Genomic DNA, 144,179 nt, shown 5'->3' with positions numbered 1-144,179 from the left:
ATGTATAATATGAGGCAAGGAAGGGGGGGTGTTGGCGCAGAGGCAAGGGGGGGTGCGTGGTGCGGTGCGCACTCACACACCCGGCAGTTCTTGTCACTGCCGGGCTGTTGTTTCCATAGCGCTCTCTGTTCCCTGCTTCACCGTTCTTCTGAGCGCTCCCCCTGCTGGCCACACATCGTGCTGATGGCTGTGGGAGGAGCGCTGAAGGCCCGGGAATTAGCCTCCAGCACAGCCAGCAGTGCGATGTGAGTGTGGGAGCGCGTCATCAGGAAAAAAGGTAAGTATGTGTTTTATTTTATTTATAAAGCTGCAGATTGGGGGCAACAACTACTGTGAGGGGGCTGTGGGCATAACTAATTTGAGCGGGCACATATCTGGCATAACTACTAAGAGGGGGCACATATCTGGCATAACTACTGTGAGGGGGCACATATCTGGCCATAACTACTGTGAGGGGGCACATATTCTGGCATAACCACTGTGAGGGGGCACATATCTGGGCATATCTACTGTGAGAGGCACATAATCTAGCATAACTACTGTGAAGAGGCACATAATCTAGCATAATTACTGTGAAGAGGTACATAATTTGGCAGAACTACTGTGAGTGGACACATAATCTGGCATAACTACTGTGAGAAGGCACATAATCTGGCATAACTACTGTGAGGGGGAACATATCTGGGCATATCTACTGTGAGGGGGCACATATCTGGCCATAACCACTGTGAGGGGGCACATAATCTGGCATAACCACTGTGAGGGGGCACATATCTGGGCATATCTACTGCGAGAGGCACATAATCTAGCATAACTACTGTAAAAGAGGCACATAATTTGGCAGAACTACTGTGAGGAGGCACATATCTGGGCATATCTACTGTGAGGGGCACATATCTGGGCATAACTACTGTGAGGGGCACATAATATGGCATAACTACTGTGAGGGGCACATAATATGGCATAACTACTGTGAGGAGGCACATAATATGGCATAACTACTGTGAGGAGGCACATAATCTGGCATAACTACCATTAGAGGGCACATATTTAGTTATTTATTTTTTGCACTTACATAGCGCTACTATATTCCGCAGCGCTTTACAGACATTAGCATCCAACTGTCCCCAATGGGGCTCACAATCTAAGGTCCCTAGGCTATCAGTATTTTTTTGAAGTGTGGGAGGAAACAGGAGTACCCGGAGGAAACCCACGCAAACACGGGGAGAACACATCTACTGTGAGGGGCACATAATCTGGCAGAACTACTGTGAGGAGGCACATAATCTGGCAGAACTACCTTTAGGGGGCACATATCTGGGCATATCTACTGCAAGAGGCACATAATCTAGCATAACTACTGTGAAGAGGCACATTATTTGGTAGAACTACTGTGAGTGGGCACATAATATGGCATAACTACTGTGAGGATGCACATAAACTGGCATAAATACTGTGAGGGGGCACATAATCTGACATAACTACTGTGAAGGGGCACATATCTGGGCATATCTACTGTGAGGGGCACATATCTAGGCATATCTACTGTGAGGGTCACATATCTAGGCATAACTACTGTGAGGGGGCACATAATCTGGCATAACCACTGTGAGGGGCACATATCTGGGCATATCTACTGTGAGGGACACATATCTGGGCATATCTGCTGTGAGGGGCACATATCTGGGCATATCTACTGTAAGGGGCACATATCTGGGCATAACTACTGTGAGGGGGCACATAATCTGGCATGACCACTCTGAGGGGGCACATATCTGGGCATATCTACTGCGAAGAGGCACATAATCTAGCATAACTACTGTGAAGAGGCACATAATCTAGCATAACTACTGTGAAGAGGCACATAATCTAGCATAACTACTGTGAAGAGGCACATAATTATGCATAACTACTGTGAAGAGGCACATAATCTGGGCATATCTACTGTGAGGGGCACATATCTGGGCATAACTACTGTGAGGGGCACAAAATCTGGGGACTGAGAGGCATAATGGGGGCTGGCTGAGAGGCATAATGGGGGCTGGGAGGCGCATAATGGGGGCTGAGAGGCATAAGGGCTGATAATGGGGACTGAGAGGCATGGGGCTCTCATCTGAGGTCTGAATGGGGGTAATTTACATTGGGGTCTGAGCTGAGGTCTGATTTGAGGTCTCATTGGGGTCTTATTTACATTGGGGGTCTGACTGGTGGTCTGACCTGAGGTGTAATGAAAAATATATTTTTTCTTATTGTCCCCCTCTAAAACCTAGGTGTGTCTTATAGGTCTCCTTCCTTCCTGCAGAGCGGTGCCCACTTCCAGCCCTGAGCCCAGCTGCCCAGAGCACTGATCCTGAGCCGCTGGAGTCTTCAGAACTGGAAGTATTTACAGTCATTCACTGTAAACTATATTATAGATATTACTTGTTTTATGTGAGTAAGGGTGCTGGGTGGTTGGAGAAGGTGGGGGGATGGTAAAGAGAAATTCTGTACCAAGTGTAGGTGATGTGGGTGGCGCAATATGTGGGTGGGGCTGTGTGTGGGTGTGACTTGAGGGTGGGCGGGACACAGGGGCTCCATAATCTCCTATTGCCCGGGGGCCCCATGAGTTGTCAGTCCGCCCCCCTGGAGCGGTGGGAGATCAAGGAAGTATCAGAACAGTAGTGGTGGAGTATCGATGAGATGAGGTAGAGTATCAATTGTCATTATTCTCCTTCTTTAAAAACCAGTAGGATAGACCAGTTTGAGCTTATGTTTTTGAAGTCTGAAACAAGTGAAAGTTTGGAGCTGAAATTATTTTCATAGAGGATCGTAAAATGGAGAATTATGGGATTAAACTGTACCGTAGATTCTTCATGATGAACAGTCCAACCACTTCTCCAATAAAATTGAAACAGGTTTTCGTACATGACCCTCTTTGGCCCCAACCAGAGGGATTTTGACCTTTTTGGACCTTTAATTCCACCTTACGGACTGGTGCACGCTCGAGGTATTTCACGTCCCCTGATTGTTTCCCTTTGTAGTATATACAACTAATTGGTTCAACCCTTGAAAGGGACTCCACGGTGTAGTCATCCAATCTCCCTTGCCACATTTATGTCTACTCCACCCAATGTCTGATGTTGCTCTAGTGCAGAAACTACAAGGAAGACACAGACTTGTCTCCACCTGCATTGTGGCGAAGAACGTCTACAAAATAATTTTTTTAAAGTCCTTTGAACATAATGAAATGTGAAATTCGTGACGGCAGGTTCTAGGCAATGTGAGTCCAAGCTCTGACAGTGGTATCAAAGGTCCTAGAAGTGATCGTCGGGGGTTGGGTTACTCTGTAGGGTTGACGAGTATCATAGGAACGGACAACATAAGTTTTTAATTTAGGTCAGCCGAAAACACAATGAATACCTCTATTTCTTCAGTCCAAGATCCTCATGGTAGGATCAGCGGTGATGGAGTGCTTCTATAAGATTCTGGATTTTAACCTTGGGATGTTAGGAGGGCAACAAGATGAAATCCAACCTGCCTGATGCTTCTCTCCTCAAACATCTGCCATTGACAGCTTAGTTGGAAACACATAGTCACATAGTTAAAGGGGTTGTCCTACAAAGAATATTCTACATTTTGCTAACCAGTTCTGTAGTTGCATGGAATTAAATATTTAGTATAGTCATTGAATTATTCAATAAAATCAAGAGCAGAGCTGCAGCAGAAAGGACCCCCCCCCCCCCCCCCCCCCCCCCAAGATGTGGTAGGAAGAGAGCTGCAGTAGAAAGGACATCAAAGCAATGAGAGCAATAAATGTGGAGATCTCTGGATCCATGTGAGGTACAGGGCTGGTTCTAGCTTTGTTAGAAAGAGATTGTCATGTCCTATATGATGTCCGATTTTAATTGTTTTACATTAATCATGGGATAAACCCTTAATAAGGTTCAGTCTTAATCCAGAGAAAGGAAAAGCAGAAGTCCCTGGACCTGACATTAGATCTTGTATACGCCTGTCCAGAGGGAATGCCTTCAGTGTGGAGACATTGCGTTTCTTCTTGATGCATAATCGCTGTCTAACATCATAAATGATACAGTTATTAACACTAACAAAGGGCAGATATCTTGATGGGATCTTATGGGATAACTATGGGCACAAAGGAAATCCTCATACAGGAGCAACTGGAGACATTTCTAACAGGTGGAGCAGAAACTTTTGGGTTAGGGTGGGTTCACATCACGTTTTTCCCATCCGTTTACCGTTCAATAGTAAATAAAGTATACTTTTTTTTTACTGGACTGTGCAGGATACAAGAACGTGGTGTGCTGCATTTTTGTATCCTTTTTTTGTCAAAAAGAGGCATAAAACATGATGTGAACCCCCCTTAGATGTATCATTGTGTACCACTTACACTCATTGGGGGGAATTTTTGAAGTCAGTTTTGCTTGAGTCTGGGTTGTTCTTTATGTCACATTTATCAAATGTCACTTGTTTGATAAATTTGAATTCTCCTTAAATCTAACACTTCTGTCTAGAGAAGATCCTCCAGTTTTCCCCCTCCATCCTCCTCCTGCAGTGAGATTGCAACTTTTTAGCAATTTTTTTAAAAAAAAGTCTCAATGATAAGCCTGGAGTACAGTCATTAAAGGGGTTTTCTCATCTCAGACAATGTGGGCATATCGCTAGGATATGCCCCCATTGTCTTATAGGTGCGGGTCCCACCACTGGGACCTGCACCTATATCGAGAACGGAGCCCCGAAAGTGAAGGAGGGCGCACTGCACATGTGCAGCCGCCCTCCATTCATTTCTATGGGGCCGCTGAAAATATTGCCGTCTGCCCCATAGAAATTAATGGTAGCATGAGCCGCGCATGCGCGGCACGCTCCCATTCACTTCTATGGGAGAGGCGGGGATTAGCGCTTGGTGGTGGACGGACCCCGGGAAATCTGGGCTTCTCCATCCACAGCGCTCCCCGCACCATTCTCAATATAGGTGCGGGTCCCAGCGGTGGGACCCGCACCTATCAGACAATGGGGGCATATCCTAGCGATATGCCCCAATTGTCTAAGATGGGAATACCCCTTTAACCGCCTCCGGACCGCCGAACGCAGGGACGTGTCCTGGAGGCGGTCGATTCATTCCTCCTGGACGCATATACGCGTCCTCTCGCGAGACGCGAGATTTCCTGTGAACGCGCGCACACAGGCGCGCGCGTTCATAGGATCGGAAGGTAAGCGAGTGGATCTCCAGCCTGCCAACGGCGATCGTTCGCTGGCAGGCTGGAGATACGATTTTTTTAACCCCTAACAGGTATATTAGACGCTGTTTTGATAACAGCGTCTAATATACCTGCTACCTGGTCCTCTGGTGGTCCCTTTTGTTTGGATCGACCACCAGAGGACACAGGCAGCTCAGTAATAAGTAGCACCAAGCACCACTACACTACACTACATCCCCCCTGTCACTTATTAACCCCTTATTAACCCCTGATCACCCCATATCACCCCATATAGACTCCCTGATCACCCCCCTGTCATTGATCACCCCCCTGTAAGGCTCAATTCAGACGTCCGTATGATTTTTACGGATCCACGGATACATGGATCGGATCCGCAAAACACATACGGACGTCTGAATGGAGCCTTACAGGGGGGTGATCAATGACAGGGGGGTGATCACCCATATAGACTCCCTGATCACCCCCCTGTCATTGATCACCCCCCTGTCATTGATCACCCCCCTGTAAGGCTCCATTCAGACATTTTTTTGGCCCAAGTTAGCGGAAATTATATATATTTTTTTCTTACAAAGTCTCATATTCCACTAACTTGTGTCAAAAAATAAAATCTCACATGAACTCACCATACCCCTCACGGAATCCAAATGCGTAAAATTTTTTAGACATTTATATTACAGACTTCTTCTCACACTTTAGGGCCCCTAAAATGCCAGGGCAGTATAAATACCCCACATGTGACCCCATTTTGGAAAGAAGACACCCCAAGGTATTCCGTGAGGGGCATATTGAGTCCATGAAAGATTGAAATTTTTGTCCCAAGTTAGCGGAAAGGGAGACTTTGTGAGAAAATACAAAAAAAAATCAATTTCCGCTAACTTGTGCCAAAAAAAAAATTCTATGAACTCGCCATGCCCCTCATTGAATACCTTGGGGTGTCTTCTTTCCAAAATGAGGTCACATGTGGGGTATTTATACTGCCCTGGCATTTTAGGGGCCCGAAAGCGTGAGAAGAAGTCTGGGATCCAAATGTCTAAAAATGCCCTCCTAAAAGGAATTTGGGCACCTTTGCGCATCTAGGCTGCAAAAAAGTGTCACACATGTGGTATCGTCGTACTCAGGAGAAGTTGGGGAATGTGTTTTGGGGTGTCATTTTACATATACCCATGCTGGGTGAGAGAAATATCTTGGTCAAATGCCAACTTTGTATAAAAAAAATGGGAAAAGTTGTCTTTTGCCAAGATTTTTTTCTCACCCAGCATGGGTATATGTAAAATGACACCCCAAAACACATTCACCAACTTCTCCTGAGTACGGCGATACCACATGTGTGACACTTTTTTGCCGCCTAGGTGGGCAAAGGGGCCCACATTCCAAAGAGCACCTTTAGGATTTTACAGGTCATTTTTTACACATTTTGATTTCAAACTACTTACCACACATTAGGGCCCCTAGAATGCCAGGGCAGTATAACTACCCCACAAGTGACCCCATTTTGGGAAGAAGACACCCCAAGGTATTCCGTGAGGGGCATGGCGAGTTCCTAGAATTTTTTATTTTTTGTCACAAGTTAGCGGAAAATTATGATTTTTTTTTTTTCTTACAAAGTCTCATATTCCACTAACTTGTGACAAAAAATAAAAAATTCTAGGAACTCGCCATGCCCCTCACGGAATACCCTGGTGTGTCTTCTTTCCAAAATGGGGTCACTTGTGGGGTAGTTATACTGCCCTGGCATTTTAGGGGCCCATATGCGTGAGAAGTAGTTTGCAATCAAAATCTGTAAAAAATGACCGGTGAAATCCGAAAGGTGCTCTTTGGAATGTGAGCCCATTTGCCCACCTAGGCTGCAAAAAAGTGTCACACATCTGGTATCGCCGTACTCGGGAGAAGTTGGGAAATGTGTTTTGTGGTGTCATTTTACATATACCCATGCTGGGTGAGAGAAATATCTTGGCAAAAGACAACATTTCCCATTTTTTTATACAAAGTTGGCATTTAACCAAGATATTTATCTCACCCAGCATGGGTATATGTAAAATGACACCCCAAAACACATTCCCCAACTTCTCCTGAGTACGGCGATACCAGATGTGTGACACTTTTTTGCAGCCTAGGTGGGCAAAGGGGCACACATTCCAAAGAGCACCTTTTGGATTTCACCGGTCATTTTTTACAGATTTTGATTGCAAACTACTTCTCACACATATGGGCCCCTAAAATGCCAGGGCAGTATAACTACCCCACAAGTGACCCCATTTTGGAAAGAAGACACCTCAGGGTATTCCGTGAGGGGCATGGCGAGTTCCTAGAATTTTTTATTTTTTGTCACAAGTTAGTGGAATATGAGACTTTGTAAGAAAAAAATAAAATAAAAAATAAATCATCATTTTCCGCTAACTTGTGACAAAAAATAAAAAGTTCTATGAACTCACTATGCCCATCAGTGAATACCTTAGGGTGTCTACTTTCCGAAATGGGGTCATTTGTGGGGTGTTTGTACTGTCTGGGCATTGTAGAACCTCAGGAAACATGACAGGTGCTCAGAAAGTCAGAGCTGTTTCAAAAAGCGTAAAATTTACATTTTTGTACCATAGTTTGTAAACGCTATAACTTTTACCCAAACCATTTTTTTTTTACCCAAACATTTTTTTTTTATCAAAGACATGTAGAACAATAAATTTAGTGAAAAATTTATATATGGATGTCGTTTTTTTTTGCAAAATTTTACAACTGAAAGTAAAAATGACATTTTTTTGCAAAAAAATCGTTAAATTTTGATTAATAACAAAAAAAGTAAAATGTCAGCAGCAATGAAATACCACCAAATGAAAGCTCTATTAGTGAGAAGAAAAGGAGGTAAAATTCATTTGGGTGGTAAGTTGCATGACCGAGCAATAAACGGTGAAAGTAGTGTAGTGCAGAAGTGTAAAAAGTGGTCTGGTCATTAAGGGGGTTTAAGCTAGCGGGGCTGAAGTGGTTAACATGGCTAACCACATCCAATTTTTCACCCATATTACAAAACTGGAGTGAGTGGTGTAAAAATGTAAAAAGTCTCAAAATGTTGCGCAAGCGAGTGCAAAAGTGTCTCAAAAGCCCTATTTTGCGGCTTTTTGACTCCAGAATTCTGTAGTGAAGCTTTGATAAATCAGGGCAATTGTTTTTCATGTTATGTTGGGGTCATTTATTTTTCCACACTATGGCCCTGATTTACCAAACCTTCACTCCAGAATTCTGGCATTACAAAGTTGCAAAAATAGAGCTTTTGTGACTTTTTGCACTCATTTGCGCAACATTTAAGCGTTCGCACAAATTTTTGTGAATTTTTTTAAACTCTCTTGCACAAAATTTTGTGACTTTTTGCATTTTTGCACCACTCACTCCAGTTTTGTGGGTGGAAAAGTGGGTATGGTTAGCCATGTTAATGAGTTTTACTCCAGATTTATCATTGAGAATTTTTTTTAAAATTTTGCAAAAAAGTTGCAATCTCACTCCAGAAGGAGGATGGAAAAGTGGAGGAGCTACTCTAGACATAAGTGTTAGGTCTAAGGAGAAGACAAATGTATCAAGTAACATGATACATTTGATAAATGTGGAATAAAGTACGACAACCCAGATTCAAGCAAAGCTGACTTCAAATATCCCCCTCATGGTAAATCTTCCCCTTTGTGTCTTCTACTTCAACCAAGCTTCAGGGAATATGGTTTCTCATTGAAAAGACCAATCTGGAGACTTCTCTGGAGACTTTTCAGACCATATTCCATGGGACTAACAGTATTCAAATTAGTTCATACTAATCAATCCAGATACACCCATCTTCCATAGACAGCACTCTTTCGGGGGTCTTGTTCCTCGGTATGAGGGTACGGTTTGGCTCAATGAGGTGCTATAGACAGAGCTGGAATTCTCAGGAGGGTATGGAGACTTATCTTCAGGCAATGCTCCATGGGAAAAGGTATACTAATTAGCTGATACCAATCACACCAGAGACACCCATCTGTAGACAGCTGTTTCGTGGTTCTTGCCCCTCATCAGTACTGGTTGGCTGGATATGGCAGTTTAGAAGGGTGTGTACTGGTTCTTATAGAAGAGATCCAGTGATATATGGAGACGTATGCTTTAAGCCAATGTTCCATGGAAAAAAAAGACACCCATCTGTAGACAGTACTGTTTTGGGGCTCTTCTTCAGAACAATGCAGGGTACTTGTTGGATATGGTAGTCATGACTAAGGATCAGTATGTATAGATTCGAAAAGCGTAGAGGCTATGTGGTCCTGTTTTAAGACACTTCAATAAAGATCTCCATTTTTTAGATGTTGGATTTTTCTCTTGTACTTGTTGGCTATATATGATACCTTAGATGTATCTGGGAGGAGGCATCTTTTCTAACTAACCAGTGCCCTATTATGTACTGATGAGTGACAAGAACCCCGAAACAGCTGTCTACTTCAACCTAGATACCCCCATCGTCTGAAGGTCAAGGCTTACTGTCGAACAACAACTTGGACATGAAAATCTTGAGAAACTTTAATCAGTGTTGGAATCACTCCATATCTCATGTTGAAACAGAAACCTACCCATGAACCCATGAACCCCCTCGATCCATCACCGCTTCATCACACGTTCATATGTTTTTTTACAGACTTCTACTTGGACGTTCATGGCGTTATGGAATTTTTTCCCCCCCAGCAATACTGGAATTACCCACACCTCCCTTCCAACACGTCAGTTCCCATTAAACTTAGTCTGGTTCTATTTACCACCAAATCCTCTGACCCCCATATCTAGGACTATTTAAGGTTTCTGGCCTATCGAGCAATGATGAGAAATCAGTTCCTCGCAGAAGAGATAGAGTTGGCTTGTAATATATACTTAGAGGAGGAATGCGATGCAGATGTGTCCCCGTGTGAGTGTGTGCATGCACCTCCGAGAGGTACCTTAACCTCTAGTAATAATTTGACATCACGTTTCCTCTTCAAAAGAATAAATTAAAGTGCTTCATTTTAGATCTGGAAACCATTACGGGGGTCTCGGGAGAGAGACGGGAAACTCAAAGCCAGGCAGAAGACGAGAGGGAACTGTAGAATCAGGTATAGGGTTCGGTGTGTGATATGGAATATCATATGAAACGATTACGTTGTAGAAAACATGTGGCCGGGGTTTATCAAGGAGAGCGTAATTTAATTTAATCATATTTATATTGGAGAGGTCTGTTCTGTGTTTTTATAGGGTCTGGCCGGAGTCAGGTGTTGTGTGGGGGGTTTATGACTTCTCAAAGAAACCGAATATTCTTAATGAGTATTTTGAACGTCCTGTTGTTACATTTAGAGGTCAACGTTTCCTTTACAGAAAAGTACTATTAAGACCATGTTAGGTTGGAGGTTCTATTACAAGTTCTGCCAGATTTATCATTAAAATGACAAATCTTAACCCCATTAAAGACAAGGAGGCTTCCTTGATGCCGGTGGTATATGTCGTATGATTCATTGTAGCTTTCGTTGTATACAGTACAGACCAAAAGTTTGGACACACCTTCTCATTCAAAGAGTTTTCTTTATTTTCATGACTATGAAAATTGTAGATTCACACTGAAGGCATCAAAACTATGAATTAACACATGTGGAATTATATACATAACAAAAAAGTGTGAAACAACTGAAAATATGTCATATTCTAGGTTCTTCAAAGTAGCCACCTTTTGCTTTGATTACTGCTTTGCACACTCTTGGCATTCTCTTGATGAGCTTCAAGAGGTAGTCACCTGAAATGGTTTTCACTTCACAGGTGTGCCCTGTCAGGTTAAATAAGTGGGATTTCTTGCCTTATAAATAGGGTTGGGACCATCAGATGTGTTGTGGAGAAGTCAGGTGGATACACAGCTGGTAGTCCTACTGAATAGACAGTTAGAATTTGTATTATGGCAAGAAAAAAAGCAGCTAAGTAAAGAAAAACGAGTGGCCATCATTACTTTAAGAAATGAAGGTCAGTCAGTCCGAAAAATTGGGAAAACTTTGAAAGTGTCCCCAAGTGCAGTCACAAAAACCATCAAGCGCTACAAAGAAACTGGCTCACATGCGGACCGCCCCAGGAAAGGAAGACCAAGAGTCACCTCTGCTGCGGAGGATAAGTTCATCCGAGTCACCAGCCTCAGAAATCGCAGGTTAACAGCAGCTCAGATTAGAGACCAGGTCAATGCCACACAGAGTTCTAGCAGCAGACACATCTCTAGAACAACTGTTAAGAGGAGTCTGTGTGAATCAGGCCTTCATGGTAGAATATCTGCTAGGAAACCACTGCTAAGAACAGGCAACAAGCAGAAGAGACTTGTTTGGGCTAAAGAACACAAGGAATGGACATTAGACCAGTGGAAATCTGTGCTTTTGTCTGATGAGTCCAAATTTGAGATCTTTGGTTCCAACCACCGTGTCTTTGTGCGACGCAGAAAAGGTGAACGGATGGACTCTACATGCCTGGTTCCCACCGTGAAGCATGGAGGAGGAGGTGTGATGGTGTGGAGGTGCTTTGCTGGTGACACTGTTGGGGATTTATTCAAAATTGAAGGCATACTGAACCAGCATGGCTACCACAGCATCTTGCAGCGGCATGCTATTCCATCCGGTTTGCGTTTAGTTGGACCATCATTTATTTTTCAACAGGACAATGACCCCAAACACACCTCCAGGCTGTGTAAGGGCTATCTGACCATGAAGGAGAGTGATGGGGTGCTGCGCCAGATGACCTGGCCTCCACAGTCACCGGACCTGAACCCAATCGAGATGGTTTGGGGTGAGCTGGACTGCAGAGTGAAGGCAAAAGGGCTAAGCATCTCTGGGAACTCCTTCAAGACTGTTGGAAGACCATTTCAGGTGACTACCTCTTGAAGCTCATCAAGAGAATGCCAAGAGTGTGCAAAGCAGTAATCAAAGCAAAAAGTGGCTACTTTGAAGAACCTAGAATATGACATATTTTCAGTTGTTTCACACTTTTTTGTTATGTATATAATTCCACATGTGTTAATTCATAGTTTTGAAGCCTTCAGTGTGAATCTACAATTTTCATAGTCATGAAAATAAAGAAAACTCTTTGAATGAGAAGGTGTGTCCAAACTTTTGGTCTGTACTGTACATGAGGCATGATGAAGACGTGCCGAGAGCCTTTTCTCGAATATGAACTGACTTTCCTTAAGATGTGCCATCGATGTGTAATTTGTGGTTCAACCTCAGAAGGAGACTTCATTGGGGTCCCAGCTTGGCCTGTCACAAGGAAATGCTTGGATCTATCACTGCAATATTGGTAAATAGACCCTTGACTTGTATGAGGAAGGAGAAGACAATGCCTCTACATACACCTGGAACCAGATATGGTCCCAGATGTTGGGGCCCCATCGATCACACATTGATGACATAAAAAAGGATTTAACCATGGTTTTACCAACTACATCTGACAATTCACTTCAGTCCATCAACGTAAAGGGAATATCCGATGATTAATGTAAAAAATGAAAATCAGACATCATATAGTATGAGACAATCTCTTTCTAACAAAGCCAGAACCAGCACTGTACATCACATGGATCCAGAGATCTCCCCATTAATTGCTCCAATTGTTCTGCTAGATTTATATCAAGCTGTCAGCTCAAGGGGTATGCCCTTTCTCAGGGGAGCATGTCTGCTGGCTGCTAAAGGATGGAACTGAGCATGTGCGTCCACCTCAGTCAGGTGGACAGAGTAATTAGAGAAAGAATAAACAGCAGGTGACGCAATACAGATAGATTTAATTGAATAAATCAGTGTCTATATTCAATTTTTAATTCAATTCAATTACAAAAATATTCAGATCCAGGAGCTGGTTTAAAAATTGTGAAACATTGATGCAGTAATTCTTGGTGGAATAATAGAGGCCAGCACAGCAGCCTTTCTGCACAGGGTCGCCAGTGCAAATCCACTCTACAAACATGTATAAGAAGACACTTAACGGACACCACATCAGGGAGTGTACAAAGCGGACATGTATCTGCAGACTCAGAGAATTCATTACAGTACATGTAAGAGATGGCAAAAAATGTAAGGTTCAGGCAATGGAAGGGGTGAACCCACTGATAGGGGAGGAAGGGACTCGCAGGAGAAAATTATTTAGTAGGGAATCATATTGGATACTCATGTTTAAATTCAGTCATTTGTATTTATTTAATCATGACTGTATTGGGACCATTGTGTTTTTGAAGAGCACGTCAGCAGGATCAGCCATATTAAATCAGACTGATTCCATGGTGGGGTTGATCCTGCTGAGAAAAAAACAATACATCAATTACGTAAATCAATTGCTGCACTGCAAATTTATCTTTCATTTGTATATTAGGTGTTTGGTGCACCGAGGGGCAAGCAAGAGCACCAGTGCTCCTAGCTCTTTTAAAAACGGATGTATATGTCACCTCCCTTATGCTATGAGTAAGTGCTTGCAACCTGTCCGAAATGTGTTAGAGATGCATATGCTCATATTTTGGATTTTTATAACTACTATTATACTGCACCTATGTACAAGAATATAACTACTATAATACTGCTCCTATGTACAAGAATATAACTACTATAATACTGCCTCCTATGTACAAGAATATAACTACTATAATACTGCTCCTATGTACAAGAATATAACTACTATAATACTGCCTCCTATGTACAGGAATATAACTACTATAATACTGCTCCTATGTACAAGAATATAACTACTATAATACTGCTACTATGTACAAGAATATAACTACTATAATACTGCCTCCTATGTACAAGAATATAACTACTATAATACTGCTCCTATGTACAAGAATACAACTGCTATAATACTGCTCCTATGTACAAGAATATAACTACTATAATACCGCTCCTATGTACAAGAATATAACTACTATAATACTGCTCCTATGTACAAGAATATAACTACTATAATACCGCTCCTATGTACAAGAATATAACTACTATAATACTGCTCCTATGTACAAGAATATAACTACTATAATACTGCCTCCTATGTACAAGGATATAACTACTATAATACTGCTCCTGTGTACAAGAATATAACTACTATAATACTGCTCCCATGTACAAGAATATAACTACTATAATACTGCTCCTATGTAGAAGAATATAACTACTATAATACTGCCTCCTATGTACAAGAATATAACTGCTATAATACTGCCTCCTATGTACAAGAATATAACTGCTATAATACTGCCTCCTATGTACCAGAATATAACTGCTATAATACTGCCTCCTATGTACAAGAATATAACTACTATAATACTGCCTCCTATGTGCAAGAATATAACTACTATAATACTGCCTCCTATGTACAAGAATATAACTACTATAATACTGCGCCTATGTACAAGAATATAACTACTATAATACTGCTCCTATGTACAAGAATATAACTACTATAATACTGCTCCTATGTACAAGAATATACTTACTATAATACCGCTCCTATGTACAAGAATATAACTACTATAATACTGCTCCTATGTACAAGAATATAACTGCTATAATACTGCCTCCTATGTACAAGAATATAACTGCTATAATACTGCCTCCTATGTACCAGAATATAACTGCTATAATACTGCCTCCTATGTACAAGAATATAACTACTATAATACTGCCTCCTATGTGCAAGAATATAACTACTATAATACTGCCTCCTATGTACAAGAATATAACTACTATAATACTGCGCCTATGTACAAGAATATAACTACTATAATACTGCTCCTATGTACAAGAATATAACTACTATAATACCGCTCCTATGTACAAGAATATAACTACTATAATACCGCTCCTATGTACAAGAATATAACTACTATAATACTGCTCCTATGTACAAGAATATAACTACTATAATACCGCTCCTATGTACAAGAATATAACTACTATAATACTGCTCCTATGTACAAAACTATAACTACTATAATACTCCCTCCTATGTATAAGAATATAACTACTATAATACTGCCTCCTGTGTACAAGAATATAACTGCTATAATACTGCCTCCTATGTACAAGAATATAACTGCTATAATACTGCCTCCTATGTACAAGAATATAACTACTATAATACTACCTCCTATGTACAGGAATATAACTACTATAATACTGCGCCTATGTACAAGAATATAACTACTATAATACTGCTCCTATGTACAAGAATATAACTACTATAATACCGCTCCTATGTACAAGAATATAACTACTATAATACCGCTCCTATGTACAAGAATATAACTACTATAATACTGCTCCTATGTACAAGAATATAACTACTATAATACTGCTCCTATGTACAAGAATATAACTACTATAATACTGCCTCCTATGTACAAGAATATAACTACTATAATACTGCTCCTATGTACAAGAATATAACTACTATAATACTGCTCCTATGTACAAAACTATAACTACTATAATACTCCCTCCTATGTATAAGAATATAACTACTATAATACTGCCTCCTGTGTACAAGAATATAACTACTATAATACTGCCTCCTATGTACAAGAATTTAACTACTATAATACTACTCCTATGTACAAGAATATAACTGCTATAATACTGCCTCCTATGTACAAGAATATAACTACTATAATACTGCTCCTATGTACAAAACTATAACTACTATAATACTCCCTCCTATGTATAAGAATATAACTACTATAATACTGCCTCCTGTGTACAAGAATATAACTGCTATAATACTGCCTCCTATGTACAAGAATATAACTACTATAATACTGCCTCCTATGTACAAGAATATAACTACTATAATACTGCTCCTATTTAGAGGGAGAACAAGTATCACTAATCCTTAAATAATGTGAGTGTGTGTAACAGAAAAACAACTGATCACAGGTGGGCTAACGATCGTCAAGAGGAAGGACTGAAGACTGCAACAAATAGGTCAGATCCTTTCTGCAAAGACCCTCTAGTAGCGTATAAGCCAAACCTGTATCAAAAAGCCGCACAGTAAAAATAGTGTTGTCTGGTTAAACCGTTCGTGACTTATTCTCGCCACAATTTAACGGTCACCTAGTTCGGCCAGAAAATATAAAACTGGGTTGGTAGTATACACATAGGTGTTGGACAAAAGAAGGGATAGTCAGTAGTTAACTCCCACTGAGGCAAGAACAGCTACAGGGGAACTGTAATCCCGATGGAGTTTTTGATAGGGCTGTCAGTTCCCCTGTAGCTGTTCTTGCATCAGTGGGAGTTAACTACTGACTATCCTTTCTTTTGTCCAACACCTAGGGGCGTTGCCAGGGTCTCAAAAGATCCGGGGCCCAAGCACCAATGCATATGGCCCAATTCTCTAAGTTGAACAACCGCATCCCCCTCTGCACACTAGCACTGAAGACATTTTACTGTACTCGCTATACAGCAGCACGTACCTCTCACATCCAGTTCCTCCCAGTTGACTTCTCCTCTGATGTAGATCTTCTCTGTCATCATCTTCTCCATTCAGTCCGGACACTTCTCTCAGCCGCCTCGTCTCTGCAGAGTGTGACACACAGACATCTTAGCTTCCTCACTTATCTGTACCCCTAAATACTATCCTGAAGATAAATGAGTGTCCCCCATAGTAATAGTGCTCCTCATAGTCCCACCAATAGTAATTCCCTTCTAGAATGCTCTCATTAGTAATACTGCCCCTACTGGACCCAACAGTGATAGTGCTCCCCAAGAGTGCCTCCATTAGTAGAAGAGCCCTCCAATATTAATAATACCCTCACAGAGCCCCCAGTAGAAATAAGGCCCCCTATTATTCCCCCAGTGGTAATAAAGCTATCTACAGACCCCTCAGTAGTAATAAGACCCCCATAGTGCACTTAGTAGAAATAATGCTGATCCATCCTATAGAGCCCTCAGAAGAAATAAGAACGCCTAATGTCTCCTATATTTAAAATGCCCCTACAGTGCCCCCAGTATTTATATCGCCCCCTACTGTTATAATACTCGCCCTGAAGCGCCCACAATATTTATATCTCCCCCTGCAGTGCCCCCTGTAGTTATATTCCTCCATTTAGTGTCATCAGAAATTATAATTCCTCAGCACCTCCACCATACAGTCCGATGTAAATAACACTATTTCCCTCCCTCCGCCATAGAATCCCATATAAATACCATCACACCATCTCTCCAGCCCCCTTCATTATAGTCCCATGTAAATAACATCCCTCTCTATCTACAGCCCCCTCCAAAATACAGTCCTATGTAAATAACATCACACCATCTCTCCTGCCCCTTCCAACATACAGTCCCATGTAAATAACATCACCGCCTCCACAGCCGCCTTTAACATACAGTCCCATGTAAATAACATCACCTCCTCAATATTCAGTCTCATATAAATAACATCACTCCCTCCACCAGACACCTTTAACATGCAGTCCCATATAAATAACATTACCCCTTAACATACAGTCCCATGTAAATAACATCACTCTACCCCAGCCATTTCCAAATTTCAGTCCCATGTAATTAACATCACTCCACCTCACTGTCTCATGTAGATAGCTTCCTTCCCTTCAGCCCTGACATACAGTCCCAGTTAAATAACTACAACTCCCAACATTGCTCTGCTTATCACACTGAGTAATCTACCCCTTCACTTACCTCTCCTCATGTAGCAGATCTCACCACAGCTTCTTCCCAGGACTTCTCTTCACTGCTGAGCCGTCCTCTCCTGCACTGGTCACATGATGGTGACATCATCGCAGGTCCTTTTCAGATACTGCATTTAGAACTGATCACATGACCTGTGATGTCATCACAGGTCTTTCAGCTCCTGCAGGGCATTAGATTCAACTGTATTGCCGTCCTGAGGATAGCAATACAGTTATATCTAACAGGCAGGAAGGACATTTGGGGCCTGGGACAAAACATCAGAGGCCCAGGCCCGAATGTTTTGACCTAGCAACGCCCCTGCCAACACCTATGTGTATACTACCAACCCAGTTTTATATTTTTTGGCGCACTAGATGACTGTTAAATTGTGGCGAGAATAAGTCACGAACGGTTTCACCAGACAACACTATTTTTACTGTGCGGCCTTCTGATACAGGTTTTGCTTATACACTACTAGAGGGTCTTTGTAGAAAGGATCTGACTTATTTGTTGCAGTCTTCAGTCCTTCCTCTTGACGATCGTTAGCCCACCTGTGATCAGTTGTGTTTTTGTTACACACACTAACATTATTTGAGGATTAGTAATACTTGTTCCCCCGATTTTAATTAATTACTAATAAAGAATATTGATTTTAGCGTCTTCACCTTTACATCAGTCTACTAATAACTGAGACGTATACTTATTCCTATCATTTATTATCAGTGATATACTCCTATTCAGAGGAATATAACTACTATAATACTACCTCCTATGTACAAGAATATAACTACTATAATACTGCTCCTATGTACAAGAATATAACTACTATAATACTGCTCCAATGTACAAGAATATAACTACTATAATACTGCTCCTATGTACAAGAATATAACTACTATAATACTGCTCCTATGTACAAGAATATAACTACTATATTACTGCTCCTATGTGTAAGAATATAACTACTATAATACTGCTCCTATGTACAAGAATATAACTACTATAATACTGCCTCCTATGTACAAGAATATAACTACTATAATACTGCTCCTATGTACAAGAATATAACTACTATATTACTGCTCCTATGTACAAGACTACACTACTATAACACTGCTCCTATGTGCAAGAATATAACTACTATATTACTGCCTCCTATGTACAAGAATATAACTACTATAATACTGCTCATCTGTACAGGAATATAACTACTATAATACTGCTCCTATGTACAAGAATATAACTACTATAATACTGCTCCTATGTACAAGAATATAACTACTATAATACTGTTCCTAAGTACAAGAATATAACTACTATAATACTGCCTTCTACGTACAAGAATATAACTACTATAATACTGCTCCTATGTAGAGGAATATAACTACTATAATACTGCTCCTATGTACAAGAATATAACTACTATAATACTGCTCCTATGTACAAGAATATAACTACTATAATACTGCTCCTATGTACAAGAATATAACTGCTATAATACTGCCTCCTATGTACAAGAATATAACTACTATAATACTGCTCCTATGTACAAGAATATAACTACTATAATACTGCCTCCTATGTACAGGAATATAACTACTATAATACTGCTCCTATGTACAAGAATATAACTACTATAAAGGGATAGGAGGTTTGGAGGCTTTGGGATGCCAGATGTAAAGTCATATTATACTGCTGTTTAGCTGTGTAGATGTGTGGCTACTCTATCCCGCCAATGTAGCTCCCTTTGCTCACGTCTTGAGTCTGTACTGCTCACCAGCCAAGACCAGCTTACTTTATGGGGTGTTAGGCCTTTCTCAGCCAATCACTACGCATCTTCTCCGGTCTGGAAGGGAATGCTGGTAGAGTGGTCCAAAATGGTTCAATCTCATCTATTTAGCTTCCCGAATCCCTGTATGCCTCTTAAATTATTGCAAAGCTACATTCACCCTTCTGTGTCAAACCCCTCTGGGATCTGGTCTAGGCTCGCTGACTTGTCCCTGCGGGATGTCCTTCTCCCAGACGGTAGTTTACACTGGGGTTCCATAATGGACCGCCCTGAGGTTAAAGCTGCACCATTTTTCCATTTGGCAAATTTCAAAAGGGATACTGCGTTATGTACTGGGTCCTTTGCAGGTAGTAGTTCCCCTTCCTGGCTCGAGAGGAAAGTCTTAACTATTAAACCCCCCCTTAGACCACTGTCCCAGATGTATAAGGAAATGCTCTCCTCCTTACCCCCGGAGCTCCGATATGTGACCTCCTGGGAGCGGGAGCTATCTCTGACTCTTAAAGAACCGGAGAGAGCCTTTGTCTTAGCCCACTCACACGGCTTCAACCGTTGTGTGAGGATTCAGGAGAATTCCTTTAAGCTCCTCAGCAGGTGATACAAAACGCCTGAATTCTTGCATAAGTTGAACCCAGAAGTTCCTGAACAGTGCTGGAGGTGTGGCATAGAAACTGGCTCCTTGTCACACATCTGGTGGCAATGCCATAAGATCCAATCGTATTGGAAACTGGTAGAGTCACTGATAAATCATATCTGCAAAACCAGGATTGTCCTGGACGCTAAGCTCGTCCTGTTATGGTGCCCTAATAGTACCCTCACTCCCGCCAAGAACAATCTCCCGACGATGCTGATCACAGCAGCTAAGTTATTTATACCCTTTCTATGGAAAGATGACTCCCCTCCGACTCTCCCTATGTGGACCGATAAGGTGGACCAGATATACCGCTTTGAGGAGCTGGCGCATTGGGAAACCAACACACGTCCCCGCTTCTTAAAATTGTGGTCCCCGTGGAGAGCGTATAGGAATTTTACATGACAGAGCAGGTTTCTTCCCTTCCCTGTTCTCCCTACCCCCTCTCCTCCCTAAATGTTCCTTCCCATGTTCCCCCTCCCCCCTCTTGCTGTATATCTCTGACTGATGGCTATAATCGCTTGTTGTGTCTACACGTGACTTGTATGATGGATATTTATTCTTGCGCCTTAATGTCACTGTACTGATGTCATGTGTGGGCATATGGCCTTGATTTTACTTTAATAAAAAGAAATATGGTTAAGAATATAACTACTATAATACTGCTCCTGTGTACAAGAATATAACTACTATAATACTGCTCCTATGTGCACAAATATAACTACTATAATACTGCTCCTATGTACAGGAATATAACTACTATAATACTACTCCTATGTACAAGAATATAACTACTATAATACTGCTCCTATGTATAAGAATATAACTACTATAATACTGCTCCTATGTGCAAGAATATAACTGCTATATTACTGCTCCTATGTACAGGAATATAACTACTATAATACTGCCTCCTATGTACAAGAATATAACTACTATAATACTGCTCCTATGTATAAGAATATAACTACTATAATACCGCTCCTATGTATAAGAATATAACTACTATAATACTGCTCCTATATACAAGAATATAACTACTATAATACTGCTCCTATGTACAAGAATATAACTACTATAATACTGCCTCCTATGTACAAGAATATAGCTACTATAATACTGCCTCCTATGTACAAGAATATAACTACTATAATACTGCTCCTGTGTACAAGAATATAACTACTATAATACTGCTTCTATGTACAAGTATATAACTACTATAATACTGCCTCCTATGTACAAGAATATAACTACTATATTACTGCTTCTATGTACAAGAATATAACTACTATAATACTGCCTCCTATGTACAAGAATATAACTACTATAATACTGCTCCTATGTACAGGAATATAACTACTATAATACTGTTCCTATGTACAAGAATATAACTACTATAATACTGCCTCCTATGTACAAGAATATAACTACTATAATACTGCTCCTGTGTACAAGAATATAACTACTATAATACTGCTTCTATGTACAAGTATATAACTACTATAATACTGCCTCCTATGTACAAGAATATAACTACTATAATACTGCTTCTATGTACAAGAATATAACTACTATAATACTGCCTCCTATGTACAAGAATATAACTACTATAATGCTGCTCCTATGTACAGGAATATAACTACTATAATACTGTCTCCTATGTACAAGAATATAACTACTATAATACTGCCTCCTATGTACAAGAATATAACTACTATAATACTGCCTCCTATGTACAAGAATATAACTACTATAATACTACCTCCTATGTACAAGAATATAACTACTATAATACTGCTCCTATGTACAGGAATATAACTACTATAATACTGCCTCCTATGTACAAGAATATAACTACTATAATACTGCCTCCTATGTACAGGAATATAACTACTATAATACTGCTCCTATGTACAAGAATATAATTACTATAATACTGCTCCTATGTACAGGAATATAACTACTATTATACTGCCTCCTATGTACAAGAATATAACTACTATAATACTGCCTCCTATGTACAAGAATATAACTACTATAATGCTGCTCCTATGTACAGGAATATAACTACTATAATACTGTCTCCTATGTACAAGAATATAACTACTATAATACTGCCTCCTATGTACAAGAATATAACTACTATAATACTGCCTCCTATGTACAAGAATATAACTACTATAATACTACCTCCTATGTACAAGAATATAACTACTATAATACTGCTCCTATGTACAGGAATATAACTACTATAATACTGCCTCCTATGTACAAGAATATAACTACTATAATACTGCCTCCTATGTACAGGAATATAACTACTATAATACTGCTCCTATGTACAAGAATATAATTACTATAATACTGCTCCTATGTACAGGAATATAACTACTATTATACTGCCTCCTATGTACAAGAATATAACTACTATAATACTGCCTCCTATGTACAAGAATATAACTACTATAATACTACCTCCTATGTACAAGAATATAACTACTATAATACTGCTCCTATGTACAGGAATATAACTACTATAATACTGCCTCCTATGTACAAGAATATAACTACTATAATACTGCCTCCTATGTACAGGAATATAACTACTATAATACTGCTCCTATGTACAAGAATATAATTACTATAATACTGCTCCTATGTACAGGAATATAACTACTATTATACTGCCTCCTATGTACAAGAATATAACTACTATAATACTGCTCCTATGTACAATAATATAATACTATAATACTGCCTCCTATGTACAAGAATATAACTACTATAATACTGCCTTCCATGTACAGGGATATAAGTATTATAGTATAGATTATATATAGACAGATAATGATAATATGAGATAGCTGTGAGTTCGGGGAGAGGTCACTTAGTAGCCTGTGACTCCTATGTGAAGTGTGAAGATGTAGGTGAGATGTTTACAATCTAGACCAGGGTCTCAGTTACCAGCCCATGGTGACCTCTTGTAGTTAGAGGTCCTGCTTAAATGAGTTTTCTGTGTTGTAGTAGAACTTGAGAAGTGTTTGGCTCCTGATCTATGACTTTCCTGAAATAAGGAGACAGATTACAACGTGGAATTAGTTGCAAAATCTAAGAAGCCATAATTTTACTTCTCAGCTTCTGTCACAGAATGTTCCAATAATCTGATCTTCCCACCATGTGTAATGAGTTTATGGACACAATACCTACAGTGTTAGGCCTCATGCACACGACCTTGTTCTGGTCCGCATCCGAGCCACAGTTTTTTTTCCGGCTTGGATGCGGACCCATTCACTTCAATGGGTCCGCAAAAGATGCCGACAGCACTCCGTGTGCTGTCCGCATCCGTTGCTCCGCAAAAAAAAATATAACCTGTCCTATTCTTGTCTGTTTTGCAGACAAGAATAGGCAGTTATATCAATGGCTGTCCATGCCGTTCCGCAAATTGCGGAATGCACACGGACGCCAGCCATGTTTTACAGATACGCAATTTGCAGACCTCAAAACAGTCGTGTGCATGAGGCCTTAAAGATTAGAGGAAGAATAGTCAAGTCATGGAGGACAGTATGTAATGGAGATAGTCAGGGGCATAAATATGTTTCCTAGGGCTCCGTAGAAGAATAAGATGGGGCCCCCACCACCTAGTTTACAGAAACTAAAACAGCAGCATAAGTAGAAATAACTAAAGGTATGTATAATAGGACTATATATCAGAAAACAAATTATAGCAAAAAGCCACCATATTTTTATTCCCTACAAAGAGGTACAAAGTCCTTGCACCTGACGGAAGGGGATTCTTTACGGGCAGTGAGACTATGGAGCTCTCTGCCTGAGGAGGTGGTGATGGTGACTACAATAAAGGAATTCAAGAGGGGCCTGGATGTATTTCTGGAGTGTAATAATATTACAGGCTATAGCTACTAGAGAGGGGTCGCTGATCCAGGGAGTTATTCTGATGCCTGATTGTTACTATGTTACTGTGACATTCCCCCCCCATCTCCAATCTCTGGGCCTGTAAAAAGTGCCTTGGCCATGGTTGTACCCATGGAAATAGCACATGCGGCAGACACTTTTACTGGTAATCCTTCATGTATGAAGTACAGAACAGTGCAAAAGTTTAGGCAGGTGTGGAAAACATTGCCAAAAAGTAAGAATGCTTTCAAAAACAGAAGTGTTAAGAGTTTATTTATTAGCAAATTGCAAATTGAATGAAGAAAAGAGAAATCTAAATGCAATCAGATTAATATTCGAGGTGACTGCCCTTTGTCTTCAATACACTATCATTTCTTCTAGGCATACTGCACAAAGTTTGAAGGACTTCGACGGGGAGGTTGTTCCAAAGATTTTGAAAAAGCAGGGAGAGATTTCTTGCTCTTCGTGAGGAAAACGTGAAGGAATGTTTTAGAAAAGAAGTCGACTGTGTTTTATATTATCGTCGAAAAGTTTTTTGTTCAAAGAAAGATCTTCGAGAACATTTCCAAGAACGTTCCCAGAAAGATCTTTTGTCCATTGCCAGGTTTTGTTGAGCAGGTATGATCGATCTGAACAACTGTAAAGGCTAATATGGACTAGAATGTGCCTGGTCGCGTCTGCGAAAGGAACGTTCACCAGATGTTTGTTAATTCAACTACTGTTCGACTATCAACCAACGTCTATCTAACGTATCTGGCCACCTTAAGATGATGCCTCTGATTTCAATGCTATTTCTGCGGATTATGGTTAGAAGTTCCTTAAGAATTGCAAATAGAAAGGGCAGGGAAAGGTAGGGTCTACCTTGCCTTTTACCTGTTGAAATCTGGAAATACTTGGATAATCTCCCATTGAACTTAATTCTAGCACTAGAATTAAAATATAGAATCTGAACCAATCTATGGAACTCCATACCCAAAGTTTTTCATGGCAGCCCAAAGGAATGTCTGTTCAACTTATTGTGTCTAAAGCGAGTCAACGGAGCTGTTCCTAACCATTAGGACTAAAAAAGAAGATTTTGATTTTCCTGGCATAAAGCCAGTTTGATCACAATTAGATAAAAATCAAATCAATTCTTTAAAATCTAAATTTTACCCAAATTTTTCAAAATGATTTGGATTAATTGGAGTAAGAATTTCTTGAGATTCAATTTGAGTGATTTTTTTCAGAGAGAAAGAGAGGAGTTGTGTTAGGGTCAGAATTGCAGTTTGAGCTTTTCAGGAGGTGTTTTTTAAGGACAGTGAGGATGAATGTTGTTGGGGTCAGGGAGGATCTACTGTAAGAGGGTGAAAGAGATCGGAGACCAGTGGAAAAGAAGCTAAAATGCAAATAGTCCCTGTAATCCCAGACCGCAGCTCAAAGTTACTCCAAACCTTAGATTGATTTCACATCCGGAGGAGCGGTGGATAAAGATAATAGCAACTAAACATTTGCCACTATGGCACAAATACACCCAATTTCCATTTCCTTAGCGCCTACATGTTACATAGTATCCAACTACTAACTAAACAAAAACATCACTTCTATTAATGCTAGAGATGAGTGAATCGAATCCCACGAAGTGGAATTCAATCCGAATTTCAGGATAAATTTGTTTCGCCTCGAAGCCGAATTTCCTCGTGCTTCATGTTAGCGAATCGATTTAACCTGAAATAGTATAAAAAATAAAAATAAATCATTCTTACCTCCTCCATTTTGCTTGTGATGGGCCACCAGCCGCCATCTTGATTGAAGATCTCGTTCGAAATCCCATGCGTGATGATGTAATCTCGCGCCGCGCGAGATTTGGCGCCAGATATTCAAGCAAGATGGATTCGGCCGGCCCTTCGTGAACAAATGGACGCGGTAAGTTTGATTTTAATTTTTTTTAATGTTAATTTCACACTGTTTTTACACTCAGATGGCGTGATCATGTATGAATGCGGCATCTGACGCGTACAATGACGGGGGCGGTGCTATCGCAGCTCCTTGTCATTGCACCCACTACTAAAATGCGCTTTGTGACTAAGGCCTCTTTCACACTTGCGTTGTCCGGATCCGGCGTGTACTCCACTTGCCGGATTTACACGCCGGATCCGGAATAACGCAAGTGTACTGAAAGCATTTGAAGACGGATCCGTCTTCAAAATGCTTTCAGTGTTACTATGGCACCCAGGACGCTATTAAAGTCCTGGTTGCCATAGTAGGAGCGGGGAGCGGGGGAGCGGTATACTTACAGTCCGTGCGGCTCCCGGGGCGCTCCAGAATGACGTCAGAGCGCCCCATGCGCATGGATCATGTGATCCATGCGATCACGTGATCCATGCGCTTGGGGCGCCCTGACGTCACTCTGGAGCACCCCGGGAGCCGCACAGATGGTAAGTATGCTGCTCCCCGCTCCACTTTACCATGGCTGCCAGGACTTTAGCGTCCTGGCAGCCATGGTAACCATTGAGAAAAAGCTAAACGTCGCATCCGGCAATGCGCCGAAACGACGTTTAGCTTAAGGCCGGATCCGGATGAATGCCTTTCAATGGGCATTCATTCCGGATCCGGCCTTGCGGCAAGTCTTCAGGATTTTTGGCCGGAGCAAAAAGCGCAGCATGCTGCGCTACTTGCTGCGGCCAAAAAACGTTCCGTACCGGAACGGAAGACATCCTGATGCATCCTGAAGGACGGACTGTCCATTCAGAATGCATTAGGATAATCCTGATCAGTATTCTTCCGGCATAGAGCCCCGACGACGGTACTCTATGCCGGAAGAAAAGAACGCAGATGTGAAAGAGCCCTAAGGCTACTTTCACACTAGCGTTTTTCTTTTCTGGCGCTGAGTTCCGTCCTAGTGGCTCAAATCCGGAAAATAACTGATCAGTTTTATCCTAATGCATTCTGAATGGAGAGTCAGTCCTTCAGGATGCATCAGGATGTCTTCTGTTCAGTCTTTTTGACTGATCAGGCTTTTCAGAAAAACTTAGCATGCAGTATTTTTACCTCCGGCCAAAAAGCCTGAACACTTTGACTGAACGCCTGATCAGGCTTTTTTCCCATTGACTTGCATTAACGCCGGATCCGGCCCCGTGTGTTCAGTCAAAACGGATCCGGCTTTTGCATGTTAAACCCGAAAAATGTGAAAAAAAAGTTAAAGTCCATAAATGGCGGATCCGTTTTTTCCAATGCATTTTTCCATTGTGATCGAAAGCCTGATCAGGATTCAAATGTAATCAGTTTTCACACGTTTTTCCGGATCCGGCGGGCAGTTCCGGTGTCGGAATTGAACGCCGGATTAAAACAACGCTAGTGTGAAAGTAGCCTAAGTAATTCATCACAAAGCAAATTTTTTTTTAAAATTTGGCAAATCAGACGAATCTAACTTTTGAAAAATTCACTAATTTCTAATTAATGCATTAAAACTTCAGTATTTAAAACTTCAGACAATGAACAATGGGAAGTGTCTCCTAAGTGACAGCGCAGAGACTGCCTTACACTGACAGCCTCACTGCACAGATGATCATCCTAATCGTCATCCTCATTATTTTCATCATCAAATGTTGCAGACAGATTTTAAATTATTTTGACTGCAAGACAGAATTTGACCTACGCAGCATTGCTGTAGTCATACTTAGGATTAGGATCTTTCCATACACTGTAGTAACTGGAAGGAGATTTTCTATTCCATGTATGCTGTCAGATGTATGCTCTGAGTCCTGGGTGTACCATAGATCCTATTTCAGCAATCAAGACAAAGGTCTGGAGCTTGCCCCATATATATTCATGATGACATGAAAGCAGGTGTAGAAGAAAATCAATTGGGCCCCCTACTGCTGATGCATAACATCATCAAAGGAGAAGGACCTGACCCAGCGAGACCAAAATGATCCCTTGTCATTTAACCGTGATCCTTCATTTCAAAATTAAAGGATATAATAATTGGCTCAATCAGACTAATCAGAGAAGAGAAAGGGAGCACTAAAAATAGTCTGAACACTTCTCTTTTCTAAACTTCAAAGAAACTTGTAACCTGACCAAATCAGAAGTTTTTTTATTTTAGAGAGGTGTATATAAGTACTAGAAATGAGCGAATTTCTAAAAAATTAGATTCGACCGGTTCGCCGAATTTTCCGAAAAGATTCGATTCGATCCGAATTTATTCGCAGCGAATCGTGTTAAAAAACTGCTTTTTCCTGGCTGCAGGGAGCCTTTATAGTGGTGTAGAACACTGTGCCTGTATAGCGGTGTAGAACACTGTGCCTGTATAGCGGTGTAGAACACTGTGCCTGTATAGCGGTGTAGAACACTGTGCCTGTATAGCGGTGTAGAACACCGTGCCTGTATAGTGGTGTAGAACACTGTGCCTGTATAGCGGTGTAGAACACTGTGCCTGTATAGCGGTGTAGAACACTGTGCCTGTATAGTGGTGTAGAACACTGTGCCTGTATAGTGGTGTAGAACACTGTGCCTGTATAGCGGTGTAGAACACTGTGCCTGTATAGCGGTGTAGAACACTGTGCCTGTATAGCGGTGTAGAACACTGTGCCTGTATAGCAGTGTAGAACACTGTGCCTGTATAGCGGTGTAGAACACTGTGCCTGTATAGCGGTGTAGAACACTGTGCCTGTATAGCGGTGTAGAACACTGTGCCTGTATAGCGGTGTAGAACACTGTGCCTGTATAGCGGTGTAGAACACTGTGCCTGTATAGCGGTGTAGAACACTGTGCCTGTATAGTGGTGTAGAACACTGTGCCTGTATAGCGGTGTAGAACACTGTGCCTGTATAGCGGTGTAGAACACTGTGCCTTTATAGTGGTGTAGAACACTGTGCCTGTATAGTGGTGTAGAACACTGTGCCTGTATAGTGGTGTAGAACACTGTGCCTGTATAGTGGTGTAGAACACTGTGCCTGTATAGTGGTGTAGAACACTGTGCCTGTATAGCGGTGTAGAACACTGTGCCTGTATAGCGGTGTAGAACACTGTGCCTGTATAGTGGTGTAGAACACTGTGCCTTGCAGTAACACACATAGGGAGTACTGTGAAATAATACTGTGGGTCAGTATGACATGCAGATGACAGGCGTCGCTCTTAGAATCACTGCACACTTCACTTTTGGGCAGTCACGGGGCCAAAACGGACCAAATAACTCAAGTGTGAACTCTTACAGGTCAATGTTAGGACCAGGCATAAAGAACCATGCAGAGGCCCAAGATCCTACTGTAGCGTGAGAGAGCGCACTTCTTTTACACCGTCGTCAGCTGATTCCACATAGATGTGGACGGATCCTGTCTGTTCAGCATCCGCCCTTTACTCAGTCAGCATTTGGTCAGTAATCCATTAGTATTGCTAAAGCCCAAAAAAACAGGAGTGGATCCAAAACAGAGATGACACGTGAATGGAATATTTGTATGTCTTCTGTGTTTTGTACCTACTCCTGCTTTTGGAAAAAATCAAACAGGAGAAAAATCCAGCTTCCCAAGAAAAGCGATAATCTTTAATACATATGTGCCTTAAAAGCCTGCTTTTGGCTACCAAATCATAAGCCAATTCTGATGGGACCTTACAGGCCTTACAGCTGCTACACAGACAGGATCCATTATGCGTCTAATTTTTGCTTCCTTCTGACAGATCAGAAGAAGGGTCAAATAAATGATGTGTCAACCAGGCCAAAAAGGCAAAATAGTGGCACAGTCATGAAGTGGGGAGGTTGGGAGCAGCATCAGAAGTCTACAGAGTGACCAATTTACATAGTGTTGAGGTGGCAGCAGCATGATAAAGCCACAGAGTGGCCTAGTGACATAGTGTTGAGTTAACAGCAGCATGAGTAGGCCACAGAATGGCAAGGTGACAAAGTGTGGAGGTGGCAGCAGCAGCATGAGGAGGCCACAGACTGGCAAGGTAACATATTTTGGAGGTGGCAGCAGCATCATGAGGAGGCCACAGAGTGGCAAGGTGACATAGTGTGGAGGTGGCAGCAGCAGCATGAGGAGGCCACAGAGTGGCCCAGTGACATAGCGTTGATTTTGCAGCAGCATGAGGAGACCACAGAGTGGCAAAGTGACATAGTGTGGAGGCAGCAGCAGCATGGGGAGACCAGAGTGGTGAGGTGGCAGCAGCATCAGGAGAGCACAGAGTGACCCGGTGACAGAGTAGGGAGGTGTCTGGCAATAACAGTACCTGCTGACGATGGTGGGTGTAAGAAGAAGCACTTGGATGTGTGGCATCGGGCGGGTGGCAGCATCAGAATAGTAGCAGAGGCAGGTAGTCAGAAGAAACCGGTCTCTTTTGTCAAAGTGTTGGTGTAGCACCATGGTTGATATAGTCTGATGCATCAGGCATTGGTGCGTGGAAATCCTGGCTGATCCACACCTGATTCATCTTGACAAAGGTCAGTCTCTCCACATTTTGGGTGGACAGGCAGGTTCTTCTTGGGGTAACTAGGGCCCCTGCTGCACTAAACATCTGCTCTGATGCCACACTACTGGCTGGGAAGGACAGCTTTTCCAGGGCAAACTCGGCCAGTGGAGCTGAGCCCACAGCATATAACACTTCTCGCGGTGAGGGAACAGAAAAGGACAGAGGCAGGTTGAGGACAGGTGAGGGCACATGGCCTGCTCACGGGCCATGCCAACTAAGGGTTGTGTCTGACGAACCCACCGACTCTTGGGTGGGGGTGTCTGATGTCACTTGGGACGAAGTGGATGACCGAGTCAACCATTCAAGAACCGCTGGGTTGCTAGTCAAGACACGACCGCTAGATGACACTGGGAGCTCAGGCCTCTCACTGCGACTCCTTCTGCCATACCCCCTTACTTTGCTGCGACTTCTACCTTTAGGCCTCTGCCACTCCCCTGTGCAGGGCCTGGCACTTCTCTGTCTGACATACTGTTAGATCAAATAAGTAAATAAATAAAAAATTAATACACCCCAAAAAAAGCTGTAATTTTCTCACTTCACCACACAATGGCTAATAAGCCCTTCTTCCCCACTAATACACCCCAAAAAAGGTTTTTAGAACATATAACTGCATCCCATAAGTTTTAATAAGACATAGAAATATTTCCTAGTTAATGGCTGTATTACACAGCACTTTCACCCCAATAGCAAGAACAGTTTGCTGGAATTGCAGAGCTGTATAATGGCAATTTGGATACGCAGTGCAGCAAGGTGTAATAGGATTGTTCCCATTACCCAGGCTGTAACCTCCCCTATTGCACCCTGTTCTGCTTCAATACTGTGTAATAATTACTCCCTATCCTTTCCCTAAACTTCTAATGCTCTTTCCCTGAACTTCAATTCCGCAAAACAAAAGTTTTAAAGTCTTTCCTAGCATTGTACCTAGTGCCTGCTATCGTCTCTCCCTGCACAAAGTACACTGGAACATGGCTGTTTCCAAGATGGCTGAGGCATATCAGGGCTGGCTGGCTGCTGATTTGCTGCATGCATGGCATTGTGGGTGATCCCTCTTTCCCAGAGTTCTTTGCTCCATGTCCTAACATGTGCAGCAGCCATTTTAGGAAAAAATGCGATTCATTACCACGAAGCGTGAGGAAATTCGGATTCGGTGCAATACTACCTTTTCCTGAAATTTTGATCGAACTCCACTTTATCAACTTCGATTCTCTCATCTCTAATAATTACCATAATATAACTACTATAATACTGCTCCTATGTACAAGAATATAACTACTATAATACTGCTCCTATGTACAAGAATATAAATACTATAATACTGCCTCCTATGTACAAGAATATAACTACTATAATACTGCTACTATGTACAAGAATATACCTACTATAATACTGCCTCCTATGTACAAGAATATAACTACTATAATACTGCCTCCTATGTACAAGAATATAACTACTATAATACTGCCTCCTATGTACAAGAATATAACTACTATAATACTGCCTTCTATGTACAAGAATATAACTACTATAATACTGCCTCCTATGTACAAGAATATAACTACTATAATACTGCCTCCTATGTACAAGAATATACCTACTATAATACTGCCTCCTATGTACAAGAATATAACTACTATAATACTGCTCCTATGTACAAGAATATAACTACTATAATACTGCCTCCTATGTACAAGAATATAACTACTATAATACTGCTCCTATGTACAAAAATATAACTACTATAATACTGCTTCTATGTACAAGATTATAACTACTATAATACTGCTCCTATGTACAAGAATATAACTACTATAATACTACTCCTCTGTACAAGAATATAACTACTATAATACTGCCTCCTATGTCCAAGAATATAACTACTATAATACTGCTCCTATGTACAAGAATATAACTACTATAATACTGCCTCCTATGTACAAGAATATAACTACTATAATACTGCCTCCTATGTACAAGAATATAACTACTATAATACTGCTCCTATGTACAAGAATATAACTACTATAATACTGCTTCTATGTACAAGATTATAACTACTATAATACTGCTCCTATGTACAAGAATATAACTACTATAATACTGCTCCTATGTACAAGAATATAACTACTATAATACTGCCTCCTATGTACAATAATATAACTACTATAATACTGCTCCTAAGTACAAGAATATAACTACTATAATACTGCTCCTATGTACAAGAATATAACTACTATAATACTGCTCCTATGTACAAGAATATAACTACTATAATACCGCTCCTATGTACAAGAATATAACTACTGTAATACTGCTCCTATGTACAAGAATATAACTACTATAATACTGCCTCCTATGTACAATAATATAACTACTATAATACTGCTCCTAAGTACAAGAATATAACTACTATAATACTGCTCCTATGTACAAGAATATAACTACTATAATACTGCTCCTAAGTACAAGAATATAACTACTATACTACTAATAACTGAGAATATCGGGAATTTATTTTATTTAGTCTCCAGAGATCACCCTCTTATTACTATACTACCTCCCTGATGCTTTTGGTGACAGTATTTATACCCTCCCTGTAGTGCGCTCTCTTGTATGCTGAGTGCTTGCGGTTTACAGAACATACATTACAATAGAAATCCCAGTCCATATTTCATGTGCTCGGTCTGTGCATGTTCCTCCATTGTCCACCTGGTAAAATGATTTTTTCATTCCGCTGGTTAAGCAGCTACAGAGGGATTATCGTTTTTTATTGATATCCAGCTCAGCCGCGGCCAGAAACCTTCACTATAAAAGCCTGAAATTCCTTTGTGTCAGATTGTGGTTTGTAGATCTCATTAAGACGTTGCAGTCTCTTTCCTCGGCCAGACGACGTATCCTTGCTGTGTTGTATCTCAGCGTATATTTTTTACGGCAGTCCTTCGCAGGTTTTTTCACCATTAACCGTCTCATCCCTGTAACCATGGTGGCGGTTCTGGTCAACAATAATGGAGTTTGCAGATTCTCTGGATTTGGCTTGGGGTGAGTACTGGATTTCTAAGGTTTTTGTATTACGTAATGGCCTCATAAAGCGATGTCAGGCAGTTATATACTGGTTGCTAGGACCATTTACTGTCATAATAAAGTATTTCGTCTGTGTGATGGATGGGATTTTTTACGGTACAGAGAAAACGGGATGGAGTCAGTACTATATCTTGGCGTTATGACAATCAGGTCCTTGAATTAAACTTGAAGGTCCCCAGATAGCCCTTTATACGACATGACGTCTTTGGTACTAGGTTGGAAATATGTGATAACCCCCCCTTCTGTACTTACAAGTGTATACAGGGCCACTGAGAATCATTGGGGTCTCCATCCTAATGCACAAAGGTGACCTCCAAATGGACACTTGGTGCTCTTCCTCAGGGAGCACCCTCACATTCTATACTGATGTAAAGATGAGATGGAGGGCAGAGTACAAGGGTCTTGCCTACCATGGAAGCAGGCTACACTAAGGTGTCCTTTTATACTCTTTACGGCTCTGAAGTTTTATACCGAAGCCTACCAATGTAACAAGAAAGCAAAATTTTTTACTGTTAAAGGGGGAAAGCGCTGGTTCCTTGCACTGATGTCTGGATAGGGCTCAACCAAAATGGTTCTGGGAAGTGGATGCCATAGAGTAGAAAGATGTCATACCACATGGGAGCTCATGGGTGAAGAGCGCTGTGTTCCACATAGTGGTGGAGTTAGTATGAGGGTATATTAAAACTAGAGTTTTCCCACTGTGCAAGGTCTGTAGCCATGACCAACCAACATGGTGCTGGGGAGTGGACACCATGTTGGCAGACAAGAGGGAGGTGCTATATCACATCGGAGCTCGTGGGCACAAGGCGCTGTGTTCCTCATGGTGGAGAAGTTAGATATGAAAATTGCATGATTTTCCTAACATATGACGTAAAGTCATGATTTTATTAAAGACACGGAGGAGAGTATTGCTTTCTCTTTCTTTACTGACCAACCAATAGCAGCAAAGAAAACAAAAACAAGTAACCATGGTAACAAGACCCTCCCACATAAGACCCATATAATAGTCCTGCTTTGCATAGATTCCTCCTCTTTCTTTGGAGGTGACACTCCTCTGTAGACGCTGAAGGTCTATCCACTAAACTCCAAGAAGAACTGAACTCGAACAGCACAAGAACTCTCCAACTGAAGAACGGAAATGGAGAATAACCAAAAACGACTGTAGGTGTCAGGCGTAGCTCGCTGGAAATATTCATCCTAAGGAAACACAAAAAAGAAGAAAAGACCGGTAATCGGAACTGCTCAGAACTATGGATCAAGTACCAAACCTGAAAATATGCATACACAGGCATCCGTAATTTGAATATACACTAATAAAGGCAACAATAGACCCCACACCAAACCTAGGGAGGGAATAAAAAACTGGGAGGGGCAATACTCGCCTCCGTTTCTTTAAAAAAATCATGACTTTACGTCATATGTTAGGAAAATCATGCAATTTGAATACATGACACGGAGGCTCCTATTGAGAGTTTAAAGCTGACTTACCACAGAGGAAAAAACATGAACAGGAGGAAAAAAATAAAATTCACAAAACGTAGACACCCGAGACCAATCTGCTAGTTTCATGATGTCTTCTAATCTCGCTCCCGCGACTGCCATGGAGGTCGCAGAAGCACCTCTTGTAGAGTGTGCAGTAAAAACCGAAGTGTCCACCCCTGCCAAGGACATAATCCACTTAACCCATCGAGCCAGAGTGATGCTAGTGACAGGAAGAAAGGGACGTCGGTATGACAGAAAAAGCTGAGGGCGCGTTGTCTCGCGGTGCGAGGCAGTGCGTGACTCATTGTCACGGCCATGCCCATGACCGTGACTCCTTGACCGCATGCGGTTGCCTGCGGTTTTCTATGGGTATTCAACCATGGGTGAGGGCCGCTGGTGTGTGGCCTCACTTGTGGTTGCCGCAGGCAACTAGCGTGGTATTTTGCAGCAGAGCAGCCTGAGCGTCGCTAGGCAGCTTGCTGCCCTGGCATGCGGTCTCACCTGACTCCCTTTTTGTTAGGTGTGTGTGTTGTGTGCACGGTGTATTATGTTTTGTGTGCACTTCCCCTTATATGTGTGTTTTCCCTTCTGTGTGCTGGAAGGGTTAACTTCCTTCCCAGTGTGTGTGATGTCACTGGGTGTGGTTGACCGGTGGGTGTGGCCTTTTGGCCTATATAGCCTGAGTCTCTTGCAGGGTTCAGTAGGTTGCTTCAGCCCTGCTAGCTGGAGCAGCCTCCTGTGTATTTGATCTGCCTGTGAGAGCCACCACTGTGGTCATATGTTTAAGTAGCCTCCTGTGTATTTGATCTGCCTGTGAGAGCCACCACTGTGGTCATATGTTTAAGTTCAGTTTGTCTCTGTCTGTGTGATGTTCGGTTTATGCTTTCTTGTATATTTCTGTGCTGCCATGTATCTGGGTTCCGGTGTGTGGATGAGTTTGTTATGACTTCGGTTTGCTATTTGTGGACTTCAGATTTCCTGCACACTGATCCAGTCAGCAGGGCTGTGGCAGGTGGCTGGAACTAGTGCAGCACCTGCCATATACATTGGTTTGCATTTGTGTTTCCCTTTTCCCTACAGCTTGGCCATTGGGACTCCTGATCCTCCCTGTCTTGGAGGAGTGGGTTGTCCTACTCTGTCACCTAGGTCAGGGCCGACTTGAGGGCTTGTAGGGACTTTAGGTTCCGGCGTATGAGCCCTCCTACCATCAAGGTCGGCTCATACTGACAGGAGACAGGGTCAGCGTTAGGGACGCAATAGGAGGTGACCTGCTCCCTAATGCTGTGGTCCTGGCCAAGCAGCGACCGGACATCCTCTAACAACACACGGCTGAGGATTTCCCCCATCCTCAGCCGTGACACTCATACTCCCTCAGACAGGCAACTGGGCAGAGGGCTGGAGCATCCGGGAAGCTGGGATAGGACACGGATCTAATGTTGGTCTTGGTGCGGCGTGTAATATTGAACACTACCCAAAGGATGCTGACCAGCAGGGCACCCATCGAATCCCTGATGAGAGGAAGAAATGGCTGAACGAAAAACATTGATGGTACGATATGCCTTACCATCCTCGAATAGCGAAGTGAGAAATTGAAGGATCTCCGTCACAGGAGCTGAAACAGGATCCACGTGCCTAGCCAGGCACCAATCAGCCCACGACTTCCAGGCTGCCCGATAAGCCCGTATAATAACGGGGGCCCATGCATCCTCCAAGAGGCGTCTAGTAGATTCCGAAACTCCTGCGACGTTCCAGGGTTCCCTGAGATCCTGCAGGCTAGGAGTTGGAGGGTTTCTTCTAAGACGAGAGGATGTTGCAGACCTGACGGGTCTAACAAGAGATCCGGAAAAACTGGAAGAAGGAAAGGACACTGGATCAGGCATTCCATCAGCTGAGGAAACCATGACTGGGAGGTCCAAAAAGGAACCACCAGGACTAGTTCGGCCTCCTGTTGGCGGACCTGGACTTGCACTCGGTGAATCAGAGCAAATGGGGGAAGGCATACATGAGGTTGTCGGACCAGTTCTGTAGAAAGGCGTCGGTGGCTTCCGCGTCTGGATCCGGGCGCCAGCTGAAGAATCTGGGGAGTTGGGTGTTCAAGCGGGATGCAAACAGATCTATACAGCAGGGACCCCATCGGGAGGATATGGATGAGAAGACCATCGTGTCAAATCGCCAATCGCTGGAGTCGGAGAGAAAACGAGAACTCCAGTCCGCGAGCGTATTGTGAAGGCCAGAAGATACTCCGCAACAACGGTGATCACCCTGGACAGACAAAAAGTCCAGAAGTCTCGAGCCAAATGGGACATTGCGGTCGAGTGCGTGCCGCCCATGGCATTGACATATCATACTGCAGAAATGTTGTCCATCCGTAATCTGATGCAGGTGCTGGTCAGTCCGTTCGCAAAACTGCGAATAGCGAAGAATCCTGTGAGCAGTTCCAAGGCGTTGATATGGAGTCTGGACTCTTCCTCCGTCGCAATAGGCGCCCTATCCCAGGAGGCTGGCGTCTGATTCTACTGTGAAGTCCGGACGCGGGCTGAAAATAGCTTTGCCATTCCAAACTTCCAAGTTCCGGATCCACCATGTCAGCTTGTCCCTGGACTCCTCGTCTAACGTGATCAGATCTGTGTATGATGCGCCCGCGCGAAAGTGAGATATCTTGAGGAGTTGCATGGCACGATAAAGTAAGGGTGCTGGAAAACTGCCTGGATAGAGGACGAAAGAAGGCCGATGATGCGGGCCAGGTGACGTAAGGATACTTGTGGAAGGAATAACGTCTGACGGAGTTCCTTGCGGAAGGCCCGGACCTTGGAAGACGGAAGGCTGAGGGTTTCCGTCGTTGAATTGATTGTGAAGCCTAAAAACTCCATGGATTGGGAAGGGGTAAGGCAGGATTTCTCCAGGTTGAGGAGAAACCCGAAGGTCCATTGTCCAGGATAAATGTGTGAGTAGGGTATGACGGTCCTGGGCCATGAGGAGGATATCGTTTAGGTACACAATTATACGAACTCCGCGACTGCGGAGGCAGGATACGACAGGGCGCAGTAACTTGGTGAAGCACCAAGGAGCTGAGGAGAGCCCGAAAGGGAGGCAGGTAAACCGCCATATCTTCATGTTCCTTTGGAAACAAAGCAGGTTCCTGGACGTCTCGAAAACCGGTACTGTTAAATAGGCATCCTTCAGGTCTAGCTTGACCAACCAATCTCCGTGGAGGAGCATGTCTCTAAGGAGGTGGATGCCCTCCATCTTGAAGTGGCAATAATGGACAAATGCGTTCAGTGCCCAAAGGTTGATCACTGGAAGCATCTGGCCTCCTTTTTTGGCCACCAGAATCATGTTGCTGATAATGCAATCGGAGGGGTCTGGGGCCAGTTCTATCGCGCCCTTCAGAAAAAGTTGCTTCAACTCCCTGTGCAACAGAAGTTGTTTTTGGGCAGGGAGGGGAATAGGATGAGGTGGTGGAATGAAACTGGGAGGAACCACCAATTCTATGTGAAAACCCTGTACGGTAGTGAGTATCCATGGGTTGGCAGTGATGGCTAACCAAGCGTGGGAAAAGAGATGGAGTCTGCCCCCTACCCAAACAGTCGAAGAAGATAAAGGGTTTGGTAGACTTACCGAATGGGCGTGTGGACACCGAGAATCCTCTGGTACCGCGGGACCGCCAAGAAGCACCACAGGTGGGGAAGAAGGCGGGAGGCTGGCGGAATTCCTGGTTCGAGGATCTTAATGACACGGAGCCTCGACCCGAACCACGGGTCTGGAAAGATGACTGGCCGGATAGACGGCCCCTAGCACTGCCGGCCCTGGTGAAGACCCGTCCCTGGAAAACCCGTCTCATTGACGATTGGGCTTTATCCAGCGCCGTGAAGGCACCAACAAAACGGGACAAGTCTTCAAGTCTTTAATAAAAGAGTCTCCAAAGAGGAGACCCTGGGCATCTTTGCCCGCCTCAGTCAAGGCCATATTGGAAAGTTTTGGTTCTATCTTGAACAGAATGGCTTTCCTTCTCTCAATGGAGAGAGAAGTATTAGCGTTGCCAGTGAGACACAGAGCACGTTGTCTTCATCCCCGGAGTTCCTCTGGATCTACTTGAGTGTTCTGGGTTCTGGCGGATTCCGCCAACTCAAAGGGGGCCTAGGACATCTAGTAATTTATCCTGGCAAGCCTTTAGAGCTGACTCAAGACCCTTACGGGGGTTCCACCCAGACTTGGCCAGAAATTGGATCATTTTAGGATCCACAACAGGTGTGTCTCAGACCTTGTTAGGGACAATGGGTCTAGGGCACTCAGGCCTCAATATGTTCCTAGCCTCCTTGCTAGGGGGCTGGCGTACCCGTGACTCCAAATATTTGGCAATATGGTCCGATGGGAGCCACTCCGCGGACCTCGGGTCTAATAGCGGCTCTCCAGAAGGGTCCAGTAAAACATCTAGTGTATCAGAAAGGACCTTGGGGGGAGGGATAGAGAGGGGGGGTTAGGAACTGACGATGGCCCAGGAGGGTCCACCTCCAATAGTTCTAGGTCCTCCTGCTCTGAACCAATGTCAGGTTCTGACTGCGCCTCCTCTTCTGATCCGAGTTCGAACTCGGACTGTGTATCACCTTTTCTACCTGGCGGGCATAGGCTCTTTTGCTCGAACACAGCGCGCTCTCTTGGGTGGCAAGCATCACACCAGTCTTAGTGGTTCTGGAGGCTGGAGGATCAGCGTTAGCTGTCCGTGAGGTCAAGGGTCTAGGGCGGCTACTAGGACCGGATGAAGATGAGTGTGCCATAAGGACCTCAGAGATAGACTGTGAAATAGCAGTGGACATGGAGCCCATGGCGGCATTGATAGCCACAGCCACAGAGTGTTGGATTGCCATAGCCTGTGTCTCATCAGAATTGGAACCTGCTACCTGGGCATGGGGGGTAACCTCCATGTCCTCAGGAATAGGGTTACTGGGGAAGCCGTCCTCTGACATGATATCTGTCAATGTAGGGGTAATCAGAAATACCTATGTCTACTATGCCTATTATCTACTGTGGTCACAGAAAGGGACCAGGCGGTAGAAAAATGTAGGATAAAGGGGTTAATACCAGACAAGTATCACACCAGGAGTCATAAGGGCTGACAGGCGCGATGCAGCGTCCAGCGTATACTGAGAACACACGCACAAAATCCCGCGAGATTTTGCGCCGCTCTGAACAGATAGACGGGACTTGGCAGGGAGCTGAGCCTGAAGTCTCAGATAAGCAGAAGCTGAAGACGAACAGGGAAGTAGGTCCTGCTTCAGGTGAGTGGAAGAAGAAGATGGCGGCCGAAATCTCGCGAGATTTCTGCCGCCGACAAGGACAGCAGGAGAACGCTGGTTAGCGGGCAGGCACAAGAACCGGAGGCAGGAGAAAAACAATAGTAAGTAGAAATAAGGGATAAGAAGTGACAACAGAATCGGGAAGCGACTCCTGAAAGACAAGTGGGGACAAAGGCCAAAAACTAAAGGGAAACCAAAGGGAGGGAAAAAACCCTGAACTGAATATAAATAGATACTATATGTAAGACATCTATATATACCAAAATCAGATAAAAACGGTATAATACTCAAATCACTACTGAATAGGAAGACCACAGTGAGTACTTATCTGAGTGGTCAGCAGCAAAGAAAGAGGAGGAATCTATGCAAAGCAGGACTATTATATGGGTATTATGTGGGAGGGTCTTGTTACCATGGTTACTTGTTTTTGTTTTCTTTGCTGCTATTGGTTGGTCAGTAAAGAAAGAGAAAGCAATAGGAGCCTCCGTGTCATGTAATAAAATTACAGTTATCATACTGTGCTTATACTGTAGCCATAACCAGGGCCGTTTGAAGGAATTTGGGGGCCCCAAGCAAAATAGACATGGAGGCCCCCCCCCACCTCCACGCCCACCCCACCTTACGCACGCAAAGCCTACAGGAACCACAGTATAGCCATACAGTTTAAGTTCACCCACACTTTATATAAATAAAAAAGGAGGTTTACAGTGCAAATACTGCTGTTGCATTTAATGTGCATGAAATTTGAACATTTTCAACAAATGAACATTTGCAAAAAACACCACTGTACCATACAATCCAATATACATTAAAAAAGTGCACAATAACTAAATCCAACATACTTAAAACACACACATTAACATTTTTCAGTTCTTACAAACCTGTGTCCTTCTCTACCTCCTCTACCGAGCTCTCCTCCTCTACCTCCTGGCTGTCCCTCAGTCCGGCCGGGAACCGCGTGGTACAGGTCAGGAGATTCAGTTTCCTGTTCCCGGCCGTAGCCGGACTAAAAGGAAGTGAGCACTCACTCAGTGTACACTTCCTGTCAGTCCGGCCGGGAACAGGAAACTGAATCCCCTGTTCCTGTACCGCCAGGAGGTAGAGGAGAGCTCGGCCACGCTACAGAGCAGCAGTCAGCACAGCCAGGGCCGGTGCAAGGATTTTTGCCGCCCTAGGCAAGATAAAAATTGCCACCCCCCCCCTCCGCCTTATCAGATGATCTGCCCATATCATGTTCCACCCCTTTCTCAGTTTTTAAATTAAAAGAACTGCTATGTTTCCCTTAGGGTTAATCCAGCTTCTTGTAGCTGTCTCTTTTTGCAGAACGGAATTGCGGACCCACACATTTCTATGGGGCCGGCCCCGATCCGGAATTGCAGACCCGGATCCGCAATTCCGATCCTGAAAAAAATAGAACATGTCCTATTCATGTCTGCAATAGTGGACAAGAATAGGCATATTCTTAGTGCCGGCAATGTCGGCCTGCAAAATGCAGAACGCACATTGCCGCTGTCCGTGTTTTGTGGATCCGCAAAACACACACGGATGTGTGAATGGACCCTAAAAATTTGTTTCCAATGTAGTATTAATAACTAAACAATTACATAATAAACACATTGCATTGTCTACTTACCACCAGGACAATAAGATGATCTGGTCTCTGGCTCTTGGTCTGGCTCTGGGGACTCCCTTGTCACTCTCTTCTCCCCCCCCCTTGTCACTCTGTTCTCCCCCCTCCCTCCTTTGTCACTCTCATTCCCCCCTCCCTTGTCACTCTCATTATTTTCCCCCTCCCTTGTCACTCTCATTATCCCCCCCTCCCCTGTCACTCTCTTATTATTTCCCCCCTCCCTTGTCACTCTCATTATCCCCCCTCCCTTGTCACTCTCATTAATCCACCCCCCCTCCCTTGTCACTCTCATTATCACCCCCCCTCCCTTGTCACTCTCATTATCCCCCCCTTCCCTTGTCACTCTCATTATTCCACCCCCCCCCTTTGTCACTCTCATTATCCCCCCCTTCCCTTGTCACTCTCATTATTCCACCCCCCCCCTTTGTCACTCTCATTATTCCACACACACACACCCCCCGTCACTCTCATTCTACCCCCACCTCTAGTGTAGCATGGCCGAGCTCTGTTCGGTCCACGGTACAGGAGCATTTGTTTCCTGTACCCGGCCGGACTGACAGGAAGTGCTCACTAAGTGAGCACTTCCTGTCAGTTCGGCCAGGTACAGTAAACAAAAGCTCCTGTACAGCGGACCAAACAGAGCTCGGCCACGCTACATTAACAACAGCATAGAGCGAACACAGCAGGCAGGATTCTTTAGAGCGACAAGCGCCGGCTCTGCTTGGGGCCCCGGCCCAGCTCGGGGCCCCAAGCAATTGCTTGTTTTGCCTGTCTGTTAGCGACGAGCCTGGCCATAACTAACCAAGATTGAGCTGGGGAGTGGACGCCATGCTGGTAGAGTATAGTGAGGTGCCATGCCACATGGGAGCTGATGGGTGTAGGCCACTGTGTTCCACATGGTGGTGGAGTTATTTAGGGGTTATATTAAAACTAGAGCTTTCCCATTGTACATGGTCTGTAGTAGTGACCAACCAAAATGGTGCTGGGGACTGTCTGCCATGTTGGCACAGAGAAGTGCCATACCACATGGGAGCACACGGGCACACGGTGCTGTGTTTCTCATGGTGGCGGAATTATTAGGAGAGTTTATTAGACCTGGTGTTCTACCACATGCATGGTCTATAGCCGTGACCAACCAACATGTCGCTGGGGAGTGGATACGTGTTAGTACAGTACAGTACGTGTTAGAGGTGCCATGACACATGGGAGTTGGGGAAGTGTTCTGTTATAACTAGGGTTTCCCACCATGCATCTTCTGTAGTGATTGTGAACACACCAGTGATTCAAGGAACAGTCCAATGGTAAATACCGGCAACTTTGGGGGTACTGGTTTGAAAAGCCAGTGTCGTGACATAGGTAAATCCTTCCTCCAGTGTTAATGAGACTGGCATGAGTAAGAAGTACCCTGAGAGATTAGACATGAAGTTGTGAATGGATTCAGGTGTATGATAAGCTGCTCGTGGGACGGCACAGCAGAGAAGGCGGAACCGCCACAACCAATCAGAGACTGTTGCATAGTAAATTCCAGCTTGTTTGCAGCATACCTGAGCTCTGGTCACTGTTCCATCTGCTACCAGGCCATATTACAACTGAACAGTCCCTCCACCTATCCCCCAACATTTGACAATAAATTCTCCACCTTCTCATTCATTGGCTCCAACAGAACCTTCCATAAGACTGTGGCACGATGCCTTCTTCTGTCTCAAGAACAATCCCTTAGGATATATTATTAATTTTATAATTCAAACAGTCTGTGCTAATTCATTTCTAAATATATTGTTATCCGAAGAATGAGGGATGGGTACACTCACCCTTTGCCAATGTTGGGGTTTGTAGTTCCTCTCTGAATCATGAATTGACTTTGTCTTCCAATCCTTCATGCTTTTCCCCTCCAGTCATGATCGTTGCTCCCTCCCTGCCAAAAGCTGTAGATGATGTTTGATTTCCCCTTCTATTTTTCTTCTTAATCTGGGTCAACAGAGCTCTTTACATCTTTTGTCTCATTCCTGAGAAAGTCAAACATAGAACATATTGATAGATTGCCAATCCAACCCAAGGACGGATCTGGGGAATCCTGAATACATAGGGAATAGAAGTGCCGAAGACAATGGCAGATCAGGACCACCTATCCCGCTGAAGTGGTAGCTGGCACAGAGGGTAATGAGGGTTTGTGTATGCCTGCCGGTGCTTCCAGAGCTTCACTAAAAATCACAACTGGGAATTGTTTGACCGCCATAGACAGCTATTCTGGAGACATTAAATGGAGTCCATTGTTCATCGTAGTCACCATTAACTTGTCCTGCCAAGAGACTGAAGCATGTTGTGCAAGGCAGCAATAAAGCGTGACTGCTCGTGGTTATATGGCTTTGGATGTTGTGCTACATGAAATCAGTTTCTATAAAGTACATGAGCTCAAACGTCCCTGGCAATAGATGTGGACATAAAAATCAGGAATCACTAAGCCTCCAGCCTCTTACACCTCATTTAGAATAATAATGACACACTTGCCAGCATTGGAGAAGAAACATCAGAGAGATTCTGAGGTGCTGAACATAATTTTTTGCTTTATGCTCCACCCTTTTATTTAGGACATGCCCCCAATCACTGGTATTTGAATCACACACCAAAATTAATAGAGATTCCAGAATTTACTCCCTGAAATAATAAAGACCCCAGATCGGATCCCCTAAATAAGTACAAACTCCAGACTAGACTCCTCAAAAATACAACCCTCAGAGCAGACACCCTAAATAAATACAAACTCCAGACTAGACTCCCTAAACCAGGGGTGCACAACCTGCGGCCCCCAGAGCCATGGTTTGCGGCCCCCACCCTACTGGGCAGAAACACAGCTGATCCTGCAATCAGCTGTGTTTCTGCACAGAGCGCCGCACAGCAGATGGATCCCAGGTTTTGCTCCTGCACTGTAGCAGGAGCAGAAAGGGTCCCCGGCTATTAGTGAGAGCGGGGAAGCCGAGGAGAAGACAGAAGCGCTTTATTAGCGCTTCTGCCTTCTCTTCTATGAGCGCTTTGCAGCGTGGACCCAGCGATCATGTGATCTCTGGGTGTCTCGGGAACAGAGGAGCGCTGCCCTGGTACAAAGCCTCCGCAGCAGGCTGGTTTCCCTGTAACTGGGGCTCCTTTGGATGCTCCAGCTACAGTGGTAATAGTACAAAAAAAAAGTCACTTATTGTCTCCCAAAGGTCTTTCAGTGACCTCTTGGGGACAAATTATGTGGTAAAAATATATAAAAAAGTTAAAAAAAATTATTCCAAAAAATGTGGAAACTAAATAAATTAAAAAATAAAATAAAAAGGAAAAAGTGCTTAATAAAAGAGTGTTCAGTGTCCCACCACAGTCTTTTTATGAAAAAGTGGAAAATGTTAAAAAGTGACAGTGTGCCCCAAGGTCTTTTTATGACCTCTTGGGGGACATATTATGTAGCAGAAATATATTAAGTAAAAAAAATATATATACATAAAAGAAAAAACACCCACACCAATCAAAACCGTCACCATTACCGCCGCATTCACGTGAAACTTTTCATGTTATATAGCAAAACGGCCTACACAAAATAGAGAACTAATTATAATAATTTATTTTGGTGTCAGTTTGCATATTTAAAGAATAAGGAGCTATAGTTTAAAAAAATATATACTTTTTAAAAACATTTTGTACAGTTTCCCCTAAATAAAAATAGTTGCAAAAATGATTTTGGTAGTCCAACAAATAAGATGGTTACAACCATTTGAACCACCACGCGCGCTAAATCACAAAAACGTGTCTGGTCCTTAAAGGGGTTGTCCAAGTTATATTTATTGATGACCTATCCTCAGGATAGGTCATCAATATCAGATCGGCTGGGGTCCGACACCCGGCACCCCCTCCGATCAGCTGTTTGAAGAGGAGACTCGCGGTGCCAGCGCTGCCTCCTCTTCCCTGTTTACCTTCTAGCCGTTGCATCTGCAGTGGTGAGCAGGTGTAATTACACCCAAGCTGTCCCATTCATTTCAATAGGAAGGCTTGGGTGTAATTACACCTGCTCACCACTGCAGATGCAACGGCTAGAAGGTAAACAGGGAAGAGGAGGCAGCGCTGACACCGCGCACGCCTTCTCTTCAAACAGCTGATCAGAGGGGGTGTCGGGTGTCGGACCCCCTCCGATCTGATATTGATGACCTATCCTGAGGATAGGTCATCAATAAATATAACTTGGACAACCCCTTTAAGGCCTTTTCGGGCCTGGTCATTCAAGCGTTAACCAATAGGCATCTTCCCCACTAGCAAGGTAATGTGGTTACTGCAGGGCGCCTATACCTGGATTGGCAGGAGATGGTAGTAACCAGTCCTCCCCAGTCACTTTGCACTGGCTTGTGTAATAGGCAGATGAGCGCCAATCAACATTTTTTTATTTGCGGCCCCTTGAAATAGAGCTATGTGCGATGCGGCCCCCAGACCAAAAAAGGTTGTGCACCCCTGCCCTAAACTAATACATAAAAATACAGACCATGAACTCAAGAAATACAGACCCCAGACAAGACCTCCTAAATTGTCACAGTCGTTACCTTTGGCTGTGACCTTCTGTCTATTCTCTCGCTGCAGCTCCGTTCCTGTGTGTTTGTGGTTCTTTATGGGTTAACTCCCCTGTGTGCCTATTAGTAGTTAATCCTCTGTCTGCTCCATGGGTGTGGCCTCTCTGATGCACCCATGGAACCTGTATATAAGGCCCCATGCACACGGCCGTTGTTCACAGCCGTGTGCGGGCCGTGGAACCGCGGCCTGGATCCCTCCTGAGAGCAGGAGCGCACGGCGTCACTGGTTGCTATGACGCCGTGCGCTCCCTGCTGCCGGCACAGTACAGTAATACACTGGTATAGATCATACCAGTGTATTACTGTACTGTGCCGGCAGCAGGGAGCGCACGGCGTCATAGCAACCAGTGACGCCGTGCGCTCCTGCTCTCAGGAGGGATCCAGGCCGCGGTTCCACGGCCCGCACACGGCTGTGAACAACGGCCGTGTGCATGGGGCCTAAGGCTGAGGTTTCCTCAGTTCTGGGGCAGCTCTCCTGGTGTGTGTTGTCTTGTCCTGCTCCTAGTTTGTACTCACTCTCCCATGCTGCTGACCCATGGGATCCGTGTCTGTCTGTCTGTGCTCTGTGGGTTTCCTACTTGTTCATTCCCGTCCTCTTTCCTGTGTTTTGTTATCTGTTCTGCCAGTTATGTTTTAGTCACCTAGTTTGTATTCATATGTCTATGTTCAGCAAGTCCTTGCTGCACCTTTCTTTGCAGCAGAGTGCTACGGGCAAGGCCATGCAGTTTACTACTGGTGGAGCAAGTCCTTCTCTGCTCATTGTCACTCCTGTTTCCTTGCTATGAACTTCTGCTTGTGTTTTTAGTTGCTTGCTTGTATTTGCCTGTTGTCACTGTCTAGTTCACGCTCCAGAGTGGACCCTGGCCACTCCCTGCGGCAAAGCCTAACCCTACCATCTGGGGCCCTAGTGAATACCAGGAGTTGCTTAGTCATGCCCCTCTGAAGTATTACTAGACAGTGGCACAGTGGGGGTTTTCCTCTCACTGTGCGGACGGTACATAGAGCTATCAATTTGCCTGTGTTTTCCTCCTTTGATTCTGTTTTGTGCAATAAACTGTTGTGTGTCTGTACGTGAGTTCTGTTTGTTTATTGCTTGACGACGCGGAGGTCTCTCCTGGCACCTCCAACTCGTGACATAAATAAGTACAAACTCTAGACTATACTCCCTAAATAATACAAACCCTGGAGCAGACACCCTAAAAAATACAGATCTCAAACCATAGAAATACAGATCGCAGACCAGACCTCCTAAATAAATACAAACCTCAGACCATAAATACAGACCCCAGACCAGTAGCCTTGACAAATGCCAAACACCTGTAATGCACTTTGAGGCTGGGGCAACTCCCTCGAAAGTCATAGGCTTCCATATAGGTGCTCTGTGAGATTGTGGAACAGCTCTTCCTGTATAATGTTTGTGCATAATTGTATTGGAACTGTCATTTGGCATTTTGGGCACTAGAGGCCGCTGTTTCCCCACACAGCTAAAGTGACTGCTGGATTTGAATATGCAAAGGAGCTAATGACTCATGCTTATGACTCATGCAGGCTGTTTTCTCTGAGAAGAACAGGAAGGAGAGAGTCAGACATCTTGGGAGGATGGTGTGTGTGAGACACAAACCGGTCTCATCACAGCATTAGTGTCCTGCAGTGATCTGGGTGATAGTAGAGAGAGGACTGTCACCCATTCCGTACCCAGATCCTATCCTTAGGAGAAGGGATTGTCTCCAGCAGAGCAGATTGGAGCTTTGAAAGAAAAGGACATCTACTAAGCAAGGCCGCAGGTGTGCTTACAGGCCTGGAACTATCCTGATGAGAGACATCCTCTGTTACCAGATGGGAACAGGTCAGTGAACCCGGGTTTTGTTGTGTTCATCGCACTGTTTTAGTGGTACCTGAAGAATCTGAGACTGAGCTTGTACCTGCCATTAGTTAGATAGGTAGGATTTGTATTCAACAGGCTGCCCGGGATTGTTTGTGGCACAGTATCGACTTTTCAGGCTCTGCTATGGACGCCATCGGTCAGGGTTGTTCTATTCCACGGCATAGTATCGACTTTTCAGGCTCTGCTGTGCACGCCACCGAGTTAGGGTTGGCTAGCCGGACTAGGACAGGACTCAGGGGTGGGGAATATTACCTTGCGTATTCCTACATCATTAGGTTGGTTGTCAATGTTTAGTAAAGTTTTATTGGTTACTAAAAGCTGGAGTTTGTGTCGCTTTTCTTGTCTGTGACTTCACTGTATCCTGGGGAGCCCACCCCGGTACACGGCTTACAGCTCGACTACAATAAACAACACACCGACCATATGATGCATAAATATAGATCTTAAATTACACAGACCTCAGACTAAGTCCCCTCAATAAAGTACAGATCATAGATTCCCCTAAATGCAGACTCCAGACGATAGAGTCCCCAGACCAGACCCTTAAATAAATACAGACCTCAAACCAAATCCCCCCAAAAAAAGACTGCAGAATACCTAAATACAGACCCCTTTAAATAAATACAGATCTCAGACCAAATACCTTGGGAATGGTGGTGATCACTCTCAATATACTTTCTGTAGTTCCCAATTGCAAGGTGCAGTCTTTCAAAGGATAGCCAGTCTGTCTCAGAAATGTGTTGGGCGCCGAAGGTAATTACCATAACCCTTACTCTGAGCAGTAAAGTCGATTGCCATAAACGTGTGTTAACCTTACTGTCTCAGTCCAGCACAGACTTTAAGTCTAGGAGATCTGGCAGGCTGTTCTGGCCGCGATATTTGTCTGGCCGATTCTCTGCATATTTGCTGAGTTGCTGCCAGACCCTACGCTGGTCCCGATTTTAGTTAATGAGGCCGGACAGCTTTCATTTAGCTTCTGGCAATGCCGGATTCATAGAGACTGCTTGACAGAGCACACCAAGGCAGGTCCTACCTTTAGCTCTGCTGGCTAGGAACTATCTGCTCTACAAGCCGGGAGGGGCAGGTCCAGCCTGGCTATCGGCATCTAACTAAAAACAGTCAGATTAACTACTTCCTACTAGTGATGAGCGAATCGGTATGTCCTGCTTTGTTATCATCCTTATCTCCCTATGTGCATTAAAATGTATTGCCTCCGATGAGGTTTTTTCAAATATGAGGTATGCGGATGAACAAATCAGGTTGGTACAAAGAAGGACAAACCAATTCACTCATTACTACTTTCTACCTATACATCACCTTCTGGGATTTACAGTACACAGATCATCATCACAGTAATTCTGAGGTAGTGAACCTGAGCATCAATTGTTTAACCGTAAATTACAGTATTAACCCTTTAGCAGTGATCCACTGTCACTTAAATGTCAGATATAATAATCCCCTTCTCCTATTTTTTTTTTTTTTTTTTTTTGGGGGGGGGGGATGAGCATAGAAGATATAGCTAAGTGGGGGATGTGTGCTGTTAAATAGCCCAGACAGAGATGTCTGAATCCACCACTCAAGGGTTGACCTGGAACGTAACACGTCATCCACCTTATTGTACCTTCCAGATTCCTGGAGCCACTTTGATTATGGCACTGCCACTTTGATTATGGCACTAGCCTGGGTACTGCAATGGAAGTCAGTAAAATAGGATGACCATCCATTTCTTCTCCAGGCTGAGGACACAATGGAATAGTCTGTGTGCCAGTACTCCCAGTATAAAGACTGGCATGAGGGGACCTCATTTATATCCTGGTACGTATATACCTGATTATCCAACATTATTAGGATATATATCACTGGGAATAGAGATCTCACATAGCGGAATCTACATCCAATTGTTATTTTCTTTTTATTCCCTTCACTTATTTTGTGGAATTTTGTAAAATTTCTGTATCTGAATCTTAAGTTATAACTTTTAATGCATAAAAGTTCATCCAGACGACAAAGATAATGATACATGAGTGAAGTAGACTGAGCTACTGGCATAGAGAAATCCCTGAACCCTATTATAAGCTTTGGCAAAGAGCAGAAGAGGACTAATGTGCAGACATAACTAAAAACTATAAACTAAAAACTCTATATCTATTGTTATGGACATGCGTACAGACAATGGTTGTGGAACCACTGTGCCAAGTAACTGGTTTGATGTCCAGCCATCCCCTAAGGTTGTTATTCTGGCATCATCCTGGTATTTATCCTTTAACCCCTGTAGAGAGGTGTGGACTTCGCTGCAGGTTAGTAACCAGACCACTACCTCCAGGTATGGTCCCAGTGCACTTGGTAGCTGACCTACTGAGGTCAGAGACACTGGGGAAAACACCAGAGACACAAGCATGGCACAAAACACAGAGCACTGGTAGAGGAACAGATCAGGAACCCATGCAGACATATGGACTTCAGGAACTTGGACACTATTCAGACATAGCAGAACTTGGCAAGACAGACTTCAGGAATGAACTTCAGGAACTTGGACATTGTTCAGGCATAGCAAATACACGAGCATGGCTAAGACACAGCCATACAGGAATACAGACAGAAGCCAGCATATACAGACTCTAGCAGAGCACAAACAATGGCTAGGACATTAGGTCAGAATTCAGACTCGGGCAAACAGAAAGACCCCCAATTATGAACTAGGACTTTGATATGACCAGGGCACAGACGGACTCCAAACAGAACAAAGCAAGACATGACAAGACATGAAAGAAAGACAAGACATACTGTAATTGCACACCACAACAGGACACGGCACTCAAGAAACATCCACCAAACTGACACAGAACTCAGGACTATATAGCAGACTAATGGACCAATCAGTCAAACAAATGCTGACACACACAGCAAGGGAAAGATTAACCCTCACAATACCAAACAGAGAAGGCTACTTTTCACACTACTGTTTTGGCTTTCCGTTTGTGAGATCCGTTCAGAGCTCTCACAAGCGGTCCAAAAAGGAACAGTTTTTGCCCTAATGCATTCTGAATGGAAAAGGATCTGCTCAGAATGCATCAGTTCCTCCTCCATTCTGCTCTGGAGGCGGACACCATAACGCTGCTGTGACTACCTGACGATGCGGAGGCAAACGTATCCGTCCTGACACACAATGTAAGTCAATGGGGACGGATCCGTTTTCTCTGGCACAATAGAAAACGGATCCGTCCCCCATTGACTTTCAAAGGTGTTCAAGACGGATCTGTCATGGCTGTAGAAGACATAATACAACCGGTTGTAATATTGTAACAGAAGTCTTTTTGCAATCCTTAACAAAACGCTAGTGTGAAAGTAGTCTAAGGCGTACAAGGACATAAGCATGATTCACACCACAAGTAACCAGGACCAGGACACACGGAGCAGTGGAAACATAAACCGCCATTGAACACAACGGCACAAATCAAACCCTACAGGTAACTGACACTGGATGGTACAAGTGAAAGACCATTAAATCTATCTATCTATCTACCTATCTAGAGCAAAGAGCTGAGTGCAGTGAAGCTCCTATGAGCAGTGTTGTCATCAGTTTAGCATGGCCAGAACTGCTGACAGACTCTCTTAAGGCCCTGATATAGGTTGTCCAACTTTTACCAAGCCTTCTAAATGACAAATCTACCTAGTTTTGCAGTGAAATTAGTGAGAGATTTTATCACACCCTTCCAGGAGTGCTGCCATGCTAGGTGACAACCTCCACTGGGGCTGTAATGACATATAGGCATATAGATTATTTTTAAAACTAACTTGAAAAGAAAGAGTCAAGGACTAACAGACCCTGGATATTTTTGGAAATTTCGGCTGACATACTCTACGCTTGTGTCTTTGTATCACTGACTAATGCTGACTAATGGTATATCAAAGTGTTGACCTAGTTATAGGGGTGCAGAAGTAGCAGTTGACCCAAAGACCCATCTGCCACATAGGAAGACATTAGTATTATAAATGGCACCTTGTCGGTGGGGGTCCAGTTACAGGTTTTGCATTAAGCCCTCTGGATACAAGGTGATTACTACTCCAAATTTTGCACCACCAGCAATCTAGATGAATGGGACCTTGTGGTTAACATCAAACATAAACCAGGCCCGACTTTAGTAATCCATATCCATTATTAAACAACACCCCATTCATGGTGGCTTATGGGTTTATCGTGACATCATACTTTCCAGCCGTATGGATCATAGGTAATCAAGTGGCCAGTGTCGGGGGCATTCCTTCATTGAAATCTGCAATCATCTTTAACCCAGGAGGTGAAGGAAAAACAAAGTGATAAGTAAAGCTGAGGAATGTGATTGATTGCTCAATAGCCCCTTAATACAGTGTAAATAAACCGAGGATGGAATCCACCAGACGTCCTTCTATGATCTCTCCATGACCTTGGTCTTGTCGTTCTCCTCGGCACATTCCTGGTGCTTGGTTACCAGACTCCTTCTTTATTTTGGGGGATGTATAGATTTAAGGGGAATTACATCAAGTGCAAATGACCTTCCTCATAGAATAAGTCTACACCTGCTATAAATTACTCAAAATCTGAGACTCGTTCTTGCAAACTGTGAAGGTTCCCATCACAACAGATTATGACTCAACTAAAGTTGTACTGTAACCTCTCCTTAATCTTAAGAAAACATTGGATGCGGGCCCATGTCTTATTTGGTGTGGTGGACCCCTACTTAGCCCCCTTTAAATCCAAGGTTTAAAATAAAGCCATCAAGCCTGAGCTAGCTGTGGTACAATTAGACAAGGTCAAGAATGGGCCATCTGGTTAACCATTCCTCCGTGATGTAGTAGCCTAAGGCCGAGTCTTGGAAGAGGGGATGTTAAATGCATATATGCGGTATGATACAATGAATGTAAGAATGTGAAAAAGCTCCATAAATAATCCCCCTAAGCCAGGACTTTGTACAACCCAGTCAGGTGCAACTCTCTCAGAACTGTCATACTGAGCTCCATTATGTCCACCTTCAAGAGACCGGATTACTCTGAGAGAAACAGCCTTTATGAGAGCAGGATATCTTTCGAAAAGTCCTCGAAAAAGTCTTCTCTAACTATATCCGGACTTAAGAAGGTTTGATGTTACGAGGACATTTTATTTCAAGGCATTTCTACAAATATACTTCAGTTTTCTGGCTGGGGTCTCAGTAAAGAATGAAAGGTCATGTTTTCTTGGAAGTCAAAGGCTAAAAAAGAGGCCAAGAACCTGGTCAATAAATCTTTAAAATGATTTTTATCCTCTTTTTGGTTTTGTTTAGTGTATTGTTAGGTCATACACCGTAGGCAACAACATTGTGTTGTATCTGAGCTTCAGACAATTCTTCAAGCTCATTTTTTAAAGCCAGGAGACATTGTGGCTCCGTTAGCATCATCATAACAGTCTGAGAAAAGGATGAGGTTAAAGGTCCAGTATTCCAGATGAGAGTCCTGCTGCAAGGTTGGTTGACTTGGACAAACCAATCTCAAAGACAATATTGTGAAGGACAACTCTTGTGCTAACTATATAGCTGCACCTATATTTGCAATCAACTGGTTGTTGACAACAGGAGAATCCTGGGAGGACAGAGGACACAGATTTGGGCAATAGTGTGGGATGGCAGAAGAAACAACAATTGTTCTCTCTATATTGGGGAACATTAAGACTAGCATGCTAACCATCTAACTGGGCCTAGTAACGGGCCTAAAGTTTGTGTGAAGTCCTCATATTTGCTTTTTCCTTTATGGAATCTCCCTGTTCTTCACTCTTAAAGTGTCCAACAGTGTCTATAGCAGTCTGTTGTACCTATTGAAAAATGTATACTCACCTGCTCCCCCTGCTCTGTTCTTCAGGTCCCTGTCCTGTAAACTTCTAGAAGAATGCGGTCACTCGGGCCATGGCACCCAATGATTGGCCTCTGCAGTGATGTATCCCCAAGCGGGATGTCATTGCTAAGTCATGTGCCACTTAGAGATACATCACCACTGTGCTAGGTATGGATATTTACAGGACGGGAACCTGAAGATTGCTGAACAAGGCCAGGAAACCATTATGGAGCAGGGTGGAGCAGGTGAGTATGTTTTTTCCAACAGGTACAACCTGATTCCAGTTACAGTTAAAAAAAGTTAAAGGGGTTGTCTCACTTCAGCAAGTTTCATGTATCATGTAGAAAAAGTTAATAAAAGCCACTTTCTAATGTGTTGTTGTTATCCATTTTGCATCCTTTGCTGGCTAGATTCATTTTTCCACCACATTATACACTGCTCGTTTCCATGGTTACAGACCAGCCCTGCAATCCATCAGTGGTGGTCGTGCTTGCACAATATAGGAAAAAGAGCCGGCCTCTCTGGTGGCCGACACCACAGGAGTGAGCATAGACCAGCACTTTTTCCTATAGTGTGCAAGTACAGCCTCGCTGCCGGGTGGTCGTAGCCTTGGAAATGAGCAGTGTATAATGTAATGGAAAATGTATGAAGTCATCAAAGGAAGCAAAATGGAGAATAACAATACATTAGTAAGTGCCTTGTATTAACTTTCTCTACATGATGCATGCCACTTGCTGAAGTGACACAGCCTCTTTAAAAAAAAAAAAAAGGTGGAACACCTCTTTAGGAAGGTTCAGACTATCCCGGTTGGGTTCCCAGGTTTTGGTCCGCAGAGTAGTCACTGATTGGTGGTGGGTACGTTGCCAGGAGCAGAAGAAGAGGCAGAATGCGACAAACCGGAGGATCAGACTAGGACAGAATGAGAAAATGCCACAGTACGGTCAGCAATCAATATGACTGTTTGCGGTGCCCATGGGTAGGCAATTGCCAAAATTGTCACATAAGAAGATCCTCAGCAACCGCCATAGAGTTCTTCTCAGTCTTGCATTATTTCAGTTATAAATGAACATGATCTTCAGGATGCGTTTTGGCCCATCCCAACCTTTGTCATCAGTTGATAAATGTTGGGACGGGCCGAAACGTGTCCTGAAGATTACGTTATGCTATAAAGGAAATAAAGCAAGATTGTAAAGAATTCTATTGCGGTTGCTAGGGATCTTCTTATGAGAAAAGAATGAGAATATGGGCCAGTGGTCAAAACCAGTAGGTCAGTCTACAAATATTAGACCCAAGATCCGAAGGGGTAAGACTACTTTCACACTAGCGTTTTTGCTGGATCCTGCAGGGTTCAGCAAGAACGCTTCCGTTACTGATAATACAACCGTCTGCATTTGGATCTGGTTGTATTATCTTTAACCTAGCCAAGACTGATCCGTCTTGACGTTCAGTGAAAGTCAATGGGGGACGGATCCGTTTTCTATTGTGTCAGAGAAAACTGATCCGTCCCCATTGACTTGCATTGTGGGTCATGACGGATCCGTCTTGCTCCGCATACCAGGACGGAATCAAACCGCAGCATGCTGCGGTTTGCTTTCCGGTATGAGAACGGAACGGAATACATTTTGGAGCGCTCCGTTCTGTTCAGTTACGTTTTGTCTACATTGACAATGAATGGGGGAAAAAACTGAAGCATTTTTTTTTTCCGGTATTGAGACCCTATGACGGATCTCAATACCGGAAAATATTAACGCTAGTGTGAAAGTAGCCTTAGAGTAAAAATTTACAGTCAAGAGGTCAAAGCCGAAGTCAGTGCTTGTCCAGACTGGTTAAATTGACCATTGGGTGCCAGTTGCCAGAGCATCCCAGTGGGGCTGGAAACCAGAGGTGGGGAGGTCATTGATGTATTGGGGAGAGTTGCGTAAAGACTCCAAGAATCCACTCAAGTGCAACCCAAGTACGAAACTGCTAGATGGGGTGACTGCTAGAAAGTCCAGAAATTTGGTTGCTCCCATAATCACCACATATCTCCTGTTCTGAGAACCTCCAGAAACATTCACATTCATGTGTATGACTGATATCAGCTACTCTTTTCATAAGGGCCCCATGTATAGCCTGATGACAAAGCTACTTGAAAAACAACGTTACACCTATGAAACATTTCTCATGTAGTTTGTTTGCAGCAGATTCTTTATAAATGCCTCCCTTTAATCAGACTACTGGAAAGTAATGACTACCCCGATGGCAATTCATTACAAGCCAGATCCAGATGTTTCCTATCTAGAACTTGCTAAATGTTTTCTTGAAAAATCTTTCATGCTTCATAGTTTGGACTAGTTTGAAAGAGAGCAGAAGAGAGCAAGTGAGCCGAGGTCAGCTGAGCTGACAGACCGTGTCTGTCATCGAAGGACCAAGGGAAGGCGATGTTCTGCTACTTCGTGGGAGAGAAGAATTAGGCAAAAGGAAGGACAAGCCAAATTCTACGAGTGGATATTATGTTATCAGCACACTTCAGCTTCAATATGAGAGCCTGATATGATACTACTCCGGGGAATATATAGTTGCAGTACCCTGGAGCTGGGTTACTTTGAATTCTGGACATTTGTGGACATTTGCCCCTGTTTCCCCTATGCAAAGTCATCAACTCTTTGCTTTATTTCACTTTAAAGGGTTAACTTGCACTTACTTATACTGTTTAATACTGTGTAACTGCATTTTACATGTATGTTGTAATATATACAGTATCCTGTTCATTTGCACTGTATTTTCAAGACATTGTGGAAGGGGTTAATGAACACTGAGAGACGTTTGGGACTTTCTAGCTAATAATGAGAAGCTGGTAATTATTCACAGTTACCATGTTTTGGAGGGAAAAGCCAGATTTGTTTACCACCAAAACTAGAAAGACTGACCTTTTGGATGTCTGGTTTAGCCCTGTTAGGTCGGAAGACTTGTTTTTGTCTAGAAACCTTGCATTGGGGCCACTTCAAACCCAGCCACTGCATAGTCAGCTCCCGATCTAGCCAATTCTTAAAGGGACTTTTAAAGTAAATAATGTATCATTGATGTATACATTAATAATTCTACAACTTTCTGATAGAATCAGATTTTTTGTGCCTCACCATTTCAGAGGCACTAAGGCTACCTTCACACTAGCGTTTCTATTTTCCAGTATTGAGATCCGTCATAGGGTCTCAATACCGGAAAAAAAGCTTCAGTTTTGTCCCTATACATTGTCAATGGGAACAAAACGTAACTGAACAGAACGGAGCGCTTCAAAATGCATCCCGTTCCGTTCTCATACCGGAGAGAAAACCACAGCATGCTGCTGTTTTCTTTCCATCATGGGATGCGGAGCAAGACCGTCATGACCCACAATGCAAGTCAATGGGGACGGATCTGTTTTCTCTGACACAATCTGACACACTAGAAAAAGGATCCGTCCTCCATTGACTTTCAATGGAGTTCATGACAGATCCTTCTTTGCAATGTTAAAGATAATACAACCGGATCCTTTCACAACAGATGCAGACGGTTGTATTATCAGTAATGGAAGCGATTTTGCTGAGCCCTGCCGGATCCAGCAAAAACGCTAGTGTGAAAGTAGCCTAACCCTGTCCATAGCTCACCCTGCTCTCAGCTGTATCCAGTCCAGACAATGCTCTGTGAGCTGAACATATCAGCAGCTGCAAGTTTGCTACAATATATCAATCTGTTTAGCTCACAGAGCATTGTCTACTCTAAACTAGATACAATTGTATCTATTTTATAGATGATATACAAAGTATATTGGAAAGTTGTAGAACTTCTGATTTACATAATGATTAAAGGAGTCCTCTCACTTCAGCTAATGGAATTTATCATGGAGAGAATGTTACTATAAGGCACTTACTAATGTATTGTTATTGTCCATATTGCCGCCTTTGCTGTCTGGATTAATTTTTCCATCACTTTATACACTGCTCGTTTCCATGGTTACGACCATCATGCAATCCATCAGTGGTGGTCGTGCTTGCACACTATAGGAAAAAGCACCAGCCTATGTGCGCTCCTCCAGTCCTGGCCACCAGAGAGGCCGGCGCTTTTTCCTATAGTGTGCAAGCACGGACACCGCCGATAGATTGCAGCGTTGTCATAACCATGGAAACGAGCAGTGTACAATGTGATGGAAAAATGAGGACAATATGGAGAATCACAATACATTAGTAAGTGCCTTGTATTCACTTTATCTACATGATAAATGCCATTTGCTGAAGTGAGACAAACCCTTTAAGCTTAAAGGAGTCCTCTCACTTCAGCTAATGGAATTTATCATGTAGTCAAAGTTAATCATGTACTGTGAATGTCCACAGTGGCGTAGCTACGGAAGGTGGGGGGTCGGTGGGGGGGGGGGTAGTTTGGGGTGGTTTGGGGCGGTCCACCCCGGGTGCCAGCTCTCAGGGAAGTGCCAGATTCAATGAGCGCTTCCATCAATACAGATGGTAGCACTCATTGCTAGAGCTGGTGGTCCTTTCACTTACAGACCGCTCAGCTCCCCATGCTCCTTCCATCATCCCCGTCGGCTGCTTCACATTCAGCCCTGCAGACACAGACCGCACTGCTGGACTGTGTGGGAGGAGTGTGCAGGTCAGGAATATGCGTGTGCTCCTCCCACACAGTGCTACAACGGCATCTGTGCCCGCAGGGGAGTGCAGAAAGGGATCTGGTCATCAGGAATGGGACAAGGTGAGTAGTTACTGCTTTTTTTTTCTTTATTAACACTGAGGCGGCACAGAGAGGGCATTACTACTGTAAAGGGGCATAACTGTTATGGGGACACAGAGAGGACACATCTACCGTGAAGGGGCACAGAGAGGGCATAACTACTGTGAAGTAGGCACAGAGAGGGCATAACTACTCTAAAGGGGAACAGGGAGAGAATTACTGTGATGGGAACTGAGAGGGCATTACTACTGTAAAGTGACACTGAGAGGGCATAACTACTGTGAATGGGGCCCAATGAAGGGATAACTACTGTGAGGGGGTCACAATGTGGGCATAACTACTTTCAGGGGGAAGAATGTAAGCATAACTACTGTGAGGGGACACAATGAGGGCATATTTACTGTAAAGGGGCACAGAGAAGGCATAATAACTACTTTGAGGGGGTGCAATGAGGGCATAACTACCGCGAGGGGGCACAAAAAGGGATTAACTGCTCTGAAGAGGGCATAACTACTGTAAAGGTAGCACAATGAGGGCATAACTATTGTGAAGGGGCACAATGAAGGTAAAATTAACTGTGAGGGGGAACAGTGTGGACATAACTAATGTGAGGGTGCACAATATGGGCATAACTATCGTGAGGGGGAGCAATGTGGGCATAACTACTGTGAAGGGGCACAATGAAAGGATAACTACTGTGAAGGGATGCATTGAGGGCATAACTATTGTGAAGGGATGCAATGAGGGCATCACTACTGTGAAGGGGCACAATGTGTGGGAAAAGTTTTCTAAAGTATGGAGGGCGGGGGATGCCAGTGAAAGGACCGACCCTGGGTGCCAAACACCTTAGGCACGCCATTGATTGTCCATATTGCTTCCTTTGCTGGCTGGATTCATTTTTCCATCACATTATACACTGCTCATATCGGAGGTTACGACCACCCTGTAATCCAGCAGCGGTGGCCGTGCTTGCACACTATGGGAAAAAGGGCCCGCCTATGCGAGATCCCACGGTCTTGGCCATCTGAGGGCAGCAACTTTTCCTGTAGTGTGCAAGCATGACCACGACTGCTGGATTGAAGGGTGGTCGTGACCCCTGGATAGGAGCAGTGTATAATGTGAGGAAAAAAATGAATCAAACCAGCAATACATTAGAAAGTGCCTTGTATTAACTTCCTGTACATTATACACTCACCTAAAGAATTATTAGGAACACCATACTAATACAGTGTTGGACCCCCTTTTGCCTTCAGAACTGCCTTAATTCTACGTGGCATTGATTCAACAAGGTGCTGATAGCATTCTTTAGAAATGTTGGCCCATATTGATAGGATAGCATCTTGCAGTTGATGGAGATTTGAGGGATGCACATCCAGGGCACGAAGCTCCCGTTCCACCACATCACAAAGATGCTCTATAGGGTTGAGATCTGGTGACTGTGGGGCCATTTTAGTACAGTGACCTCATTGTCATGTTCAAGAAACCATTTTTCCAGTCTTCAACAGTCCAATTTTGGTGAGCTCGTGCAAATTGTAGCCTCTTTTTCCTATTTGTAGTGGAGATGAGTGGTACCCGGTAGAGTCTTCTGCTGTTGTAGCCCATTCGCCTCAAGGTTGTGCGTGTTGTGGCTTCACAAATGCTTTGCTGCAGACCTCGGTTGTAACGAGTGGTTATTTCAGTCAACGTTGCTCTTCTATCAGCTTGAATCAGTCGCCCATTCTCCTCTGACCTCTAGCATCAACAAGGCATTTTCGCCCACAGGACTGCCGCATACTGGAGGTTTTTCCCTTTTCACACCATTCTTTGTAAACCCTAGAAATGGTTGTGCGTGAAAATCCCAGTAACTGAGCAGATTGTGAAATACTTAGACCGGCCCGTCTGGCACCCACAACCATGCCACGCTCAAAATAGCTTAAATCACCTTTCTTTCCCATTCTGACATTCAGTTTGGAGTTCAGGAGATTGTCTTGACCAGGACCACAACCCTACATGCATTGAAGCAACTGCCATGTGATTGGTTGACTAGATAATCGCATTAATGAGAAATAGAACAGGTGTTCCTAATAATTCTTTAGGTGAGTGTATATGCCATCTGCTGAAGTGAAGAAATAAAACCCTTTAAATTTATGTAAAAAGGGTTTTTCCAAGTGTTTAATACTGATGACCTGTCCTCAGGATAGGCCAGCAGTATCTGATCGGGGAGCGACGGAATAGGGGACTCTGGCGCCCCACAACCCCACCGATCATTCTCCTCGCAGCTTACGAAGCACAGCACCATACATTGTAGTGGCGGCTATGCTTGGTATGTTAGCTCAGCTCCATTTACTTGAATGGAGCTTCACATTGGCCAAGTGACGGATGAATGTGACATCACTGGCCTAGGAAGAGGCCGTGTTGCTCACCGAAGCACCGCAGCCTCTTCGAACAGCTGGTTAGCGAGGATGTCCGGTCAGACTCACTTCCCAATACTGATGACGTTACGTATATATAAGTCAGCGGTTGGGGCTTTATATATGGCACCCACGTTACTTTTAACTCTTCAGATGCCGTAGTAAAATGTGACCACAGCATCTGGAGGGATAAAAACCAGGAGTGCACACTCCCGGCCGTGCTCCGGCTCCCCCAACGAGGATTGGGGGAGCCGGATGTAGTGTGCGGCAGCCCTTGTACACTGCTAATGCATTGGAGTCTATTAGAGAAGCAGTATGATGATTGCGTTTTATAATTCCCCTAGGGGAACGATAAAAAAGTGTAAAAACAAAGAAAAGAAAGTTTATAAATATTTTTAAATACATTAAAAAATATTAAAATTTTAATCACCCCCCTCCTTTCCCCAAAATTTAAATAAAAGTACATAAACAATAAAAAAATAAACATATTAGTTATTGCCGTGTGCGAAAAATGCCAGTCCTATTAAAACATAAAACTATTTATCTCATATGGAAAAACTGCAAAATAAAGTCAAAATGGCAGATTCGCCCTTATTTGGTTGCTTTTTTCATAAAAAGTGATCAAAACCTCATGCACACCCCAAAATGGTGTCAATGAAAAGTATGAGCCCTCACACAGCTCACATAAAAATAAAAAAGTTATGGGGTAACCATGATTTTTTTCCAAAGTTTAAAAAAAAAAATTTCAGCTAGTGCTTCGCTATTTCCGGCAGTCCCACAGAAAAGAATGCAGGGTGGCCACACAAGTGCAGCTGCTCTCTGCTCACTTCGGGGGTCTTGGGGTCTCCTTTAAAGAGCAATGGTGCCCTAGGCCACTTTAGAGATCCTTTGACACGTGGCAGGCAAAGTTTTGTAACTTTTTGAAAACTTTTGCCTGACAGTCAAATCTGTAAAATTTGTATACATCAGCTGTAACTTGACTTTCATGTTGGGCAACCTAATTCAAGAAGTAGCCGTGCATCATATACAGTCCCTATGGTTCCACATTTTGGTGCCGTACACACTTTATTTGCCACTGTATGATGCCTCCTAGAGGCAGTGCCACAGAGGCACAGTGTAGCCCCATACCAGGCCCGTATCTATTTAGAATGTCGTTATGCCTACATCTTTTATGCCAAGTAAATGCTGGGCTGGTATCAACACTACTAACCCTTCGACAGCAGCTGCAAATCACCAGTCATGAGAACATAAGGCTAGAGCTACACATTTTGTCGCACCATTGTCGCGCAACAATTTTTATAATCCAAGATGGATTTTTCTGCGACTGTCGTGTCACAGTCGCAGCATGTCGCAGTGTGACACCATAGACTATCATTATAAAAATTGTCGTGCGACATTGGTGCGACATCATTGCAGTGTAGTTGTGCCCTATGTGTCGCAGGACTTATTGTCGCGCGACACATGTCCTCGTGTAGCCCTAGCCTAAACCGCTTAATATTGCGGCTGAACAGGAGTCTTGTTGGTACCTTCGTATTGACCTGTCAATGCCATTAATCCAATGGTCTCCTGTCTTGTGATGGCCCAGCATTTTAGGAGTGAATGGCCAGCCATTGACTGACCATGTAGCACCTTTCAGCAGCATCAACCCTACTAAACCAGGCATACGGCCTGGTAGGGTCCTTCCTGCGCATTAAAATGATACCTGTCTTGTTAAAATCGGTTGTGGCATTCCTGAGATAAAACACTATTTCTCTTTATGCAAATGAAGGTTTCCAAGCACTATGGGGCGGAGTCTAGACTCCCTCATGCTCCTCAGCTTTCCAGTACTGGCCACACCCCTCGTTGCACTGAAGCCCTCATTTGCAGAAAGAATAAAAGTCCTTTATCTCGGGAACACCACAGCTGATTTTCACAAGACAGGTATCATTTTAATTAGCGAGCTCGACTCTGCCAGGCCGTTTGCCTGATTTAATAGAGTTGATCCTCCCAACAAGTGCTCTTTAAGGATAGGCCATTAATAACACAGTCCCGAAGAATCAGACAGGTATAATTTTAATCATCAGGATCAATCCTACCAGGCAGTATGCCTGGTTTCATACAGTTGATCTTCCCAACAAGCGCTCTTTAAGGATAGGCCGTTACTAATATAGTCCCAAAGAATCCCTTTAAGGACGTACAACTAAACAAAATGTCAGTGGTGCCACCTAGTGGACTGATAGACTAAGAAAAATCAGTCCGCCGCTCTGCTGCCGACTCCATCCCAAGGCTACATTTGGAATAATCAGGCATATCAGAAACGTAAAAGGTCATGTCTAATAGAATTACAGGAAACAATCCACAGACTTTAAAGAGCAAAGCATATATGTCTAGGCGGTCAATAAAGAAATATGATTCCTGGGTGGGCTGATTAATTGCACCGGGCGGGGTGATTAAGAGAAGTTTGGGAATATCACAGTGTAAGATCTGTATCTTTACAATGGCTACTAAAACAAAAAAAAGGACCGAGCATGAAAAATCTGGGTAGTATAAAGGATACAAAAAGAAATTAAAAAAAATGAAGGTAAATGAGGTTTAGGTCATAAATCACGGAGCGGTATGTGACCCAATCTCTATTTGCATTTGCAACTTTTCTTGTATGGAATAATAACCCTCGCTTTCCCTTTAAAGATTTTTTTTTTTTGCCTGAAAACTGGAGAGGATTGTAAGGCCATTATCTGAGCTCCTGGTGACAGATGTAGAACAGCCCAAGGAATCGCAGCATTTCTCAACATGTGGATACAAACTAACACAGAACAGTCCTAATGGGCTCGTTTTGTGCTCCCCCCCCCCCCCCCCACCCTCCAACGTGTGGTGGAGGATGCGGGCAGGAGGAAGGGGGACATGGGGGGGGGGGGAGGAGACTTCGCTCTGAACATCAGGTTGAAATAAAACCCTTTGATGGACTTTCGTCGGCCGGCGGCTTGTTCTCCAAAGTTTATTATAGGTAACCACAAATTCCCATCAGGGAACGAGGCCAAGAATGATCATTAAGGGCTGTGCGTTCCAGACAATTAATTAGCCTTTCTATGAAGGATACATCTATTATCATCTACAGGGTTGTCCCGAGGCCAGGGTAACCAAACACGTATGGGAGCCAATTTTATTTTATTGTGCTCAGATAAAGGGAACGGGTGTTTTTTTTTTTTTTGGCTTATTAGGACCCCTGCTCGTATCATTACATCCTATATATTTGTTACGGGGGCAGCTGAGCAATGGTAGCCCCCATGTTTTGCCACCCAGAACAGAGGGGCCAACCGATCTCGTGCCCTTTCCATGACCATTAGGCCAGTTCCCCGTCCCTTGTTTCCTACTAATTTACTCTGCATTGTCCTGCATAGCTTTTCACCACCCAATGGAAAAGGGGATGGGATCAACCAAGATCTGCTCTATAAGGTCATCGTAGCCACCGACAGGGTGTGCCTCTACGGGACTAGGTAATAAATTGTATTTAAAAGGGTTGTGCCAGCATTAAATATTATTATCTAGTTACTTTTGTCATTTACTTTGTGATACAAAAATGCTCCAGTTGTGAGATATTCTCTTTGCTTTATTATAACAGCGCCCCCTGGTGATTAATCTGTATAGGTATGTGCACGTCCACCTTCTGACTTAGTGGTACATGCTCGAGAAACGGACTTTGGAATTCAGAGAAACGGACTTTGGAATTCAGGACTACTTTGGAATTCAGGACTACTTTGGAATTCAGGAGGACAATTGGGAACTCAGAGGAAAACCCAAGGACAAAAACAGGACATGATACAAGCATCCAAAAGGATTCTAATCGAGGACCCTAAGGTCCTTGCGTTGTCCTCTTCCATTAAAGGAACATGAACACACCGTCAGAGCATGACTACTTTTTTTCTTTGTGTCCTTTGTGTGTTCTTCCTTTGTGTCAGGCTCCGCCCATCAAGGCCTGCCCCGAGGATGGCACAGTGTATCAGTTTTGCCCGGAGTGTTCCTTAAAGCTTTTAAAAAATTGTTCTATTTGGTTTGAGAAAGCTGGGTATCTATCAATATGGCTGCCCTTTCAGTTCTTAAAGGGGTTGCTACTCAGCAGTATCCACTAGGAAGACTATAGAAAAGCTGGGTGACAACCCTCGTGCCGGCTGTAATGGCGATCATATTGGTAGTCACCCAACAGTGATTTTGTTTTAAATGTTTTTCCCCTTTTTTATGTTCTGTACGTTGTTTTGCAGTTTAATAAACTCTGTCTAGACAGGCCTCCTCTCCTATGGACGTTTTTTCTCCATTCCTGGGTGACTTTACAATTTGGCAAAAAAAAAAGACGAATGTGGTTTCTGCAGACAATGTGATATGTTATGATGGGCTGGGTCGGGCCCGAGCCGCGTACATGTTACTCAGCGCTGCATATACCAAACGCATTTCACGGCTGAAACCGGATCCGCCAATGTGTCTAAATGAGCTGAAGATATTAATCCAAATTAGAGGTTAAAAAACTGCAACAAGAAAAAACAAACCCTCCTTGTGCTTGCTGGAATAATGTAAGCAATGAGATTACCGGGGGGACTGCGAGCGCAGGAGGAACGCCGCCCTCTATTTATTTGTATCTGTTCTCTAATCATCCATCATTCGGAAAATAATTTGCTCAGATTTCTCATTTACATCTATGGAGGCCTAGAGGGAGTTAGTGCTCGGCGCCTGCAGTATCGATTAAGTTGCAGTCCCCAGTACGGTGGATAAGTTCTACGTCAGAATAACTCAGAACTGACTAGTCCTGTGCTGTTCCCACCTTAAAGGAACCCTATACTGGTATTTACTCTTGCACCACAGACTTAAAGGCTGATAAAGTTGCATACTGCTCTTTGCATACTGCATACTGGTTGGGTTGATCCTGCTGATTAAAATGATACCTGTCTTGTGACAATCGGTTGTGGCGTTCCTGAGAAAAAATACTTTTATTCGTTATACAACTGAGGGCTTCAGTGCACCAAGGGGCGTGGCCTAGCCTCTAGGTGCACCTAGAAGGCCACACCCCTTAGTGCACTGAAGCCCTCAACTGGGTAAAGAATGAAAGTCTTGTTTCTCGGGAACGCCGCAACCGATTTTCACAAGACAGGTATCATTTTAATCAGCAGGATGAACCCTATCGGGAAGTATGCTTGGTTTAAGGTGGTTGACCCTGCTGACAGGTGCTTTTAAGTGCCATCCCTTGGTTTCATATTAAAGGGTTTGACTGGTTTTGGAAACTTAAAAGGGTCTTCAAGGACTTAAGATGGGCCATCAATATCAAATATGGTCTAAGACTGAGCTGCCATACCAGGCACAGATACTACCAAAGGAATGGCGCTGTGGCTGAAGCAACACATATGGCTGTCAGATGATTGGAGGGAATGCCAGGAGTCGTACCCCCCACCAGTCTGATATTGACCTATCCTAAGGTTAGGTCATCAAAGTCCCAGAAAGGTCCTTTAGAATGTTTTGGGCTCAGGGTAGTTCTGGTACCAGAAGGTCATAAAAAGTAGACTGAGCAGATGGGCTAGGCTCATGGAGGCCTAAAAAGATGAACCTATACCTGAAGCTGTTAGTAAATTACATTATACTTTGTTTTTGGTCACATGGCTGAACACATCTTGTAAGAAATACAGGTTTTGGAAATAATATATGCATTATATTTAGAGATGACCGCATTTTTCAAAAATTCGATTCACTGGTTCGCCGAATTTATTTGGAAAAATTTAGTTCGATCCGAATTTATTCGCGGCAAATTACTTTAAAAACGGCTATTTCCTGGCTGCAGAGACCCTTTATGGTGGTGTAAAACACTGTGCTTTGCAGTAACACGTATAGGGAGTCTGCTGTGGTAGTAAAATAATACTGTAAATCCGTCCGTATGACATGCAGATGACAGGCGTCGCTCTTAGAATCACTGCACACTTCACTTATTTGGGCACTTTTACACCGTCATCAGCTGATTCCACATAGATGTCTACAGAACCTGTTCTATTAACCGCTTATACAAGTAGAGCCCCGGACAGAGTGGAGAGGGGGTCAGCAGTAAGTTTGTGTTGACGTCACTGATTATTTTTCCCATCCTCTGATCCGTCAGAACAATAACCAACAAAAAACGGATCCTGTCTGTGGAGCATCCGCTTTCACTCAGCATTTGGTCAATAATCCATCAGTATTGCTAATGCCAAAAAAAACTGTGGATCCAAAACAGAGATGACACGGGAATGGAATATTTGCATTTCTTCTGTGTTTTGTACCCACTCCTGCTTTTGGCTACCAAATCATAAGCCAATTCTGATGGGACCATACAGACCTTACAGCCGCTAAACAGACAGGATCCGTTGTGCGTCTCATTCCTCCTTCCTTCTGACAGATCAGAAGAAGGGTCAAATAAATGATGATGTCAGCCAGGCCAAAAAGGCTAAATAGTGGCCCAGTCATGGAGTGGGGAGGGTGGAAACAGCATGAGAAGTCCACAGAGTCGCCCTATGACATAGTAGTGAAGTGAAAGCAGCATGAGAGGTCCACAGAGTGGCCCAATGACAGAGTCTGGAGGTGGCGGCAGCATCAGGAGGAGGCCACAGAGTGGCAAGGTGACATAGTGGTGAGGTGGGTGGCAATACAAGTACCCGCTGAAGATGATGGGTGAAGATGTGTGGCATCAGATGTGTGGCATCAGGAAGGTGGCAGCATCAGAATAGCAGATGAGGCAGATAGCCAGATGAAACCAGTCTCTTTTGTCAAAGTGTTGGTGTGGCACCTTGGATGATCTAGTCTGATGCATCAGGAATCGGTGGGTGGAAATCCTGGCTGATCCTCACCTGATTCATCTTGACAAAGGTCAGTCTCTCCACATAACTATACATAACATAACTATGGCCCCCGCCGCACTAAACACCCGCTCTGATGCCACACTACTGGCCAGGCAGGACAGCTTTTCCAGGGCAAACTCAGCCAGTTGCGGCCACAAATCCAGTTTGGCTGCCCAGTAGGATCTTCAATGTCGGCTAGCAGGGTTCAGGTTCTGCTCCAGGTTTACCTGCTGCTGGTGAGTAGTTTCTTCACTATGCTGTTGAAGAAAGCTGCTCATCAGCGACTCTAGACTCAGGTTGCTCCTGATGGAGCTGGAACTTCTCCTGCCACCCCACCCCTCCCCAGCAGCCATGGCAGTTGAACGTGAGCGCAGAGGGCCCCCTCAGTCCTGCGAGAGAATGGACGATGGCGCAGATAGGCAGCGGCCAACTGACTATATAGGATCTCTATAGTAAGTCAGTTTGTCCTCCCTCTCAGCAGGTGTAAAAAAGGCCCCCATTTTGGACCGGTAGCAAGGGAGGAGAGCCAGAAGTCATCCCTCTGACGAATGGTGACAATTCGGCTGTCACTACCCAAGCAAGTGAGCATGCATCATGCCATTTGTGCAAGTGGCTCGGAGGGACTTCCTGCCTCCATCTCCACTGCATACTGCCACGGTGTGCCTGGGTCCTCTGCCTCGTCTTCCTCACCGCCCTGTAGCTCCTATGGCTCCTCCTGCTCCTCCTGTCCTGTCAGCTGAGTAGAAAAACCACCCTTTTCGCTAGACATTGCTTTTGCTCCAATGTCCTCCTCCTCCAGTTCAGCCCCCACAGGGCTCATGTGGCCATGAGATCGAGGCGCCATGTTTTCTGTCCCCTGACCAGCCATTGTTATTAGCATCTGTTCCAGGACATGAAGCAGTGCAATGACATTGTTCATCCTGTAGTCCTGGCGACTGACAAATAACGTGGCATCCTCAAAGGGCCTGAGCAAATGGCAGGTGTCACACATGAGCTGCCACTAGCTGACATCGAAGTTACACAGGGGAGTGTAACTGTCCGCTTGGATCATCAAGAAATCGTTTATGGACTTTCTCTGTTTGTACAGTCGGTCCAACATTTGGAGGGTGGAATATCAGCCTATGTTGGGGGATGCCGCTCTGCCGCCTGCAGCTCAAGGAGGGTGTGCTTTGCGGTGTACGAGTGGCTGAAGTGCATGCAAAGTTTCCTGGCCATTTTTAGGATGTCTTGCAGATGGGTGGAAGACTTCAGGAACCGCATGACAACCAGACTGAACACATGCGCAATGCACAGTGCATGGCTCAGCCCTCCTTGGCGCAGCTCCGACACAACGTTCTTCTCGTTTTCGGTCACCATGGTTCCGATTTTCAGTTGTTGCGCAGAAAGCCAGGATTCGATTTCTTGCTTAAGGACATGGAGAAGTTCCTCCACTGTGTAACTCCGTTCGCCCAGGCAAACGAGGTGCAGAACAGCGTGACACCGCCGTGCCCTGCACATGTGGTATGCCAGAGGGGCACTATGAATTGTCCCTGCAGTGGAGGCTGAGGACACTGTGGAGGATGAGGAGGCAGAGGAGGACATTGTCGCTTGACCAACGGCGTGGCAACGTGGGGGCGGTGTCACCTGGCCAAGTTGCTGGTGTGGCTGTGCAGGAACCACATTCACCCAGTGGGCCGTAAAGGACAATTATTGTCCTTGACCGTAGTTACAGCTCTACACGTCGGCGTGCCGTGCACTTTGGCACCGATCACCATCCTGTTCCGGGTTATCGGGTCCCTAGAGACCCGAATAACCCGGAAACGCAGCAAACTGCAGGTCTGCATTGACCTGCTGTTTTCTGCGATCGCCTACACGGGGGAAGGGGGGGGCGGTCGAGCAGTGGTGATCGGAAATACATAGGATGTACAGGTACGCCCTGTGTCCTTAAGTATCGGGACATACGCCCTATGTCCGGAACAGGTTAAGGTCCAGTTCACGAAAAAATTTAGAGTTTGGGAGTCGTCAGTGTAAGGAGAAGAGAAAAGGGTGGCCAAGACACGAAGTTCAAACTGGCCTAACAGTAAAACTGGACATGTGGCCCATAGCAACCAATCAGAGCTCAGCTTTCATTTCTGAAACTGCTCTGGAAACCTAAAAGCTGGGTTGTGATTGGTCGTTATGGACATCAAAGCAAGCCATTGGTTGGGGATGGTTGGTGAGTGTGTGCACTGGCCCTTTAGAAGGCTGGATGGGAGCGTGTGCCCTAAGGGCAGGATAGGCAGGATGATGGAGAGGAGGACAGAGACCAGGGCGCCGGATGGCATGGTGAGTGGCACAAGGTTTGCTCTTGCAGGGGACAGACTGTAGGCATAATGGATAGATATGAGATAGATAGGTACATAGATAATAGATAGATAGTCACAGCAGTGTTCACATGTCAGTAGTGCAGCCTCAGGTTTTCTCAGTCGGTATATTTCGTACACACACATATGACGGTATAATACATCTCCCCGGACTGATCCTGTATTATATGGGTTAAGTCCGTCCAGGAATGTGGGTGTCTTGTCCTCGCCCTCGGCGGGGGGGGGGTGACCTGATTAGTGAGGCCTTATCATCCTCAGGGCCCATTCAGGCGACCATATGAAGGAGCCCGCATCCGTTCCGCAATTTTGGGTGCGAACCGATTCATTTCAATGGGGCTTCAAAAGGTGCAAAGATAGAACACTGCGGACAAGAATATGCATTTTCTATGAAAGCGGCGGCCATGTGCGGATCCGCAAAACACCACGGTGGTCTGAATGAGCCCTCAGGTCCCAGACTCCAGGACTCACGACTGGGCCGGAGGAAAGCTGGGTGACAACCTCCGCCCTGTACAAGAGCACCATGTGGGGTCGGTCACCCACCTATTCTAGAGGTTGGAAGGTCAGAGCTGCCTGGTCATGTGACCATAGACCACCTGGGAATTCCTTAAAGTGACAGGATTCACGTGCAGGGCTCTGGGAAAGCTGGGTGACAACCGATATGGTAAATGTTTGGCTTTCAGAGGAGTAGTCAGAAAACGTTCCTTTTGGTTCGTGTGAACATACCCTTAAAGCAGGTTGTCACCCAGCTTCTGGATTCCAGAACAGATTTTCTGTTTATTTAGAATAACTAGAAAGATATCATGGGATCGTTAGCAGTGGCGACTCTAGGAACAATATATAGGGGGGGCACAAAGATACCACAGTCAAAAATGGGGGGGCACAAACAAAATAAGTATATATCAATAAGATTACAAAATACGAGTGAATTGCGATATGCAGGGATACAGTTATAATAAAGCAATTTACTTACAAAAGAAGCTACTCAGTCGTCTGCTGTGCCGTCCTCTGCTTGCATCCACGTATTCTTTCCCCTTCTTTCTGTCTCTCGTCAGTGCACAGGCGCACTGTTATGGTGGATCTGTGGAAGACACACTGTTATGGGGGCATCTGTGGATGACACATTATGCCTCTCATTAGCCCTCATTATGCCTCTCATATCAGCCCCCATATCAGCCCTTATGCCTCATTAGCTCCCATATCAGCCCTTATGCCTCATTAGCCCCCATATCAGCCCTTATGCCTCATTAGCCCCCATTATGCCTCTTATTAGCCCCATTATGCCTCTTATTAGCCCCCATATGCCTCCAATTAGCCCCCATATGCCTCCTATTAGCCCCCATATGCCTCCTATTAGCCCCCATATGCCTCCAATTAGCCCCCATATGCCTATTAGCCCCCATATGCCCCCATATGCCTCCAATTAGCCCCCATATGCCTCCAATTAGCCCCCATATGCCTCCTATTAGCCCCCATATGCCTCCTATTAGCCCCTATATGCCTCCTATTAGCCCCCATATGCCTCCTATTAGCCCCCATATGCCTCCTATTAGCCCCATATGCCCCCATATGCCTCCAATTAGCCCCGATATGCCTCCAATTAGCCCCCATATGCCTCCTATTAGCCCCCATATGCCTCCTATTAGCCCCCATATGCCTCCTATTAGCCCCCATATGCCTCCTATCAGCCCCCATATGCCTCCTATTACCCCATATGCCTCCTATTAGCCCCATATGCCCCCATTTGCCTCCAATTAGCCCCCATATGCCTGCAATTAGCCCCCATATGCCTCCTATTAGCCCCCATATGCCTCCTATTAGCCCCCATATGCCTCCTATTAGCCCCCATATGCCTCCAATTAGCCCCCATATGCCTATTAGCCCCCATATGCCCCCCATATGCCTCCAATTAGCCCCCATATGCCTCCAATTAGCCCCCATATGCCTCCTATTAGCCCCCATATGCCTCCTATTAGCCCCTATATGCCTCCTATTAGCCCCCATATGCCTCCTATTAGCCCCCATATGCCTCCTATTAGCCCCATATGCCCCCATATGCCTCCAATTAGCCCCGATATGCCTCCAATTAGCCCCCATATGCCTCCTATTAGCCCCCATATGCCTCCTATTAGCCCCCATATGCCTCCTATTAGCCCCCATATGCCTCCTATCAGCCCCCATATGCCTCCTATTACCCCATATGCCTCCTATTAGCCCCATATGCCCCCATTTGCCTCCAATTAGCCCCCATATGCCTCCAATTAGCCCCCATATGCCTCCTATTAGCCCCCATATGCCTCCTATTAGCCCCCATATGCCTCCTATTAGCCCCCATATGCCTCCAATTAGCCCCCATATGCCTATTAGCCCCCATATGCCCCCCATATGCCTCCAATTAGCCCCCATATGCATCCAATTAGCCCCCATATGCCTCCTATTAGCCCCCATATGCCTCCTATTAGCCCCTATATGCCTCCTATTAGCCCCCATATGCCTCCTATTAGCCCCCATATGCCTCCTATTAGCCCCATATGCCCCCATATGCCTCCAATTAGCCCCGATATGCCTCCAATTAGCCCCCATATGCCTCCTATTAGCCCCCATATGCCTCCTATTAGCCCCCATATGCCTCCTATTAGCCCCCATATGCCTCCTATCAGCCCCCATATGCCTCCTATTACCCCATATGCCTCCTATTAGCCCCATATGCCCCCATTTGCCTCCAATTAGCCCCCATATGCCTCCAATTAGCCCCCATATGCCTCCTATCAGCCCCCATATGCCTCCTATTACCCCATATGCCTCCTATTAGCCCCATATGCCCCCATTTGCCTCCAATTAGCCCCCATATGCCTCCAATTAGCCCCCATATGCCTCCTATTAGCCCCCATATGCCTCCTATTAGCCCCCATATGCCCCCATATGCCTCCAATTAGCCCCCATATGCCTCCAATTAGCCCCATATGCCTCCAATTAGCCCCATATGCCCCCATATGCCTCCAATTAGCCCCCATATGCCTCCAATTAGCCCCCATATGCCTCCTATTAGCCCCATAGGCCCCCATATGCCTCCAATTAGCCCCCATATGCCTCCAATTAGCCCCCCATATGCCTCCTATCAGCCCCATATGCCTCCTATTAGCCCCATATGCCTCCTATTAGCCCCAAATATGCCTCCAATTAGCCCCAAATATGCCTCCAATTAGCCCCAAATATGCCTCCAATTAGCCCCCATATATGCCTCCAATTAGCCCCCAAATAGCCCCCATATGCCTCCTATTAGCCCCCAAATGCCCCATATGGCTCCAATTAGCCCTTATATGCCTCCTATTAGCCCCCATAATGCCCCCAGCAGCCACATTTTTTATAAAATAAAAAATAAAAACACTTACCTCTCCTGTTCCTGGACGGACGCCGCCTGCCATTTTCTCCTCAGTCGACTGTGCTCTAAACTGGCGCGCACAGCGTGAGGTCACAGAGCGCCCTCACGCTGTGCGCAGCCCTGCACAGCCGACAGCCGAGGACCAGGAAGTGGTGAGTACAGAGCGTTCACCACTTCCTGGTCCTTCGGTACTAATGAGCGCTTCCATAATGGAAGCGCTCATTAGTATTCACTCTGGGGAATCAGCGGGGGGGGCACCCGGGGGGGCAAGGGACAACATAGGGGGGGCAATTGCCCCCCCTCGCCCCCCTCTAGCGACGCCACTAATCGTTAGGCATTCAGAAGCCTGGAAAAGCTGGGTGACAACTAACATGACCCTTACCATTGCACACACAGGGGTTGTCAGACAGCTTTTCTTCAATTCTGAGAAAAAAGGGAAAATAGGCAATTCCTGGAATATTTATAACTTTAAGTGTCACATATATAGAAATAAATAATAAAAATAAAAAGTGGGCTCGTCCGGGATTTGAACCCGGGACCTCTCGCACCCTAAGCGAGAATCATACCCCTAGACCAACGAGCCGCCTGTCAGATCCTGCCTGAATCTACTTACATGGAGCTGATCACGTGTGCATGTCTTTTCAACTCCCCGCTGTGCTGATTGGTTGAAACTAATCACCTGATATCGTCTTCTTCCTCTAGCTCATTCTTGAGGAGAAGGAATTGTGCAGTATGTGGGACGTAAGTAGCGGGGAGGGGGAGTCAATGCCTCCCCATTACTGACTGTGATACTGGGAGGAGTGTGAGCAGGAAAGCCGACGGGAGAAGAATTGACAGCCAGAAAATAGCGGGAACGTGTGAGGTAGAAAGGGGCGGGGCTTAGTACGAGTCTACTATATAAATACTGCTGGTGGGCATCATTTTTCCTGTCAGATTCGGTCAAGGTGGCGATTTTCCTCAGAGATGTGTAATATTTCTTACCTCAGTGTAAAGCTTAGGCTTTTTCCCCCACACTGCAGCTGAGAAAAGCTCATAAAGGCTGCAGTTTACGGCTACCACACTGCGCTATCCGTCACCTATATAAACACGCTTAACTTGCATTATATGTTTTTACCTTTCATTTTTTCTTTTACACTATAATTTCTTTTAGGTTTTCTGTCACGTTTTGCAGTGTGGGGAAAAAATAAGTAAAAATTATTTGAGCAGGGAACAAATATGGCACTACCAAATAACTAGGATTTTTTTCGCTTTAACACGATACAGTCTGTTTTGAGGAAAATAATCGTTTTTAAGTCGCTGTATTCAAGTGGGGCACATTTATGGAGCTCTCCTGTTTTTGTCCATATAATTAGACAGCCCTGTTTTGCTTGCTTGTCTTTTGGCGAATGTTTATTAAAAGTCGCACAGCCGTTAATAAATTAGATGAAGCGTATTGTTATTAGGGTCCATTCACACGTCTGCGTGTGTGTTTTGCGGATCTGCAAAACACGGACACCGGCAATGTAAGTTCCGCATTTTGCGGACCGCACTTTGCCGGCGCTAATAGAATATGCCTATTCTTGTTCGGAACGGAAAATGCAGACCCTGTGTGGCCCCATAGAAATGAATGGGTCCGCAATTCCGTTCCGCAAAATGCGGAACAGAATTGCGGAGGTGTGAATGGACCCTAAGTCTGGGGTTTGTTTTTCAGTATGACAGGTTCATATTGATGAAAACGGGTCGCATATCTCTCAGAAAGTGCAACTTTTAATGCAAAAAAAAGGTCAAATTTCACCACAGAAAACAGATAAAGAAATGCTCGTCCGCACTGGAGTGGAGTAATAATTTGACTGTTTTTGCGACAAATTCAGGCGCAGGGAAAAAAAAAGCCCACCTACATAAATAGATTGGGGAAAAATCTCAAAAGTTAGGAAACATCTGAATTAGTGTAAAAAAATCAAAATAGTCAAATGAGGCACAAAACCCTCCAAAACAGGCGTAATTTTAGTAGTAAATGCGACAAAAAAAATTGGCAGCATTTTTTAGACTAAAAACAGGTGCAAACACTTCAGTAAATGTGCCCCAATATTTTTTAGTTGTGATAGTGGTTAGGGATGAGCGAATCGACTTCCAAGTGGTACCTTGGAACCGAACCTGAGTTCGGTAAAAGTTTTTTTACAGTAGAAATTCATTTTTGAAATAATTACCCGAAGTCTTGCGAGACTTCGCAAAGTAATAACTTTGGCTCATCGGAGCCAATACATTCTAATACTGTATGGAGCTCCTGCTCTGTACAGTATTCTAACAAAGTTTTATGCGAATCGACTTCGAATGTTTCATCCGAAGTCGATTCGCCTCTTTCACATGGGCGTCATGTTTTTTGCCCGGATAAGATGCTGGTGCGTTGCGCGAAAATGCACGATTTTTCCGCGCGAGTTCAAAACATTGTAATGCGTTTTGCACGCGAGTGAGAAAAATCGGCATGTTTGGTGCCCAAACCCGAACTTCCTCACAGAAGTTCAGGTTTGGGTTAGGTGTTCTGTGGACTGTATTATTTTCCCCTAGTACATGGCTATAAGGGAAAATAATTGCATTCTTAATACAGAATGCATAGTACAATAGGGCTGGAGGGGTTACATTTTTTTTTAACTCGCCTAAATCCACTTGTTCGCGCAGCCTGCATCTCTTCTGTCTTGTTCTGTGAGGAATAGGACCTTTGATGACGTCACTACGTTCATCACATGGTCCGTCACATGATCCATCACCATGGTAAAAGATCATGTGATGGACCATGTGATGAACGTAGTGACGTCATCAAAGGTCCTATTCCTCACAGAACAAGACAGAAGAGATGCAGGCTGCGCGAACAAGTGGATTTAGGCGAGTTAAAAAAAAATGTAACCCCTCCAGCCCTATTGTACTATGCATTCTGTATTAAGAATGCAATTATTTTCCCTTATAACCATGTTAGGCTACTTTCACACTTGCGTTCGGGGCTCCGCTTGTGAGTTCCGTTTGAAGGCTCTCACAAGCGTCCCCGAACGGATCCGCTCAGAATGCATCAGTATGGCACCGTTTGTCCTCCGCTCCGCTCAGCAGGCGGACACCTGAACGCTGCTTGCAGCGTTCGGGTGTCCGCCTGGCTGTGCGGAGGCAAACGGATCCGTCCAGACTTACAATGTAAGTCAATGGGGACGGATCCGTTTGAAGTTTTTTTTTTTTTGTTCATGGTAATGCAAACGGATCCGTTCTGAACGGAGCCACCGTCTGCATTAATATGAGCGGATCCGTTCAGAACGGATCCGATCGAACGCTAGTGTGAAAGTAGCCTTATAAGGGAAAATAATAAAGATCGGGTCCCCATCCTGATCATCTACTAGCAACCGTGCGTGAAAATTGCACCTCATCCGCACTTGCTTGCGATTTTTCACGCAGCCCCATTCACTTCTATGGGGCCAGAGCTGGGTGAAAAACGCAGAATATAGAGCATGCTGCGATTTTCACGCAACACATAAGTGATGCGTGAAAATCACCGCTCATGTGCACAGCCCCATAGAAATGAATGGGTCCGGATTCAGTGCGGGTGCAATGCGTTCACCTCACACATTGCACCCGCGTGGAATACTCACCTGTGTGAAAGGGGCCTAATAGTGGTATGATGGCTTTTTTTTTTTTTTTTTCGTGATGGGTTGAAGTTTTCATTAGTACTATTTTCAGGTATGTATAATTTAAAGGGGTTGTTCACCCCCGGGGATCTTTTGTAGATCGACTCATGCTGACCTGATTCCTGCCTTTAGTTTCTGACTTTTTAGCTTTCTCTGCGTGATGATATGTCCCCAATGCTTCATGTCACTGGGTCACGTGATGCATGGGGGATGAGTCACCACTGCAGCTAGTCATTGGCTACAGTGGCCATGTGACCCGCGTCAAGCAGTATATTGACGCGGAGGAGCCCGAACCCAGCGGCAGGGATTAGGTAAGTATGATTTCCTCCACAGATCTGCCACGCTGGTGGGGTCTTCCTGACAGTCCCCCAAGGGATGAACAACCCCTTTAAATTATATGTACCTTAATTTAGTACTAATAAAATGTTCAAACCATCATACAACTACCTTGACTGCAGATTCAGCCAACGAAAACTGAAAAAAACGCAAAAAAAGCAAACATTTAAATGAGTCCTTAAAGGCATCTGTCAGCAGTTTTGTACCTATGACACTGGCTGACCTGTTACATGTGCGCTTGACAGCTGAAGGCATCTGTGTTAGTCCCATGTTCATATGTGCCCTCATTGCGGAGAAATATGATGTTTTAGTATATGCAAATGAGCCTCTAGGAGCAACGGGGGCGTTGCCATTACACCTAGAGGCTCAGCTCTCTCTTCAACTGCTGCGTCCTATGCACTTTGATTGACAGGGACAGGCAATGAAATATCATCAGACCTGGCCCTGTCAATCAAAGTGCAGAGGGCACGGCAGTTGCAGAGAGAGCAGAGCCTCTAGGTGTAATGGCAACGCCCCCGTTGCTCCTAGAGGCTCATTTGCATATATTAAAACATAATTTTTCTCAGCAATGCGGGCACATATGAACATGGGACCAACATGAATGTTTTCAGCTGCCAAGTGCACATGTAACAGGTCAGCCAGTGTCATAGGTGTAAATCTGCTGACAGATGCCCTTTAAGGATTTGTTTTTATGTTTTACGTTTCTGCCTTTTTTTTGTTCTTTTTATTTTAGTTTTTGTCTACCATGTTTGCTTTATTCTACAGGTTGTTACAACTGCAGTGGTACGAAGTATGAATATTTAGAGGGGTTTTCTGCAGTATAAATGTCCTATTTTTATTTATTTTCCTCACTTGTATAGCGCTACTATATTCCGCAGCGCTTTACAGGCCTTAGCATCAAGCTGTCCCATGGGACAAACTCCGTGCAGATGTTGTCCTTGGCTGGATTTGAACCTAGGACCCCAGTGCTGCAAGGCACCATCCTTCATGAAAATATCTCATCTGTGGGGGTCTGCCACAGTCTACCAAGCACAGCGCCATACATTGTGTGATGGTTATGCTTGGTATTGCGGGCAACGCCCATTCACTTGAGCTGCGCCGCCCGTGGCCATATCACAGTGAGCTGCGCCGTGGCCAGATCACCAATGAACATGTCGTCACTGGCCTAGAAAGAGACCGCGGCGTCTACCAACATTGTCCTTTTAAACCGCTAATTGTGGGAGTGCTGGTATTTGGACCCCCACCAATCAGATATTGCTGACCTATCCTTAGGACAGGCAATCGGTACTGAGCTTTTGGAAAACCCCTTTTAAAAAATATTGAACTTTTTATGAATTTTTTAGGGAGGGGACTTTTTTGTAATCAAACTTAAATAGGCTTTTTTTTATTTTTTTATTAATTGATTCAATTCAAATTTTGTCCCAAAAAAACCTCAGATAAAATACCTGTCCTGGAAAGAAGCTTACTATTCAGAATTGTATTCTTATTTTATTTTTATTTTGGGGGGGAGCGTATAAATACACCATGGTGGGGATTTTTTCCTTTGGAGCACTCTATGGGAAAATCTTTCAAAAAACAGCAAACAAGAGCAAAAAATAAATAAAAAAAGTCAAGGGACGAAAAAGGCCAGGACAGTTTTCCCAAATCCAAATATCAAGATTGAATCTGAAAAGTGTTTCATTTTTCCAATGCTGGGATAGTTGCATCCAAATTTTTTTTTTTCCAAAACTGGGATCCAGGCCTGCACCTGAGCATTAGGAGGGCGCCTGATGGAAAAAATAGTGCTGCACGCAGCCAGTTATAAGGCGGTGGGGTTAGTCTGGCACGGTTGGCATCTGTCCGGCAAATTGTTGTGGCTTCCATTTGTAACTAAAGCTACAAGGCAGATGGGAACTGAGCCTTATAGCGCCCCCTCTTCTGACATTATAAGAAGATATACTGCAGGAATTAAAAATGAATACATTCTGGGAGAAAATGTGCAGCTTCCCATCTAATGTCTTGTGCAGATGTCACTGACGCTCGCTGGCATGCCTGTGCTTTGAGGAATATTTTCCTGGATCGGACTATCCCTGCTTTGTCATGGTGAAGTATGCAAAGTATCTTGTGCGATCCCCGGGGGATTGACTGCGAGATATACAAGCGCAGCTATGGTGACCGCAGTCTCTGGTGTGTGACTACAGCGTTCTCACTGCTAATCTACAATCCCCAAAGCTGATGAATTGAAGGATAACTCCACTCTTAATCAAAACTCCTACCACGGTACAGTTAAAATTTAAGCAAAAATGAAGTCACTTTGTAAATGATTTTCTTATCTTGTACTGATCCTGAGACATACACACCTTAACAATGAAATTGCAGCACCAAGAAGGTTCTGCAAATCGAGGAAGTGGCGGGTGTCCATAAGATCTGCAGATAATGACATTTTCAAGCACCTAGCTCCAGTCGGTGGCGTGTGGGAGGGGCATAAAAGCCAGATTGAAAGAAAAGTTTATTAGCCACATGAAACCTCAAAAATCAGATCACATTGTGTGTGATGATTGTGCCATGCCTCCTATTCATCGATGTGCCAGTTATCACCACTTTTTAACTGGCTGACCTGTTGCATGTGACTTGGGGCTCATGCACACAAACTTATTTTTTGTCCGTTCTGTGTTTTTTTTGCGCCCCGTATGCGGAACCATTCATTTCAATGTGGCCGCAAAAAAAATGTGCATTCCGTATCAGTCAGTTTTCACAAACTGAGAAGGACAGAATCCTTGAGCTGACAGACCTTGGTTTATTGCTCCGGCAGATCGCTATGTGCCTAGGCTGAGACGTCAGCACTGTTCAGCTTTGCATGTCCCAGTGATTGGAAGAAGCCACGACGAACTGGAATGACAGCAAGAGGTGCACAAAGGAGAACCTCAGCACGGACGGATCGTCTGATATATATATATATACTGGATACAAGGGTAGCAAACCCTCAACTGTGAGAAGAATTAGTCCTGTATATGATTTAATACTCCCTTCCGAGGAAGTGTTACACAGCTGCCACACGCCTGCAACATCCAGGATTGCAAATAATAATGATGCCGCAGGCAGAACGATCGGGACCCTCCCTCTCTCTATCTCTCTCTCCTGATTGCTTCCCCCAGCAACTCATTTGAGGGTTGCCAATCAGTATTCCTGGCATCCAGGGGTGTTAGTAATTTGGATGATGCTGCAGGCACAATACACTGCAGTACTAAAGTTACTGAAGCAATCGCATAGTAAAGTCTCCTAGTGGAACTGAAAAAAAAAAGTTTAATACATTTTCTAAAATATAGATTTTTTTAAAAATAGACCTTTTGCCAATTTATCATATACAAAACATAAACAAAAAACATAATTGCTAAGACAGCATCTGTAAAACTCCGAGCTATTGTAATACCACATTATTTATTCCACACGGTGAACACTGTAAAAAAGGTTTCAGAATAGCTTTTTTTGTCACCTTGTCTCTCAAAATAATGGAATTAAAAGCAATTCAAATCTATGTACATTGTACCCCAGTATGGTACCAACTAAAACTGCAGCTCTCCCCACAAAAACAAGCCCTAACAGCGCCATCAACGGAAAATTAAGTTTTGTTTGTCAGAATGTGGCAACCCCTCTTTTTTTCTAATACTGAAACATAAAAAAATATATATACACCGTATTTTTCGCCATATAAGACGCACCGGCCCATAAGACACACCTAGGTTTTTGGGGAGGAAAATAAGAAAAAAAATATTTTTAACCAAAAGGTGTGCTTTTGGTGGGTTTGGAACTAATGGTGGTCTGTGGATGGCACTATTACTGGGGATCTGTGGATGACGGACACTGTTATGGGGGGATCTGTGGATGACGGACACTGTTATGGGGGGGATCTGTGGATGACGGACACTGTTATGGGGGGATCTGTGGATGACGGACACTGTTATGGGGAGATCTGTGGATGACGGACACTGTTATGGGGGCATCTGTGGATGACGGAAACTGTTATGGGGGATCTGTGGATGACGGACACTGTTATGGGGGATCTGTGGATGACGGACACTGTTATGGGGGATCTGTGGATGACGGACACTGTTATGGGGGGATCTGTGGATGACGGACACTGTTACAGGGGGGATCTGTGGATGACGGACACTGTTATGGGGGGATCTGTGGATGACGGACACTGTTACGGGGGATCTGTGGATGACGGACACTGTTACAGGGGGATCTGTGGATGACGGACACTGTTACAGGGGGGATCTGTGGATGACGGACACTGTTACGGGGGGATCTGTGGATGACGGACACTGTTATGGGGGATCTGTGGATGACGGACACTGTTATGGGGGGATCTGTGGATGACGGACACTGTTATGGGGGGATCTGTGGATGACGGACACTGTTACAGGGGGGGATCTGTGGCTGGCACTGTTACAGGGGGGATCTGTGGCTGGCACTGTTACAGGGGGGATCTGTGGATGGCACTGTTATATATGTGCCATCCACAGACCCCCACCCCATTACAGTGCCATCCACAGATCCCCCCAGCCCATAACAGTGCCATCCACAGACCCCCACCCCTTAACTGTGCCATCCATGGATGTTATCCACAGATCCACCCCCCCCCCCCCCGCTGCTGCAGTGCTGCACAAATATAAAATGTCTTATTCAATTAAAAGTGATTACACATGCCCCCTCACTCCTATTAGTACCGTACATCCTAACAGCTTCAGTAGAATGCCGGCAGGCAGGCCGGACGGACGGCCGGCGCGTCACTCACTGACGTCACTTGCCTGCGCCGCCTGCTTCATTCATAAAGTAGGCGGCGCAGGCACGTTACATCAGGGAGTTACGCTGCCGCCCGCCTGGCCTGCCTGCCGGCATTCTACTGAAGCTGTTAGGATGTACGGTACTAATAGGAGTGAGGGGGCATGTGTAATCACTTTTAATTGAATAAGACATTTTATATTTGTGCAGCACTGGGGCGCCCAGCCGCAATTGCCGGCCCCCAGCTCCTCCTCCCATTCCCTCCCCCGCTCGCTCGTACATCGCAGACTGCGATGTTAAACGGCCAGCATTCGCCCCATAAGACGCAGGGGCATTTTACCCCCATTTTTGGGGGGAAAAAGTGCGTCTTATGGGGCGAAAAATACGGTAGATTTCATATCTCCATAGTCATAATAACCTGGAAAAATAAAGTCTTTTTTGGACTATAAGACTCACTTTTTTACCATCAGCGAGGGGGGTATGGGGGTAATGGCAGTGCGTTTTATAGTGCAAATGCTAATGACCTCTTTGATTATGGAAGTGGTGATCGGTATGCAGGAGGCTCAGTGAGTGTAGCCCTGTGATTGCTGTGCTGACTGCTCCCTGGTCTTTTGGGTGCCGCACTGCTCATGTGACCCTGTACAACATCAGGATGTAGTGCATGTAGGGACGCACTATGACCTGGCACTGTGCGACACCAGGTCACAATGAAACATTAGGCCAGTAGAAGACCAGGCAGTGGTGAGTGTCAGCGTAATCCGGAGCAGGAGATGTGCAAGTACGTTTTATTTTTTATGGAACTTGGGGGTCAGATCTGAGGTCTAAGAAGGAATAGGGGTTTGCTACAGAGATCTGATGGAGCTTTGGGAGCCTGCTCTGAGGACTGATGGAGCTTGAGGGTCTGATCCGAGGTCTGACAGAGCTTAGGGGTTTGATCTGAGATCTGAGGAGGAATGGGGGTCTGATCTGAGGTCTGATGAAAAATATTTTCTTCTTGTTTATATCCTAGGTGCGTCTTATAGTCCAAAAAAAATTGGCAATGTGTCATTTTGACAGCACCTCCAATGCCGTTAAGAAATAGAACTCATCCCGAAAAAGCTTGACTGTTTTTGAAAGACCAATGGAAGTGAATGGAGAAAGCTGCACATATGCCACTTGCTCTCCATTCACTGCTGGGCCTCAGTCTTGAGATAGGAGTGAGTCCCAGAGGTGGGACCTGCACCTTTCAGAAATGTAACCTGCTTTAGTTACATATTCAGTTACTTATTTATTCCCAGAGAATTCTTGTACAGTCACTCAGAATTGAGAAAGCTCGTTGGAAGAACGAGTGAAACGTTTTCAAGAAATCTACAGTACGTCCAGTTGCCTTGACCTATTCTTTACAGATATACCATGACCTGGATAAATGAGAACCTTCACAGACGTAACCTTCTTTACTTCTGCTATACCGAAACTTCTTGGGAAAAGAACAGCATATACTGTGTAGTCGACATTTTTTTATTTTTTTTAATAATAAGAGGACGAAGTATGCTACTGTCTGCTCCCCCTCTATTCCGGTGCTGCCCGTATTTGATTCTTCCACCTCTGCGATCTCTGCAGACAGTCACTGGACTTATTAGTCACATGAGATAATCGCTTTAAAACAAAGTTTTACTTTTGAGCTTGGAAGAACCAAAAAAAACAACTGCAAAATACCGGAAGTCTATGCACAGTTTGTTTTGTCCTTCATGTAAAGGAAGCAATCATTTTCCTTCTCACCTGTGATTTCCTGCTCATTTAATGTCACATCTGGTACTTGTTTAGCGGCCTCTGTACCTGGACGGCAATATTCCTGAATAATCCTAATAGGGACGAGGGTGAGCGGCGATGATTTATGTACCGCCATCCATACGAGCCATTTATCAATGTTTCCTGACTGTAGATCACATGCAGTGACAGGCGGCGGTGCCCGCTACACAAATAAAGAATGCTGATTTGTAGCAAATCCTTCGACCCACACGTGAGAGATTGATGAGTGAATAAATAAACTTGAAGTGTACGGAGCAAAGCGTTACCATCGTGGAATTTCTGCTAATATCAAAGTGTTGTGTCTAAATAAGGAGCCTTTCCCTTTAAGATTGTGAAAGCCTGGTAAATATAAGCCCCTGAAAACATTGGCAAATTAAAAAAAAAAATTCTCTGCTTAGCTATTTATTAGTTGCTAGTCAGTTTTTGGGGGAAAATAAAGCACTGTTGTGGAAAAGTTGAGTGACGCTCCATGTGGCAACCATTAAAACATCCTCAATAGATCTCTTATACCCATTGTCGTAATAGGAAACAGTGAAGCCAAAAACTCCACCCGCAGCCTAAATGACGGTTCACAACTGGACAGCGATCCCTTCCTGACTAGGTGCAGGGGCCTACAGAGAGTAAAACGCGTAATGACAGCCAGGCACCTAGAATGTCAGATAAGAATAACGAACCAGGAGAAAATAAATGGACGGACTGGGTCAAAACCAGGACAGTATAACAGAGCCAATTCAGAAGACAAATCTTGGATAGGGAAGACTGATATGCACCACGTCTTGTTGACTGTGATTTGCCGCACCCACGGCCTCGGTGTCATTAATTTGTGACTTGCCTACACCCACACCGTGTCAGGACATTTTAGGCTTGCATTTATATGGCCACAGAATCACAGCGGCAATCCCTGTACATGAATGTCATACATGTGTGAGGTCAAGGCTGGTTAAGATTAAGAAGTACAGGTAACAAGCACATATCACAGCAGGCAGCAGACAAATAACAAAGCGGGAACAGTTCAGGTCTAAATAGAATCCAAATGGAGTCAGGGACCACAAAGGAGCTTATTGATCAGGCATGGTTTAGGTGAAGAAGTAAACAGGGACACGGGCAGGACAGATGGGAGCACCATCTCAGGGTCATTACAGTGAATGGTTTGGACAACATAAAACACCAGGAGCCTTTTCTCTCCACTTCAGCCTAATCATATGTGATTGCACACAACAAGACTGACCATTCGGTTATACAGACCAGAGGGAGCCTACAGCTCATCATGCAGATGCTGCTCCACTAGATGGAGGTTTGTATGGTTGGAGATTGAATGTTGATTCCCGATTAATTGGCCTGTGTAAATGTACTGCCGATCACCTAACACCTAATCTGATTGTTTATGCAGCACAAAATATTGTTTGCATAAATAGTAAAATGCAGGCAACAGACAAACTGTATGGGGACAAACGATCATAGTAACTATCATTCATCCCCATACAGCAGCGATGAAATGCAGCTACTGAGCAGGCAGTGATCGAGAATGACATTCCCTGCTCTACCATGTAAAAGGGCCATTATTTACAGTAAAAGACAAGGAGACAGTACTATTTGTGCTCTCATGTTTTACAGTGAAAGGCAGGGGTCAGTACTATCTATGCCCACATCTTTTACAGGAGAGAAAACTGAGGGAGTTCTACTATCTGTACCTACATTGTTTACAGGGCAGTACTATCTCTGCTGGCATCTTTTACTGGGAGTAACAGGGAGGCAGTAATATCTGTGCTTACATCATTCATAGGGTGTTGGTACTAACTGTGCCAACATCTTTTCCATTTATAGGGAGGCAGTACTATCTCTACGTACATGATTTACAGGGAGAGACAGGGAGGTAGTACTATCTGTACCTACATAATTTATAGAGAGAGACAGGGAGGCAGTACTATCTGTACCTACATCATTTACAGGGAGAGACAGGGAGGTAGTACTATCTGTACCTACATCATTTATAGAGAGAGACAGGGAGGCAGTACTATTTGTACTTACATCATTTATAGAGAGAGAGACAGGGAGGCAGTACTATCTGTACCTACATCATTTATAGAGAGAGACAGGGAGGCAGTACTATCTGTACCTACATCATTTATAGAGAGAGACAGGGAGGCAGAACTATTTGTACCTACATCATTTTTAGACAGAGACAGGGAGGCAGTACTATCTGTACCTACATCATTTATAGACAGAGACAGGGAAGCAGTACTATCTGTACCTACATCATTTATAGAGAGAGACAGGGCGGCAGTACTATCTGTACCTACATCATTTATAGAGAGAGAGACAGGCAGGCAGTACTATCTGTACCTACATCATTTATAGAGAGAGACAGGGTGGCAGTACTATCTGTACCTACATCATTTATAGAGAGAGACAGCGAGGCAGTACTATCTGTACCTACATCATTTATAGAGAAAGACGGAGGCAGTACTATCTGTGTCCACATCTTTTCTGGGAACAACAATGAGAAAGTAATATCTGTGCTTACATCATTCATAGGGAGGCAGCAACTATCTGTGCCCAAATATTATACAGAGAGGCAGTAATATCTGTGCTTACATCATTTATAGGGAAACCGTACTATCCGCGACTAAATAATGTATACATACAAAACAGCTATCCTCTTATTGACACGTCCTATTGCTTTGCAGCAGGGTTCAGACTTTGTAAAAGCGACATTTACAAAATCCATGTGGAAGGAGTAGAGTGAAATTTAGAGACAATTGTTACAGAGTCGTTCTTTAAGTGCTATAGACACCCTAATTTGTGTCTCTTTCAAGCAGCATTTGACTTTAATGTCTCTTTTTTTTTTCCTGTATGAGCCCTGGATACTTATCTTGTGGCTGGGAATGTGGAGATCTGCAGCATCTGGGCCACCCACCATTGTACTGTATATATCAGGGCTCATACATTTATTGTTACTTTATGATTAATGTAGCTTCTTATTTCTAGGAAGATATTTGAATTGTAGTCACTCACACGCAAATTTCATAATGTTATTGGTTTTAATAAGAAACCTTTTGATTGCGCTGTTGAAAATATTTAGACATTTGCAGAGTGCGACTTTTACCGTTTTTGATGCATCTCCTCTTTCATTATTGTGAATGGCTCAGTTCCAGCAAACATGAAGGCGATTTCCAGCTTGTAAAAAGGATGGATCGGCATGAACCCCAAAGGATGAAGAAACCAAGAAACGAATAGAATCGAGTAAGAGGTTATAGAGAGTGGACTGTGTCAGGCATATTTACATTTTCTGTTACACGAGGTTAGGAATTGTTGAAAGGCTGTAAATGTGTGATCTGTGATATCATAGCCTGATGCTGACCCGCTGTCTGGTATCAGAGCTGCAAAGATTTATAAGAACATTAACATTTTATTCTGCACACAATATAAATACAGTAATAATGCAAATTAAACTAATGTCCTTAATGTACATTTTATGGTTCCAAATTTTTTTTTCTCTCAGGGACAGAAATATAACAGCAATGAAATTGCCCCCATATGCTGTACAACACAAGTGCTATTATACTGCCTCCTAAAGTATGTGCAAGAAAATAACTATTATAATACTGCCTGCTATGTACAAGAATATAACTACTATAATACTGCTCCTATGTACAGAAATATAACTACTATAATACTCCCTCCTATGTACAGGAATATAAATACTATAATACTGCCTGCTATGTACAAGAATATAAATACTATAATACTGCTCCTATGTACAAGAATATAACTACTATAATACTGCTCCTTTGTACAAGAATATAACTACTATAATACTGCTCCTTTGTACAAGAATATAACTACTATAATACTGCTCTCTATGTACAAGAATATAACTACTATAATACTGCTCCTATGTACAAGAATATAACTACTATAATACTGCTCCTATGTACAGAAATATAACTACTATAATACTCCCTCCTATGTACAGGAATATAAATACTATAATACTGCCTGCTATGTACAAGAATATAAATACTATAATACTGCTCCTATGTACAAGAATATAACTACTATAATATTGCCTCTATATACAAAAATATAACTACTATAATACTGCTCCTGTGTACAAGAATATAACTACTATAATACTGCTCCTGTGTAAAATATAAATACTATAATACTGCTCCTATGTACAAAATTATAACTACTATAATACTACCTCCTATGTACAAGAATATAACTGCTATAATACTGCCTCCTATGTACAAGAATATAACTACTATAATACTGCCTGCTATGTACAAGAATATAACTACTATAATACTGCTCCTATGTACAGAATATAACTAAATAATGCTCCTATGTCAAGAAATAAACTACTATAATACTGCTCTATGTACAGAAATATAACTACTATAATACTCCCTCCTAGTACATGAATATAAATACTATATACTGACTGCTATGTACAAGAATATAAATATATAATAATGTCCTATGTACAAGGAATATAATAATTAATTGGCCTATCTACAAAAAATAATACTATAATACTGCTCCTGTGTACAAGAATATATACTATATACTGCTCCCTGTGTAAAATAAATTACTTATAATACTGCTCCTATGTACCAAATTATAATAATATAATACTACCTACTATGTTACAGAATATAAATGCTATAATACTGCTCTAGTAAAAGAAATTAAACTACTATAATTACTGCCTGCTATGTCCAAGAATATAACTACTATATACTGCTCCTATGTACAGGAATATAAACTACTATAATACTGCTCACTATGTACAAGGAATATAACTACCTATATACTGCTCCTATGTATAAGAATATAATACTATATACTGCTCCTATGTTACAAGAATAACTACTATAATACGCCTCCTAGTACAAGAATATAATACTATAATACTGCTCCTATAATACTGCTCCTATGTACAAGAATATAACTACTATAATACTGCTCCTAGTGTAAAGAATATAACTACTATAATACTGCCTCCTATGTACAAGAATATAACCTACTATAATACTGCTCCTATGTACAAGAATATAACTACTATAATACTGCCTCCTATGTACAAGAATATAACTACTATAATACTGCTCCTATGTACAAGAATATAACTACTATAATACTGCCTCCTATGTCAAGAATATACTACTATCTATGTACAAGAATATACTACTATAATACTGCTCCTATGTACAAGAATATAACTACTATAATACTGCCTCCTATGTACAAGAATATAACTACTATAATACTGCCTCCTATGTACAATAATATAAACTACTATAATACTGCTCCTATGTACAATAATATAACTACTATATAATACTGCTCCTATGTACAAGAATATAAATACTATAATACCTGGCCTCTATGTACAAGAATATAACTACTATAATACTGCACTCATATGGTAAAAGAATATAACTACTATAATACTGCTCCTATGTAGTAGAATTAACTACTATAATCTGCTCCTAATGTACAGAATATAACTACTATAATACTGCTCCTATGTACCAGAATATAACTACTATAATACTGCCTCCTATGTACAAGAATATAACTACTATAATACTGCCTCCTATGTACAAGAATATAAATACTATAATACTGCCTCCTATGTACAAGAATATAACTACTATAATACTGCTCCTATGTACAAGAATATAACTACTATAATACTGCTCCTATGTACAAGAATATAACTACTATAATACTGCTCCTATGTAAAATATAACTACTATAATACTGCCTCCTATGTACAAGAATATAACTACTATAATACTGCCTCCTATGTACAAGAATATAACTACTATAATACTGCCTCCTATGTACAAGAATATAACTACTATAATACTGCTCCTATGTACAAGAATATAACTACTATAATACTGCTCCTAGTGTACAGAATATAATACTATAATACTGCCTCCTATGTACAAGAATATAACTACTATAATACTGCCTCCCTATGTACAAGAATATAACTACTATAATACTGCCCCTATGTACAAGAATATAACTACTATAATACTGCCTCCTATGTACCAAGAATATAACTACTATAATACTGCCTCCTATGTACAAGAATATAACTACTATAATACTGCTCCTATGTACAAGAATATAACTACTATAATACTGCTCCTATGTACAAGAATATAACTACTATAATACTGCCTCCTATGTACAAGAATATAACTACTATAATACTGCTCCTATGTACAAGAATATAACTACCTATAATACTGCTCCTATGTACAAGAATATAACTACTATAATACTGCTCCTATGTACAAGAATATAACTACTATAATACTGCTCCTATGTACAAGAATATAACTACTATAATACTGCTCCTATGTACAAGAATATAACTACTATAATACTGCTCCTATGTACAAGAATATAACTACTATAATACTGCTCCTATGTACAAGAATATAACTACTATAATACTACTCCTATGTACAAGAATATAACTACTATAATACTGCTCCTATGTACAAGAATATAACTACTATAATACTGCTCCTATGTACAAGAATATAACTACTATAATACTGCTCCTATGTACAAGAATATAACTACTTAATACTGCCTCCTATGTACAAGAATATAACTACTATAATACTGCTTCTATGTACATGAATATAACTACTATAATACTGCCTCCTATGTACAGGAATATAACTACTATAATACTGCCTCCTATGTACAAGAATATAACTACTATAATACTGCTTCTATGTACATGAATATAACTACTATAATACTGCCTCCTATGTACAGGAATATAACTACTATAATACTGCCTCCTAGCTGTGAGGACGTGTGTGAGTAGCTCTCCTGAGCCTGTGGATGTCTGTCCAGAGCCCAGGGTGTGGCCAGCCCGGGCGGGGAACTTCCCTCAGCAAGGCCCAGGCTTCCAGGCCTACACTGGGAGAAAACTCCCAAACCATTTCTAAAGTGGATACTAATCCCAAAGTTTCCAGTCAGCAGCAGAATGAAGGAAATATTGTTGTTCTGAAGAAAGAAGAAGAGAGGAAAGTGAGTGCAGTGAAGATGCAAGCGGATCCCAAGTCCAGCCAGCAAGGTGCAGAGGTGATGAGCACAGGCCGTGCAGCAGGTGAGCAGCTCCCCTCTCCTGCACACAGACAGAGACGGACATCACTGGAGAAACAAACATTGCAAGAAAACCTGAAACAGCAAGTTGTGGCTTCCAGCATGGCCTGTCAGGGCCGCACCAGATCTGCAGGAATGCCATGTCTACAAACACTGCAAAGTGTGAACAGGCCTCAGCAGATGCAACCGCAAGTACTAGCAGTAAAGCTGGGAAGGCAAAGCTGCAGGAGACCGGTGAATCCAAACAGCCTGGACCCCTGCCCCGACCAGGACAGCAGGTGAAGGAGACCACGAGAGCACCTGAGCTGCAGATGGCGGAGGAGATCCCGGCACTGGTAAGGAGAATGGGGGAGTTAAGGCACCACAAACAACTGCTACAGATGCAGATAGACTGTGTATATAACCTGAAAACTGCACACCCCGATAGTAACACCTTATACGATACCAAGCTGCACTCACTGAGCATAGAGCTGGCACAGGTGGTGAAGGAGATGGACTGTGTCCTGGAGAGGATGGGGCCCCTGGCCGAGTCCTACGGGAACCAGGAACGCTTCTCACAGCAGAGACAGAACAGTGACTCTGGATCCCGCTCCTCTAGAGCACAATCAGGGTCCGTGTCCCCAGATGAGCCCCGGCGAGTGACACAACCAATACTGAAGCCTGCAAGTTTCTCTTTCCAGAAGGGAGGTGGGCAAGTGCAGCAGCAAGAACCTTCAGCTGTCCCTGAGCAACATCCTGGATATGTGGCACCACAAGTCCCAGCAGAGCCAGCCCAACAGCAGGACAGTGGACATGTATCCATGGGTCAGGGTGATGCGGTGACGCAGGAGAGCTCTGTTACTGGGGCACAGACCGGGGACATTGATATTGTACCTGAGGGGTTGGGGGCTGGGGATACTGTACAGTCTGTGTGGGATATAGAGGTGGATGGTGGTCAGGAGGGTGTACGGAATGATGTCTGTAATTTCCCCCCCTTAACACAACCCACGTCGGATGAGACTGTCCCTTCTAGTGCAGACGCGCGGCCCAATACTCAAGGTAGTGAGCCCCGTCAGGATCCTCCCAGAAATGCCTGGAGCCGCGGCGCTCCATCCTTCACCTCCAGTGCAGGCTATACAGGCCAGGCGTTTAAGAGGAGGAACGTGGTAAGGTTTAAGCACCGAGGCACCAAAGAAGACCTCCCCGATAGGAGGTTTGTGGTGAGGGAACTCCTGTGCCACCAGATGGGGTTTGCTCCAGAGGAAATCCTGGCGGTGATAAATCTACCAGACAGGCAGGGCTATGATGTCAGCTTTAAGCTTATGTCTAGTCTGGATAGGTTCTGGGCAAACTTTGCCAGGGTTAGAGACACCGAGGGCTGGAATAAGTTCATTTTCATTCCCATTTCCAAGCCAGACACTGTTATTGTGAATGTTATTTTCTGGAATGAATCTGTTCCTCCCCAGGACATTGTGGTGTGGCTCCGGAGGCACTGTGACCTCGTGTCTGATCTCACTAAGAACAGGGACGATGATGGTGTCTGGACTGGAGGGTGGAAGGTGCTGGTGAAGCTGCGCCAGCACAATAACATCACCTTACATCTCCCTAACTCCTTCTTTATCGGTAGAGAGAAGGGCGTCTGTTTTTATCCTGGGCAACCTAGAAAGTGCTTCAAGTGTGGCAAAGTCGGTCATGTGGCAAATGTGTGCACAGTGGTCAAGTGCAACCTGTGGGGTTGAGCTCGGCCATCTGAGTGCCAAGTGTAAGAACGTTAGGTGCAATCTCTGTGGACAGATTGGCCACTCACATAGGGATTGCCCAGATGCCTGGCATAACGTATGCAGGGAGCTTCCAGATGAGGAGTTAGCAGAGGCCGCAGACGCTATAGAGGAGGAGGCTTTGATGTCAGGGACCATACTGACGAGGCACGAGGTACAACAGGGGTCAGGTGAGACAACACCCGAACCTCAGCCTTCAGAGAACACACAGGGCACCATGGAGGTGGTCACTCAGGACCAGTCTCAGGCAGCCACCTCTGTATCACCGTCTGTATATGAAGAGGCCAAGAGGAACAAAAGGAGGAAAAAAGATAAGTCTTCCCGTAAGTCTGAGGAGGAACATAACCTGGGCCAAAACACCAGGAAAAAAGTCAGTACCGGTGCAGGCGTCATGGTCCTATCAAACAGATATGAGGCGTTATCAGAGTCTGATGGGGATTATGAGGAAGAGCAACAGAGAATAGATAATGAGTGTGAGGCAGACACAGGGGACCCCCCAACAAAGAAGAAGGCCCCTCCTGTAGAAGCCCTTGTAGAGTCAGATATGGAGACCGGTGGTAGGCAGGAAGCCTCTGATCCTGACCTATGATGATGGGAGTCACTTATCTGCTCTTTCTATGTTGTCTTGTGATGGCTGTTTTTTTTCTAAAAGTTGCTTCGAGCAATGTGAACAGCATCAAAGTAAGAAGGACCAGATACGCGGTATACGATCACCTCAGATACCTGGATGCAGATGTCATCTTTCTACAGGAGACACGTTTGAACACCTTGGGGCATCTACGTGAGGCTGAGAGTGAATGGCGGTCTGGTCCTTCTTGCTGGTCGCTGGCTGTGGAGCCTTATGCCGGGGTGGCCATATTGTTTAACACCAATGACGTGACTGTGCACAGGCTAACGGAGGTAGCTATGGGAAGGTGCCTGGTGCTGGAAGTGACCATCCATGGTAGACGGCTCCGCTTTATTAACATCTACGGCCCACAGACAGTGGCTGAGAGAATCCAGCTGTTTAATGATGTGAAGCAGTATCTTTTTACCTCTATACCTGTAGTAATGGCGGGGGACTTTAATGTCACTTTGTCATCGGGTGACCGGTCCTCGGGCAGGGCAGTGGTCAGAGACTCCAGAGTCTTAAGTAACATAATATCGCAGGCTGGCCTAAGTGATGTCTTCACATGGGGTGGCAGAAAGCCAAACTTCACATATTCTTGTGCTGACAGAAGCAGTAGAATCGACATGGCGTTTGTGAACCCCACAGAGACTGTTAGCGGGATAAGTGAGAAGGTCGTCCCCTACTCTGACCACCTGGCTTTGTTTTTTTGCTTGGGAGCCACTAGACGCTCTGATATTGGTAGAGGGCTATGGAGGCTTAATTCTAGCCTCCTGGATGATGTCTATGTCCAGGATTGTGTCCACTCTCTTTTCCAGGTTTAGCTTCAGAGAGTGGACTTTTATAACAATGTGGCCGACTGGTGGGAGGATGTCAAGGTGGAGATCAGATCCCTCTTACAGGGACTGTCAGTTAAAAGAGGGAAGAGTAAGTATAGCCAGTATCTCAGGCTGCGGAAAGAATTGGAGTCACTGTATTCGGCGGGTGGGGATGAAAAACAAAAGATCGACCAACTGAAATCTGAGATAAGGCAGTATCAGTACAGCAGGTACACCTCCCTGGTTCTGGAACGGGATTATGGGACCTTAGGGGCTCCTGATCCCTTTGAGAATTGCAGGGAACGTGTGGCTAATAGATCGGTGGCAGGTCTCACTGACTCCCAGGGTGTTTTGCAGGAATCTCGGGAGGGTATCCTGGGGGTGGTGAGATCTTACTATGCTGGCTTATTTCAGAAGAAGGTTTTGGATAAAGAGAAGATGACTCAATTCTTGGAGGCAACTCCAGGTCCTGATACTAATGATGTGGACTTTTCTCCTTTGACAGTGGAATTAACGGTGGAGGAAGTTAAAGTGGCCATTGATCAATTACATCTGAAGAAGGCACCAGGTCCAGATGGTATAACAGCAGAATTCTATAAGAAGTTCGGAGACCACTTGGCCCCAATCCTCGTGGACGTGTACAAAAATTGTCTAGAAAATCACCTGATGCCTCCGTCCATGAGGGTGTCCTCGCTAATTCTGCTGTCTAAAGGTAAGGAGCCTAGCGACATCAAGAACTGGAGGCCGATTGCCCTCTTGAATGTTGACAGGAAGATTCTGGCAAAAATCATGTTCTCTAGGTTAGTCTGTTTGTCCCGGGCACTGTTGGCAGGCTGTCAGTTTGGCACAGTAAAAGGGCGGAACATCTCTGGAGCAGTCATCTCGATAAGGGAGATGTTTGAGAGATGTAAAGCTCTGAGGTGTGGGAGATATGTTGTAGGTCTGGACCAGGCTAAAGCTTTTGACAGAGTGGATCACGAGTATCTATGGGCCACTTTGTCAAAGTACGGTATTCCAGGACAATTTGTAGATTGGCTGAAAACTTTATATTGTGAGGCGAAGAGCTTTCCTCTAATCAATGGTTGGCAGGGGGACACTTTTGAAGTAGAGGCAGGGGTGAGACAGGGTTGCCCTTTGAGTCCACTGCTGTATGTGTTTGCCTTGGACCCGTTCCTGAGGTCACTGCAGGAGTGCGATTTTCAGGGGGTGCCGGTCCCCCACTGCTTGCCTTTGAAAGTAGTTGCCTATGCGGATGATGTGACTGTGGTGATATCTGAGCCTCGTGAGGTGCAGATGTTGTCTGCAGCCATCAGAAGCTACTCGGAGGCCTCGGGGTCTCTAGTCAACCTTGAGAAGAGTCAAGCTCTCTGGACTTTAAGTACTGATCCAGACTTTGACCTGCCACAATTTGCAAAGGCCTCCACCTATATTAAAATCCTTGGGGTCAAATTTGGGAGGGAAGATAATGCCAAACTAAATTGGGAAGAAAAGTTGGATTCCGGAAATGCAAAGGTTCAGCGATGGAAGAACTGGAGGCTGACCTATAGAGAAAGGGTTACTATGTTGAAGACTTACCTGGTCCCCGTCTTCTTGTACGTCTCTGTTGTCTTTCCTTTGCCAGAACCTTTCTCGGCTAGGCTCTTTAGCCTGTTCTTCCAACTTTTGTGGGGGAACAGGTTGAACCCAATAAAAAGAGGGATCACCTACCTACAGAGGAGAGAGGGTGGGCTGGATATGTTAAATCCAAGGGTGTTCTTTGACTCCATGTTTCTGAAAGTTAATTTTGGTTGCCTGGACTCAAACAGCAGCTCCCTGTGGGCGAACAGTGTCAGGGACTGGATATTGCCTTTTGCAGAGTCTTGGGTGCGAGGCGGCAGTCTCAAGAGGGGTCGGTTTACTCGTGGCTTCCTCCCCCAGTACCTGGAATATGGTCTAAAGTGTGTGAAGAAATGGGGAATAGACAAGATGTATCTGGAGACTAAGACCAGGAAGGATCTCTATATAAAGATCTGTAGGGCCTTCTATAACTTGCAGCCAGCACTGAGAGACTGTACAACAGCCACCTTGCAGGAAAGTCTTAGGTTCCTCAACGGACCAAGGCTTCCTGCAAAGTTGTTTGACATTGCCTGGCTGTCATTCCATGGGAAGCTTTTTGTCAGAGGCAATTTAAAGTTCCTGAGTGTTCTAGATCGCAAGTGTCCCTTGGGCTGTCAGCAGGAGGAGACTATGGAACATTTTATAACCGAGTGCTGGGGAGGGCGACAGATATGGCAGGAGATAGCCAGCAAGCTAAAAATCCCAAGGCTGCAGTCTCTGACCTACCCAGACATTGTATATGGTGTGGCATCACAGGTAGCTGACATTGACCGGGGGACCTTGCATTTGATTATTACCATCGTTAAATACTATCACTGGCAGACAAGAACAAGAGTGTCCATCCATAGTGAGCCCTTCAATCATGAGAAAGCCGTAAACCTCATCCTGTCGGAGCTAAGGTGGGTCAGATCTATGGAAGTTAGGAGAAAGGGCGAGAATGGAAAATTATGGAAGAATGTATATTTGGAGTAATTTCTGTTTCATGTATCCTGGAATTATGTTTATTTATTCATCTTTTCTCCCATTTATTTGCAATGGACTCTTAAGTTAAAGTTATTATAAACTTATTATTTTGATGATATGTATGATTTCAGTTCAATAATTGTTTGTTCATTCTCATTTCGGAATGTACTATTGTATTTTTGCTTGTTTTATACTAATAAAAATTGCCTCCTATGTACAAGAATATAACTACTGCTCCTATGTACAAGAATATAACTACTATAATACTGCTCCTATGTACAAGAATATAACTACTATAATACTGCTCCTATGTACAAGAATATAACTACTATAATACTGCTCCTATGTACAAGAATATAACTACTATAATACTGCTCCTATGTACAAGAATATAACTACTATAATACTGCTCCTATGTACAAGAGTATAACTACTATAATACTGCCTCCTATGTACAAGAATATAACTACTATAATACTGCTCCTATGTACAAGAATATAACTACTATAATACTGCTCCTATGTACAAGAATATAACTACTATAATACTGCCTCCTATGTACAAGAATATAACTACTATAATACTGCCTCCTATGTACAAAAATATAACTGCTATAATACTGCCTCCTATGTACAAGAATATAACTACTATAATACTGCTTCTATGTACAAGAATATAACTACTATAATACTGCCTCCTATGTACAAGAATATAACTACTATAATACTGTCTCCTATGTACAAGAATATAACTACTATAATACTGCCTCCTATGTACAAGAATATAACTACCATTATCTCCTTTGGACTTTTGTAAAGTTGGACTCTGATTAGTTTCTATGGATAACAAATCCAAAAGGGGAACGTGTTATCAGTGGTTAAATTATATATATAATCCTGTGCTGTTGGCCATTAGGCCTAATAAAAGGTCCAGATTTCCTGTGTTTACAGGTAACTTCTCAGTAGCCGTTCCCCTTCTCAGACAGGATTACAATGACAACTAACACTTCTGTATAGATAACGCAGGATCCTTTATTCACAATAGTTGATATCACAGCTTATCTGCTCCCTCCTGACCGCTGCACAGGTCACAGAGCATCCCTACCATAGAAGTCAATTGGGTCCGCTCCTGTCCATTGTGTCTGCGGCCCGTGTAGCTGCTCTCAAAAGACTGGAAGTCTTTATATATTTTTGGCCTCGTGGCCATTGTGAAAACTGCACGATAATATACATAAAAAAATATATATAGGTAGTGACGTAAAAGAATAATAAAAAACTCACCAAAAATTCTAACAATATATGTTTAACATAAAAAAGGGTCGTTTTCTGATGACATATTACATAATTAATACGGTTGAAAAAAGACATAAGAGTACATTCAGCCAAGAGTACATTCCCTTTAACCCCTTCAACCCCGAGCCTGTTTTCACCTTCCTGCCCAGGCCATTTTTTGCAAATATGACCAGTGTCACTTTATGTGGTGATAACTTTAAAACGCTTTTACTTATACAGGCCATTCTGAGATTGTTTTCTTGTCACATATTGTACTTCATGACAGTGGTAAAAATAAAAAAAATAAAAAACATTTAATTATAAAAAAAATACCAAATTTACCCAATTTTTTTTACAATTTCCAAATTTCTATTTCTCTATCTCTATAAGGCCCCATGCACACGGCCGTTGTTCACAGCCGTGTGCGGGCCGTGGAACCGCGGCCTGGATCCCTCCTGAGAGCAGGAGCGCACGGCGTCACTGGTTGCTATGACGCCCTGCGCTCCCTGCTGCCGCCGCAATACAATAATACACTGGTATGATCTATACCAGTGTATTACTGTACTGCGCCGGCAGCAGGGAGCGCAGGGCGTCATAGCAACCAGTGACGCCGTGCGCTCCTGCTCTCAGGAGGGATCCAGGCCGCGGTTCCACGGCCCGCACACGGCTGTGAACAACGGCCGTGTGCATGGGGCCTAATACATACAAAACCTACAAAAAATGCCAGGCCGCTTAAAATGAATTATTACTATATTGTCAAATCACATAAATTTACAAACATGATTAAAAGAAAATATGGTGCAGGAGATAAAAAGAGAGACGACATCACTGGAGGAAACATACAGCGGATACATGTCCGTACATCAGTCCATCAATGCAATACATAGGAAGATAAAGTGAAAATGCAAACAAATCATCTGTAATCAAAAGGACATAGGACAATTACCCATACTGCGTCTCCTCCAGGATGGCGCCAACCCGAAACGCCGAACTCTCCGCTGCCACCAATGATGGGGGGGGGGGGGGGGGGCGCACCTGAGGGGTTAATTGTGTGGATCACAGCCCCCTGTAAGAGATCGGGTGCTGCCAGGCAGCAGGGGGCAGTTATGTCCACAGTTCTCAGGTAGGGTCTCATTTTTTGCAGGATGAGGTGACGGTCTGATTGGTACTATTTTGGGGGGAATACCCTTTTTGATCACTTGCTGTTGCAATTTTTGTGATGTAATGTGACAAAAATAGCTTTTTTTTTTTTACACAGTTGTTTTTTTTTTTACGGTGTTCACCTGAGTGGTTTGGTCATGTGATATTTTTATAGAGCTGTTTGTTACGGACGTGGCGATACCTAACATGTATATATTTTTTTATGTATTTCACTTTAGCACAGTGTCTCCATGTTCTGAGAGCTATAGTTTTTTTTTTTTTTTTAGGTGATTGTCTTAGGTAGGGGCTTATTTTTTGCGGGATGAGGTGACGGTTTTATTGATACCATTTTGGGGGGCATACGCCTTTTTAATCGCTAGGTGTTGCACTTTTTGTGATGTAAGGTGACAAAGTAGGCTTTTTTTTTACACTGTTTTTATATTTTTTCTTTAATGGTGTTTATCGGACAGGGTGGATCATGTGATATAGTTATAGAGCCGGTCATTACAGGCGCGGCTCTATAAAGGGGTTAAATTGGTGTGTGCTCATCTCGTATCATGGCTGATGTTTGGGGTCGTAGCTTTTGGGATAATCCTGTCTTCATTTCCTCCATCACCGTCCTGAAGCCGTGAGGTTTTGCTTGCATCGATCATGGCCGCTGGACTTGTAGAGTAAGCGGGGGTCCGCAGCAGTGATCACATGACATCCCGTGTCTCAGTGGTGTCATACGTGTACGTCCGTGGTGTGAACAGTCTGAATGTAAGGTTCAGACATATGGACTGCTATGATTAGAACATTCCAGGCTTTGATTTTTCTTTCCTATTCATATCTCATCCCATTGAAGTTCCAGATGCGGTAAAGTCGAGCGCGCCATAACAGGATTAATGTTATCAGTTATTTCAGAGATGCCAACATTTTTCTTCCACAATAAACATGTCGGAGTACAAAGACAGTGGCAAGTCTGATATCACGGCCATGGCATGTATTCAAAGCAGGGGGCTTTCCTTTAAAGGGGCTGTGTCACTTCAGCAAATGGCATTTATCATGTAGAGAAAGTTAATACAAGGCACTTACTAATGTATTGTTATTCTCCATAATGCTTCCTTTGCTGGTGTCATCCTTTGCTCATATCCAGGGGTTGCGACCGCCGCTGCTTCGCATGTGTGCCTATGCGCACTGGCCGGCACCTTTTTTTATAGTGTGCTAGCACGACCACGACTGCTGGATTGCAGGGTGTTTGTAACACCTGGATGTGAGCAGTGTATAATGTGATGGACAAAATGAATCAAAGTAAGAAAGTTCATAGAAGAGTAGCACTAGATTACCTAGATCGGTATGTCCAGTTATTAAGGAGTATTCCTCAAGGGGACTTGTGGGTGCACGCAGTGTCGGACCCTGGCATGTGGTCTTAGAGAAAAATCCCCAAAAAGGTACTTGGCATGCTTAAAGGGAACCTGTCACCGGGATTTTGGGTATAGAGCTGAGGACATGGGTTGCTAGATGGCCGCTAGCACATCCGCAATACCCAGTCCCCATAGCTCTGTGTGCTTTTATTGTGTATAAAAAAAAAGATTTGATACATATGCAAATTAACCTGAGATGTGTCCTGTAGGTGAGATGAGTCAGGGACAGGACTCATCTCAGGTTAATTTGCATATGTATCAAATTGTTTTTTATACACAATAAAAGCACACAGAGCTATGGGGACTGGGTATTGCGGATGTGCTAGCGGCCATCTAGCAGCCCATGTCCTCAGCTCTATACCCAAAATCCCGGTGACAGGTTCCCTTTAAGTAATAAATTACCCACATAATAATAACACAGTCCTGAGGTGCTCATAAAATAGCTCCATCATAGTGGTTTATTATGCCCAAATAATGATGGTAAGCACTCATATACTATGGGGCTCATTTACTATACTGAAAAACGCCTAAATTAGGAGTATTTCAGGCGCAGGCGGCGGTGTAAAGGTTAGTTGCGCAACAATCTGCGACTCTTCCCAGCTCATGCCAGGTGGGTGGGGACGGGGACGGGCCGGCAGATTCGTGTCATTAACTTTAGGTATAGAAATGGTCTAAATGTAAGACAGCTAGAAAGCGGTCTTAACTGGCGCTGGATGTGCTGAAGTTTTGGAGAGGCCGGCGTCTCTACATAACTTCGGCGGATCCACCGCCAGCGCAGGGCCTTTATTAAGACCAGTGTCTAAAACGCTGGTCAACATAAATGTGCCCCTATGTCTCATACTGCTCACATAATAAACACGTATTGTTAGATCTCATCTGCTATAACTATAAGATCGGTGGGGGTCCTACCACTGGGACCCTCACCGATCGTGACAATGGGGGGCGCTGTACTCCCGGCAGCCCTCATGAAATGAACAGTGCGTCCAGTACATATTATGTCTTGCCCGACAAGGACAAAAAATGAGACTAGACCATTTTTGTGGCACATGGACAAAATGTTTGGCACAATTTTTGGTGCACGTGCAAAATTCAGGGCAAATATTAGGAGCAGGAATGGAATTCTAATGTAATATAGTCCTACGGTGCCCAAATAATACCACTATACATAACTACATAACCCCAGTGCAAACTCACTGGTAAAGCTTTGGAGAGGGGCTATTAAAGGGAAAGGTCTAACCTGTATAAATAAAGCTGTGATGTGTTTTTCTATCCAGACAGCAATGTAAAGAAAAGTGTATGTGTGAACCTCCATTCTTTACACTGCAGGCTGCATCCAGAGAAGTGGAAAATGATGCAAAAAAAAGACACAGGAAGTGCATTATAAAGGTTTTTCCACAACTTTAACCCCTTTGTGTTACCAAATAACACATGAGCGTACACTGCGGCTTTGTAATCGTGCAGACACAGCAGATCACCAGTGGCGGGGATAGCTGTAACTGCCACATTAATGGCCGATATCAGAGACCCCTCCCCCCCCCCAATTCCGGGCCATTAAAACACGTCACACATGGAATTTGGCACAACTGCAGCGCAGGGCAAAGGAGAGCATCGGAGCATGAATTGCTCCAATGCTCATCTTAGTGGGGCTGCCTGGGTGAAAATATGGGTATGTGCGGGTTCAGCCCAGAGCCCGGAGAACCCCTTTAAAGGTGTTTTCTGAGATTTTTATACTGATGACTTATCCTCTGGATACGTCATCAGTATCTGGTTGGTGGAGGTCCAACACCCGGGACCCCTGCCAATCAGCTGTTTGAGAAGGCACCGGCGCCCACAGCCTTCTCACATCTTTCCCTAAGACAGTGACGTCACCTTCATCCATGACGTGGCCTAGACGCAGCTCAACTGCATTGATGTGAATGAGGCTGAGAGCGATATCAAGCATCAGTGCTGAAGTCGGGGAGTATGCCTTCTTTTTCATAATTACTGCCTTTCGGATTTTTATTTTTATTTTACATACATACCTTAAAGGGGTTACCCAATTCAAAAAATGCCCCCCACAATGCCTGGGCCCCTCCTACAGATCATACTTGCCCCCCTCTCCGACACCCACATGATTTCATATTCCTGCACGTCACCCGTGATGTTTGGGGGGGCTGGTCACCTTCATGGCCTGCTACTGGTTGCATCCCCCATCGCCAGATGTTTTGATCTGCATGACGGGGAGATGCAGTGGCGGCCATGCAGGGATCCGGAGTGACGCAGGTGCCGGGTAGTGGGGTAAGTAGGACCTATAGGCGGGGCCCGGGCATTGTAGGGGGCACTTTTAGAACTGGATAACCCCTTTGAGGGGTTACTTTGAAAGTGCAATTTCAGACCCTCTAGGTCTCTTACATTAGTCCTTATTTGTAAGTTAACTAATACAATATTATTGTGTGTATGTGACCCGAGCCACAGAGCACGGAGGATAATTGTTGCCTGTGGTGTTTACTAACATATTCTCTGCAGTCTGCACTCCCAGGTCCATGCCATGATGAATGGAAATAAATGTTTTTGTATTATTTTTGTGGAATGTCAGATAAACTTGTGTCTGCCGGGATAAAAAATTAGGGGGGATTAGTGGACCCTCCTCCACTTCTCAGATATACATCTGTCACCTCCTGTGTCATTCTCCTGACACCACCATTACAAGATCATCCTTCAGGCAGAGAATTATTGTGGAATTTCATTACCATTTTTGCCACAAAAAAAAATTTGTATTGTACATTGTACCAAAAAATGGAGTACATGAATTGCCAGGTGTTTTAGGAGTTTTTAAGCATAATCTACAAAAAGAGACATGGCTTCCAGCAGAGTCATAGAATCTTAGCTTGGTGCAAACTACCGATATACAGTGGCGGAAATAATTATTTGACCCCTCACTGATTTTGTAAGTTTGTCCAATGACAAAGAAATGAAAAGTCTCAGAACAGTATCATTTCAATGGTAGGTTTATTGTAACAGTGGCAGATAGCACATCAAAAGGAAAATCGAAAAAATAACTTTAAATAAAAGATAGCAACTGATTTGCATTTCATTGAGTGAAATAAGTATTTGAACCCTCTAACAAAAAAAGACTTAATACTTGGTGGAAAAACCCTTGTTTGCAAGCACAGAGGTCAAACGTTTCTTGTAATTGATGACCAAGTTTGCGCACATTTTAGGAGGAATGTTGGTCCACTCCTCTTTGCAGATCATCTCTAAATCCCTAAGGTTTCGAGGCTGTCTCTGTGCAACTCTGAGCTTGAGCTCCCTCCATAGGTTTTCGATTGGATTAAGGTCCGGAGACTGACTAGGCCACTCCATGACCTTAATGTGCTTCTTCTTGAGCCACTCCTTTGTTGCCTTTGCTGTATGTTTTGGGTCATTGTCGTGCTGGAACACCCATCCACGACCCATTTTCAGTTTCCTGGCAGAGGGAAGGAGGTTGTCGCTCAGGATTTCACGATACATGGCTCCGTCCATTTTCCCGTTTATGCGAATAAGTTGTCCTGTGCCCTTAGCAGAAAAACACCCCCAAAGCAAAATGTTTCCACCCCCATGCTTGACGATGGGGACGGTGTTTTGGGGGTCATAGGCAGCATTTTTCTTCCTCCAAACACAGCGAGTTGAGTTAATGCCAAAGAGCTCTATTTTGGTCTCATCAGACCACAGCACCTTCTCCCAGTCACTCTCTGAATCATTCAGGTGTTCATTGGCAAACTTCAGACGGGCCTGCACATGTGCCTTCCTGAGCAGGGGGACCTTGCGAGCCCTGCAGGATTTTAATCCATTGCGGTGTAATGTGTTTCCAATGGTTTTCTTGGTGACTGTGGTCCCTGCTAATTTGAGGTCATTAACTAACTCCTCCCGTGTAGTTCTAGGATGCTTTTTCACCTTTCTCAGAACCATTGACACCCCACGAGGTGAGATCTTGCGTGGAGCCCCAGAGCGAGGTCGATTGATGGTCATTTTGTGCTCGTTCCATTTTCGAACAATCGCACCAACAGTTGTCACCTTCTCTCCCAGCTTCTTGCTAATGGTTTTGTAGCCCATTCCAGCCTTGTGCAGGTCTACAATTTTGTCTCTGACATCCTTGGACAGCTCTTTGGTCTTTCCCATGTTGGAGAGTTTGGAGTCTGCTTGATTGATTGATTCTGTGGACAGGTGTCTTTTATACAGGTGACTAGTTAAGACAGGTGTCCTTAATGAGGGTGACTAATTGAGTAGAAGTGTCTAACCACTCTGTGGGAGCCAGAACTCTTAATGGTTGGTAGGGGTTCAAATACTTATTTCACTCAATGAAATGCAAATCAGTTGCTATCTTTTATTTAAAGTTATTTTTTCGATTTTCCTTTTGATGTGCTATCTGCCACTGTTACAATAAACCTACCATTGAAATGATACTGTTCTGAGACTTTTCATTTCTTTGTCATTGGACAAACTTACAAAATCAGTGAGGGGTCAAATAATTATTTCCGCCACTGTATGTACTCCTACCATGAGGTGGTCCAAATAAATGTCTATAAGTCTACTTAGTTTTGTCAAATTGTGATTTCATGCATTTTTATATTTTTACAAACAATTCTGTATTAATATATAACATAATTCAGCTGTCTTAGGGCTCTTTCACACTTGCGTTCTTTTCTTCCGGCATAGAGTTCCGTCGTCGGGGCTCTATGCCGGAAGAATCCTGATCAGTTTTATCCTAATGCATTCTGAATGGAGAGAAATCCGTTCAGGATGCATCAGGATGTCTTCAGTTCCGGAACGGAACGTTTTTTGGCCGGAGAAAATACTGCAGCATGCTGCGCTTTTTGCTCCGGCCAAAAATCCTGAACACTTGCCGCAAGGCCGGATCCGGAATGAATGCCCATGAAAGGCATTGATCCGGATCCGGCCTTAAGCTAAACGTCGTTTCGGCGCATTGCCGGATCCGACGTTTAGCTTTTTCTGAATGGTTACCATGGCTGCCGGGACGCTAAAGTCCTGGCAGCCATGGTAAAGTGTAGCGGGGAGCGGGGGAGCAGCATACTTACCGTCCGTGCGGCTCCCGGGGCGCTCCAGAGTGATGTCATCCATGCGCATGGGGCGCTCTGACGTCACTCTGGAGCGCCCCGGGAGCCGCACGGATGGTAAGTATACCGCTCCCCCGCTCCCCGCTCCTACTATGGCAACCAGGACTTTAATAGCGTCCTGGCTGCCATAGTAACACTGAACGCATTTTGAAGACGGATCCGTCTTCAAATGCTTTCAGTACACTTGCGTTTTTCCGGATCCGGCGTGTAATTCCGGCAAGTGGAGTACACGCCGGATCCGGACAACGCAAGTGTGAGAGAGGCAGGGGAGTTGCTAGGGTCTGAAAACATCCGGGGCACAAGCCCACTGTGTTGAAATTGCACATTAAAGGCATGCTTAAATGGGTGTTCTGGGTTACGCAAATGAGGTGCAGTACTGCAGCCATTATATAATACAACATTCGGTAACTTTCCAATATCTGTTATGTTTCATTTCCTCACCACTGCAGAAATATTTGCTTGGGCCCTTTAATATTGATGGGAGTGGACCCTGGGCAACCCCACAGATCATCCCCCCACCCCCCTTGTACTTGTTCCGCTGATCCTCTACTTGCGAGCTGCGCGGGCATGAGATCAGTCACTTTGGTGCGCAATCCCGTCCTGCGGCGCGTGATCCCGCAAGACCCGTGACCTCCAAGGGCCGTGGAATAGCCAAATAAAAAAAATATGCTACCAGCCTAACATTCAGGGCACTGGACAAAACATCCGGGGCTCAAGCCCCGAATGTTTTGACCTAACGAAGCCCCTGGAAAGAGGCCTTAAAAGGGTTGTCATGGCTGTAGATACTGATGACCTATGGTTAGGACAGGTAATATCAGATTCATGAGGTCTAATACCCAGCAGCCCCACGGACCACCTGTTCTCAGCAGCCACTGGTGCCAGAAATAAGTGGCCGTACCTTGATACTGCAGCTCAGCTCCCACTCAAGTGACCTCCATGATCTGATATTCATGTCTTAACCTAAAGATAGTTGATTAATATCTATAGCCCAGACTTCTCTTAGAAGTATATTTAAAAAACATATATTTATGTGATGGTCTGGGACAGTGGCATAACTAGAAATGAGCAACCTGCTGTAATTGATGGAAAGGAAGGAAAATGTTCGATAATCAGTTTGTGATTTTAAGCTCAAGCGTGCTTGGGTTCTGCAGGAGGACAATGATCTGGAGCACACCAGCAAGTCCACCTCTGAAAGGCTGAAAAAAAAAAAAAATTGAAGTTTTGGAGTGGCCTAATCAAAATCCGAACTTAAATCCGATTGAGATGCTGTGGCATGACCTTAAACAGGCCATTTATGCTCAAAAACCTTCCAATGTGTCTGAAATAAACAATTCTGCAAAGAAGAGTGGGCCAAAATTCCTCCACAGAGATGTGAAAGACTCGTTTGCGTTATCACAAACGCTTGATTGCAGTTGTTACCACTAGAGATGAGCAAATTTTAAAAAAAATTCGATTCAGATGGTTCGCCAATTTTTGGGAAAAAATTTGGTTCGATACGAATTTATTTGCAGCGATTCGCGTTAAAACACTGATATTTCCTGCCTGCAGAGAGCCTTTATAGTGGCGTAGAACACTGTGCCTGTATAGTGGTGTAGAACACTGTGCCTGTATAGTGGTGTAGAACACTGTGCCTGTATAGCGGTGTAGAACACTGTGCCTGTATAGCGGTGTAGAACACTGTGCCTGTATAGCGGTGTAGAACACTGTGCCTGTATAGCGGTGTAGAACACTGTGCCTGTATAGCGGTGTAGAACACTGTGCCTGTATAGCGGTGTAGAACACTGTGCCGCCTGTATAGCGGTGTAGAACACTGTGCCTGTATAGCGGTGTAGAACACTGTGCCTGTATAGCGGTGTAGAACACTGTGCCTGTATAGCGGTGTAGAACACTGTGCCTGTATAGCGGTGTAGAACACTGTGCCTGTATAGCGGTGTAGAACACTGTGCCTGTATAGTGGTGTAGAACACTGTGCCTGTATAGTGGCGTAGAACACTGTGCCTGTATAGTGGCGTAGAACACTGTGCCTGTATAGTGGCGTAGAACACTGTGCCTGTATAGTGGTGTAGAACACTGTGCCTGTATAGCGGTGTAGAACACTGTGCCTGTATAGCGGTGTAGAACACTGTGCCTGTATAGCGGTGTAGAACACTGTGCCTGTATAGCGGCGTAGAACACTGTGCCTGTATAGCGGTGTAGAACACTGTGCCTGTATAGTGGTGTAGAACACTGTGCCTGTATAGTGGTGTAGAACACTGTGCCTGTATAGCGGTGTAGAACACTGTGCCTGTATAGCGGCGTAGAACACTGTGCCTGTATAGCGGTGTAGAACACTGTGCCTGTATAGCGGTGTAGAACACTGTGCCTGTATAGCGGTGTAGAACACTGTGCCTGTATAGCGGTGTAGAACACTGTGCCTGTATAGCGGTGTAGAACACTGTGCCTGTATAGCGGAGTAGAACACTGTGCCTGTATAGTGGCGTAGAACACTGTGCCTGTATAGTGGCGTAGAACACTGTGCCTGTATAGTGGTGTAGAACACTGTGCCTGTATAGTGGTGTAGAACACTGTGCCTGTATAGCGGTGTAGAACACTGTGCCTGTATAGTGGTGTAGAACACTGTGCCTGTATAGTGGTGTAGAACACTGTGCCTGTATAGCGGTGTAGAACACTGTGCCTGTATAGTGGTGTAGAACACTGTGCCTGTATAGTGGTGTAGAACACTGTGCCTGTATAGCGGTGTAGAACACTGTGCCTGTATAGTGGTGTAGAACACTGTGCTTTGCAGTAACACGTATAGGGAGTCTTCTGTGGTAGTGAAATAATACTGTGAGTCAGTATGACATGCAGATGACAGGCGTCGCTCTTAGAATCACTGCACACTTCACTTATTTGGGCAGTCACGGGGCCAACACTGACTAAATAACTCAAGTGTGAACTCAGCCTTACAGGTCGATGTTAGCGCCAAGAAGAAGCGCACTCCTTTTACACCGTTGTCAGCTGATTCCACATAGATGTCTACAGAACCTGTTCTATTAAACACTTATACAAGTAGAGCCCCCCCAACAGAGTGCAGAGGGGGTCAGCAGTAAGTTTGTGTTGACGTCATTTTAACCTTCCTCTGATCCGTCAGAACATAACCCCAAAAAACGGATCCTGTCTGTGGAGCATCCGCCTTCACTCGGTTAGTGTTTGGTCAGTAATCCATCAGTTTTGCTAATGCCCAAAAAAATAGGAGTGGATCCAAAACAGAGATGACACGTGAATTGAATATTTGCATGTCTTCTGTGTTTTGTACCCACTCCTGCTTTTGGCTACCAAATCATAAGCCGATTCTGATGGGACCTTACAGGCCTTACAGCTGCTACACAGACAGGATCTGTAGTGCATCAAATTTTTCCTTCCTTCTGACAGACCAGAAGAAGGGTCAAATAAATGATGATGTCAGCCAGGCCGAAAGGCAAAATAGTGGCCCAGTCATGAAATGGGGAGGGTGGGAACAGCATGAGAAGTCCACAGAGTTGCCCTATGACATAGTGGTGAGGTGGAAGCAGCATGAGGAGACCACAGCGTGGCATAATGGCAGAGTCTGGAGGTGGCGTCAGCATCAGGAAGAGGCCACAGAGTGGCACAATGACAGTGTGGAGGTGGCAGCAGCATCAGGAACATTTAGGCCTTGGCCACTCCCCTGTGCAGGGCCTGGCACTTCTCTGTATGACATACTGTTAGATCAAATAAATAAATAAAAAGAAAATGAAAACACCCCAAAAAAGTCTGTAATTTTCTCACTTCACCACACAACGGCAAATACTTTTTTTGTGCCACTAATGCACGCAAAAAAGGGCTTTAAAACATATAACTGCACCGCTAAACGGCAAATAGGCCCTTATTTTTTTGCACTTATTCATGCCACAGAAGGCTTTAGAACATATAACTGCACCGCTGAACGGCAAATATATTTTTACTTTTGTCACTATTAACCCCATAGGGACACAGCCTTATTTCACCTTAAGGACAAGGCCATTTTTTGCAAATCTGACCAGTGTGACTTTAAGTGCTGATAACTTTAAAACGCTTTGACTTATCCAAGCCGTTCTGAGATAGTTTTTTCGTCACATCTTGTACTCCATAACACTGGTAAAATGAAGTCAAAAAAATTATTTTTTGCACAAAATAATACCTAATTTACCCCAAAATTAAAAAAAATTGCAAATTTCAAAGTTTCAGTTTCTCTACTTCTGTAATACATAGTAATACCCAAAAAATTGTGATGAATTTACATTCCCCATATGTCTACTTCATGTTTGAATTATTTTGGGAATGATATTTTATATTTATTTTATTTTTGGGGGATGTTACAAGGCTTAGAAGTTTAGAAGCAAATCTTGAAATGTTTCAGAATTTTACAAAAAAACTATTTTTAGGGACCAGTTCAGGTCTGAAGTCACTTTGCGAGGCTTACATAATAGAAACCACCCAAAAATGACCCGATCTAAGAAACTGCACCCCTCAAGGTATTCAAAACTGATTTTACATACGTTGTTAACCCTTTAGGTGTTGCACAAGAGTTATTGGCAAATGGGGATGAAATTTGAAAATTTAATTTTTTTGCCTTATTTTCCATTTTAACCAATTTTTTTCCACTAACAAAGCAAGGGTTAACAGCCAAACAAGACTGTATCTTTATTGCCCTGACTCTGCCGTTTACAGAAACACCCAATATGTGGCCGTAAACTACTGTACGGCCACACAGCGGGGCGTAGAGTGAAAGGTGCGCCATATGGTTTTTGGAGGGCTGATTTTTATGGACTGGTTTATTTACACCATGTCCCATTTGAAGCCCCCTGATGCACCCCTAGAGCAGAAACTCCCTAAAAGTGACCCCATCTAAGAAACTACACCCCTCAAGGTATTCAAAACTGATTTTACATACGTCGTTAACCCTTTAGGTGTTACACAAGAGTTATTGGCAAATGGGGATGAAAATTGAAAATTTAATTTTTTTGCCTTATTTTCCATTTTAACCCATTTTTTCCACTAACAAAGCAAGGGTTAACAGCCAAACAAGACTGTATATTTATTGCCCTGACTCTGCCGTTTACAGAAACACCCAATATGTGGCCGTAAACTACTGTACGGCCACACAGCGGGGCGTAGAGTGAAAGGTGCGCCGTATGGTTTTTTGAAGGGCTGATTTCTATGGACCGGTTTATTTACACCGTGTCCTGTTTTAACCCCCCTGATGCACCCCTGGAGTAGAAACTCCCTAAAAGTGACCCCATTTTGGAAACTACGGGATAAGGTGGCATTTTTTGGGGGACTATTTTTAGGGTAAATATGATTTTTGGTTGCTCCATATTACATTTTTGTGAGGCAAGGTTACCAAAAATTGAAATTCTGAAATTTCATCTCCATTTGCCATTAACTGTTGAGGAACACCTAAAGGGTTAATAAAGTTTGTATAATCAGTTTTGAATACCTTGAGGGGTGTAGTTTCTTAGATGGGGTCACTTTTAGGGAGTTTTTACTCTAGGGGGGCATCAGGGGGGCTTCAAAAGGGACATGGTGTCAATAAAAAAGGCCATCAAAATCGGCCATCCAGAAACCATGTCGGTCCTTTCCTTTTGCGGCCTCCCTTTTACTGATACAGCAGTTTACGACCACAAATGTGGCATTTCTGTAAACTGCAGTATCAGGGTAATAAATATTAACTTTTGTTTGGTTGTTAACCCTTGTTTTGTTACCGAAAAAAACGGATTGACATGGAAAAGTGCCAAAAATTGCGTTTTTGGCACCATTTATTATTATTTTTTAACCGTGTTAATCTGGGGGGTTAGGTCATGGGATATTTTCATAGAGGAGATTCTTACGGACACGGCGATACCTAATAAGTCTACTTTTTTTTACAATTATTTAGGTTTTTGACTATATTATCCTTTTTGATACAAAAATAATTCTTTTGTATCTCTAAAGTCTAAGTGTCATTTTTTTTATTTATTTTTTATCTGATTATCTTATGTGGGGGCTCATCATTTTTGGCGGGACGAGCGGACGGTTTTATTGGCACTATTTTGGGGGCTATATGACTTTTTGATCGCTTGCTAATAAATTTTTTAATATGTAAGGTGACCCCAAAAAATTTTTTTTGCACCTTTCTTTTTTATTTTTTTTGACCGTGTTAATCTGGGGGGTTAGGTCATGGGGTATTTTTATAGAGGAGATTATTACCGACACGGCAATACCTAATATGTCTACTTTTAATAAATTATTTAAGTTTTTTTGGGTGTCTCAAGTCTGAGAACCAGTTTTTTTATCCGATGTCAGTGCTAAATTGGGATATAAATTTAGTACTCCATGGAAGTGTGATACTCCCTCAAGCAACCGTCAATGCAGAGGCCCGGATGATCGGGGCACGTGTCACATTGAGTAGTGGTGTCCTTCCGTATCCCCTTCTTGTGACACACTCTGCACCTTTTTTGGGTCCGTCCCTTATTTCCGGTATGGGGGACCACACCTGGAAAGTGTTGGCCAGGGACGATCCGGGCACCTACAGTTCCCGAGGTACTCCGGCCTGCTCTTTCCTGGTCCGAAAAGATCAGAGCCTTGAGGACTGTCTCATAGAACTGGAGGAATGTCCCTGTGCTGCCAGTGCTTCGGGATAGTACAAAAGAGTTGTACATGGCAACCTGCACCAAGTAGACCGCAACTTTTTTGTACCATGCCCGGGTTTTGCGCATGGCGTTATATGGCTTGAGGACTTGATCAGAGAGATCAACTCCTCCCATATACCGATTGTAGGCGACGATACAATCGGGCTTGAGGACCGTTGCCGTGGTACCTCGCACAGAGACGGGTGGTGCCGTTACCATGAATTGTGGACAGCATAAGGACATCCCTCTTGTCCTTATACCTGACCAGCAACAGGTTTCCAGTGGTAAGGGCACGGGTCTCACCCCTGGGGATAGGTACCTGGAGGAGGAGGGCAGGGAGGCCGCGTTGATTTTTCCGCACGGTCCCACAAGCGGACGTGGATCTGGCGGGGAGGGACTGGAAGAAGGGGATACTGGTATAAAAGTTATCCACGTACAGGTGGTAACCCTTATCCAGCAGTGGGTACATAAGGTCCCACACAAGTTTCCCGGTAACACCCAGAGTGGGGGAACATTCTGGGGGTTGAATCCGGGAATCTCGCCCCTCGTATATACGAAATTTGTAAGTGTACCCTGAGGTACTCTCACAAATTTTGTATAGCTTCACGCCATACCTCGCCCGCTTGGAGGGCACATACTGGCGTTAAATGAGTCTCCCCTTGAACGCAATGAGAGACTCATCAACCGCGACCTCCCTTCCAGGTACATAGGCCTCCATGAATTTGGCCCCAAAGTGATCGATGACCGGCCTGATTTTGTACAGGCGGTCATAGGCAGGATCACCTCGGGGCGGACATGCTGCATTATCGGAATAATGCAGACATTTCCGGGTGGCCTCAAACCGGGAGCGTGTCATGGCCGTACTGTAAAGTGGGGTCTGGTATAGGACGTCCCCACTCCAGTAATGCCTGACACTGGGTTTCTTGACCAGGCCCATATGCAGCACGAGGCCCCAAAATGTCCTCATTTCGGCTGCACTGACCAGCGTCCAGCCACCGGGCCTAGCCAAAAAGGAGCCCTGGTGTTGAGCGACGAACTGTTGGGCGTACAGATTCATCTACTCCACCATCAGATTTACCAGTGGGTCACTGAAAAAATGACAAAAAAAGTCATATTCAGTGTAGCCCACTGTGGAATCTGGATTCCTGATTGGCCTACAAAATCAGGAATCACGGGCTCGTATCGCTCTGGGCTACACCAGACTAGTTTACCGGCAGGGTGCTCCGGTGGATTTATCTGGTGGGCCGGGAAACCAGTACGAGCCCCAAAGCTGCTCGTACTAGGCTGAGCCACAGGGTCCCTAACATGGCGGTCCCCTTGCTCCGCCTGGCGGCGTCTCCGCCGCCTTGGGGGCTCATCATCATCATCGCTAGATGATGAGGAGGACGCGGATGATAACAGGAATGTGGGGTCATCCTCGTCCTCACTGGGACTCTCGGAGTCGGAGGCAAGCTGGGCGTATGCCTCCTCGGCCGAGAACGTCCGGCGGGCCATAGGGGAGTGTGTGTCTGCGTGTGTATGTGCGTGTGTGTGGGGGCACAGTGGTCGCGGACTTAACCCTAAAACTAACAGCGGTGGGGTGTGCGATGCTCTAACAGTGGCCAGACGCTAAGAGTGCCGGCCACAGTCAGTGTACACAAAAAATAAAAATAAATCCTGCACCCCAAAAATGTGGGGGGGGGGGGCAGGGGGGAGCAAGCGGCAGCACCCCTGGGGGGGTCTAGGGTCACACAGCTGTGCTGTGAACCCCAGACACCCTAACTTAGGGTGATGCAATAAAAAGTTCAGAAACTAACTTTCCCTTTTTTTTCCCTGCCTAACCCAAACTTTCCCTATGCTGTCCCTATGTACCTGAATTGACCTGTGGTTTTCTGCCATCACTGACATGGGGGTCACAGGACCCCTCAGCGCATTTAGCCTAGGTGCCTGCTCAATGATTTGAGCAGGCACCGGGTTCCGATCACCGCCCGCCCGGCGGCAGTGATCGGAACCATACATGACGTACTGGTACGTCATGTGTCCTGAAAAGGTTAAACGCCAAAAATGGCTTTAGAACATATAACTGCACCTCTGAACGGCAAATCTATTTTACTTTTGCCACTAATACACAACAAAAAGGGCTGTAATTTTCGCACTTCGCCACACAACGGCTAATAAGCCCTATTTTTCCTACTAATACAAGCCATAAAATGCTTTAGAACATATAACTACACTGCACAAGGGCAAATAAGACGTGGAAATATTTCGTTGTAACAAACCCTTTTAATGGCTGTATCAAACAGAACATTTTGCTGGAATTACAGAGCTGTATAATGGCAATTTGGGTCACCGGTCAGTGCAGCAAGGTGTAATAGGAATGTTCCTATTACCCAGTAGTGATGAGCGGCAGGGGCAATATTCCAATTTGCAAATATTCATAATAAATTCGAGAATTCTGCATTATTTTCTTGATTGCAAAAATCGGCAATGTAATATGCACGTATTGCGCACACAATCCAGGCGTGGGTCACTTTTGCTACATTTTTCAAGCTGCTAGAAGTTTCCTGAGACTGGAGAAAATGGTCGGCACGGCAGAACATTACAATAGCTTTATATGCAGATAGAGTGCTCCAATATATTCACGATTGCACAAATCGGCAATTTATGATGCGCATATTTTGGCGCAATACGTGCAACTTCACATTTTAGCAGGTCTGACTACATATTACTGATTGGTGCACTAAGTATTGTTGTGAACTTGTGACATCACAGCGCTATGTAGCATGTATGTATGGACAGCAGAACCTATTACACTACCTAACACACTGCACTGGAATATATCAGCTCCACTATATCAGGATCTAACCTACATTGACTGTCTGCCACTAAATATCTGCATTATATATATAAGCTAACTAACTAACTAACTAAGGGACATCCTAAAACATTTAATATGAAAATGACAATGTAGCTTAATGTACCATAATGTGCCTAAATCTCAATCAATTGCCTTGAAACTTTGCACAACCTAAGTTCCCAGCTTCCCAAACCTATCCTGGAAGTATTTTGGTTACCCACAAGGCAAATGAATGACATTAAGCTTGTTTTTTGGGGAGCTTAATGTGGCTTAACGTACAAAAAAAAACTCAGATGTTCACCAATTTCCCCCAAACTTCCAATCCTACTAGACTCTCTCTATGCCAACATATTCTGAAGATTTGGGGTCATTTGATAAAACATACCAAAAGTTATTCACAATAAACTATTTTATTCCTTTTTGAAAACATTTAGCTTAATGTAAAAAGAGCTTAATGTACCATAATGTGCCTAAACCTCAATCAATTGCCTTGAAACTTTGCACAACCCAAGATCTCAGCTTCCCAAACCTATCATGGATTTTGGTTACCCACAAGGCAAATGAGTGACATTAAGCTTGTTTTTTGGGGAGCTTAATGTAGCTTAACATACCAAAAACAACTCAGATGTATAGGAGCACAGGCTGACACTGGGTATTAGAGCAACAGCTGAATAGTGATAGGCATGAGATCTTCAGTAGGAGAAACACCAGACTTACTCCTGAGGTCCATTTCAGTACCATGTACCTTCGGTAGACATCCATTTTCTCTGGTTCTTCTCCTCAATCAGCATGTGAGGCCTCCTGTAGGCTTCAGTCCTAGTCAACACTAGTCAGTCCTACACTGGAGCATTCCCACCCTCAGACCAAACCTGGAGAGAGACTGAACTAAGACCTGGAAAAAGATGGTAACCGCATAAATTTATAACCTGCCTTGGTAGCAGGGTGCACATGGGCAGGCTTATAACAATATAAAACACAAAAAATTCCCAGCACACCTGCCAGCTTGCCTGCAACAAAACAAATTACCCTGTCTTAACAGTATACATTAAAAGCTGAGGTTTTAGTTGCACAAACCTTTCGCCAAAAATATGTAGAAGCCACACTGCCACTGTCAGGGCACCTCTGTAAAGTGTGGTCCTAGCTGTATTTATATGAGTCTCCAAATGGGAGCATATCGATTCAGTGGATAAATGCAGGTGTACCTGGAGGTAGCCTACTCCTCCTCACAAGGTGCAAGGGACTCATTGGAAGCCCAGCAACCACAGATGCATGCTTGGATCTCCAATGCGTCACCACGTCCATGATAGACTAAGACCTGAGCCGGAGCTATGGCTGATCCTGCGGCTAGCTTTGTGAATAATCCTTTACATTTCTAATGCCACTGCACAAAAGGTAGTAGGGGCTATGCGAGCCTGACGTCACTCAATAAGAGAACTTAGGTTGTGCAAATGTTGAAGGCAATTAATTGAGGTTTATGTACATTATTGTACATTAAGCTCTTTTTACATTAAAGGGAACCTGTCACCTGGATTTTGTGTATAGAGCTGAGGACATGGGTTGCTAGATCGCCGCTAGCACATCCGCAATACCCTGTCCCCATAGCTCTGTGTGCTTTTATTGTGAAAAAAAATAAAAGATTTGATACATGTGCAAATTAACCTGAGATGAGTCCTGTAGGTGAGATGAGTCAGGGACAGGACTCATCCCAGGTTAATTTGCATATGTATCAAATCGTTTTTTTTACACAATAAAAGCACACAGAGCTATGGGGACTGGGTATTGCGGATGTGCTAGCGGCCATCTAGCAACCCATGTCCTCAGCTCTACAGTCCCTGACAAAAGTCTTGTCGCTTGTGTACAAATTGACCTGAAGTGCCGCTAAAATATATTTCTAATCAAGATTTTGTTACAAGAAATGGGTCATTTTAATCCCAACAGCTTTTGTAATAATGTGATTAAGAAATAGATTGCCACTCACAGATACGAGGGTCAAGCATTTAAATTTAAAATTTATTTACTTAAAATTCCCTAAACATAAAAATAAACACAATATGTATTGGCCAATACTCAATTATTAAAAATTAAAGCATTGTGCAGACATTGGTCAACCTGGACGGTTCTTTTGTGTTGATTTTTTGTCAAATCCAAGGCTCTTATACAATAACCTTAATTATAATTACAAGACTGATGGTTCTTCAAATGTTACAATTATGCAAACATCACACTTCATAGATAAATAGTTATGTCCCTTTAAAGCAAACAGAAGTAGCTAGATGGCTTTCAAAAGGCTACACAATTCTGTTATAGGAACATAATACTGCAAACGTTCGATAAGAACTTGATGAATCGAAAGTTCAGTATACACGCTTGTTTAAGCGGCCAGTGTTAAATATTCGTAGGTATTTATCGATCGAACATTCGCGTATTGCATTTATGCAAACCTGATCGAAAAAAAAAGTCGGTATAGACACAATGAGACAATATTCATGAGGTGCTCACAGTTTTTTCGGCCTTATAATACACAAGTTCATATATGTTATTCATGTGGACTTTCTGATCCAAAAGATTTAATATAGGAACAGTGGAACAAAGTTCATGAAGTACTCACGATTTCCTCGGCCTCTCGATTTTTTCGGCCTTACGTGCGATTTTATGTAGGCACGATAGAACAGTGTTTATGAAGTACTCATGATTATTTTCGACCTTACATATATTCCAAGGCTTCCGATTTACCGCATGCTATTGGCGTGTATTACATTCGTTATCCGAATATCCGGGGTATGTTATCGCGGGATCACCTCTGTGTCTCACTTCCTGGTTGCTTGATGTCTTTTAGCGAAGGTTTGCTTGACTTCATATCAGGCTGATGTTTTCAAAGATGTTTGCTGCCGGCAGTATTTCTTAAAGTTGTTTATTCTTCAAATGGCACTGGAGACCAATTTACTTGAACGAACCAAACGCGTTTCGGAGTACAATTTCTGGTCTTATTCCTTCCATCAGTCTTATAATTAAGACGTACATATGTGGATTTAATTAAGGTTATTGTATATGAGCCTTGGATTTGACATAAAATTAACACAAAAGAACCGTCCAGGTTGACCAATGTCTGCACAATGTTTTAATTTTTAATTTTTAATAATTAAGTATTGGCCAATACATATTGTTTTAATTTTTATGTATAGGGAATCTAAAAGTAAAAAAATTAGAATTTTTTGTTGCATCTGCGTGACCCTTGTATCTATGAGTGGCAATCTATTTCTTAATCACATTTCATTTGGTAAACGGTGGTTTACACCAGATTGTGCACCTAGCCAGAATTCCTTATATTTAGTAGAGCCACCCTTTTCTGATTAATACCAGCTTTTGTAATAATGTTTCAGTTCCAAACGAAACTGACAATAAGTATTCTAATATTCACAGCTTGGTAAAGCCCATTGAGTCAATTTTTGCCTAGACATAAGTGTTGTCGCCTTGTCATATGAGCTTCACCTGTGACTAATAATGGTTCAATTAGGTCTCAGGTGTGTATAAAAAGAACCCCAGTACACTAGACCTTCACATCAACTGCAACTAGACCTCTGCAAACATGCCTAAGATTCACCCGGAGACTAAAGTGTTGATTATCAAGAGGCTGAAGACCAGATCCACTGCCGATGTGGCAGACATCTTCAATGTCCAAAAGATTTGGAGACGTTTTGGACAAGGCCAGGTCAGGCCGACCCCGCAAGACAACTGCTATAGAGGACCGTTTGTTGGCTCGAAAATCCAAGGCCAGCCCATTTTCCACTGCAGTCATTTTCCACTTCAGTCCCTGTGTCAACCAGAACAGTTTGGCGGATTCTGTCTCGAAATGGCCTCCATGGTCGAATCAGTGTCCATAAGCCAGCACTAAACAAAAGACAATTGAAAAAACGTGTGGCATTTGCCAAGGCCCACAGCCTGCTAAAAGGTTGGACGCTGGAAAAGTGGCAGAAGGTGGATTTTTCAGATGAATCTTCTATTGAATTACACCACAGTCCCGCAAATATTGCAGGAGACCTACTGGAACCCTAATGGAGCCGAGATTTACCCAGAAAACAGTAAAAAGTTTGGTGGAGGCAAAATCATGGTCTGGGGTTACATCCAGTATGGGGGTGTGCGAGGGATCAGCAGGGTGGAAGGCAACATCAATAGTCTAAAATACCAAGAAATCTTAGCTACCTCTTATATTCCCAACCATAAAAAAGGCCAAATTCTGTATCAGGATGGTCCTCCATCGCATACTTCCATCTCCACATCAAAGTTCCTTAAGGCAAAGAAGATCAAGATGCTCCAGGATTGGCCAGCCCAGTCACCAGACATGAACAGCATTGAGCATATGTGGTGTAGGATGAAAGAGAAAGCATGGAAGACGAAACCAAAGAATACTGATGAACTCTGGGAGGCATGCAAGACTGTTTATTTGCTATTCCTGATGACTTAATCAATAAATTGTATGAATCCTTGCCAAACCGCATGGATGCTGTCCTTCAAGCTCATGGAAGTCATACAAGATATTAAATTTGGATCTCACAGCACCACTACTTAATTTGCTGACATATTTTTGGATTTGCAGTAAAGTTGTTTAATTTCTGTATAGGCGACAAAACCTTTGTCTTGCCAAAATTTTACCTTTCTGTCTTGATTAAATGATAAATCTTTTTTCAGTGAAACTAATTTATTTCAGTGCATTAAACATCATTTGGGACTGGAGGGCTTTAGCTTTTTATATGAGCTATTTCTAACACCAATTGATTAATTAAAAGTCAGGTTAATAGCAGGAGTTTCTACAAAATAGAGAAGCGACAAGACTTTTGTCAGGGACTGTATACCAAAATCCAGGTGACAGGTTCCCTTTAAGCTAAAGCTTGGGTGTATAGGGAGAGGCATTACCAGTAGACAGAGGGAGGCGCTCATGCCGCTCTACAGAGCACTAGTGAGACCTCATTTGGAGTATTGTGCGCAGTACTGGAGACCATATCTCCAGAAGGATATTGATACTTTGGAGAGAGTTCAGAGAAGAGCTACTAAACTGGTACATGGATTGCAGGATAAAACTTACCAGGAAAGATTAAAGGCCCTTAACATGTATAGCTTGGAAGAAAGACGAGACAGAGGGGATATGATAGAAACTGCTAAATACATAAAGGGAATCAACAAGGTAAAAGAGGAGAGAATATTTAAAAGAAGAAAAACTGCTACAAGAGGACATAGTGTTAAATTAGAGGGGCAAAGGTTTAACAGTAATATCAGGAAGTATTACTTTACTGAGAGAGTAGTGGATGCATGGAATAGCCTTCCTGCAGAAGTGGTAGCTGCAAATACAGTGGAGGAGTTTAAGCATGCATGGGATAGGCATAAGGCCATCCTTCATATAAGATAGGGCCGGGGCTATCCATAGTATTCAGTATATTGGGCAGACTAGATGGGCCAAATGGTTCTTATCTGCCGACACATTCTATGTTTCTATTAAGCGCCCCAAAAAACAAGCTTAATGTCACTCATTTGCCTTGTGAGTAGTCAAAATCCATAAAACTTTCAGGATAGGTTTGGGAAGCTGAGATCTTAGGTTGTGCAAAGTTTCAAGGCATTGAGGTTTAGACACATTATGGTACATTAAGCCAGGGCTTGACAAATTTCCTTGGAATCTAGGAGCCAGCTAAAAAAGTTAGGAGCCAGGCGGAGCCGCGTCATAAAGCCCCCAGTAGATGCCCCCATAGTGCTCCCCCCCCACTTCTCCATAGAGCCCCCCCAATAATGCTGTATACCATGTTACATATACCGCCGCTCCGTCCCCGGACACCATTGACTATAATGGGGACGGGGTGGAGCTCAGACGCAGCATGGCAGTTCGCGGTGAGAGGCCGCCGGACTAAAAAGTTGCACATGCAGTACTTTTAGTCTGGCGGCCTTTCACCATGCACTGCCGTGCTGCGCCGGAGCTCCGCCCCGTCCCCATTATAGTCAATGGGGACGGAACGGTGGTCCGGCGAAACAGCGGAAGGACGGATCCGACAGGATGAACAGCCTACCGGATCCGTCCTGCCGCAAGTGTGAAAGTACCCTTAGTTATATAGCTACTGAATGAGACAGAAGAAGGGATGCCTTTAACATATATATCTCCTTGAGAAGCCAATTTGATCCTAAAGGGTTAATTCAAACTGTAATCTAAACTCTGTCCTGTCACTTCTCTTATCTCTCTGCTCCTGTCCCTTAATCTTATCACTGCTGCAACAAAAGCATCAGCCTCAGTGTAAACTGTTCTAGTGACTCACGGCTCTTTTAACTCAAAGAATTGAATGAGTCTCTAACTAAGTCGGATCTTTAGATTCTTTTAGCCTGTGACTCATTCAATTCTTTCTTAGACTCCCTCCTGTACAGTGTGTGACTCAGAGCCGCTAGTGCTTGCCTTGCCTCAGCTCTGATTGGTTGGTGGGCGGGGAGGGGAGGGGCTGGCAGAAGCAGCTTCCACTCTAGGATCAGATTACACTCCTCCCGAGCCCCTCCCCTCCCTGCTGCCAGCGGCTCTGCCAGTGGTGTATCTTGGTTTTATGCTGCCCTAGGCAAGACTAAACTCGGGCACCCCCCTAATATAAATTTGACCCACCCCTTTCTGTCAAGGCCATAAAAATCATATATAAAAATTGTAAAATACTAAGTATGTGTGTCAGAAGTTGAGCTTTTTTTTTATTTTTAGAAAAATGATACAGGCAGCCATTTTATTTAATACATTGGTGCTAATTTCTGTGTTGGTTGGATGGGGGTGAGGGGTGGTATTACACAATCTGTATATGTATAAAAAAATTGTGTAATACTGCCCCCCCCCCCCAAGTCTACACTTACCTGGTCCTGATAACCAGACAACACACGATTGTCACTTCCGTTCCTCAATAAGCATTTTGAGGATAATTGTGTTCCTTCGCTAAAAAGACTGATCGCCCTACTTTCCAAGATACCTAAAAAGCCATTCAGTTCTACATTTACCATGCCCAATGACCACGTCCCATCAGAAGATAGCAATGAGGACTCAGCAATGGTATCTCCTAGCCGGACCAGAGGCCAGACCATGAGGTTTGTGTAAAGTGATGGGCGCTGGGCACTTCCTGAGGTGCCCGGGGATGGGCACTGATTTCATTGCTCTCCTATATTACTGCAGGTGGGCACAACCAGACTTTCTAGCATCAGACTATACCATGCAGCCCAGCATCTACATGCCAGGGTAGAAGGTTAGGGCTCTTCCTGGGGGCATCTCCCCTCATGTGCCCCCCCCGTGTGTGACATTCAGAGGCTCCATAGTTTAGGCTGCAGATGGAAGAGGAGGCAGCAGCAAAGTAACCCCACAGTCCTGGGCAGGCCACCATGGACAGGGCACAGGCTGCCTACACAATGTCATCTCCAGGGCTTACACTGGGGACCCACGTGCGGCCATGATGAGCTGCAGGGCTGTTTGTCAACACGCATCACCCTGGGGTGAGGAAATCACATGTGACAGGTCCCCTGGCGGCCCCACTCACCGGTGGATGCGGCGTCCATGGTCAGCTCATCCTGTCACCTGTCTCTGGTGCCTCCTTGTAGAGGCGGCTGGAGCTAGAGAGGAGCCATCACGTGCGGGCAGTGCTGGGACAGGCGGGGGAGGGGGTGTTTGTGCCGCACACTTCCTCTCCCCTCCCTGACAGTCATGTCTCCCCTCCCACTCTCCATGACAACCCGCTCTCACCCCTCCCCGGGGCGGCTGCCGGGCACACATGGCTGCTGTCCTGTACCGGGGAGAAGGCTCCATGGCTGGATGTATACTAATGGAGAAAGAAGAGCTTTTGGGACTCTGCCAGGGTAACTATCACTAAGCAAACAAGGCATTTTGCTGCCCCATCGGCAAGTGCCGCCCTAGGCAAATGCCTTGTTTGCCTCGTGATAGATACGCCTCTGGGCTCTGCTATTGTGTGCTGTGACGGAGCTGTTTCAAACGGTGCTGCCTCCGGACAGAACGGCAGCTCCGCACCCATCGCCCGGGCACCTTTGAAAATGGGCTGACAAATACCCAAGCGCCAGGACTAAATTCCTGGTCGCCATGGCGACCTGGCGCCTGGGATTTGTCGAGCCCTGCATTAAGCCATTTTCACATTAACCACTTGCCATCTGGGCCATTTGCCCCCTTCCTGACCAGGCCTAATTTTGCAAAACTGACATATGTCACTTTATGTGCTAATAACTTTGGAACCCGTTACTTATCCAAGCCATTCAGAGACTGTTTTCTCGTGACACAATGTACTTCATGATAGTCATAAATTTGAGTCAATATATTTCACCTTTATTTATGAAAAATCCCCAAAATCCCAAATTTACCCAAAATTTTAAAAAATTAGCAATTTTCTAAATTTCAATTTCTCTGCTTTTAACCCCTTAGGGACGCATGACGTTCTGGTACGGCATATTTCCCGAGTCCTTAAGGACCCATGACGTACCAGTACGTCTTGGCTTTAAATCGCGATTCCGGCGCCGCGGGGGTTAATCGGAACGGGATGCCGGCTGAAATCATTCAGCCGGCATCCTGTAACAACGCAGGGGGGGGGTCATTTGACCCCCCACCGTATCGGCGATCGCAGAAAACCGCAGGTCAATTCAGACCTGCGGTTTTCTGCGTTTCCGGTCCATTCGGGTCTCCGGTGACCCGATGAACCGGAAAAAGACTGTGATCGGTGGCGTGATTACACACCACCAATCACAGTCCGTGCATTTGGAGAGGCGGTGCTGGCCATGGTGCTGAATGCCGCTGTCCAAGGTGCTGATTGGTGCAGGGGAGAGAGGCGCGAGATTCAAACTTCCTGCGCTCCTCTCTCCCCTCCTCTTCCTGTTCTGCACGAGCACCCTGCAGCATCGTCCAGCACCAGCTCCTGTGTCCCCCTAATCGCCATCCATCACCCTCCTGCACCCATCGCCATCCAGGTAGGTTAGGGTCAGTGAGGGAGAGGCACCGTTAGGCAGGGAAAGAAGGTAGTTAGGGAAAAAAAAGCACTTTTATCTAAACTTTCTGTGTTCCATCTTTCAGACCCCAGACCCCCCCCCCTGCCACAAGGTTTCCACACACGCACATATACACGCACACACACCCATGGCCCGCCGGATGTTCTCGGCCGAGGAGGCATACGCCCAGATTGCCTCCGACTCCGAGAGCCCCAGTGAGGATGACCCCACGTTCCTTTTGTCAGCCGCAACCTCCTCATCATCATCTGATGATGATGAGCCCCCAAGGCGGCAGAGACGCCGCCAGGCGGAGCCAGGGGCCCCACATGCTAGGGATCCTGTGGCCCACCCTAGTACAAGCGGCCCTGGGGTTCGTACTGGTTTCCCGGCCCACCAAATAAGCCCACCGGAGCCCCCTGCCGATGAACTTATGTACTATGTTACTAACTTAGCTGGTGTCCCCCAGTGGACTTTGAGCCCGAGATTCAGGATTTTGCTGGCAATCCTGGAATCCAGATTCCCACAGTGGGGTTTACTGAAATTGACTTTTTTAGTTTTTTTTTCAGTAACCCACTGGTGAATCTGATGGTGGAGCAGACGAATCTGTACGCCCAACAATTAGTCGCTCAAAACCCGGGCTCATTTTTGGCTAGACCCGGTGGCTGGACGCCGGTCAGTGCAGCCGAGATGAGGACATTTTGGGGCCTCGTGTTGCATATGGGTCTAGTGCAAAAACCCAGTGTCAGGTAATACTGGACCCCACTGTACAGTATGGTCATGACACGTCCCCGGTTTGAGGCCATCCGGAAATGTCTGCATTATTCCGATAATGCAGCTTGTTTCCCCCGAGGTGATCGTATAAGATACGGCCGGTCATCGATCACTTTGGGGCCAAATTTGAACAGGCCTACGTACCTGGAAGGGAGGTCGCGGTTGATGAGTCCCTCGTTGCGTTCAAGGGGAGACTCAGTTTCCGCCAATACATTCCCACAAAGCGGGCGCGGTGTGGCGTGAAGCTATACAAAATTTGTGAGAGTACCTCAGGGTACACTTACAAATTTCGTGTGTACGAGGGGCGAGATTCCCGTATTCAACCCCCAGAATGTCCCCCTACTCTGGGTGTTAGCGGGAAACTCGTGTGGGACCTTATGTACCCACTGCTGGATAAGGGTTACCACTTGTACGTGGATAACTTTTATACCAGCATTCCCTTGTTCAGGTTCCTTGCCGCCAGATCCACGTTCGCTTGTAGGACCGTGCAGAAAAATCAACGCGGCCTCACTGCCCACCCCCTCCAGGTACCTATCCCCAGGGGTGAGACCCGTGCACTTACCAGTGGAAACCTGTTGCTGGTCAGGTATAAGGACAAGAGGGATGTCCTTATGCTGTCCACGGTAACAGCACCACCCCCGTCTCTGTGCGAGGTACCGCGGCATTGGTCCTCAAGCCCGATTGTATCGTCGACTACAATCGGTATAGTATTGGGAGGAGTTGATCTCTCTGATCAAGTCCTCAAGCCATATAATGCCATGCGTAAAATCCGGGCATGGTACAAAAAAGTTGCGGTCTGCTTGGTGCAGGTTGCCTTGTACAACTCTTTTGTACTATCCCGAAGCGCTGGCAGCACAGGGACATTCCTCCAATTCTATGAGGCAGTCCTCAAGGATCTGATCTTTTCGGACCGGGAAAGAGTAGGCCGGAGTACCTCGGGAACTGGAGGCGCCCGGATCGTCCCTGGCCAACACTTTCCAGGTGTGGTCCCCCATACTGGAAAGAAGGGACGGTCCCCAAAAAAGATGCAGAGTGTGTCGCAGGAGGGGGATACGGAAGGACACCACCACTCAGTGCGACACGTGCCCCGATCATCCGGGCCTCTGCATTATCGATTGCTTCAGGGAGTATCACACTTCCATGGAGTACTAAATTTTTATAATCCCCAACAGTCCACTAGAGAACATAAAAAACTATGGCTCTCAGACTTTGGAGACACGGAAACAATTTTTTTTCCCCAAAAAAATATTCGTTTTAGTGTAGGCATCATCAAACTGCGGCCCTCCAGATGTTGTAAAACTATAACTCCCAGCATGCCCAGATAACCTACAGCCATCAGCAGGGCATGGTGGGAATTGTAGTTTTACAACATCTGGAGGGCCGCAGTTTTAGGATGCCTGCTTAGTGTCTCCAAAGTCTGAGAGCCATACATATTGGGCATCGTCGCGTGCGTAAAAGTCGTCACTATAAAAATAACATTTGACCAAACCCCTCGGATGAACAGCGTTAAAAATATAAAATAAAAACTGTGCCAAAACACCAATTTTTGGGCAAAATTTCCATTTGAATCCTTTTTTCCGGTAATAAAGCAAGGGTTAACAGCCAAACAAAACTAAATATTTATTGCCCTGATTCTGTAGTTTGCAGAAACACCCCATATGTGGTCATAAATGGCTATATAGCCGCACGGCAGGGCATAGAACGAAGGGAACGCCATACGGTTTCTGGAAGGCAGATTTTGATGGACTGTTTTTTTTTTTTACACCATGTCCCATTAGAAGCCCCCCCTGATGTAGCCTAGAAACTCCAAAAAAGTGACCCCATCTAAGAAACTACACCCCTCAAGGTATTCAAAAGTTACTTTACAAACTATGTTAACCCTTTAGGTGTTCCACAAAACTAAATTGCGAATGTAGAAACAATTTTAGAATTTTCATTTTTAGTTACCTTGCCTCAAAAAAGTGTAATATAGAGCAACCAAAAATCATATTTACCCCTAAAATAGTCCCAAAACAACAACCACCTTATCCCGTAGTTTCCTAGATGGGGTCACTTTTATGGAGTTTCTACTCTAGGGGTGCATCAGGGGGCTTGAAAGGGTACATGGTGTAAATAAACCAGTCCAGCAAAATCTGCCTTCCAAAAACCATATGGCGTTCCCCTTCTTCTATGTCCTGCCGTTTAGCCAAATAGTAGTTTACGACCACATATGGGGTGTTTCTGCAAACTACAGAATCAGGGCAACCATTTTCAGTTTTGTTTGGCTGTTAACCCATTTTTTCCAGTAATAAAGTAAGGGTTAAAATGGAAAATTTTCCAAAAAATAGAAGTTTCTAAATTGTTTCTCCATCTGCCATTAACTCTTGTGGAACACCTAAAGGGATAACAACGTTTGTAAACCCAGTTTTGATTACCTTGAGGGGTGTACTTTCTTAGATGGAGTCACTTTTTTTTTATTTATATTCTAGGGGTGCAACAGGGGGCTTCAAATGGGACATGGTATAAACAAAACCTGTCCTGCAAAATCTGCCTTGCAAAACCCATATGGTGTTCCCCTCCTTCTATGTCCTCCCGTTTGTCCAAACAGCAGTTTACGACCACATATGGGGTATTTCTGCAAACTACAGAATCAGGGCAACCCATATTGAGTTTTGTTTGGCAGTTAACCCTTGTTTTATTCCTGGAAAAAATTTATTATATTGGAATATTTTCCAAAAAATGGAAATTTCTAAATTGTTTCTCCATCTGCCATTAACTCTTGTGGAACACCTAAAGGGTTAAAAAAGTTTGGAAACCCAGTTTTGAATACCTTGAGGGGTGTACTTTCTTAGATGGAGTCACTTTTTTGAAATTTCTATTCTAGGGGTGCAACAGGGGGCTTCAAATGAGACATGGTATAAACAAAACCAGTCCTGCAAAATCTGCCTTGCAAAACCCATATGGTGTTCCCCTCCTTCTATGTCCTCCCGTTTGGCCAAACAGCAGTTTACGACCACATATGGGGTTTTTCTGCAAACTACAGAATCAGGGCAACCCATATTGAGTTTTGTTTGGCAGTTAACCCTTGTTTTATTCCTGGAGAAAATTGATTATATTGGAAAAAAATTTAAAAAATAGAAATTTCTAAATTGTTTCTCCATCTGCCATTAAAGAGGACCTTTCACTACTCTACAAACTAAAAACTAACTATACCTGTGGGCAGAGCGGCGCCCAGGGGTCCCCCTGCACTTACTAGTAAGTCTGGGCGCCGCTCCGTTCGCCCGGTATAGGCTCCGGTGTCTGCGCTCCCTCTGACTGATTTTTTGTAGGAGGTGTGTCCCTTGCTGCACTGCTGGCCAATCGCAGCGCACAGCTCATAGCCAGTCTATGAGCTGTGCGCTGCGATTGGCCAGCAGTGCAGCAAGGGACACGCCTCTTACAAGAAATCAGTCAGAGGGAGCGCTGACACCGGAGCCTATACCGGGCGAACGGAACGGCGCCCAGACTTACTAGTAAGTGCAGGGGGACCCCTGGGCGCCGCTCTGCCCACAGGTATAGTTAGTTTTTAGTTTGTAGAGTAGTGAAAGGTCCTCTTTAACTCTTGTGGAACACCTAAAGGGTTAACAAAGTTTGTAAACCCAGTTTTGAATACCTTGAGGGGTGTACTTTCTTAGATGGAGTCACGTTTTTGAAATTTCTATTCTAGGGGTGCAACAGGGGGCTTCAAATGGGACATAGTATAAACAAAACCAGTCCTGCAAAATCTGCCTTGAAAAACCCATATGGTGTTCCCCTCCTTCTATGTCCTCCCGTTTGGCCAAACAGTAGTTTACGACCACATATGGGGTGTTTCTGCAAACTACAGAATCAGGGCAACCCATATTGAGTTTTGTTTGGCAGTTAACCCTTGTTTTTTTCCTGGAAAAAATTGATTATGTTGGAACAATTTCCAAAAAATCTAAATTCTTAAATTTTATGTCCATTTGCCATGAAGTCTTGTGGAAGACCTAAAAGGTTAACAAAGTTTATAAAAACAGTTTTGAATACCTTGAGGGGTGTAGTTTCTGGAATGGGGTCATTTTTGGGAGGGTTCTATTATCTAAGCCTCACAATATGACTTCAAACCTGAACTGGTCCATAAAAAGTGGGATTTTGAAGATTTCTGAAAAATTTAAAAATTTGCTTCTAAACTTCAAAGCTATGTAACATCCCCAAAAATAAAATATTATTCCCAAAATGCTACAAACATGAAGTAGACATATGGGGAATGTAAAGTCATGACAATTTTTGAGGGTATTACTATGTATTACAGAAGTAGAGAAACTGAAACTTTGAAATTTGCTAATTTTTCAAAATTTTTGGTAAATATGGTATTTTTTTATGCAAAAAAATTTACTTTTTTGACCCAATTTTAGCAGTGTCATGAAGTACAATATGTGACAAAAAAACAATCTCAGAATGGCCTGGGTAAGTCAAAGCGTTTTAAAGTTATCAGCACTTAAAGTGACACCGGTCAGATTTTCTGAAATTGGCCTTGTCCTTAAGGTGAAATAGGGCTGAGTCCTTAAGGGGTTAAAACAGAAAGTGATACCTCATAAAATATTTATTACTTAACATTCCCCATATGTCTACTTTATGTTGGGATCATTTTGGAAATGTCATTTTATTTTTTTAGGACGTTCGAAGGCTTAGAAGTTTAGAAGCAATTCTTAAAATTTTTAAGAAAATTGCCAAAACCCACTTTTTAAGGACCAGTTCAGGTCTGAACTCACTTTGTGGGGCCTACATAGTGGATACCCCCATAAATGACCCCTCAAGTTACTTAAAACCGATTTTACAAACTTTGTTAACCCTTTAGGCGTTCCACAAGAATTAAAGGAAAATGGAGATCCCATTTTTAAATTTCACTTTTTTGGCAGATTTTCCATTTTAATCCAATTTCTTCTTTAACACATCGATGGTTAACAGCCAAACAAAACTCAATATTTATTACCCAGATTCTGCGGTTTACAGAAACACCGCAGATGTGGTCATAAATTGCTGTATGGGCACACGGCAGGGCGCAGAAGAAAAGGAACTCCACATGTTTTTTAGATTCCATGTCCCATTTGAAGCCCCCTGATGCACCCTTACAGTAGAAACTCCCAAGAAGTGATCCCATTTTGGAAACTAGGGGATAAGGTGCCAGTTTTATTGGTACTATTTTTGGGTACTGTCACGGACGGTGTACAGGAAACAAGACAATGCAACATGCATATATGACTCACTGGATGCAAAGCTAAGGAACCAAAAGGGAGACCCCTGCACAAAACCTGGCACTTTCCCTGGCTGCTCAGCCTATGCAAAGATCCCAAAGGTGGATGGTTGCATATCCACGTACCTCGACTATATAACCCCTGAACACCCTACAATAGTGAGGGGACACGACCACCGGCTCCCTACACCAGACACGGAGGGAGTCAGAGTCACCTGGGTTTCAGCAAACAGAAAATAACAGATAAATGTACAGCACTTAACTTTGTAGCAGACTGGGAAACAGGATCAGCATGCACACACACTCCAGGAAGTAGTATAAGCCGCCCAGTAATGCATTATGGGGAGGAATTTAAAGGGAAGCAATCAGTCCAACTACATGACAGCTGAGAGAGGCTAACGAGATGAGGAACTGAACAGCACAACAAAGAAAACTCAAGGAGGAGGTTCTGAAAGGCCTCTGTCAGAGCTTCTCAGCTGTCTGGTTGTGGACTCCGGACACTCAGAGCCCACCTTCTCAGGATGGGACCTATGGAAAGCCCTGATGAGACGAGAGGCCTTAATGTCCGTCACTGGGACCCACATCCTCTCCTCAGGACCATAACCCTCCCAATGAACAAGGTACTGAAGAGAACCGCGGACAAGACGAGAATCCACAATCCTAGAGACCTGAAATTCAAGATTCCCATCAACCATAATAAGAGGAGGAGGCAAAGGCGAGGGTACAATGGGTTGAACATAAGGTTTCAATAAGGACTTATGAAAAACATTATGGATCTTCCAAGTCTGAGGAAGATCAAGACGGTAGGCAACAGGATTGATGACAGACAGGATTTTGTAAGGCCCAATAAACCTAGGACCCAACTTCCAGGAGGGAACCTTCAATTTGATATTCTTGGTAGACAACCACACCAGATCACCAACATTCAGGTCCGGACCAAGCACACGTCTCTTATCTGCCACACGCTTATATCTCTCACTCATGCTCTTTAGATTATCCTGAATCTTTTGCCAAATAGATGACAAAGACGAGGAGAATCTGTCCTCATCAGGTAAACCAGAAGACCCCTCTCCCGAGAAAGTCCCAAACTGCGGATGAAACCCATATGCACCAAAAAATGGTGACTTATCAGAGGACTCCTGACGACGGTTATTTAAAGCAAACTCAGCAAGGGACAAAAAAGAACACCAATCCTCTTGATTCTCCGCCACAAAACAGCGCAGATATGTCTCCAGATTCTGATTGACGCGCTCTGTCTGGCCATTCGACTGCGGGTGGAAAGCAGAAGAGAATGACAACCGAACCCCCAAGCGAGAACAGAAAGCCTTCCAGAATCTGGAAACAAACTGCGTGCCCCTATCAGAGACTATGTCTGAAGGAATACCGTGCAATTTGACAATGTGATCAATAAATGCCTGCGCCAGCGTCTTAGCATTGGGCAAACCAGGAAAAGGGATGAAATGCACCATTTTGCTAAAACGGTCCACCACCACCAGAATCACAGTCTTCCCCGAGGAACGAGGCAGGTCCGTTATAAAGTCCATGGACAGATGTGTCCAAGGACGGGAAGGAATGGGTAAGGGAAGGAGAGGACCTGATGGCCGTGAATGAGGGACTTTGGCACGAGCGCAAGTCTCGCAGGCTGCCACAAAACCCTCAACCGACTTACGAAGCGCAGGCCACCAGAATCTCCGAGCGATGAGATCCAGTGTGGCTCTTGCCCCCGGGTGCCCAGCAAGGACCGTATCGTGGTGTTCTTTAAAAATCTTGTGTCTTTAGCGAGAGGCACAAACAACCTCCCAGGAGGACAAAGATCAGGAGCCTCTGACTGGGCTGCCTGCACCTCTGCCTCCAATTCAGAAAAAAGAGCAGAGACCACCACACCTTCAGCCAAAATGGGACCCGGGTCTTCAAAATTCCCGCCTCCCGGAAAACAACGTGACAGGGCATCTGCCTTCACATTCTTAACTCCAGGGCGGAACGTGACAACAAAATTAAACCTAGAAAAGAACAAAGACCATCTGGCCTGTCTCGGGTTCAGACGCTTGGCTGACTCCAAGTAGGCCAGATTTTTATGGTCAGTAAATACGGTAATAGGGTGTCTGGCTCCCTCTAGCCAATGGCGCCATTCCTCAAAAGCCAACTTGATGGCCAACAATTCCCTATCTCCCACATCGTAATTTCTCTCTGCGGAGGAGAGTTTTTTCGAGAAAAAGGCACACGGTCGCCATTTGGCAGGAGAGGAACCCTGAGACAAGACCGCCCCCACACCCACCTCAGAAGCATCAACCTCAACTATGAAGGGTAAAGAAATATCAGGTTGCACCAAGATGGGAGCGGAAGCAAAACTCTCCTTGATATTAGAAAAAGCCTTACGCGCCTCTACTGACCAAGAAGAAAAATCTACCCCCTTTCTGGTCATATCAGTGAGTGGTTTAACAATAGAGGAATAATTCAAAATAAACTTCCTGTAATAATTGGCAAAGCCCAAAAAACGCATCAGCGCCTTCTGATTCTCAGGAAGCTCCCACTCAAGCACAGCGCGGACCTTCTCGGGGTCCATGCGAAAACCAGAAGCGGAGAGAAGAAACCCCAGAAATTGAATTTCTGGAACCGCAAACACACATTTTTCCAGTTTCGCATATAATTTATTCTCCCGCAGGATGAGCAAGACCTGACGTAAATGTTCCTTATGAGTTTTGAAATCAGGAGAAAAAATCAAAATGTCATCCAAATACACTAATACAAATTTTCCCATCAAATGATAAAAAATGCTGTTCACGAAATGCTGAAAAACGGCTGGGGCATTCATCAAACCAAAAGGCATAACCAAATTCTCAAAATGGCCCTCAGGGGTATTGAAGGCCGTCTTCCATTCGTCTCCTTCTCTGACCCTGACCAGGTTGTATGCCCCTCTTAGATCTAATTTGGAAAAGACTTTAGCCCCAACAACCTGGTTAAACAGGTCCGGGATCAGAGGAAGCGGATAAGGGTCACGAATAGTGATACTGTTCAGCTCCCTGAAATCCAGACAAGGTCTTAAAGAACCATCTTTTTTCTTAACAAAGAAAAAACCAGCGGCAACAGGTGACTTCGAGGGTCGTATGTGTCCTTTTCTCAGACTCTCAGAGATATAAGCACGCATAGCGATCCTCTCAGGTTGGGAAAGATTGTATAAACGAGATTTAGGCAGTTTGGCGCCTGGGATGAGATTAATAGGGCAATCGTACTCCCTGTGCGGGGGCAAATCCTGAACTCCACTCTCAGAGAAGACATCCGAAAATTCAGAGAGAAAAGATGGTACAGTCTTAGTAGCAACCTCAGAAACAGATGTCGTGAGGCAATTCTCTCTGCAAAAGTCACTCCAACCATTTATTTGCCTCGCTTGCCAATCAATGGTGGGGTTATGTTTAGTGAGCCAGGGTAGCCCCAACACTAGAGGAGTAGGCAAACCGCTAAGGACGAAACATGACACATCCTCAACATGAGCATCACTCACAATTAAACGGATATTGTGAACTATGCCCTTTAATGATTTCTGAGAAAGTGGAGCGGAATCAATAGCAAAAACAGGAATATCCTTTCCCAAAGTGCGCACCTGGAAACCATGAGTTATTGCAAATTGATTATCAATGAGATTGACAGCTGCTCCACTATCCACAAAAATCTCACAAAAAATGCTCTTGCTCTCTAGCGCCACCCTAGCAGGCAGGACAAAACGGGAACTACAAGCAAACGGAAAACCTTCAATTTCCGCCTCAACCCTGCCAATAGTAACAGACGGAACATTTTTTAAAGATTTTTTCCTGTTTGTTTCTTTATTACTCCCAGAAAACTGCCTGAATCTCCTAGAGGGACAAACATTTGCCAAATGATTTATACCTCCACAACAAAAACAAACCCTCCCATGCGAGCTGAATCTTCTATTGTCAGAAGCAATCAACCCCAGCTGCATGGGCTCCTGCTCAGAAGGGGCTGACAGCGACCGAGACCCCTGCGCACAGAATGAGACCGCTGCACTGTCCTGGGACTGAGTATGACAGGAAGGAGACATCTCTCCTCTCTCTCTAAGACGCCTGTCAATACGAACGGCCTGAGACATAGCAGAGTCCAAAGAAATAGGCCTCTCATGAAAGGCAAATGCATCTTTCAATCCCTCTGAAAGACCATGGCAAAATTGACTTCGGAGTGCAGCATCATTCCAACCAGTATCAGCTGCCCATCTCCGAAATTCTGAGCAGTATATCTCTGCGGATTGTTTACCCTGGCATAATAGACGTAGTCTAGACTCAGCCAGAGCAATACGATCCGGATCATCATATATCTGACCCAGGGCTAAAAAGAATTCATCCACTGAACGGAGAGGCCGTGCCCCCTCCGGCAGCGAAAAGGCCCAAGACTGAGCGTTACCCCTGAGCAGCGATATAATGATCCCCACCCTCCGTTCCTCATCACCAGAGGAATGGGGAAGAAGGCGAAAATGGAGTTTGCAAGCCTCTCTAAAACGCACAAAATTCTCACTACCCCCGGAGAACGTATCCGGGAGCGAGATCTTAGGCTCAGAACAAACTCCATGAACGCAAGCTGAACCGGTCACTTGAAGCTGAGAAAAAGTCTTACGGAGATCAGCTACCTCCAATGAAAGACCCTGGAAGCGTTCAGCCAAAAGTGAAACCGGATCCATGCTTGAGACGGTTTTGGTGGCTTATAATGTCACGGACGGTGTACAGGAAACAAGACAATGCAACATGCATATATGACTCACTGGATCCAAAGCTAAGGAACCAAAAGGGAGACCCCTGCACAAAACCTGGCACTTTCCCTGGCTGCTCAGCCTATGCAAAAATCCCAAAGGTGGATGGTTGCATATCCACGTACCTCGACTATATAACCCCTGAACACCCTACAATAGTGAGGGGACACGACCACCGGCTCCCTACACCAGACACGGAGGGAGTCAGTGTCACCTGGGATCCAGCAAACAGAAAATAACAGATAAATGTACAGCACTTAACTTTGTAGCAGACTGGGAAACAGGATCAGCATGCACACACACTCCAGGAAGTAGTATAAGCCGCCCAGTAATGCATTATGGGGAGGAATTTAAAGGGAAGCAATCAGTCCAACTACATGACAGCTGAGAGAGGCTAACGAGATGAGGAACTGAACAGCACAACAAAGAAAACTCAAGGAGGAGGTTCTGAAAGGCTTCTGTCAGAGCTTCTCAGCTGTCTGGTTGTGACAGGTACATATGATTTGATCATTTTTGATCATTAATTAGAACACTTTATGGGGCAAGGTGACCAAAAAATTGGTTGTTTTAGCACAGTTTTTATTTATTTATTTTTACAGCGTTCATCTGAGGGGTTCAGTCAAGTGACATTTTTATAGAGCAGATTGTTATTGATGTGGCGATACCGAATATGTTTACTTTTTCTTATTTGTTAAAGTTTTACACAATAATAGCATTTAAAAAAATATATATATATGTTTTAATGTGTCCATGTTCTGAGAGCTATATTTTTTATTAATTTTTTTGAGATTTTCTTATGTAGAGGCTCATTTTTTGCGGGATGAGGTGACGGTTTTATTGGTACCATTTTGTGGGACATACGCCTTTTTGATCACTTGGTGTTCCACTTTTTGTGATGTAAGGTGACAAAAATTGCTTGTTTTGACACAGTTTTTATTTTTTACGGTGTTCACCCGAGGGGTTAGGTCATGTGATATTTTTATGGAGCTGGTTTTTATGGACGCGGCAATACTTAATATGTATACTTTTTTTTTATTTCACTTTAACACAATAATAGCATTTTTGAAACCAAAAAAGTTGTGTTTTAGTGTCTCCATGTTCTAAGAGCTATAGTTTTTTATTTTTTGAGAGATTTTCTTATGTAGGGGCTCATTTTTTGCGGGATGAGGTGACGGTTTTATTGGTACCATTTTGTGGGACACACGCTTTTTTGATCACTTGGTGTTGCACTTTTTGTGATGCAAGGTTACAAAAATGGCTTTTTTGACTTTTTTTTATGGTGTTTATTGGACTGGGTCGATTATGTGATATATTTATAGAGTTGACCATCACGGACGCAGCAATACCAAATATGTCTATTTTATTTTATTTTTTTCTATTTTTAACTTTTTTTTTTTACATGTGAAAACTTTATTTTTATTTTTTTAACATTTTATTTTATATTTTATTTTTTTTATTTTACACTTTGCGTCCCCCATAAGGTCATACAAGACCTCTGGGGGACATTTAACTTCACTTTTTTTTTTTTATTGTTCATTTCTCCTGTAACAGGGGCTGACATAGTAGCCCCAGTTACAGGAGAAATGCACCCCCCCCCCCCCCCCCCCCGAGAGGCTCTACAGCGCTGTACAGCCTTAGTGCAGGGCTGATCGAGGTCTCTGAAAGACCTCACAGCTCCTGCACTCACCCTTCTCCGGCGATCACATGTCCTGGAGACCATGCTGATGTACCGATCTGCCAGCACTAATGAGAGGGAGACGGTACAAGCCTTTCTGAGCGCTGTAACTGGAAATTACAGCGCTCACATGCCCTGGAGACAGGGGCGTAGATAAGGGGGGGATAGGGGGGTTCAAACCCCCCCAGAGTGTCTGTCCTCAGCATCAGTGCCGGATTACAATAGGGACGTTTGGGTCAGCAGCCCCGGGCCCAGCACCGCTGGGGGGCCCAACGCTGACCCGAACGCCCACATACTGCGGCGGGGCACGGGAGCACATAGCTCCTTGTCCCGTCGCCGATCACCGCCATAGGCTTCAGGCCTTGTAGGCCTGAGGCCTATGCGGTAGTGAAATCCCAGCGCAGGCGTGCGTGATGATGTTATTGCGCGCCTGTGCTGGGACGCAGCACTGTGACGCGCCTGACTCATCCCTGCGAGCAAGCGCCTGGCCCTGGACATAGGTGAGTATTTAGTGTGGGGGGGCAAATTATTATTGGAGGGACTACTATGTGTGGGCAAATTTCTATATGGGGCAGTGTGGGGGAAACTATTGTGTGGGGGCAGTGTGGGGGTAATTGCTATGTGGGGACAGTGTGGGGTAATTTTTATGTGGTGACAGTGTGGGGAAATTGCTATGTGGGGGCAGTGTGGGGGCAAATTACTATGTGGGGCAGTGTGGGGGCAAACTACTATGTGGGGCAGTGTGGTGGAAATTACTGTGTGGGGGCGAATTACTGTGTGGGGGCAAACTACTATATGGGGCAGTTTGGGAGAAATTACTGTGTGGGGGCAAATTACTATGGGGGGGATTACTATGTGGGGGTGTTGCTATTGGGGAGGCACTGTAGGGGCAATTCTATTATTTCTGGGGACACTATACAGGGATTATTGCCTGGAGCACAATAGAGGGTGTTATTATTACTGGGGGTCTCTAGGGGACATTATAGCTGCTGTGGACACTATAGGAACATTTGGGGTAATTTATCAAACTGGTGTAACGCAGAACTGGCTTAGTTGCCCATAGCAGCCAATCAGATTCCACCTTTCATATTTGACAGCTCTTTTGGAAATCCAGTTCTACTTTACACCAGTTTGATAAATTACCCCAATTATGTCTATTAGGGTCACAATTTTTTCAGCAGTACAGTACCTGGGGCATTGGGGGGCACAACGGGCACAGTATTGGGGGTGGCAGCAGGATGACACTGTGGGGACACCAGAATGAGGAGGTTGATGGAAAAATTGAGAAATCTAACGTGTCTGTCTAACTGTAGAGATGAGATGCGGTTGAAAGAATTTGCCATGGTGGTCTGGGTCAAATGGAGGAGAAGAGGTGGTGCTGTATTCTCCTCCATGTCTTTTTTATTACAATTATATATTTGGCGACCACATTTTTCAGTTTAGGACCCAATTTGGGGTATTTTAAGTTAGTGATAGATTATTAGATTAGTAGTACATATACTTTGCACAAGTACCTCACTTAGTCACTTACATAAGGAACGGCGGGTCCGTCTGCCCTGCCCGGAGACCATGCTGATCAGTCTCCAGGGCTTACAGTTTATTTATTACAGTCTCCAGGGCTTACAGTTTATTTATTACAGTCTCCAGGGCTTACATTGCGATCAAGTTTAAATACCTCCGTCTCTGATTGGCAGTAATGAAAGGGAGATGGTACATGCATTTGTGATCGCTCTGACTGCTTTTCAGATCGATCAAAAGCCCGGAGACCAGCAAAAAAGGTCTCAGGGTAAAGCTCCATGTTCTTGGCTGTCAGGATGGAGCTCAGTCACAGAGTTTCTATGTACAGGGGCGGAGAACAGGGGGGAAAGCTGCAGGACGTTTTAGAACGTGCTTTCAGAAATAGAGATCCACCTCCCGGACGTTTATAGTAAATGGGCAGACGGGAGGTGGTTAAATGTTTTCGAATGTCCCCTATCTAATGTAATGACACAGCAAAGCACAGCAATGACACTGCTCTCTTTCTCTCAGAACTGCAAAAAACTGCAAAAAATGGCTGCTGGGGAGGCTCTTATATAGTAAGGGGTAGGCAACTTTCCTATTGGTTGCTAGGGATGTTGCTAAGCTCAGACAAAGATATTGCAGCCTTCTCATTGGCCCACAAGCAAGAATCAGGGCGGGATCATGGGTTCAGATGGAAAAAAAAAAACTAGAATATTCGTGAATACGAATATATAGCACTTAATTCTAAATCTTTGCGAATTCTCGAAGTGGCGATATTCACGATCAAAATTCGCAATTCGAATATTCACGCCCAACACTATTACCCAGGCTGTAACCTCCCCTACTGAACCCTGTTGAACATAAATGCTGTGGAATGATTCCTCCCTATCCTTTCCCTACACCTTGAATAATCTTTCCCTGAACTTGTAAATCGTTTTTTAGCACAATTAAGTTTTTTCTAGCACTGTCCCTAGCGCCTGCTGACGTCTCTCCCTGCACTAAGTACACTGGAAAATGGCAGAATCCAGGATGGTTGAGGGTTTTTATAGGGCTGTGACATCACAGGGATGACTGCTGATTGGCTGCATGCATGGCATTATGGCAGGATTGGTGCAAGGATTTTTGCCACCCTAGTCTCCCATGCTATGTACATACATCCTCAGTCTGATCTATAGGCTCCCATGCTATGTATATACATCCTTAGTCTGATCTATAGGCTCCCATGCTATGTATATACATCCTTAGTCTGATCTATAGGCTTCCATGCTATGTATATACAGCCTCAGTCTGATCTATAGGCCCCGTGCTATGTATAGACATCTGTCACCTGTATGTCACTGCTCCATCCCATAGCCCAGCTCCGTCCCAGCCTCTCACACATTCTGCCAGCACTAATCCCATCATCGCCTCCTCCGGGCTGCTCTCCCCTCATTTATTCCCCACTCTCCCTCCCCCAGGACAGCACGTCCCGACTGTCACGGCCATGCCCATGACCGTGACTCCTTGACCGCATGCGGTTGCCTGCGGTTTTCTATGGGTATTCAACCATGGGTGAGGGCCGCTGGTGTGTGGCCTCACTTGTGGTTGCCGCAGGCAACTAGCGTGGTATTTTGCAGCAGAGCAGCCTGAGCGTCGCTAGGCAGCTTGCTGCCCTGGCATGCGGTCTCACCTGACTCCCTTTTTGTTAGGTGTGTGTGTTGTGTGCACGGTGTATTATGTTTTGTGTGCACTTCCCCTTATATGTGTGTTTTCCCTTCTGTGTGCTGGAAGGGTTAACTTCCTTCCCAGTGTGTGTGATGTCACTGGGTGTGGTTGACCGGTGGGTGTGGCTTTTTGGCCTATATAGCCTGAGTCTCTTGCAGGCTTCAGTTGGTTGCTTCAGCCCTGCTAGCTGGAGCAGCCTCCTGTGTATTTGATCTGCCTGTGAGAGCCACCACTGTGGTCATATGTTTAAGTTCGTTTGTCTTTGTCTGTGTGATGTTCGGTTTATGCTTTCTTGTATATTTATGTGCTGCCATGTATCTGGGTTCCGGTGTGTGGATGAGTTTGTTATTTGTGGACTTCAGTTTTCCTGCACACGGATCCAGTCAGCAGGGCTGTGGCAGGTGGCTGGAACTAGTGCAGCGCCTGCCATATACATTGGTTTGCATTCGTGTACCCCTTTTCCCTACTGCTTGGCCATTGGGACTCCTGCTCCTCCCTATCTTGGAGGAGTGGGTTGTCCTACTCTGTTCCTTAGGTCAGGGCCGACTTGAGGGCTTGTAGGGACTAGTAGGTTCCAGGGTATGAGCCCTCCTACCATCAAGGTCGGCTCATACTGACAGGAGACAGGGTCAGCGTTAGGGACGCACTAGGAGGTGACCTGCTCCCTAATGCTGCGGTCCTGGCCAAGTAGTGACCGGACATCCTCTGACATCACACGGCTGAGGATTTCCCCCATCCTCAGCCGTGACACCGACACAGCCCCCATCCCGTGACTTACAACTTTTTTACCAGCACCATCGCCGCTCCTTGCGCCTCCCGATCTTCTCCTCCACTGATCCCGGCCCCGAGTGAAGGTTACCGGCCACTTCCTACTCCGCACCACGCTGGGGGCGGGGCCCTGCTGCAGCAACTACTACGTCACGGCCAGAGCGGCGCCCTCAGCAAGAGGGCGCTCTACGTGGTGGCCTACTTTGCTTATGGGTGGTGCCGGCCTTGCATTATGGGTGATATTACCTTCCCAGTGTTCTTTGTGCCATGTCCTCAAACGTGCAGGAGCCATTTTAGGAAAAAATGTGATTCATTACCATGAAGCGTGAGGAAATTCTGATTCGGTGCAAATTGAATTTTTCCTGAATTTAGATCGAATTCCACTTAGTCAACTTCGATTCGCTCATCTCTAGTTGCCACCAAGGCTGGCACAACCAGTTATTAGATTTAGGGGGCAATTACTTTTTCACATAGGGCCAGGTTGGTTTAGATAGCTATTTTCCCTTAGTAAATAATATCATTTAAAAACTACACTTTGGTATTTCCTCGGGTTATCTTTGCTGATGTTCAAATATGTTTTATAATCTGAAACATTGAAGTGTAACAAATGTGTAAAAATGCAAGTAATCTGTAAGGGGGCAGATACTTTTTTTTACAGCACTGTATATACTATAATAGTTCCTTCTATGTACAAAACTATAACTACCATAATACTGCTCTTATGTGCAAGAAAATATTGAGTATAATATTGCCTCCTATGTACAAAAATATAACTACTATACAGGGAGTGCAGAATTATTAGGCAAATGAGTATTTTGACCACATCATCCTCTTTATGCATGTTGTCTTACTCCAAGCTGTATAGGCTCGAAAGCCTACTACCAATTAAGCATATTAGGTGATGTGCATCTCTGTAATGAGAAGGGGTGTGGTCTAATGACATCAACACCCTATATCAGGTGTGCATAATTATTAGGCAACTTCCTTTCCTTTGGCAAAATGGGTCAAAAGAAGGACTTGACAGGCTCAGAAAAGTCAAAAATAGTGAGATATCTTGCAGAGGGATGCAGCACTCTTAAAATTGCAAAGCTTCTGAAGCGTGATCATCGAACAATCAAGCGTTTCATTCAAAATAGTCAACAGGGTCGCAAGAAGCGTGTGGAAAAACCAAGGCGCAAAATAACTGCCCATGAACTGAGAAAAGTCAAGCGTGCAGCTGCCAAGATGCCACTTGCCACCAGTTGCATATTTCAGAGCTGCAACATCACTGGAGTGCCCAAAAGCACAAGGTGTGCAATACTCAGAGACATGGCCAAGGTAAGAAAGGCTGAAAGACGACCACCACTGAACAAGACACACAAGCTGAAACGTCAAGACTGGGCCAAGAAATATCTCAAGACTGATTTTTCTAAGGTTTTATGGACTGATGAAATGAGAGTGAGTCTTGATGGGCCAGATGGATGGGCCCGTGGCTGGATTGGTAAAGGGCAGAGAGCTCCAGTCCGACTCAGACGCCAGCAAGGTGGAGGTGGAGTACTGGTTTGGGCTGGTATCATCAAAGATGAGCTTGTAGGGGCCTTTTCGGGTTGAGGATGGAGTCAAGCTCAACTCCCAGTCCTACTGCCAGTTTCTGGAAGACACCTTCTTCAAGCAGTGGTACAGGAAGAAGTCTGCATCCTTCAAGAAAAACATGATTTTCATGCAGGACAATGCTCCATCACACGCGTCCAAGTACTCCACAGCGTGGCTGGCAAGAAAGGGTATAAAAGAAGAAAATCTAATGACATGGCCTCCTTGTTCACCTGATCTGAACCCCATTGAGAACCTGTGGTCCATCATCAAATGTGAGATTTACAAGGAGGGAAAACAGTACACCTCTCTGAACAGTGTCTGGGAGGCTGTGGTTGCTGCTGCACGCAATGTTGATGGTGAACAGATCAAAACACTGACAGAATCCATGGATGGCAGGCTTTTGAGTGTCCTTGCAAAGAAAGGTGGCTATATTGGTCACTGATTTGTTTTTGTTTTGTTTTTGAATGTCAGAAATGTATATTTGTGAATGTTGAGATGTTATATTGGTTTCACTGGTAAAAATAATAATTGAAATGGGTATATATTAGTTTTTTTGTTAAGTTGCCTAATAATTATGCACAGTAATAGTCACCTGCACACACAGATATCCCCCTAAAATAGCTAAAACTAAAACAACTAAAACTACTTCCAAAAATATTCAACTTTGATATTAATGAGTTTTTTGGGTTCATTGAGAACATGGTTGTTGTTCAATAATAAAATTAATCCTCAAAAATACAACTTGCCTAATAATTCTGCACTCCCTGTAATACTGCTCCTATGTACAAGAATATAACTACTATAATACTGCCTCCTATGTACAAGAATATAACTACTATAATACTGCTCCTATGTACAAGAATATAACTACTATAGGGGGCGGGGCTTGACCGGCGTCTTGAACGGCCGCATGTGAAGAGAGCTCCCTTCTCCAAAACCCTATAAAGTGGTTTATCTCGCACCCTACTTGATTTAAGATGGGGAAAATCGGCAAATACCTGCCTAAAGATAAGACTGAACCTCTCAAGCAAGACAGAGGATCCTCCGACATGGAGAAATACTTCAACAAGCGATCTGCAGCTTCGGCACCTGAGCGGCCTAAGATGGCGCCTGCAGACCCCGAGGAGGGCATTGAGGATGCTGAGAGAGCTGACAGCCCCTGCACGGAGGAGTCCTTGAGCTCGCAAGCAGAAGCACTGGAGCCTATCTCAAAGACATTCCTACAGCAGGCGCTTACATCGGCATTGTACCCGGTGATGCAGGAACTAAATGAGATCAAAGGGGACGTGAAACATATCGGCCATAGAGTCGAGAGATTGGAACAGACGCAGG

At 44.2% G+C, this 144,179-nt stretch overlaps 1 non-coding gene across 1 annotated transcript; it reads right to left on the bottom strand.

The window, feature by feature from the left end:
- Positions 1–74,591: 74,591 nt before the first annotated feature.
- TRNAP-AGG lies at positions 74,592–74,663 on the bottom strand. Its single transcript has one exon. It is a non-coding gene; the product is annotated as a tRNA-Pro (tRNA).
- Positions 74,664–144,179: the final 69,516 nt, after the last annotated feature.

The sequence above is a fragment of the Bufo gargarizans genome, chromosome 3 (assembly GCF_014858855.1).
Source record: "Bufo gargarizans isolate SCDJY-AF-19 chromosome 3, ASM1485885v1, whole genome shotgun sequence".
NCBI classification, from domain to species: domain Eukaryota; kingdom Metazoa; phylum Chordata; class Amphibia; order Anura; family Bufonidae; genus Bufo; species Bufo gargarizans.
Note: the sequence above shows the minus strand (reverse complement) of the source record. Positions and strands in the feature narration are given on the sequence as shown.